This window comes from Leuresthes tenuis, unplaced genomic scaffold (genome assembly GCF_036924035.1).
Source record: "Leuresthes tenuis unplaced genomic scaffold, fLeuTen1.0.hap1 SCAF_20, whole genome shotgun sequence".
Taxonomy (NCBI): domain Eukaryota; kingdom Metazoa; phylum Chordata; class Actinopteri; order Atheriniformes; family Atherinopsidae; genus Leuresthes; species Leuresthes tenuis.
Genome location: NW_027325374.1, coordinates 7,470,573 through 7,585,300, shown reverse-complemented (window position 1 = coordinate 7,585,300; position 114,728 = coordinate 7,470,573). Strand labels below are relative to the sequence as shown.

The following is a 114,728-nucleotide window of genomic DNA, read 5'->3' as shown; positions in this document are numbered from 1 at the left end:
CACCCATTTTTATCCACACACACATTCTCTCTTTTATATTCCCCCCCTCTTTCTATCTCCACGCACTGCTTCCACACTGCTTCTTCCTGTCCAGAGGATTGTCAGCAGCGGTCACATTATGTCCTTTCTCTGTCTGTGATCAGGGGGCTGGGGTTGCGGCTGCAGAGCAGGCTCAACTCCAAGCCTGAAGTTCAATATCAGCCCCCACCCCCAACCCCCCCAACACCACAATGAAAGCAGGAAGGGCAGGGAGAGGACGAATGAGCCACCCACTGCTGCATTCACCGCAGAAAAGCCCATGTGATTTTCTTTTTAGTGCGTGTAAAACTTTAAATGTGTACTTTAAAGGAAGGTTTCACTTTTAACTTCAAGCGTAAAAGGTTCACAAGGCTCAAATTACCCACTGATATGCTTTTCTACAAATATGCTTTAAATGTTAATAAGTGCAATTAAAGGAAATGTAGCCACCATGACATGTGCAGGTTATTAGTGGTAGTTTTTCTGAGACTTCAGGCACAGATTGTGATCCCATGTAATATTTACTCTGCAGATGTTTGAGGGCGAGCTTGCACAATCAATTTCCCTTCAATTCCCCAGTCATCTCGTCCTCCAAACCTGCAACTCCCCCCCACTCCTTTTTTTTCTTCTTTCTGCCTGTTAATACATGTGCATGCCTGTGAGAAACCATGGTGAGCTGGGTGTTTTCTTCTCTCTTATTACACACATCGATGTGTGTGATGTCCACTTGAATTGCAAAGGAAGACAGAGGATGAGAAAAAGAACACAAAAAGGAGAAGTGGGAAAAACATGGTGTGGCCTTTTCCCTGCATTTTGGCTAAAGTGTCTGCTTGGTGCCCCCCCCCCCCCCCCCCCCCTTCTCTTCGTAACTAAGGAGTGTTTGGTGATTAGTATGCAGAAAGAAAGCTGTTTTGCATAATTAAGTGCTACAGAGAAAAAGCAACAAAGTTTGTTAGTTTTACAACTAAGAGTTTAATAGTGAACAAAGAGTTATTCTTGCTCAGATAAAAGTTAAAAGATCACCGTTCAACACATATATTTGTTTATGTTTTTCATCTTTTCAGACACACGTGTATTTTTAAAAGGAATCCAAAGCAGAGACAGATACCATTAAAGTGGTTAATAATCACAGAAGTGGTAACAGTTAGTAACCTACACTTTGCACTGAAGAGTAGATTAATGTATACTATACTGTTAATTGTCACACTCGTTGTATACAAAGGCACAGAAGGCAAGCAATGCTGATCTCAAAGGCTCAAGTTAATACAGAAAACATCATAAACTCCAGTTTATCAGGACATTGAGACTGATAATTGATGACACATAAAGAATAGTTCGACTTATCAAATTAATTTCCTTAATAAGGCATAATGCTCTCATCTGAGAAGGTCATTTAATGTTATTTTTTTGCGTACAAAATAGAATATAAAAATACATTATAAACTTGTTACAGATGTTACGACTGCATGATTTTCTTGTATATGAAGGCATCACTTGGTTTGTGTGTTTGTGTAAAACTGTATCCTCTGGAAAAAGAAAAATAATAATAAAAGCAGATACACATGCAAACATATATGGATGACTTCATCTGCAGCAACACGACCAAACCAACAAACAAACAAAAAAACATAAAACATAACACTGTCTTTTCAAGGCATCCCAACCTCCTTTAAGCATCTCAGACGATGCTCTTCCAACTTGTATGAGCCACATTTTTTGGCACTGACGGAGTAATGGTTGTAGAATCATAAAACATAGGTTTGGGCTCTGACACATTGCCTACAGTCGTAACTAATAAGCACGAACCCAAATTATATCATTTCAAGCTGGGTGCAAAGCCGTGATGTTGCTGTGAAAGATTTAGGTGTAACATTGTTCCATCGCTTTCAATAAATAAAGGCACTGTTGTTCGAGCTCATACAATACCGTAGTGTGAAAAAGGCAAAGGCATCATTGTGAAAGTCCTCTAGATTTTTACAAAAGGAAAGCAACCTTCCCTCTGTGCGTGTATCTGTGCACGCTGACTCAGTATCTAGAGGTTTTAGCCAAGAAGAAAAACCCAGAGATACTTTGGCATTTTAGATTTCAGTTAGTTATTTTTCCTCCCCGAGTGCCTGTCGTTTCACGCTGGAAAAGGTTCTGTGCTGGCATTTTACTCTCCTGAATGATGGCTTTTTTTTTAGTCGTTTAAATGCGTCAGGAAGTAATTGAAATCTCTCCCCAGAGACACTTTTTAAAAGCACACGCGGTGTCCAAACTTAACAAAAGCGAGACACATTTTATCCTAAAGGAAAGCTCGTTAATACCTTTCATCTTAACACCAATTATATAGGCTAAAAAAAAAAGAAGCACTCAAGACACGAGAGGTGCTCGCTGAGGAAAAATTCTTCAAAGTTTCAACATATCTCTGACAGGTTTAGTGTTTATGAAGGGTTTCTGTGCTGATAAGTACCACCAGTAGTGCATGTATAGTTACCGTGTTATTAATTGAGTTGTTGTTATTGCATCGCATGGTAGCTCAGAGAGACAGTTTGGTACAGCCAGGGGCAGGTTTGGGAGCCCTTCACCAGTGTGGGGGCCCATCCCCAGTAAAGTCACGCAGCTGATACAGATTGTAATTTCGAATATCGGATGTTCAAAAAAAATCTTAGACTGGCTTTGGGCTTTTAGAAGGAAGGCACGTTTGGTAAAGTTTAGGTTAGGACTCGGTGATGGGCGAGGTCCTAGGGTTTATTCCCATGATCGCTGTCGTCTGGTTGGCTGGTTAGACAGAAGCAGCCCGGGTGTTCCCAATGTTCTGGTCTCTGGTTGGCTGAGCTGGGGGAGTGGCAGGGCCGTGGGCCAATGAGCACGCCAGCAGGCAGAGATGGGTGGGTCATCAGTGGGCGGAAAGGTCAGAAGGTCAAGGGGGTCATGGGTTAGTTGCCGTGGCAGCTAGAGTTAGACGGACAGAGACGGACAGAAGAGGAAAGGAAACAAAAAGGGCACATAAAAGGGGACATAAAAAGAAAAAAAGATAGAAGAGAGATTAGTGTCAGCTAGTGGCGTCGGGATGACAACAAGGCAGATCTAGTGCAGTCGCACAGCATGAGGGGCATTACATAAGAGCTGCACAACACCTTCATGAGCACCGCATAACCATTCCCAAGGACTCACATCAACCGGGTGTTGACATAAGGAATGGCTGGTTAGTGATGCTCCCGTTTGCTCATGAAGGCGTTTGCAGGGTTTCGGGAGGAGCCCCTTCTGCTGTGAGACTGCTGCTATAGTGACACTACTCATGCTAGCTGGGCTACGTCTAGCACAGACAGACAGCGAAACCATGGACAGAGAGGGAGACAGCATGGTTTCATGTGGGTGAAAGAGTGACCTTTACGTCCAAAGAAAAGTGTCTAGGCCTCAGAGGGACTGTCACTTACTGACAAGTAGAGCTATTGTTTAGCAGCAGGCATAAGATCGTAATGATTAACAGTTGTGATTAACTGATTATTGATTATGGTTTGATTGGTTTGCTATGAAGTATTAGATGAGCACCTAAACAACTAAAGTAAGCAAAGAGGCGTCATAAGAGACAGCAATGAGAGGTTAACAGATGGTGATTTTAGAAGGACTTGAGAAACAATTTAACAATAGACAGACTAACTACAAGAATTTAGAGGCTTTGGTTTTCTTTAGAGATTTCTTTCAATACTCATCTTTATTGCCTTTTAGTGTTTTTTGTCCATTGTGTACAACAAGAGCATCACCGCTCACACACATATATCGTAGCTAGCTAGTCCATTTCTATTGCATATAACAGTCACGAGGCCTGTGAATCGAGAAGGTCACCTCATCTTAAATACACAGAGCAAAACACTGCCTTCATTGCCACCTTCGTGGTGACTAAAACAGTAGTAGCTACACACTTTGAATAAAGTTGACATGGACACACTTCATCTATAAAAAGCATACCATAAAAACAAAAATAAAAATTTACAAACTAAAAAAAAAAAGGAAAAAAAAACAAAAAAAACCTACAAGTATTTCCAAGCGATCTTGTTCCATAAGCTTCATATAAGCACTTAAATCCTTAAAATCCCTATATACAAATTTATTTTGCAGCTAAATACATGGTAACAGCACCACTCTGGCTAGGAAATAAATGAAGATGTAAACAGCCCCAATGATAAAGTCCAGTGGGCGACTGATAAGACCACAAACAACAGTATTTCATACAAAAGAGCTTGTAACACAGACTTCAGTAGTTATCACACTCTGTGTTTTAGTAGTAAAACCTAAAGATCATGATGAATTGAATGATCTTTAGAAAAAAAGACAATCACTGTTTTACTTTGAGTGTCATGTAATAAGTGGGCATAACACTGAATTTAACTCTTTACAAAAAAAAAAAAACATCTGTGGAAATCTAGTGGAATGAAGTTGAGTATAAATAAACCTTCCCACAGTATGTATGTGGTCAGAAGTAGTACTGAGGAGATAAAAAAGCGACGTAAAGTTTCTGGGAGAGGACTCCAGAGTCACAAGGACCGAGTCACATGAATGGAGCGATCCATTCTAATTGAGAGGTCCCGGCCTGTGAGCCGTCCAGTTTAAGTTAACAGGCGACCAAAGATAACCGCTTCAGCTGTCATCCCTGACATGGTTCCTCACTTATGTCACTTTCACTGCAACAAATACTGTTTCACATTTCACACTGAGGCTCACCTCAAACTGTGACCTCTCCGCCTGATACAGTTATTTCTCTTTTTTAGGCATGCCATATTACAGACACATGTAAACTGAAATTGGTCCATTGGTCTGCATGCACCCACACTAACACACACATAAACACATACACATAAAGTGGCTGGTGAGCTAACGAACCTCTGTCTGTGGTCACTACCCTTTGGTAAGGATGGATTCTCTTGTCGTGGCGTCGTACCTTAGTGGTCATGGCACCTGCTAACAGCCATTGACATTCCCAAAACAGAACACAGAAGGTTACTCATCAGAAAGACATCAAACAGTCCACCCATGGCACCAACATCAGTGAAACCAGGAATTTACAAAGTGTTCAAGGCTGAGGGTGAAAATAAGTAAAAACATCTCACTTCTAAGAGAGAGAATCTTTGTTGTTTTGTGGTCTTCTGCTCTCTAAAGAAAATATTAATCCAAACCGCTAATTTCAAACTAAGCTTCACTAGTAGATTCAACATCAGCTGTAAGCCAAGTCACTCTATAGCTCTGTGATCAAAATAAGCTTTATCATATGTTAAATCGCAAACAGCAGCTCTAAAATATCTATGGGTTCACTAAAATGTGTTAAGAATTACAAGCGGAAGCTGAATTATTTCAAAAGTTAAATAGCTGTCACACCACAACGCTAGTCTGCTATCACAAAGAGGAAATTAACAGGAATGGACAGTTGACTACAGAATGACTGTCGAGGAATCTGTCATCCTAAAGTTTAATCAAACTGACATTTTGCTCTGAGGGTTGAGTATGTATGGGCGTGTGTGTGTGGAGTTAAGCGGAGGGGGTCTCTGCAAGCCAGTCCATGTGTGTGCTAATAAGGGTTGCTATCGCTTAGCCTTTGGTTGGGAAAGCCATACCTGCAAAAACACAGGGAGAAGGGACTGTTAGCCCAGCAATGAGCTTCAGCATGCATCTAGGTATGATGTGGATGTATTACAAGAGCTGGATATGGCAGCCAATTTCTGCCAGAGGTAAACAGTACAGCGCATTCCTAAACAAAACAGTGGGAATAGAAATCAGACTTCAGCTGAAAGCCGAAGCTTTTTATTTCTTTAATCTGTCGAGGAATTTCGGTTTTGATTTCCGATTGTAAGTCATTGTTCGATTTAATTGTAACTCATTATGTCTGATTGCCACTCTCTTATTCATATTGCCCCAAATCCTGTCTTATTGAGCTTTATTTGAATGTGTACGTGAGCTTTGGTATGACTGTTTGAACCGCTCTATACGGTTGCTTCTCTTACAAAAGAAACACAGGTTTGCAACACAGTTTTTCTGTAGGTTAAGTAGATATACTTTAAAGTATATCTACTTAACCTATGGGAAACTATGTCGCAAACCTGTCAAGTAGTACTTTACTGGCCAGGTAACCATTCACCAGTGAAGAAAATCTAAAGCGATCTTTTAAAAAGACATAAAAAGAAATGAGAATTAAGACACATTTCCACCGAAGCGAATAAATTAGGTTGCATGGTGTCGCCCAGAGGGGGGCAGTACAGTCCATGTTTCTGCGGGTCGTAATTCAGTAGAAGAAGCAGTTGGCCTAACTGGAAACAAACCTCCAGTTGGAAAACAAGAACAACTTCAGTGGACATCCACAACAGGAAGTTGGTGAAACTCTTTTTCAGAAAACTTTCAACTCATCATATCTGCGAGATACCGGCCAGTCATGTGAGTTTACTGTTTGCCAGCTCAGACAGGAAACAGCTTGTGAGGCACAACATTTTAATGTTTGCCTGGTCAGATGGTCAGATATCTGTTTATTAAAAGACGAGGGAGGAGCAGTCAAATGAATGCTGAGTGAGAACTTTCTCAACTTTAGTGAAAACATGCGCTTTTCTTGGAGCTTTAATCAACCCGCGAGATAAATGTACACAGATGAGGGGGAAAAAGAGAGAGGCAAAACACTAAAAAAACCAGAAAGGTATCGTAAAGTTTCTGTTGAGCTGTGAGTTTAGTCAAGAGGCTGAGCTAAACACAACCTCACGAGCACTACTGGTCTGTCACTTGCGGGGGTTGGAGTATTGATTATCTGTTATTTGCTCTTGATGAGCTGGTTTCATTGGAGTCCAATATCCAGTTCTCATAATACATCCATTGACCATGTATGAGAGTGATGAAATGCTGATTTTATATACCTAATACTCCAGTTGAGTCAATCGGGTATTCCAATATGGATGGCGTGAGTGTGTAGGGATACTCGTAGGGTGTGTAGATGATTCCAGATTCAGGCCCTTGCTGCACCAGCGCGGGATGCGGATTCCCTCCCGGCACAAGGGTGGAGCTCTGGATTTGACGGATCAGAGGCATGAGGGTAGGTGTGGTAACAGGGGCGGGGTTGCGCAGGGTGGGAGGCAGGACGGGTGTCGGACCTGTAATGATCCGAGGCGCCTGAGAAGTCGCTAGAGGAAAGGCGGCGGTGGCTGTACGGCACACAAACATACAATATTGCAAGTGTGCAAACACCCACACGCAAAAACATACAATAGACAGGGAAGAAGAAGAGAAGACAAACAGTCTATTTAACAGGAGAAACAGAGGCATTGTTCATATATACAGTGGAGTCCTGTACCGTGACCCCTCCTTTGTCACCCACCAACCCTCCTCCACATGTTAACTATGATGTCATCCTTACGCGTCTTGACATTGGCGTCTCTGTAGGTCCCATTGAGAATGGCGAGCTCCATCAGCTGCATTTTCTTCAGGTTGTCCTCCCCCTCAGCCTACAGCCGCACATGCAGGCAGAGCAGCACAATCAGCTTACATAGCGATGACTGTCATTTACAAGCTAATGAATGAACTTTTGTCAGAGTCTGGTCAAAAAGTCAGCAAATTATACAGTGTGAAGAAGCTAATCGCAATTAAACAGAAATGTTTTCAAGAGGGAACAAAAATTCTGCCTTTTTTTGTCTAAACTTCATTTTAAAAACTCTCACTCTGATCAGTGGACTTGACCAGACCTTGAGCACAGCCACTTCACCACACAAGACATATTCGGTGACAAATACACTAGCTTCTTAGCTCCAGTTACAGCCTGGTGAAAAGCTTGACTGATTTACATTTGGAGAAAAAGGTCAGCCGGGTTAAACTAACACGTATCCCTGACTTTACCCTCCACACAAACAGACACACACATGCACAAACATAGATTAACAGGTGTTCAGAGTTATGAGCTCTTAACTGCTTATAGACACTTCTTACACCCATTAAGGCTGAAGGTAGGCCATGCTGTGTCTGAACGGGAAGTAACAGCTGATTGCTGCATTACACCCCACCCCCCCGCTGGTCTTTTCAATCCGTTTCCATTGTAGCAAATAATGCGGAGATGAAAAAGGAAGGAGTCTTGCCATTTCAAAATATGTGCTTTTGTTCTTGTGTGTCAAACAGGGGATAATTAAGTGTGTGTGTCTTTGTGTCAATGTGCAATGCTTCGATGTGTTTCTGATTTGTCAGTATGTATATGTACGCATTTATGCCTCTGAGGGGGCAGTAGGTGGGCTGGAGAATGTGAGAAATGTTCAGAAGTGCAATCAAAATGTTCTCTTGTGTGGACAAAAAAGCAAGAAAGACGAAAAAAAAAAAAACAAGGAGGAGAAGGAATACTGTAGCCGGTAGTTGGGAATGAAGTGAGTTGTGAACGAGTGAAAGGAGTGATGGAGTGGGGAGAACGAGTGAACAGACTCTCCATTCATTCCCTCAGCCTTTCAAACAACCCGGGGTTACCATGGCAATCCCTTTATGCGTGTTCCCTAATTACCCTAACCCCTTACACATACTCTCTCATACACACAAGGACACACAAAAAAAAGACAAACACACACACTTCTTGGGCTGACAATCCCCTTCCCCCTTCCGTGCATACCAACACAGTGAACTCTCATCCAGTCACACGCAGTTTTTCCACCAATACAGCAAATAAAAGTTCATGCAGCGAGATTCGGACCGATACTCACAGCGGGCACTAGAAGTTTCTTGACCTCGTTGATGGCCCGCTGGAGTTTAATCTTGGCGCGGTTGTGTGTGTCCTCCACTGTGATCAGGACGTGGAGGTCCTCGTTGAGGTGCTCCCAGTTGGGCTTCCCTCGGTTCATCTCCTCCTGGAAAACACACAAACATCTGAAAAGCTTGGTTTGAATGCGCCACACAAACTCGGCCCTTCGCTGCAGAGAAGGAACAGGATTTCGCTTTTCTTCTTGCTTGGCTCAGGTTTTGGATCACCCTCAAACTACGCACACACAAAACTCAAGGTTGTCTAAAAGAGCTTCGGAGGCGTATCGAACTCATGAAACAACCATGTTGTTCCTCAGTGGTTACACAAGATTGGTGTTGCATTTTCCTGAAGGTTCTGCTCTCTGATTCTTTGTGTAATATCTCCCCTCCTTGTAGCACCGCTCCTCGCATTATCTGCTCTACTTTTTCTCTCGCCACTCCATCAAAATTAGTGCCAAAATGACCATACAAATAACATTAGTTCACTGTTAGCAATGAAGGCCTAAAAATTAACCCACACAAGTAAAAAGATGAAACAAACTTTTGCTGAGTGTTTGTGTCCTTCACTTAAAATGGGTACACATGGATACTCGGGCTATATCAGCTTTGTGTTCCAAATACTTTGAATTGCTTTAGTTGCTTTTCTCTGATTCAAACAATTGCAACACTTGTGTAATTTTCAAAGGTCATCAGATAACTCTGATGACCTTTTAATGGAAGGTTTATTTGGGAGGCAACGAGCATTTAGTTGTTACTGAAATAAGCAAATTCTGAATGGCTTTTACATAACGTGTCGGCTTTCAGATGTGGTTTTATAAGGTTTTTTTTCTACCAGAGTACAAGACAGACACTTTTGGTTTTAAATGTCAAATGTCTCGACAACATATGGATGGGTTTCCATGGTATTTGTTTCTATCATAACTGCGATGCTCCAGAAATTATCCTCAAGCGTCTTTATCTGGTTAAAATGGCACTTTGTCAAGTAATTGTCATTGTAGTTTGAAGCATGGCTTTGCATAAAGGTGCTGGACAGTTAGCCATTGTTTGCAGCAAAGAAAGCTTCCATGCAAGCGGAAGCAGCCAGTCTGGTTCCGTCCGAGGCCCTGTGCATAGCTGGCATTAACATGAGTCTTTGGTGACCTGATAACAAATTGGCAGCCCTAAGTACAGGTGTGAACACGGGTAAAACTAAGATCCAATCATTTGGGGGGCCTAAGCCACATATGCATTCTTTTAGCAGAGAGAACATAAACGTGTCCACTTTGAAGGACCACCTAGTCAACTGAGTTGCCTCCTGCCTGTGAAAAACAACAACTCATTTGGCAGAACTCCGCTCATGGTTGGATACCCACTGCATAATTAACAAGCAGTTTTGCATAAGGCTGTTGGCCAATTGTGCAAGTAAAAATAAACCACTTTAAAGTGACTGTGTAGCATATCTGTTAATTATGGGTCAAGTTGTGGGGCTTAAATTAACATCTGTTAAGTAATCCAGAAAATAATTATAGTAATGGGTCAGTTCTGGTGGTTTACCAAGCTGTGTGGATGTGGGCGGCTGTTGGAAAACTGGACCCGTGCAGGACTCTGTTTTTTACAAAATGAAGTATGTTTTTATTTAGATTCAAAGCAGGGAAGTGAGGACTGATCGCAGGTGGTCACTCAAGGCAGATGTGGAGCCACATTCCAAAGCCAGGTGTGAACCCATGTCCTCTGAGATGTCCACTTGACATAAGACGCATATTAATCCCAGGCCTGAACAAATCCACCTCCCATAATATCTGAAAGTCACTCATTTAACACACCACAGATTGTTTGTTTTGACTGCTGGATGATAATATGATAAACAATTTTTTGACTTTGCACAGTGACCTTTTCTCTAGTTTCCCCTCTTCCAGTCTTTATGTTAAGCTAATTCAACCCCCTCATGGTTTTAGTTCGCAAATGCAAGGATCATCCTCCTAATTTCACTCAGATTTCATAATGCAAAGCTTCACAGAATCTTGCTTCATGTTTTTACAGTCAACACCATGACTAAGAATAAGAATTATTGATTTCCAATGAAAATAAGAGCCAATAGCTGCCACAGTTAAAAAGATGGATCATTCTCTTGTATCTCAGTGTGATTCTCTGGCAGATTGTATCCTCTGAGGCTGTTTTGTCAAGTGAGATGTATCATTCTGAATAACACTGAAAGTCAACATCTTTCCCTCTTCTCCTCCAGTTGCCTCCCACTGTGTCTCTGTTTTCCTTCCTCTCTGTCTCTGTGTGTTTCTCTGTGTGTCTCCCTCTGAGGGACGCGCAGGGTAGGGAATGTTCTGGAGAGAGATAGAGAGAGGGGCGGGGGTGGTGGCGGCGGCGGCGGTGGAGGAATGCTGGACTTGCTCCACCTGCCGTTTGGAAAGCTTGAGCTGACTCCATCCAACAGCAGACACCAGGGGAGAGGAAGGGAGGACAGATGGACTGAACACCAGGACAGGAAAGAAAAGCTCAACACCAAAAAGTCATTGTGAGAGGAGGGTGGATAAATAAACTAGATAGATAGATAGATAGATAGATAGATAGATAGATAGATAGATAGATAGATAGATAGATAGATAGATAGATAGATAGATAGATAGATAGATAGATAGATAGATAGATAGATAGATAGATTACGTATAATCCAAAAGTATCTATAAAGTCAAAGTTTTCTGACTCAATGTGTCATGTCGCCATAACAAATCATATCATTGTGCCAAGCAGCTGCCTGAAACAAAGTGACCGTGGATGGAAGCTGCTGTAAAAATAACTTTTCCACATATCTAAGCTTGCTGAACAGTCAGAGTTATAATCTTAAGGGTTTAACTGCAGTTCAGTAAGACGCACAGTTGATCTCAACTCGAGAAAAACGCGACCGTCTACATCACATGATGACATCGTCTCCTTCTGCTACTTGTCAGATGAGAAGATGCAGCACTATTCAAAACTTTGTGAGTCCAACTTGGTTTCGGTTTTCTTGCTTTGCCATGAGAATTCAAATAAGCCTAACAAGAATGCTGTACTGTGTTAGAACAGAGGCGTAAGGGAGCAATCTAAGATATCCCTATTGAGTCAGAGAGAGAGCAGAAGCTTTGTCTGTAGCTCAAACATTTTCATGCAGTTTTCTTTCATTTACATAAGTGAAAAAACAACACCTTAACATAGATAAAAAAAATGGAAGAGGAAAGTTGAGACAGCATTGCTAATTATTGCAATTATTACTGGATATGATACAATACTGTCCCCTAAAGGTAATTTGTTCTGGACTCATAACTGCTTCAATAGTTCATACAGTGTTCCAGTTCCAGTGTTCATACAATCTAACCAATACAAATAACACGTATGGCACATGGCCAGAAGTGAAACACCATGAATATACTGCACAATCCGTTCAGCCTCAGACAGATTTGTTCAAAGGTCTGACAGCAGTAAAAACAAAGAAGATTTTCAAACGACTGAGTTTGATATAGGGGCAGAGAGGGCAAAAACTGACGAGTTCTGTCAGATTTCTCTGAACAGCTGATCAGAGACCCGAGCAACCCACCGCTGCCAGGCGTGTTGAAAGTGATACGCATATTTAACAAGGTTCGACCCAGTCAGATAGCTGTTGTTAAATGTTACGGAGAAGTACCAGTGCCGTCACTCGCACATGACACCAACCTTTTCAGTTGCCATTCGATAATTGGACGGCGGTGTATAACTGAAAGGTGCTTCTACTTCACTCCCTGTTTTTCCCCTGTCATCAGTGCAGGCCCTGCAGTGTTCTTTATTCCTACACCGTAAACTGAAATGAGTGTCTAATTCCCCAAGTTATTCTTTGTTTAAATTCATTTTGTGTTTTGCATGATTCTACAAACCACTTGAAACTCACTCTCCTAACATTGATTAATCACCCAAAACTCAAAATTACATATTCAGAAGATTTTTCTAAAAAAAAAATAGTCCCTCCATGCTTTGAAATCAACCAAATGTAACTTTTTACCTTTGCCTGATTTAGCATGCAAAGATATGTGAATATGCAAATTAGTCCCACCTTTATCCCCTCAATTCATCTTTACCAGCTTGACTACATTCGTAAACAGCTAATAATGTACTAGTGTTTGTTTTCTATCACCAGCGCTGAAAAAACCCACAACACAAGATGGTTCATCACAATTATTATGAATTAAACTCTGGCTGTTCTTGGTATCCAGCTGTGGTCTTTTTTCATGCTCATTTAGCTCATTATATACTCTCTAGCATATATAACAGAACACTTTTTTATAGCAGTGGGTCTTTAAGGTAACAAATCTGCCTAACATTACAATAAATTAAAAACAAAGTGTATAACAGACAAAGGGTGCTGGCATTCAGATATTGTTATTCAGGGATAAAGGCATCTAAATAGTCTCCCCTTGTTTCTAGATTTATCTTAAGCTCAACGTATCTGTTGCATTTGATGCTCAGCAAGGTGAAAACGAGTATATCTGCCAAAAGAAAATCCTTAAAGTGAATGTGATATGAATAAAAAACACACCTGTGTGCGTTGAAAATGCGTGTCCTCTGTGTTATTGCGTCTTTACCTTCTTCTTGTCTCTCATGGAGCCCTTTCCTCGCACCATAATTTTGCAGCCGGTTTCCGCCTCTAGTTGTTTGGCCGTCAGTCCGCGTGGGCCCAGGATCCTCCCCACGAAGTTGAACTACACAAAGGAGCAAAATACACAATAAAAAAATCTAATAAAAGTGAGACACGTACATCACAGAAGGAAACTGTCTTTTTATATGATGCATATGTATTTGTAGAAGGGTGGTTGAGAGTGGTGAAGTGTTTGTGTTGCTAAGAGAGACAAAAATAGCTCATTATATGGGTGCTGGCTGGTGATGGTGGCATGACAGGACAGCGGCGTTCTCTTAACCTTATCTGTCACTACGACTGAGTGATTAACTAGACAGCTGCCCCTCTGTGTGTGTGTGTGTGTGTTACTTGTTTGCCACTATCCCTCTGTCTCTTTCTGCCCCTCTCCTAACAATTGTCCAGCCTCGTCCTGCTTTATTCCTCCACTGAAGTCTGCACTTATGTTTACTTCACAGGAACACTTGCGACACATTCCGACCTCTAGGATGACCCTCGACCCTCACCAACAAACACACACAAATCCAGACAGAGGAACTGCTCTCTAAATTTAACCTTGATCTCAACCGTTTTCCAATGCACTCCTGTGTGTGTCCTGTTAGCCTGCCGTCATGTGAGTGAGGACAGCCCGTCATTGTAGTGGGTGATTGGCGAGCTGATGCATGGAGAAAATCATGTGAGCCATGCAATCTGGATCAACGCAGCTCATATTGAAGTGCTTAGCTGTACTTGGCATGAGCGTGGATGTGCTGGATGGTAAAGTCTTCACTGCAGTGCACTTGTCTTTATATCTGGGGGGGAAACTTAATCCAGCTTTTTAAGCTCATAAATATTTATGGTGTAAACGTAGGGTTGAAAATCATGTCACAGCGGGGGAAGTTTCCTCTTTGAGGAGCCAAACCTCCATTAATCGGAATCTTCATATACAACTGTACTTTAATCATTTTTATGTTGTTAGAGACACCTGGGTTCATTATTGATCTATTTTAAATCCAGATTACATCACTGGGTGTGAGCAAAGATGATCTCAGAATGAAATCAGCTTTTAGATAAATGCAAAGCAAAATGTCCCTGTGATTAAGAGCTACACTGACTTTTTGGTAGCCCTCCCATTACTAAGAGGAGATAAAGTGTCAACAGTGAAAGGTAAACAGAAGCTCTTCTAAAAAGGTCAAAGGTCTTTGATCCGTCCACTCACGTCGGGGTACTCTTTGACGGGCACATAGAGCTTCTCCTGCAGCTGAGCCACGGGGCCGATGGCTTCGGGAAGCTCCTCCATGTCCCGCCCGTTGAACATGCCGCCGTTCAGCGTGTCGTTGTACATGTCTTTGCGCACCCTGCCGATTTCTTGAAGACAGAGAAAGACAGAGGCAGAAAAAGAGGAGGTTAAGTTGAGTGAATTGAGCAGAGGAAGGCCATGGGGGACAAGAGGTTTCACATTTCTTTCGTCAGACAGTCCGTTCCTCAGGACGATGACTCACTGTCACCAGAATTAAAGGAAGCTCTGAATGTGACAGCTGACAGATAGAAAGGCATAAAGACAGGCAAGGAGACGGTCAGAAGCATTCTGCACCACGTTGTAGAATCTAACTACTGAATGCTTAGCAGCCAGGCCTCCTACATTACTGACAATTTTCCCACTTTAGCTTCTTTGTCTTTAACCCCAACTCAAACGCCTTCCCCCCCTTTAACTCAGCAAATAACACAAGGGAAAAACCTGCATGTTAGCAGTGGTCACAGTGACCTGTGTCACCTACGGGTGTTTATGAAGTTCTGTTGCATGACATTGATGCAACAGCACATTAAAAGGTGTTTACACCCTAAGAAAACAGTTTGGCTTGCAAGTAAAGCTTGTCTTTGGTGTTCATTAACCGGCGCTTTTTCTCTCACAGCTAATATTGTCCGACAGTTCTTGTAGACATCTGCCAATGTCTTGTTTTGTCCAGCTGAAAAGCCCAAAACCAAACATTATCTGCTTAAAATATAGTGTAATCACAGCTGAAGTATAAAAACTTAAATAGATAAATGTGTGGCTACGGTTTGGTACAGAAGCAGTATTATAAATGAGTACCCGGTACATGTTTATCTGCCAGTGCCTTTGTTTATGGTTGTCTTAATGACCAATGCTTGCTTCTGATACCTTTGTAATGACATACTAGCACAGTAATAACCGACTACTGCACCAGACAAACACATATGCAACACATAAACACAGGCCCCTGCTTTGAAATCACACACATACCAACACACACACAGCAGAATAACTGCCTTGGGGCACAAATATCATCTGACCTAAGCAGGCTGACAGGCATGTCTCCCTCCTCTCAGAGTGATAAGTCTGACCATAATAACTACAGTAGAACGCTATAATTACAACCACTGACACAGGGACAAGGATGATCCTCTAATAACCTATTCTGACCTATTGGAGACCAAAACTGACTATTAAAACACACACGTACAATCTGCACAGGCAAGCATGGCCTTTGTCACACTTGAGTTAAAAGTAGCTGGAGGGAAATGAGAAGTGAAAGAAGAACAAGAGAGTTGGTCAAAGGAGAAAAAGATAAAAGGGGGGTGCTGTGGCAAGCTTTATCTTAACACTTCAACCTGTCATGGGATCAAATATAGAGTGGATGAAACCGCAGGGTTGGAACAAACACGCAGCCTGACAATACCTCACACAAACTTTTACTGAGCACCCAGAGCGCATAACTCACACAGAAGATACAGCTAAGCTGAGAAGGAGCATGGTACAAAGCCTTTCATGTTAACAACAGGCGTCACATTATCACGTGTGAGGGATGAATATGCTCAGCTGTCAGTCCTCCACATGAACACAACTGGAGATGTTAAGTTGACCTATTTGTTCAGCTCTAGAGGTCATCTGGTCTGAGACCAACTTTGCTGTGTCATGAGACTTGTCACAGAGCACAAAGTCAGGACCACGGTGATCCTGATGTGCAACAACAGTAGCAACAAGAGGTCCCAGTAACTTGTAGCAAATGCTCAAGAACGGCATTGAACGGCATTCAACAAGTGGATGCATGTGACATTTAAAACATAAGGAACTGCGCCTCTTTGCAATGCGGTGATTCCTGTTTGTGTGTAACTACTTCTAGCACAATTGTGGGGTATCAACAAGTGAACTGCCTCGTTGACTTGTACAGGCAACATAACTTGGGGCCTGTAAGCAGCTTCAAATCAAATATTTTACACGGTGACATGCTCTCGTTCCTGCACAGGGATGGGCTGCAGCATTCGCATAAGCCTGCGCATTAGGTCACTGGGAAAGACTAACAACTGTCTGTTTGTTCCCATCACCAACTAACCGAGTGTGTGAGTGTGCTGCGCTCCTGCTGCTCTTAACAGATCAAAAATGTGACTTAAAAACAATAAACACGTTCCCTTCACCCATAGTTATACAAGATTTAGGGATTTGCAGCCACAGTGTATGAATGCTTTGGGTGAAAACAGTAAAAAAAAAGACAGTGTCAGGGTGATAATTTATCACTGGCATCAAATCAGTGTTGGGGGACAACATTGCTGTCACGTTTCCCAGGAGCCAGTCAGGAATTCCTGCACTTAATGACTATTCAATAAAGTGAGTCAGTAAGGGCCACTTTTATGAACACTGCCCATCAAACTCACGGCTTTTAAAAGAGAAAAGACTGACTTATTTCCTCAGAAGCGCGACTAGTGGTTAAAGTTTTTAAGGGAGTGAGATAAAACGCCAAGAAGAAGCCGAGTTACCTTCATCCAGAAGCCGCTCCAGATGCGTGAAGATGCCGCTGAAGTTGGGCAGGGAGCTCATCACCTTCCTGTCGTTCATCAGCTGCATTAGATAGTCCGGATTGGACTTGGGTCTCTCCTTCACCTCTGTCTCCCCGACCATGGCTTTTGATTCAAGTGACCTAGCTAGTAGAAAAAACTTCTTATTAGTTTCTAATAAACACGCCTCAGAGAGCGATGCGAGGATCCCAGGGGATTCCACCAGCCGCGACCCGCAGACCCTCTCTCGAGCTAGCGGATAAAACTCAACTCTCAGCTCCGGTTAAATCGACTGTCCCTCGGTTAGTCAGCCCTGTCTTCTCCCGACGGTCCCCCCCTCCGCTCGACTCTCTCCAGAGTTTGAAAAAGTTCCGTTAAGGGGGGAGTTTGGCTCTTGTTTGACACTTTAACCGGCTCCGTGCACTTGCTCGGTGGCTACAAGTCTACCATCAACGAGTCTCATCCGCCCCGGCTCCTCCGCTTGTGTCCGCCCGGTGTGTCGGTATTCTGCAGCGGGGATCGACTCCCTATCATATGATTACAGTACAGCAGCAGCACGAGTGGACTGTAGTGAGCGCGCCGCGCGTTGCCGCTATCAGAGGGAAGGGAAAGAAGGAGGGGGGCTCGTGCCCGTCCCCTCAGCAGCGCTTCGTTGCTCCCGCCCAGCCCCTCTTTCTATCTGTCACGCTCACACGCACGCCAACACCCCACACCCACCGAATAACAATATAACAGGCCTACATAGGTATGTACACCTGTTCTGCAGCAGGGACTGTCTATCACTCGTCTTGTGAAGCATGCGTGAGGACAGGTGCCCCCCAAAACTGCGCTTTTAAGGCTTAAATGACCACTTCCGGCTATACGGGCAAATATAAAATGTGTCTGTACAGTAACACATACGAGACAAGTGCCTTACAATCGATCTATAAATTTAACCAAACACTAAATGAGCAGAAAATGTTAGAATTGACAATAAAACATCAAACACTAAAACAACAGTAACTGTTTTGTCACATTTTTGTGAAATATACGTTGGGAAGGCCTAATATGAGCTGGAGTGGACAAAGACAAGGTAAAATGCGTGGGATGAATACTTAGTTTCAATACAAACAAAAAATCAATCAGATTTATCTATACTTTTACCCTCAAACTGTGAGTTATTTTTACTGTGCTTTGTGCTTGAGGTTTAAATGAGAGTTATTACAAAACAAAAAAAACTAAACGGTGCTGTATTTTGATAAGTGCACACAGCCAAAAAGTGTGTAGAAACACAGGTTTAGTATTTAACAATGCCTGTCATCAGCATATATCATTCGTCCTTTTTTATATAAGAACTCAATGTGGGAGGTAACTGTTGCTGTCAGATAAATAAATCAAGATGAATGAAGATGAAATGGACACACCATAGAGAAATACAAGGACATCAAAACTGTACACCAGAATTAAAATAAGCTTAAGTATTTCCCCTCATTGTCTGTTATATTTTATTACTGATTGATAAGTTTAGTGCTTTTACAGGGAAATTGTTGTTTGTCCCATCTAACAATTTATTTTTATATATTAGAGAAAAGCAGCTAAAATCTGACAATAATTTGTGTTTTTGCTCAAATCAGTCAAACTGACTGATTATCAAAATTCTTGATTATGTTTTTTTTTAAGTTTACTGATTTGTGTTGGTAAATCATTCCACTTTATGCTTTATAGATCAACTTGGATCATAAAGCATGATGTTTTAGACTTTCCTTCTACATGTGGTGGTAATAAAGACACTGAAGTACTTCTTGTATGTTAATATTTTAGTGATAATGCTTTTACTTATGATGAGATGACTGCTTTTTGATGTTTAATGTGATATCAGTAGTTTTTCTTGAATGGATTATCTGCATACATCCACCTCTCCCCACACACATAGACTAACATGAACCCATCTCTTGGTTACACCCTCCACTCTGAGAACATTTGTCAAGGATCCTGAAATAATACGATGGTGCGAGGGTCGTATTTGTTCTCGTTGGGAGGTTGCTGCACCTCAGGCAGGAGAAATGTAACCGCTGAAAGAACAGATAGGTGCGAGGATCTAAACTTAACTTGCTGTAAATCTCACACACATGTACATACACACACACACACACACGCACACACACACACACACACGAAGCGGGACAATATGTGTGCCCATGCATGCTTTGGCTTAAACCTTTTGTCAAGCGCTCCTGGCCTCCCACCTGGTTTCTCTCTCTTGCCCGCTGTTATATACAGAGTGTTTTAGCCATGTAAGACTAAACTTATGATCAAGGCTGTGTGTGTGTTTGTGTGTGTGTGTGTGTGTGTCAGAGCCGCAGGAATTGTAACGGTGCAGCAGTGCTGGTAATGGCTGGTCAGCTGGTATGGCGAGTATTCAGGGCGGGGGCAGTGCATTGTCCTCTCATAGCTCCAACAATGCCCCTCTGAGCAGGCCACACATCTACCAGTCACGGGCCTCTCTTTCCCTCTCAGCCTCTGTCTCTGCTTTTCTTTCCGTCTGCCATGTTCAGTCAGCCCACAGAGGAGTGTGAAGTGAGGTGTGTTAGCAGCATTTCCTAACATCTGCCTGAAGCCTCTAAGTCAGCCAACTTGAGCTCCAGTCATTCAACTCTTGCCACTTTGCATGTTTATTATCACTTTCAATATTCAATAAAAAACTCCACTGGTGCGTATTCATTGTTGCCGTTCTCATGTTCACAGTAAATGCTCAACATAGTCACTTTCTGGATGCCTTGATAAATCTCCAGTATGATCTAATCTATTCATGTAACTGGGTACCTATAAAGTTGATAATCAGTTATTTTAAGCATTTTTTCTGGCAAACATTTCAACAATTTGTGGATCCAACTTTGTTTTAATCTCTAACTACCTTAGAGTCATCAATTGGACCATATGTGTAATCTTTGCATTTCTCTTTGGGCTTTGAAAACTTTGGGACCTGTTCTCGGGTATTTTCACAAGTTATTAATAAAGTTAAGACGTTTTTCAAACTAAGAATAAGAAATAAATGTGTGATTTCAACTTCTCCAAAGTAAATATTTGCCACTTTTCTCAATTTCATGTAATTTAAAACAGAATATTTCTGTTTTATATTCTAATCACCAATCAAGTAAGTCATTTTAATTAAGTAATAAGAATGATCATCAGTTATGGATTTTCACTGTCTTCTACTTCAAACTATTAAACATGAATTAGTCAACAGATTAACAAAGAATTAAACCAATTGGCAGTTGCAATCCTGATGTTAATAAATGATTAAGCCAATCAAAATCTAAGTAGCTTGTATTTCACATACAGTGACCATGTGTCATATAGACGAGACTTGTTCAATAGGACGATTACACACACAGACTAATTATAAAACGTGTTCTGCATAATTTTGAATTAAATCTACTTGGTGTTTTGTCACACAAAACAATCAAAGTGACTCTTTTCTTAGATTTAATTTGTCAAACAGTTAATCAAAGAGGTGTTCAACTGATTCATTTATCATAAAAGTTATTATTAGTCTCAGCCTTCATTATACTGTTTTGTTCAAGATATTTGAACGTGAAAAGTGTATCATTTACACAAATAGTTGCTTATTCTATAGCTTAAATGGATAAAAATATTCATTTTCTCAAGTGTTTCAACTGCGAAAGGCCAAGTTCTGACATTATGATAGGAACGCGCCTCCTTGTGGTCATATTGTGTAATTGCATGTATTCAAAGTGACTCAGTGGTCCCAAGTTTACAGTAATTGATACAAGCTGGCAAATCTGTCAAAGATTAAGTCTGTGAGATATTTTGAGCCCAAATAAATCAAATCTGAAGGCATAACCATAACAGTTGTCTGTAAACAATAATCAAAACAGTTAGTGAAACTGCAGATTTGACGGTCACATAATAGAAAGTAAATTAACTGGAAAACTGACTGCATATGAGCTTACTGTAGGGGGTCTTTGATGAATTAGAGCAGCACACAGTCAGTATAATTTCATTTCAATTTGTTACCTGCAGTCACCAACAGAGAGCAGTAGAGTTCACACAGGACACACAAAGTGTTTGTGTTTCTGAAGTATTAAGAGTAAGCAAGAACTTTATGGAAACCACACTAAATGCTATATATTTCAGACTTAACTATCTCTGGAAGTGCATCACTGCTGATTAAAATTCATGTTTACGGAGTGACTGTTTTATGATGCGGTGTGAGTAGAAACAATTGTCCACCATTAATAACCATGACTACTAGAAGACAAACATTAGAACAAGTGCTAGAAGCTATTTCTATATAATTAAAGATTATAATCAAGTATAATATTGATGTAACTTTACTTCAGTTTCGTATTTGTCATTCATACTGCATGATATTTTCCTCCTCCACATTTATTTTGCATGTATAGTTGCATTTTATTGTACAGTTTTACAAACAGCATGAATAACAGTAAAAAGTATCTCCAACACAACAACACTCTACTGTTTATGTTTCACATTAATATGTCACTGACAAAGAATCCACTTTTTAGAAACAGCACTAAAAGGTCAATTTAGCATCAATTATATTTTTTTACTGGCGTTCTATTACTGTGTTGTTCTTCCATTTTTACTTAAGAAATATGTTTCTTCAGCACTTAATTTGTAAAGTAGGACATTAATGGAAAGTACCTGAGAAAATTTATACAAATACCATATTTAGGTACAATTTCACAGAAAATCTGTGGTTTTCTTAACAATACTTCTCTACTTTTTAACCACAGTTGTATTTTTACGCCCTCAAAGGAACTGAATACATGTTCCAACATATTTTTTCGCACATCTTTTATTGTAAATCTCTAAAGCAGAACATTATTTTGCTTTCATCTTGCTCTGATCTTCACTTTCTCATGTTTGTCTTTCGGCATCTCCTCTCCGTCGTGAGTCCTCACCTGCTCACCTGGTTCAGGGGCTCATGCTAATCTCAAGCCGATTAGGCTTCTTATCTACTCAACACTGGTGCTTTGGTCCACAAAAATACCACTCAGAGTTGGCCTCTGCACTGTTCCTGCCGACTCTTCACAGACACCCCTCCCACATGTGCTCTAAGTAAACCACAATGGCTTTGATATCATGGCTCCCCGTTCCTCGTGGTGGGAGTTTGTGGAGTATGTGGAGCTCGGCTCAGTTGCACATGTTATTAGTGGATTGTGTTTCAAGAGGATGGATAAACAGTGCCTTTCTGGTTATTATTTATCAATATGTGGGATAAGGGGATCAAAATATTTGCTTTGTGCATCCTCTGAAGTCAAAGCTCATTCTTTAGCAGATTTAATGCACAAAAATCAATAAAGGCAGCAACTGCAGAATGTATTTTACCCACAAAAGTTACTTACAAATAAAAGTTTGTGTATGAATTTGGTGTATAACCCCCCGCCCCCAGCATTTGCACACATGCTCGTACATTGAACATGTGAAGAGTCATCCCATGTCCATGTGAAAGCAGTATTACCATAATTGCCTTTATCCTATTGACTTAATCGGGAACCCTGCAGCACTCACAGCATGGCTCGTCTCTTGATCTTAGGTCTCTGCGACTCAAGGTCGGGACAACACAACATTTCACTGATGGATCACATCTCTAAAATCCTTTATTCATGTATACAATTTTTTTTCTACAGGAATACATAAAGCTGAAAGCATCATTTGGAAAAAAAAATAAACCTTGCATGGATTTAAATAAAAGACTTAGCTTAATTACATTATTTTAAAAAAGTAAAGTTATTTTCTACACTATGTACAAAGACCGTGTTCTTAGAATATACAAACATACATATTCATACATGCTGTATGCATCAATAAAGAGATACCGAATGCAAAGGGGAAACAGCAAAGATTACAGGACAGGGGTCAGGAGCCCAGATTTAGCTGCCAATTTCCTCCACATGTTTGGAATTGCCCCCCGTCTCTCTCCAGGGGGTACCTCCTAATTCCCAGGCCGCACTATTCAACTCAACCATGTGCTGCAACATTCATACATAATTCATGCTGATTCATGCTCAATTTTACTCCTTCTCAGGAGCTTATCCAGGCTTCAAAGGTGGACTGGAGTATGAAAAGAGCTGAGTTTGGGAAGGGGGTGGGTGTTAATCTGTTTACTTTTACTATATACAGAATCAGCTACAAGCCACCGTATTACAGACGGGTCAAAAAAATATAACACTGTGTTTCATGGGATGTAAATATCCGCACTTTTGGCTTCCAAGAGAGGGGGAGTTGCATAGCAACCACCATCCCCACAAAGCTGACAAATAATACAAAGAAAAAAGTACATATTTGCTTGTGACTGTAAAACATGTGATGTTTATCAATAGATATGTCATTTAACTGATTCATACTTTTAATCTTTTTGGACAAAAAAATATCAGATTCAGGAAATTAGAAAAAAGCTTATGTGCGTAAATCAAATTCAAAAACTGGTATTTATTGCATTCATATTTCTATATGGGGATAGACAGAAATATTTATTCAAGAATTCCATTGGTTATAAGTCCATTTAAAATGAGATGATTATCATATATGTGAGAGAGTACTGTCTACAATATGAATGCTGGTAGAAAAAAACAGCAGTAACCGCACGTGTCCCTTTTTCTTAGGTGGGAGTGTTCACAGTTTCTCCAGTTGTGGTTTACTCAGCTCACAGTTGCCACACCTTCCTCACCCCCCTCGTCCACCTTGCCACCTTTGCCCATTGCTTTCATATTGGCCATGATGTCGGTGAACGTCTCCTTCACGGTCTTCTCCAGGAGAAAGCCCTCACTTTCGCTCTCTATGTCCTCTGGGTTAACAAGGGTGGACAGGGAGCTGTTGACGTACTGCAGGCCGATGGTGACAAAGACCTGAAGGGACAGGAACACACGCTCTATCAGATAAACCTCAATGTGCCATCTTCTGACAAGAAATATGTTACAGAGACTTTGTTTGTCAGATAGAAAGAAAGTTTATTCCAATTATTAGTCTGATTAATTTCTAATAACATCACTTAAAAGGAAGGGAAATAGTCTGGTTTCTTCATGTAAGAATCTTTCTGCTTTACCCAACATAACAGAGGATTTGGCATCTTTAGGTTTTGGACTTAAGTCGATAAATCATTAGCTGTTTTACAATTGAGTAAAATAACTGGTGAGCATCTTTAGCTACTTAGAATGTCTTTTATCTCCTTTAATTAGTGCAGAGTGACACACGGAGAAAGTACAAATTAGACGGACAATTTAGAGAGAGAAAATTCATTTTAGATCTTCCATAAATCCATGAAATCATTCTTAGCAGAGAGTTCTATAAAAGCTAAGAAATCAGTTAGTGTAAAGGGAAACATCAGATCAGGAGATAAAGCTCCAGGAATTGAGTCTGTCATTATCACCTCCCTTAGATTAACCCATTACTCCATCTCTACACCAACCATCTGTGTCAGCTTATGTAACACCTTTTAAATCTGGAATTCCACCCACTGTGTGTCTGATCAGCTTTCACGAGGTGCTTAAATCCATGTTTTTGGAACAGGGGTTTGTTTGCTGAACTTCTGAGACAGAGATGTTATCTAAATGGCACTATTTACAGTCTCTTTTAGGAGATATGGGAACTCAGATGATTACTATCACTAGCTTCAAGATTTTATCGGTACATGTTTGTCTGTTCTAGCAAGCAGACATCTTGGCCTTAACCACAACAACAACAAACATTTGCACTGGAGTCTGAGGAGAGAGTTGAAGAGAAGAAAGATGCCAAATGGCTTTTATAGGATTACCCTTAGGGTAGGACATCAGCAGGACATTGTAGGTATGACAAACCTGACACTTGACAAGGACAGGAAAATTATACAAAGGTAAAGAGACTATACAGGTGTTTTGGAAGGGGATGCTGTAGGTGGATACTGCTGGTGGCAGGGACAGTGTGTGGAAAGGAGAGATAGGAAGAAGAGAACTGTTTACAGAAATGCCAAGTGGGTCAAAGCTTTGCGTGTTTATACGCCTGACTTCTTACGAAGTCATTAGCCTGTAGATCATTATCTGGTTTGTTGTTTTCTTTTTGGACATTGCTGCAGGACCTCTTTCTGTCACAAAAGCTGCTTTTAGCTCCTGCCTCTCCCGAAAGGACCACTCTGCTCTGGTTCATCAGTTCACTGATTGGGAAGCCATGGTTATGTTTGAGACATTGATCATTGCACCCACAAACCATTTAACTATTTACAGAAAAGAATGACGCCTGCTTGATTAGCTGCAGTCCCCACCTAAATCATGTGTCAACACTTATACATTACACTGCCATACTGTTGAAATTACAAGAGAAGAAATTAACTCTTTATCTCTGCCCACAAGTTCTGTTCCATCTAGGAATGTCTATGCTCCTGCACTGATTGATTGTAGGTATGCCAAAAGACACAGACCTGCTCTCACCAACTGAAAACTACACCAAAATGCATCAGATGCCTCAGTCATGATCTTACCTTTGGTGCACACTGCAATGCATCAGTGACATTGCAGATCATAAACCAAACCTGAGGCAGCAAATGAGCCCTAAGGCAGGCTGTAAGCAGTGTGTTACATGGTGATGCAGATATGTAACAGAGGAAAAGCTGTCAAAGATTACTTTCAGACACAGAAGCAGTGTCTTTTCAGGGATAGAAAAACTTAATTTGGTGTGGACTTTGGACTTTGTAATTTCCCAGGACAATTGGTCACACAAAAAGCTACCTTGCACAATTTCCAAATATTTTAAGCCATTTATTGAGCCACTGCAAACAGCTTTCACTGTATTTGAAGCAAATATTTGCATATTCATACATTCTCAACAGCCCTTTTTTAGGGCTGTAATTTTTTTCTGCTCCTCGACTCCCCCTACAGTGGTACGTGTAATACGTGTTGAGAAAATGTTGAGGAAACAAACCTCCCTCTGAGCCCTGCACATGTACAGCCATACACGTGGATTTGTGGTCATGTTGACGCCACAAAGACGCCATCAAAACACTAAAATGTCAAGCGACCTTAAGGCTAAACAGTGTGGTGCGGGACTGAAAAACCAAAGTTGTGAACTTTGGAATCTCAGCCCCCGGATGCTCCAGGGCAGTTTCAGGCTTGGAAATGTGCATAACAAAGGTTGGTGTACTTCAAAAGCAGTCAGAAGCACATCATTTTTAAGTTCCCTAGCTTCTCTAGTGTTGCTTTAAAGTCCCCATGAACTCAAATTTGATGTTTATATGTTTTTATATGATGCCCCAGTACATTTGGCTCAGCAGTTACTAAATAATGTTGTTTGGAAGATATTCTTAATGGTAATTTGTCATGTCCCAGAAAACAGTTTAACAACATTAGATGCATCCTGCACTCAGGAATTCCGAAGCACAGTAGCCTCATGGAAAGAAGGTTAAAGAAGACTGTTTTTCTGTGTGGAGTTAGCATGTTCTCCCCGTGCATGCATGGGTTTTCTCTGGGTCTTCCAAACACATGCATGTTAGGTTCATTGGTGATTCTAAATTGATTTTAGGAGTGTCTGTGAGTGTGCATGGTTGTTTGTCTCGTTCGTCTCTGTGTTTGCCCTGTGATGGAATGGTGACTCGTCCACACTGTACCCTGCTCACGGCCCGTGGAAGCTGGGAAAGGCTGCACCACCAACCCTGACATGTAATGCCAATATGAGATTTTCACTTTTGATTCCTAAACCAAAGAATTGTCTGAATGACTAGATGCTCTACTTCGACAGTTTAAAATGAGGTAGACATTATCACATATGTGGGAATATTTGTGTCAGTGCCTCTGCTGTCCTCACCTCCAGTATTGTGACCAGCACTACCAGTGCTCCAATGGTGTTCATGATGCCTCCATAGTAGGACAGCAAGGCATCGCGACAGCCACGCTTCCACACGTTGAGCTCCTCTGTGTAGTGGTCGTAACTGTAGTGAGCCGAGTTGTTGGTCATCTGGTATTGGATGCAGGGTCTGGGGGAGCTGGGATTACAGCAGCTAAATGGCAATCCATCCATCAGATACTGGCCGTCCACATTGCTCCCAATGCGACTGAGAGGGCAAGACAAGAGCCGTGTGAGCGAGTGAAAGTGAAAGTGAGAGAAACTTTATGTCCTTTTTTGTTTTGTTTGACTAAAACAATACACGTCAATTACAAGCCAACATAGATAAAGTATAAAAAGTCTACAAATTTCATAAAGTTTGAAAAATAATTTGTAAAGTGGACATTTATTCTTTACTATATCTGTACACATTTTCTTGTATTTACCACTTGTATTTGAGTAACTGGTATGGAATCACAGAAAAGCTAAAGTTAAACATCAAGTCTCACTGTTTCACTGTAGTTTCCTCCAGGGAATGAGACCTTCAGGGTGCAATGAGTGGCAAAGTGGCCACCTAAATATGTATATCTGGGTCAGTGATCAATCTGATGAGCTGATCTCAACTGTGACTGATGGTAGTAGGTCAATGGAAAGACAAGTGTGATTGGATCACAAAGCATCAGTGATTTCTAGAAACCCTGCCACCTAATCAAGCCCCAAAATAATTCCCCAAATAACACTTTGCTCAGAACTACAGAGAATTAAAGTAAACTATAACATACAGCGATGTTTTGTAAAGAATTCAAGCCATTTAAGATTACAAAGCTGATATTCAATATATTATATATATTTAGGTAGAGATTTGTCGACAAACATGGACGTGTAATGGCATCTCATCTATTTTAATCGTTCATAAATCACCACCCAGTTAATAAATATTCAGCAATAAAGTATTTATTGGCCAGTTGTTTTATGACAAGTTGTGTTTTCTTCTTACTGGTGATATTAAAATCTCCAGCAAGATGTTGTTGAGCAGTGCTCCCTCTGGACAGCAGCCAGGTTCTCCGCAGATTGGACAGGATACTAGTTCTTGTAGGACATGTAATCCTGGAGATTAAACACTAATTATGTCCAAGCCTTCAAAACGGTCCTTTTTGTAATTGTTTACACAAAGTTAGGTTATTGACATAAAGATGCCACAAATCCCATATGTGCCATTTTTCTCTCAGTATCTTTTTCTGCCCATCCTCTGTAACTTTATCCATAAAACTGTCGTGTAACCTCCTTCGTCCTCTGTCTCTACCTGTAGCTGCCACAGTTTCTGTGAAGTTAATCCTGAGAGGACGAAAGTGAATAATACACCTGCTCTGGTCTACCTTGACCACAAATCCACCTACACTCAACTCTGAACAGAACCCACCTAAAGCAAACACAACTTGCAGCCTCCAGCTTGTACACAAAGGCTGAAAAAAGACCTGTCTCACATCACATGTTAATGATCAGCTTATAAAGGTTATCACAAGTGATTTGGCTTTTAATCTTTGGCACTTACTCTTTGACTTCCTTAGAGCTGAAGTCCAAGTAGCGGTTGCTGATCCACTGAATCTCAAACCAGTCTCTGAAGTTGTCGTTCCCACAGCAGCGGAACTCTATCTGCATCAGGTCCAGGGTCCTCTTCATGTAGCAGCGTCCCGGCGTGTCCGTGTCTTTGTAGTACTTCATGCCGTTTCTCAGGCCCTCAGCCAGGGTGAACTGCAGAGGGATCCTCATTATGAAACACAGTAGGGCAGTGACGAGCAGCAGGGCGTTGAACACCATACAGAACACCAAGAAGGCCTTCAGTAAGGACTTCCACTTTGCAAACTTGAGAGGGTCCAAAGAGTCATAGCAGACTTTCCCTCCAAAGGTGTTGATGCCACAAGCTATAAGCCCCATGATTATAAGCAAGTTGGGCAAAAAGTGGCTCTCGTTGTTGTCCATAAGTTCTGAGCGCTTTCGCAGCTCTATCTTGAAGAACAGACCCAAACTAAGAACCAGGATGCCAGCCAGTACAGCAAACCAGTACATGAACCAGACTGTCTGAGCAAGCTTTACTCGCTTTTTAAGATCAAACTTGACCACCATCAAAGCCATAGTTCAATCTGTGAAATGTCCTTGCCTTTGAAGAAGACAGTAAGATGATCTAGAACCCTTGGATTTCCAGACTGACCTTTAGGTAGTTGAAAACTCTTGGCAAACCTGCAGTTCTTCTTTCTTTGTTGCTTTGTTCTAAGGGGTTTCTTCTATCAGGTCCAACAGGACAAGAGATTCAGCTCATATAATCCATCCCACAGCAAAGGAATAGTGATGAACAACTCAGCAGCACTCTGGAGTAACAAAGGAGTCTTATTTCTTCAAAGCTTTTTCCTCTCCCATTGTGCCATAAACTTCCACTTTATAAGACTCTTCTTTTCCAAATTTACACGCCTTTTTCCTTCCTTGCACAGAGGTGAGGCTAATCGTGATGTACCGTTCTCTTGGAGAGGTAGAGGATTGCCGAGGAGTCTCATGATTAAACTCAAAGTTGCACTACGTCATGCTAAGCCCCTGTAAGCAGCCTGATCCAATTTACAGAAATCCCCCCGACACACAAGATGAGCCTGATCATAAGCTGCTGCCAGGGGCCATAATTGGTTTGAGTGTTCACGTGGTTGGGGCCACCTCGATGGAACACACCAGAAGATGAAAGCGGACAAAGATCACGGACAAGTCATTGGAGCTAAAAGCTGAAAGCAACCATTCACAGGTTTGGGGTGAACATGTTCAACACAACCGGGTGTCCTCACAGTGAAGTGAATAGACTTGATAAACCAATCATTTCTGATCATTTCTGAAACAACAACCTAGCAGAGATACAAATCATTGACGTGAGTCTGTGCTAACACCTTTTAATAAATATTTGGACTATTTTTTTTTTTCAAAATGAACTGCAACATGTCCAGAACTATATAAAAAATTAAGTGCAACCATAATTCCTTTTATCTTTCAGCATCTTGGTGATGTAAGCAGACCGCGAAGCTCTGCTTTACTTGAAGAAATAGAAGAAGAAAACCGTCACCACAGAGCCTGAAAAACCTCCTGAACCTACCAACAAGCTCCACCTGGTATCAAAATGGAAAAAATGCTCAATGAAGTAAAATAGGAGAATCTATGATAGAGCTGTTGTATTGGCTTCTGTACTGGATTAGATTTCACAAGTGTGCCCTGTAAAGTGGTCCAGTGAAGCACAGAGATACAACGATGCAGACAAACCTTGAAGTGAACATGGTGCAAATACCAACCTATTAAATAAAACAACTGAATGTAATATAACTCCAAGTGAAAAGATTACCAGTTATCTGTTCATATACACATGAGACATGCAGGTCAGATAAAACACAGCTTACTGCGTTAATTGTCACTTGCTGTCTTGCAGTTATAATCAACACAGTGTCACAAATGTGTGCCAAATGCTGACCACTGACTGCTTTTCCCTAAATATCATCTTAGCTATCTTCTTGTAGATGGACATGAGAGCTGCAGTGCTGCTAGATATTTGTCAAATGCAATTTCAATATTGACTGCACAGCCTCATTATGCTTCTTTCATTACAGCTTTCACTCAGCCCCCAGGCTAGTTCTTAAAAATATCATTTTTATGACTACATTTATGTGTCGGAAATCTTTTAGAGTAAATATTCTGCACTTTTAGTACACTTTTTACCATAGTGGTCTACAATACGTTCACCCATTCACACTCATTTACCAGTGATGGCAGAGTTAAAACGTACAGTGCAGAAGGCTTTAGGAGCAACCTGAGCAGTTTCACGTGAGTCTGTAAATATAGGACCAAATCCACAGTTGTTTTTTCCTTATTTATGCAACAAAAACACACAGTCACACCTGTAATCTTTATATTTTAGTTGAAAACAGTGTTACCTTGCTTCAGTCTCTTTTGCTATGCTTTACATTGACATACAGATTAAACACGGATACAAAAGCTCATTTTAAGTTGATCATTACAGCTGTTTTCAACACAAACTGAGAGTTTAGAAATAAATCATCCATTTCTGAGATCTTTCCAGAGAAGTTACAGTTGTTGAGGATTATTGAAAACTATCTGCTTGCAACTACATGATAGTAGGTTAAACCTATATTATTACATACTACTTGTAAATTGTAAAGAGGGCTTGAACATAAGTAAGTCTGATCATATGGTTGTAGGAGGTTAATAGACCATTAAATGCTCAGGCAAATGAGTTTGCATTCATAGGCAGTCTGCACCAACACTAAATGTTCATGCTAAAGTTTTATGTCAGTAAGCTTTTTACTTACATGTTAAATAAACCTTAAAACAGTGGAAAAATCACTGTGGGTTTTAGGAAATTGTGGGAAGCATATTATATAAGCTAAACTTTATTTTTTAATTTCAAAGAATGTGTGTGCATGGAGCAGATCCTTTAAAATAAACATAACACTGATACTTTTGTGAGACCCGTCTTTGAAATTCAGCTACTGAAAGCCAGAACTCTTTTAAAAAAAAAAAAGGAAAAAAAAAGGAAAATCTTTTTTAATGAGCCCAAATGTGATTTTGGTAGATTTTTTGTAAAATAGTGCAGCTTCAAGCATCAACAACATGGTCAATACAACCCTATGATCTTCATGAAAGAGCATAGATATGAATTAAGTGCAGCTAGCAGTAAATCAGTTTATGTGATGCAAGTTTAACATCTAAGGGGCATAAATATTGAATGAATTCTATGGGTCCCAGGTTGTTTTTCTGTCTCCTTCTGGAATAACAGTCCAGTTTGGGGATGGTGTTCCTGCTGCAAGCCAGTTGAAGTCGTCCACTTGACTCCAGTTGTTTCTGTTCCGGTCTAGGCCTGACACAGAAAAGTCCTCCTCCAGGGTGGGATAAGACCAAGAGAACGGGGCAAAGCTCACTCCATGGCAGTCCTCGACGATGGCTCGGCTGGTGACGTGCAGATACACCTGGGTGTCGGTGGTGTTGTGGGTTCGCAGCTGCTGACAGGGAAAGACCAGTGTGCTGTTTCTGCAGTGATCTATGAACACCGACGTAGACACGGGTCCACACAGGATCTCACAACTGTCGATGTGTTTCAGGTGCAGGGTGTTGGGAGAGCCATACAGACGGACTTTGCAGTTGGTCAGATGAGTCAACAGCAAGTCTTGACTTTGGATTTCTTCAGCTGACTTAGTTAGAAACTCATTGTTCATGTTGGAGAAGCCACACTGCTTTGAGGCTGGAGCTCCATCCACCTTGGTGACACCTGAATCAGCGGGTGTGCCAGCATCAGGGGGAGGTGCATCTGATGCTTGTGCAGAGGCTTTATCTGCTGCTTTAGTGCGAGCTCGAAAGGCAAATTTTTTCTTAGGTAGAGAATCCTCCCTGGTTTCAGCAAGGGTGGTTTGGAGCTTCTGCAGAGCCGCTTGGGCTTGTCTTAGTTCATACTGCGTTAAAAACAGCATGCTGTCATTTAGAAACTTCTGTAGCAGGAGGGTTTTAGCCGTCGCCTCCTCCAGCTTCTGGGTCACCGCTGCCCGGTCAGATCCGGAGCAGCTGGACAACAGCTCCTCGATACACGCCCGCTCACTGTTGAAAGCACTGGAAAAATAGTCGCCCTTTTCCTCGGCGACAGACTGACTCTTTTTGGTCTCTTTCCTCCGCTCGGCATCCTCTATCCTGGCCTGGTGCCGTTTCTGAAGTCGCTCTTGAATTGTGGGAGCACCGCTTTCACCATGCAACCCACTTTCCAGATTACTCTCTACAGTCGCGTCCATGTTTGCACACCAACAATAAATGCGGAAGTGATGCCGTCTATTTTCTTCTTCGTGCCCTTATAGAATAAATCTAATTGGACACTGCCGCCTGCTGGATCAGAGCGAGCATTATTCTTACATTTTATGATTAAACAACTAAGAAACACTAATTTTAATCAGGGTTAGATCAGATTACTTTGAAATTAACTCATTTAAAGAAGATAATGTGAAAAACACTCGGTTTTAACTTTAATCACATCGTGATGTTGTCAGTGTATGTTAATTTTCAATTTTGATGGTGAATATTATGCAATTCACAGCTTGTCAAATCAAATAAATGTAGCAAAAGGAGTACTGGCACACACTACAGGTGTAGCGTGTGTATTAAGCAACATCTAAATTGATATTTATTTTGTGTCTTGTTTCTTTTTTTTTTTTAATCAAAGGTCACACAAAGTGCCGTTGTAAGAGGCCTGCTTATAGTTTTTGTTATTCGGTTCTATAATTCTAACTATATGCAATCCATTTAACTCTTCTAAAGTTTTAAAATGAGTAATTAATGTAAAAAAAAAAAAAAAAAAACTTTTGTCTGATCAAATTCCTGACAAACATATCTATTATAAGCAAACATAAACTGTCTGTTAACATTCATGTTAAGTTGACTTTTTGTCAAGTTATTTACTTGCTAATGTGTGTATTATGATTACTGCAAAAACTCAGTTATCTGTTATTTTTAAATAACTCACTAATTTTTGTAACCAAGTTACTTAACCAATCTTTAAAAGACACCATGTTAGAATTTTCTTAGATTTATAATGCTGGATTATTTTATAACATTTAAGAGAGACGTAGCATTTGAAAATCAATAGCAATAAATATTATGAGCTAAATATATAATATACCAAAAAAATTAGGCGGGTTTAATCGATCCAAATCATTGAATATGATTCGATTTAGTTGGCAGCAAAGACAAATGTCTTCACATACAGTTCATACCTGAGCAACGTCAGTTAAGGTGTGGCAAACACAGGCCCGCCCTCTACTGTTGGTTATGATAAAGTCTAAAAACATTTGTCTTGTATTCATGAGTGCAGTGAAACATAATATAATAATATATAAATAAATTTTTAAAAAGGGATTTTATCAATGAAGTGCCCTTATCTGCATATTTCCCATTCAAATGTATGGAGGCGTAAGCCGCTGTTGAGCACTGGTGATTTTGGTGTGTGCATTACACCAACAACCCGTGCGGTGATGGCGAGGAAACCCCGTTGACAAGACACTGCTTTTTCATGACGGTGAGTTCCCCTTTGAGTGTATTATAATTTTGTGATAAAAATTTCAAGGAAAAAACACACACAAGCTCCTTCCTCCCTTCCTTCAGGGAGGGAAGAGAGTTTGAGCGGAGAGAAAAATCTATCCGAGACAGAACAGGGACAGTGAGAAATATATATGAGTGGGAGAGGGAGAAGGAGGAGGAGAAGGAGGGGGGAGCAAATTAAAAGTTGCCAAATGGAGATATTGGGTTTCAAGAGGAGTGGGACAGGAGTAAAGGGTTTGCCTGTTTGAGTCGTCTTTATGTTATGCTAATCGGGATAAATATTTATGGGTCCACGCGGTTTAGTCCTTTAGCCTTTTCGATGAATTCTAGCCCGTTGTTTTCAAAATAGGCGTCGTCGACATTGCGGCTAGCTAACCTAACACCAGAACAGGCCGACGTTTAACGCTAAAATTTGGCGTCCATCCTGGAGAGCGACCCGACCGGAACACGGACTGGTCTTAACGTCCAAATGGAATCCTTTTGGTTCAACATGTCGTTACAAATGTGACGTTTTTCGTGTTGGCAGATGAGCCACATCGAGGACAAATGAAAGCCTCCCCAACAGAGAAAGAAAGAGCACGTCAGCGACGACGGGCGTTTTGTGCTGCTTGAATGCGATTATCATTCTGTCGATTCGATCTATTTTTGGAAATTTAACTTGCAAGCTGTACAGTAGCAGTCTTTCTAAACCGGTTGTGGTATCCTGCAGCTAAAACGACCGTGAGCAGGGTTTTTTTGCGTCGCAATGTGCATGCTAATGCGCATTTCGGACTGTGACTTTGAGCCCATAATTGCACAGAAATGTTAAAAGACTTCTAAGAACAAGGCTTTGCTGTGGCAATTGTGATTTAAAGTCAAAACAAAGACAATCCTGTTAAAATCCAGTTCTGTTGAGTTTAGACGTTCTTTTTGTTTTTTTTTTTGGTTACCATGGACACTTCATTTTTAGCTAACTTCAGTCGAAAATCGAGTCAGCAGCTAAAACGTTAATCTATCGATTTTTGGAATAAGGGTTGCGATTTTGGTTGTTTCTACGAAAGAATTAGTGGGATTGGTCTTTTTAAATTTTGTTGTTTTTATCTGTCTATATTTTGAGCTGTTGGTGAAATAAAATTTGATCGTTCTTATTGTTTGGTTTCCGTTTTTTTTTTTTTTTTTTTACGTTGAAAGGTAAAGGACAAAGCAGACTCACAGCCTGTGGCAAACTCGGCTCTGAACACTGAACATTTGCTATAAATTATTAAAATAATGTGGGTTGTGTGTAAAAGCATTTTCTACCCAGCTATAGTAAGATAGCTGGGTTTTCTATTTAGTGAAGAAGCCCAGTCGTTCTTTGTTCTCCCAGAATCAAAGATGGAGGCTGAACGGGGTTCAGCTACAAAGACAGCCCATGGCATGGTAACAGCCATTTTGTTGTACTGCAGTTGTTTTTACACACCCATGAGAACACAAAACACACGTTTACTCAGAACTTTTAAACAAAACAGTGTATTTTAACTGAAAGACATTTGTCAGAAGGCCAGATTATTGACTTTATATATATATTTTTGATGTCTTTTTCAGACATTCTAACATGTACTTCACATGATTTTAATACAATAACTTAGTAGACATTTAAACACTTACAGATCATTACTGTGCTGGATCAAATTAGTGCCCATTAGCCTGTCACTATTCCCCTTATGTAGCACCAATATAGCTTCATGTTGCTGGCTAACACAACATAAAGCCTATCTAGGTGGAGATGAAGCTCAAATAACCATTCAGTTTACAAATGGAGCAGGGTGGAGTTATTTACACTCAAATAGCCATTTTCACTTCACACACATGAACGACAACCAATGTGGGACAGCAGAGGAGGGTAATGGGAGGGAATTTGAGTGTCAGACAAGCATTTGTAGGAGGGCGCAAAGGCCATCCTGTCCTTTACTTGTGTACTGAATAACAAATGTTCCCCTCCATGTCCCTCTTTCATCCACTCATCTTTCTGTCTGCCATATCTCACTTTGAAACCCTCTCAAATATGAATGTTTTTTTTTAAACTAAATTCAGTTTCTCACTCTGCAGCCCAGCCTGTTACAGGAGAGAAAGGGTGTTAAATGACTGAATCCATGCTTCCTGCTGGAAATCTGTGAGTTTAGAAATCCTACATGAATCGTGAATATACAGCTCAAACACCCCTACCTCAGAGTAGAAACGAGTTACCAATGCACATATACTCTCCCATCAAATTTTAGCGTTAAGAATGAAACTTCTCCCACGTCCTCACCTGCGATCCCTCCATATTCTTGCAGGTGTCATGGATGATGAAGACGATCGCCGTCTTCTGGATATTTTAGGGTAAAAAAAGAAAAACAAAACATGGATCTTACACGTCTGCATGACATGGTTTTATGTATCATTGCATGAGAAATTTGAGTTTACCAAGCAAAATGTTGCCTCGCCACACATTGTAACATCTTTCCTTGAAAAGTTAGGTGACATTATAAGTGATCTGTGAAACCAGAGCTATCTGCAAACTTGTTTTCTCTTTTTTTTTTTTTTAAATAAGGGGACTTAGTAATCTTAACAGTCCATAGGAAGGCAGTTTTTGCTAAGAATTTTCTAAACTTTCTCTAGATGAGTTAAGGAATTTTTAAAGACACACAGTAATGTTGACACATTGATTACACCTGTGTTAGTTGTATTATCCGCTAGTAAAACTCTTCTGTACCCCTTTCAGAGATGTGGATGCACTGAATGACTATCTCCACGGCAGCAACAGCAAGTCTGTGAGTGACACTTGCAGCATGTTTTCAACTATTCAGTTTGCCTCAACATAATCCTCAAATACCCAACTACATAAAATAACCGATGGCTTACTGTCTTTTTGTAACAACAGATTGGAGAGGATGACGTTACGAATGCAGCTTATGGATCGGATGGATCCTTCTTTGCCAATGAAACAGTGAGTGTATTAATGACAAGCCTGATCCAGTCAAAACACTAGGAGATTTTTGGCAAGGCAAGGCAAGTTTATTTGTATAGCACAATTCAACAACAAGGTGATTCAAAGTGCTTCACAGAGACATTAAAACAGAAGAAATAAAAAGCATGATTTAAAATTTAAACAAAAGAAGGAAATAAGAACAATAGATAAAATCAGAAAAAAATTATATATATGAAAGATAAAATCAATAGTTAAAACATGATTCCGTTTTGAAACTCAAGCTTATTCAAATGCAGCTGAAAATAGGTGTGTCTTCAACCTGGACTTAAATACACTGAGTGTTTCAGCTGATCTGAGGCTTTCTGGGAGTTTGTTCCAGACATGTGGAGCATAGAAGCTGAATGCAGTTTCTCCATGTCTGGTTTTGACTCTGGGAACTGATAAAAAACTGGATCCAGATGACCTGAGGGGTCTGGAAGGTTCATAGTGGGTCAGGAGGTCACTGATGTATTTTGGTCCTTGACCATTCAGAGCTTCATAGACCAGCATCAGAACTTTAAAGTCTATCCTCTGATGGACAGGCAGCCAGTGTAAAGACTTCAGAGCTGGACTGATGTGCTCCACTTTTTTGGTCTTAGTGAGGACTCGAGCAGCTGAGTTCTGGATGAGCTGCAGTTGTCTAACTGACTTTTTAGGCAGACCTGTAAAGATGCTATTACAATAATCAAGCCTACTAAAGATGAATGCATGGACTAGTTTTTCCAGGTCCTGCTGAGACATCAGATCTTTTAGCCTTGATATATTCTTAAGGTGATAGTAGGCTGACTTTGTTATTGCCTTAATGTGTTTGTCCAAATTTAGATCTGAGTCCATCACTACACCCAGATTTCTGGCCTGGTTGGTCGTTTTTAGATTTATAGATAGAAGCTCTGTGGTGACTTTCAATCGTTTATCTTTGGCTCCAAAGACAATTACCTCAGTTTTGTTTTTGTTTAGCTGGAGGAAGTTGTGGCACATCCAGTCATTAATCTCCTCAATGCATTTTCCAAGGGCCTGTACAGGGCCTCTGTCTCCTGGTGACATTGTTATATACATCTGTGTGTCATCTGCATAGCTATGGTAGTTTATTTGGTTGTTTTTTATAATCTGTGCCAGTGGGAGCATGTAGATGTTAAACAGAAGAGGTCCCAGGATGGAACCTTGGGGAACTCCACATTAGGACATTATTAGAGATTTACTGACGGTGGATTGCGGTTTTATGTAACAGTTGAACCAAAAAATAAATACATATGTTTGTAGAACCGTAGTTAGTAACTACTAACATAACACATAATGAAAAGAGTGAAACTCTTGACATGTGAAAATCCATGACATGAAATGGGAGGAGTCTGATGAGTTGGCTAAATTAGATGATTTTCTTTAGGAAAACAAAAAAATACCCTTAGGACCTCAATCCTTTATGCTTCTAGGGAGCCAAATGGTTTTATTGATATAAGAATAATATTTTGAAGTGGTCTTGAGCAATACGTCTGCAGGTCTTTTCAGTTTTTCTTTGGACTTTGTATTATTTTGACCATCTTCAATGGAATGTGATTTTTTTTTTTGTGAAGCCACGTAACACTGAACTATGCATCATTCAAGCTAGCCTAAAGAAAGGCTCTTACCTCACATCTCAACCATAAGTCCATTTTATGTGTAGTTTGGCATTCACAACATCCAAAGAGGAGCTTTGGAATGTCCTTGTAAAAGCCTGGAGAACTATTCCTGAAGACTACTTGAAGAAATTACAATCACAAGAAATCTTGTTTAAGAGGGTTCAGACTGTGTCAATTTTAAAAAAATAAAAAGTGGTCACCTATTAATATTAGCTTTAAAACTTGTTAGAATCATACAAGCTCCTGTTTTTGCCTGATAAACTGTATTACCAATAATGTTTTCACATTATGTAACAGTAAATTACTGCTCCTGTTTGCCGCTTTCTCAGCAACATGTAAAGAAATGAGGTCTGGCTGGAAACTTTAGCACAGCACAGCACTATAATTAGAAATGTTCTGATAAAGTTCCCTTACTTGGAAAGGTGCAAAAAATATGTTGTGTTGCAACGATGCAGTTATTTGCACTTTGTTTGTAATATGCACTTTGTTTGTAATGTGTTCTTAAGACTGGCTCCAACACTGGTCTCAAGGATGGTTCTTCCTCAATGGGTGAATTTGGTGAGGACTCAGCCGGGGCAGGCCTCCAGCTCTCCAGCAGCCTCTCATTTATCGAGGATGAATTGGGGTCTGGAAGCTCCCCCGAAGGAGTGGATCTTGAGGGAGAGGACCAGCCCTTCGACATCCTCCAGAAGTCTCTCATGGAGGCTGACATCACGGAGCAGACGCTGGCCCAGGAGGCCTTGCTGGACTCTCAGCCTGCTCCCACTCTTGTGCAGGCTCCTGTTCCCTTTTCCTCCCAGCTGGTCTCAGGGGGTTATGGAGGTGGGGTGGGTGTGGTAACCACAGGGACCACTACGTTCCCAGCAGGTCAGTTACTGCAAGGAATGCCGTCGCTGCCTAATGGCTCTGCCCAGCACATCCAGGTGTTGGGCTCGTTTGGAGCTGGTAGTGGTGTGATGACTTTGAGCAGCTTGGAAAGAACTCCTCAGATTGTCTTAAGGCCGAGTGTTCCTGTAGCTCCGGCAGGGACTGCGACAGGGGGGCAGGTGTTTGCCCCTACCCAAGGGCAGGTAGGCCAAGTTGGCTTACCGTTCAAAAATATCCCTCTTCAAAACATCATCATCCAGAGAGGTCCAGGAGGGACCCAGACTCTTGTCAGACCAATCCAGCCTAAACCTCCTCAAGCTGGGGTTCAGACTGTTTACAGCCTTGGTCTTCAGCCCACTGCCACCACTGTACCTAACGTTGTGAATGCTAATACTGCCGCTCCTGGGGGACAGTATGCAGCCAATGGCTCTATAGTGGTGCAGCCACCACTGGAGCAGCAGCAAGCGCAGCAACCTGGACAGTTTTTGCTATCCAGCAACATCCAAAATGGCCCCACCAATCCCAGTTCAAATGCCCTAATTACCAGTCAAAACACAGTGCAAATTGTTGCAGGACAGAACTTCACGGCACCGCCAGGAGGTCAGCTAATTCTGAATCAGGGAGTAGTGGGTGGGAATCAGGTTGGAGCAGCTGGAACTCAGACATGGCCCACAAACTCCACCCCTGTGCAGACATCGTGCGCTCCTGGGCGGCTGACCCTGGTTGGCCCGTCAACAGCGGGAATTGGTGGTCAAGGCCAAGCATCAGCTTGTGCCGTGCAGCGCCTTCTAGTGACTCAAACTCAGAACAGCACTCCTCTGTCATCTTTATCGGGTAATGTGACGCAGGAACAAGACTTCAGACAGGTAGAATCGCATATCGATCAGTTTCATTCTGTCTCTTCGCTGTAAGTCGCCATCTGACCAACATGATTTTTATTTTTCAGAATTCTTCATCACCCGCCTTTAAACAGGCAAAACTCAGCAGCATCCATGGTAACCAAAGCTGTAACGTTGTTGTATTTTTGTTTTTTTTTAAATATATTCTGTGTCTTTGACTTAATCGTTGTGTTTGTGTGATCTCTCTTAGCCATGGCACAAGACTCAACGCTAAACTGTGAGGTACGTTTGGAAGTTAGTTCACACACCTGTCAGAATTTTAAGGTGGAACAAGCAAATAGGAAAAAAAACAAAACGTTGTTGATATAACTGTGGTTTTTACACAGAAGAGGCCCATCCTTCCCCCACTAACAAAAGGAGAAATGTGAGTTATTTGTGCACTAATTGAATTGAATTTCAAATGTTATTCTGTACACTTGTTGCCCTGAAATGTTCTCGTTGACAATATATCTCGTTGATCAAGTTCGTGTCATTTCCTGGTATTTCAAAAGGGTTTTACAACAGTTGAGGAGGGATCACGCTGGTGTTCAGACCCCCGATCGACGGAGGTTCAATTCAGTTGATGACGCGCTGCTTAGACTCCTCCCTTACCATGTGTTCCAGGGGGCTCCACCCAGCCAGGAAGAGTTCTCACAAGGTACGGCCTTAAAATGACAGAAAGTCAGAAAACCCAGCTGTAAACTATATCCTGAGGAGATGTAGAGTAAAACGACATTTGCAGGATTAAATTGCTTTTGTCTAAATAGTCTTTTATGTTTGATGATTCCCAGTCGAGGAGGAATTTGAGGAAGTGGCAACTCAGGTGCTGAAGAGGACCCAGGCCATGGTTAACAAATACAGGCGACTACTGATGGTGGAAGCTGAGGTAAGTACACACGACAGCAAATGGTTGATAGGTGCAGTGCGTGGGCTGTTAAACTGAACAAATGCTTCCTCTCAACCCACAATGTGATGGAACCTCAATCTGTTTCACAGAAGTTAAAGTAATTAAATGATTTGCAGTAATTGGACAACTATTAGCCAATTTCTTCTTGAATATTTTATTGATACTCAGAACAACGCACCCACTTTTCCTCTCATTAACTGCAAACAGCCAACCGCGTCCTTCCAGATTCTGCCCAGAGAGGTGTATTGTTCTCCAATACTAAAAGGCTTATGTTTGACAAAGAGTTCTTCTGTCATTTTAGTTGAGTGAAAGAGAGCGTCAGGTCATGAGTCATCTTTCAGGCCTTTACTGGCTAACAGGAAATTCATACATTTGTCAGTAAAGTACAACTGCAGGTAAAAGAAACCCACAGTGACCCACATCATTTTTAACGCTGTTTTCACTGTACCGTAAAGGTAAAACTAGAGGTGGTTGTTTACTACTGGGGGATTAAACAGGACACAAAGCAGAGCCTAGTGCTCTGGGATCGGCTGGTTGGCAGTTTGTTATGTCAATAGGAAGCGGCTACATCCTATCTGTAACTTTTCACCTGTATAAAAGGAGTTCAGGCAGAATTGTTAACTTTGTTTACTCTGAATCAGTCTGTTGTTGGCTGAAGTTTAACCCGCATCAACACAATATTCAGTGATGACAAAAGCTATAAAAACCTTACTGTCACAGAGACGCTCCCAGAGCTGACTGGCTGCACACGTGTCCTCTCCTTTCTCTGCAGCGTTCCAGTCCATCCTCAGAAATGGTGATGATTGACAGAACCTTCAATCAAGAGGAGCGCACCAACCTGACACAAGACAAACGAATGGTACTCGTGGACCCAGGTACAAGCTGCAGAAACGAGAGGAGTAAAGCCATTTTGAGAAAGTTGAGTTTTCCACACAGGCTTTTTATTTAACTCTTTTTCTCCCCCGTCTGGTTTACAGACAGCTTTTTGGAAGACTTCTGTTGTGGGACGAAATCCAAAGTTTTCCAGGACCCCGTCCCGGCTCAGTCGACGACAGCCTGTAATCGGGACCAGTCAGAACAAGGCTCTGCAGAGCCACCATACAGGACAGGATCCCAACCCGGCTATGGAGATCCGGGAGGGGGTGGGGGTGGGGGTGTAGGGCCAGGTTCAACAGAGAGACTTCACCCACCAAACTTAGAAAACAAGAGGGTGTTGGAACTGAAGAGATCCCAGCAGTGCCTCGGGTCCAACAGCGCCGGCAACAACAGCCTCATCGCCGCCAACAGTTGCTCCCAAGGTAAACCCTCACATTTCACCGCGACATCAGGACGACAGACTCAGTTCCAGGTGTCGCACCACCCGATGCAGCCTCCACACTCGCCCCAGTTCACGTCACCCCCCCACCCTGAGACAGATTCTGCTTTAGAGGCGGCAGTCAACAGCATCCTGGAATGTTGAGACTGACGCTCCATATCGTCCCTAATGTATGATTTCTGCTTCTTTTGTGGGTATGTGTTGTTGTTTTTGTCAGATTCCTGTGTGAAAAGAGGTTTACTCTTCTTTCAGGTCACGCAGCCATGTAGCATGTTTGTAGTCTGATCGAAAGGTTTTTTTGAGGCATTCTGTCAGAGTCAGTGGTGCTTCAAGATGAACGCAGGCACTTGCCTATAAAGATCCGGGAAAGTGTGCAATGCAGTGAATTTACAGATGCAACTTTTTATTTTGTTGAGTTTACTCTTTCTTTTAAACATTATTATTTAGTGGTTAGGTGTTTGCAACTCTGAAAAGTTGTTGCAGCTCTGATTGGAAGAGTGTTCCTCTCTTCACACACCTCGTGACAGTTTGTGCCAGTTAATTTTCCCTCACCAGAGGGATGATGAGGAGGGACAAAGTGGCGACTCTGTGCCTAAGTCTAGGTTTTTATATGGAAGTGTTTACATGAAGAAGCTCTATTCAGAAATATTTACTTGCCCTTTTCACTCTTGCATTACAAACCTGAGCAGTGCACATGTTTTGGTAGATTCACGGCGCTTAAGCTTCGCTCAGTAAAGACACGATTACGTAGACACTTTGCACTAAACATGCTGTTGTTTCAGGAACTATACAAGTACGAGGCCCTCGTCGTCGTGTGTTGGGCTAAACAGAAAGTGAAAACCAAAATCTGTTCGCCTGCTTTCAGCCGCCTGTAACAAGGATAACCTCTTGATCACGCTAGAAGAAACTCATCAGATTAGTCCCGTAGTTACTGTACTCAGCAGTGCTCTTTCTTCGTTGTGCTTAAGTCACATTTTCTTTGGCATTTTTTTCTTTTGTACCTTAAAGGTATGCAAGTCCCGACACAGACACAGGACAAATCTTTGGCTCAGCCGCTTTTTTTTTATCATATCACAGTGAGTTTGTGTCCGTGGAGATTAAGTCCTCAGATTGAGGAAGAGAACTTTAGATTGATCTTTTTTATTTAGATTTTTATTTCCTCATTTTTAGAAATGACATTAAAAAGAAGACTGTTTCTGTTTGATGAGATGTGTTTCCCAGCGTTGTGAACATGACAGTACCTTCATCAGTTTGACCCTGGAGGGTTGTTGATTGTACGCACGTGTTTGTCTGCCTTCTGCATACAATTCTGTGTTCAGATCATATCTATCTCTGCTTTATACCCTCGACATGTCTGTCAGTGTGAGTCTGTGTTTATCTGCCTCCTTACGCACTGGTTTATGACTGTTCTCATGTAGTTTGTCACGATTCCACTTTGTTCCCAAGTGTTTTCCAGGTTCCACCTTTTTTCTCACCTTGCAGTCCTTCTCAAGACTTCTGCTTGAGATTCTCACGTACTTCCTGTGTTTTTCATCTCTGCAGCGCAACCAAAATAACAGATGAGAGCGTGGTCTTGTCTAGAATCCCCCACAGACCTTTTTTCTTTTGCTGTTTCGTTTTTGTGACGACAGCTCTGTGGCTTTTCAGAACCGTGTACTTCCTTTAAAGCCAGTATGACTCAGGTTAAGTTCTGGTTTTGACTATTTTTGATGTTTTGCGTCATCTTTTTTTCCTTTTAACGCCCAAACTTCCAATTTATTATGTCAAAGCAGTAATCCTAAGTGTTGGCTGTTTATTTCTGTTTTTGATGACAAATGACAGAAATCTACACTGTGGTGAAAGCAAGAAATGACGTTCTGATGAATGCAACACAGGACCACAGGTTTGGTTAAATTTGTCCAGCAGGTTGACTCTGAATCGTGCCACGTTTCTCTCCTGTTATATCTGCTCACTAACAGACTAAAGATGTAGACTGGAAGTCTTTTAGATGGAGGGATAAAGAAATCTTTTAAAAGACATTTTTAATGAGTGCCAGTGGCCATCGCAGCCTGCCTGTATATCTGCCTCAGCCCTTGTAGACCTCTTCTACCAGCCAGTGTACACTGAGAAAACTGGGGTCTCTGCTTTGAAAGTCAGTTTCTGAACGAAAATCAAGGGTCAGGGGAGATTCCACATTTGCACTGCTGCAAGATTTTGTGCCTCTATAGCACCTACATCCACATGAAAGTGAGTTTTATGCTCACATATAGCGGGACGTGCTGGTACAGCGTTGTAATCTGGATGCATGTCACGGTCTGCCGGGCCTGGTGGGAACATAACTGTGCTTTTCTCTCCTCTGTCTGTATTGCAGATGTTTGTTTTTCTTCACTGTTGGGTTTTGTCTCACTTGATTTGTATAGTTTGTTGTTTTGTATAAAAGAAAAAGAAGAAAAAAAAAAAGAAAAGTTAAAACACAAAATATTTATAATTTTTGTATTGAGAAATAAGATTGTTTAAAGAAAAACATACAAAAGTGGAAATTATTTTTTATTATGTTGGCTGAGAGGTGATGTCAGGAAAGTAGTTACAAAAATGCTGTCATTTCTTTATTTGTAGCTAATGTGTGTTCACTACAGCAGCGAGGAGAGTCAACAATAAATTCATTTTGAATACAAAACAAAACAGGTCCAGTCCGGCTGAGAACCTCCTTCAGTTTCCCTCCATTACCATTCTGTGGGTGTTCATGCTCTGGCACTGATGGACTAAGCATGCATAATCACATCATGTGACACAGGAAGCATTTGCAAAAGAAAAACGGATTTGGAACCCTCTACTTCAGAGGTACAATCTTTTCATGGATACTGGATGTTTAGATTTTCTGTTTGCCTTCATCACGGCTGCCAGAGTCACATTTTATCAGGTAAAAATCTGTAGGTCCACTTTAAACCTCTAACGGACCCCAGAACCAGTGCCTCTGCACAAAAGAGCTAAGAAAGCTGCATGGGACTCCTCACCCCTCCTGGCTTTAGTAACACAACCCAACAATGACACCTAGTGGAGCCTCTGGGATGCAGAATGATGGTGAAGCTGGTTTTATGCACAGAAATCCACTAAAAGACTTTTAGAGCTTCTCTTGTGACCAACTAACTCTTTTATCTTGAAAGAAAAATAATGAGATAAACACATGAATAAATAGTTTTAAAAGACGGTCTGAATATAACTATATGCAGCAAAGAATGAGTCAGTTAGATCAAATATCCTAAACTTTGGTATTATTTTTTACTAGGTCGAGCCCCCCCCCCGACAGTAAGTTTGATAAAACAACTGATAGCACTATTATATCTGTCAGTTAATGAGGTTGCAGCCAGCTGGTGGGAAGCTTAGCTGAATAAGACTGGTGAGAAAAGGTGAGAAGTCTGTCTCCCTCCAGCAATAACCAAATCTGCCTGTAAACACCTTTAAAACCTGACAATCATCATGGAGCGAATTAGGTTTGTTTTAATGGGAAAAATGTGGTTTATGATCATGGGGAAGCTTCCTTTAGCAGAGGGAACAACAGAGCTCGTCCCAGCCTAAAACAAATGGTGTATTTCCAGAAATAACTTCTTAAATATAAATACAGTACAAATTCATGATCTGGATTTATGGAGATGTAGCTTGTTCCCTCATAGTCATGCTTGTCCAACCCCCCTCAACCTCAGTGATACTTCCTCCAGCGACTGAGCTCTGGAAGAAAAAAACAAAACAGACATGTTTGGTTATGTCCAGATCTGCCCACCAGACAGAGATAATAGGAGTGATGCTTACACTCACTTATATGAGGGTAGCTCCAGATGTAGCTGAGCACACAGTAGCCTGCCAGCAACATCCCCAGTCCACCTACCCCACCTTTCTTCACGTCAATGTACCTCCTGTAATACCACTGCCAGCCTGAGGGGAGAAACAACATGCACAGAAATCTTTATTCATTATTAATGAAGAAGTATTTTAATCAAAGTTACACAGGAAGCTCAAAAACAAAACTGAAAGCCAGCTTCTGAAAATACCTGTTAACTCTGTACTTGAGTAATTTCATGACAAACAAAAGGGATTCCCCTTAATTTATTTTTTCTTGGCAAAAAGGTGACATCATATGGTGCAAAAATGACAAATCCTGGAGTCATGTGGATATTGTGGATCAATTTATCACCAGTTCGACAGAGTTTGGGTCAGATTTAATATTACATCCTAAATTATTGAGAAAATATAGGGTTTAAAGAGGCTCAGATATCTTTTATACCTACCATTTAGTGTATATGTGATAAGATATATACACTTAAACCACTGACAGGTAAAGTATCCCTTGTTGCAGTGCAATGTTCTGCTGGGAAAACCTGTTTCTTTGCCCCCAGGCACCCAAAAAGAGTTTATAAATGTGTTTTTTCTTTAGTTTTAAAAACCCACTGCCTATAAAGTGTTAAAGATATTCAGCTAATACAAATGTTGAGGTTTTGTAGCGTTTTCCCTTCATTTATTCGGTTTCAAGGGCACATGTGGTTTAATCTGACAACATCTGGCTTGTACAGTTGGCTCCAGGTTGAAATGTTCAAATTTGACATATTCATTAAGAGAGAGACAGAGAGAGAAAAAAAAGAAATTTAGGGAAATAAATGAAAAAGTTCCTCTAATGTGGCGTATAAGTAAAGTGAAAATTAAATATTTTCAGAATTCCTTAAACGTTGTTGTCATTTTTTGTGGCTGAAAAAGACGCTCGTTGAAAGGCTGAATGAATGCGTTAGGGATAAGAAAAAGTGTTTAGAGAATATTTTCTTTTTGTTGCGTTTGAAAACATGTAAGGAAAAATATTTGAGTGGAAAAATAACAGCGTATTATAAAACTATTATAAATTATAATTATATTATAAAGCTCCGTTTATTACTCATAATGAAAAATATTTTTGAATTACAACTCTTCAAAGTGTTTGTATATGCTTGCGGGTTGTTATTCAGTTCAGTTTATTCATATAGTGCCAGTTCACAAGAAGTTATCATATATTATATAACAAGCTCAACAAGTCTAAGTCGCTGCAATCCAGTCCTAACCCAAGTCCAATTCCTTAGAATTCTGTTCATAAAAAGATGCCTATCTTAGGAAATCGTCACCAATTGGATCTGCACTGATTATCACGGCTCACTGGAAAGTGAGGAGGAAACATGTTGCTTATTGCATCTCGTCTGTACAAGAGTGAAAGAATAAATTTGATGTCAGCTGAAGGAACACCGACTGTTCCTGCTGTATTTGTGTCAGATGTGTGTGGTACTGACCTCTCTGCACCAATTCTGCAACCTCTCTCGGGTGACTGGGGGTTCTGCAGGCCAGCCACTCGGGTAACTCCCTCAGTCTCACCTGTCCGACACCACGCTGTGTCAGCGCTCCTGTTCACGAATACCCGCAAAGAGTCAATGTACTGACAGAAAAACACACAATCACATCACAGGCTCTTTCATCCCAATTGGGCTGGATATATAATTGTTGTAGCTTTGAGCCAGATTACAAATGTTGACCACATGCTTCATGTCATATGGGCTGAAAAATGTACTGAGGCTCGACATCCAGCTTTGACCACTGACCTTCAGGTGGCTTTTCAGCAGCGTTTTGCTTCCTGACGCCGAGCTCCAGCGCCTCCACCCTCCCAGGCAGAGTCTGCGCGGCAGGAGGGGAAAGTAGAGGGCTGGAGAAATGGTTCAGGGGCGGTGATATCGAGAGGAGCCCTGTCACGTGATGACCCACCTTTGGCCCTTTGTTCAAACTGACAGTACGTGGAGTGGGCGTGGCCTGCTGCACCTGAGATGATGCATTTGCCGAGAGGAGGGGAGCTGCAGGACAGCTTGGTTCAAGCTGAGAAGCTGCATCATCTTGCAGAGGGATTGCAGCCGGTTGTCGAGACTTTCTCTGAACTGACTGTAACTCTGTATATTGCAAACTGGTGCTGATCAGCCTGTCTGGCAGAACTGTTGGTGTTACTAAGCGGCTGATCACATCTTTTTGGTTCTCCGCTGGAAGTGGGACTGGACTGAGATCAGCCTCGAGTCCGATTTTGCTGCTCAGGTTGTCTGCAACTTCGATACGGCTTAGAATGCTTGGTCTGCTGGATTTGCGACCTAATGTAGCTTTAACATCCTGGAGGGTAACCTTCCCTTGGTGACCACTTCCTGATTTCAGGAACAACTTATCAACAGATACATCCTCTGTCTCCTCCTCACTGCCCACCCAGAAGTTGTCTTTTGCGTGAGCTCTTGTGCTACTTTTAATCGCATTAGAGTGCTGAAAATCAGAGGTATGTTTGGTTGTGGAAGCAGCCTTCGTTGCCTTTGACACCTTCTTTTTAGGTTTAGTGTCTGCAGACATGAGGCTATGACTGTCATCTTTCACTGACACTTTGTCTGCATTAGTTCTGGTCTCTGTCTGTTCAGTGGTTTTGAAGCTTGGACGTGAATCTTTTAAGGTAAATGTGGTTCCCTCCTGTGATCCTGTTGTATCTTTGTCAGACTTCGCAGCTTCAGTTAAAGTTTTGACACTCTTCTTTTTTGGCTTAGAGATGTTGGGAGACAGAGGTGGAGATGGAGCAGAGGAAAGTATGGCGGTCTTGATTTGATCAGCCAACTTCTGTTTCTTCTTCTTAGTTGATGACGAAAGTAACAAAGACGCCGCCATTGGCGGTACTGATGACTGCAGTGCTTCTGGTGAGGACACAGGCACATTTTTAACCCTCTCTACGTGGAGGTCGGTTGTCCTTGATGACATCTGTGTAGACTTCTTTCCCTTTGCCGTTGTTTTGGGCAGCACCGCCGCCAGGTGAGAAGAGGATGTCTGATTGGCTGTGTCATTTTGTTTAATTGGAGGTGCTTTGGAGCTTGCTGTTGCCTTGCAGTGTGGCAGGTGGCTCTTCAGCCTTTTGTACGTTTTCCCACAGAATGGGCAGACCTCTGTGAAGAAACAGTGACAGTAATGCTCGTCTTTAGGTAAAACAAGTTCAGCATGGCATTAACATTCATATGTTTAAGTGTGGTAAGTAAGCACAGTTTTATAAATATATATAATATGCAATAATAGGCATCCTTTAAGAAGATAAAGACTATTTTCCTGTGTTTTCGTCTCTGCTTTATCCCCATCTAACGCTTTTCAGAGCTAAACTAAACACTGTAAAATAGTACTAAAACAATGTGATGTTTATTTTCTTTGCTGTATGGGCTGACCTTGGTATTCTTCTAAAAGTTCCTCTACGTGGATAAAAAAAGTTTTTCTGAATTCGGGGTAGTAATAAGTACCAAAAACAAATAATTGCGCAGGAATAAAAGACGTCGGTTGCGATAAGATCACGTGATACCTCCGCTTTTCTGAATTTTGACGGGTTTCGTTTCCTGACACTTACCAGAGCTCATTTTGCACGTGTTTAAACAGCCACCCAGGTGAAAGCATTTCCCAAAATTTAGAGCTTTAAATTTCCAGCAGAACCACCTTATACTTTAAAGTGACACTAATAATCACATCAATAAACACTGGTGTCACTTTTAAATGTTGTTCGTTAGGTAAGTTGACAAGTTCGGGTCATAACTGCTGCCCTGACGACTGAAAGACCCATTTTGGGTAGCGCGTGAGCAGCCTGAGTGTAAGTGAAAATTATTCGTAAAATTAGGCTTTAATGTAACGTTTTTTGGTTTAAATGATTACAGTTTGAATTAAGAGTTGCTTTGAAAGAAATGGGTCGTAAACGGGAGGCCTCACAGTTGAATCCCTGTGTGAACATGTAGGTTTATGTTCAGTAGGTGTGGTCCGTTGACTGCGGCGGTAAAGAGATGATTCACCCCTCCTTACTTCCGCGTTTGCGTAAATCCCCAAATTTACCGACTCATTTGAAGCTGTTGTACTTCAGAAAACCACAGCATATTGGCATTGATGTCAGAGGCTGAATTGATGAATTTGCTGTAGTTTTAACGGTATTTCCTAGCGGAATTGTTAATTTGTGACAATAAGACATGTAACACCCATCGGCGATAGATCTCAACGCGTCGTCCAGATCTCGTGGCCTCCCTCAACTGTATGTCTTACGAAGCAGGAGCACTTCAGTTTAACAGGCCAGGAAACAGTTTTGCAACAGAAATGCTCTCCACAGTAAGAAGTGAAAGGGAAAAAGACAATACACAATACAACAAAAATAGGTTATCTCGTAGTTTAAAAGAAGTTACTTCACTAACCACATAGATTCAATTTGTGGTCGGTTTTGCATCAATACACATGATTATATAAGAATGTATGAGTAGTATATTGGGTTTTTGGTTGCTCATCTAGTTTCGGCTGTGATGTTGCTTCTTATTCTGCATGAGGTATTTTGAGTCTTATGGTAACCATGTCTCATTGGGGTATTTGTAGTTCATCTTCAGTCATCTTATGACTTTTTCTTTTTAATGTCTTCATCGATCATTTGGTTAATTTAAGTAAATTCAGATTTTAATGTTGCGTTTGTAGTCAGTTTGACTTTACATTTGGTGGAACTACTTTTTTCCCCCTTTTGTGGCTTGTCACATCTCACACCAGGATTAGAATATTCACAGCATTTCTGAGAATCTGGTACATGTTCGGTGGCACTTCCTATGCACTGACATTCACCTAAGAAAAAAACAACCTACACCTCCATCTAGACCTTAAACTGGTCATCTGTATTATTATTTTTTTTAATCACTGTCAATAAGCCAGCTAATATGGACACAGTGAAGAAAGAGAGGCTTTATATCATTAGAAAATGGTACTTTATTGAGGGTTAGAGTGGCATGAGAATTAATTTCAAAAAGTGGTGAAAAAAATTACATCTACATCAAAATGGGATCTTCATTGGAGAAGTAGTAATTTGAAAAACATCCAGAACAGGGGGGAAAAAGCCATTTCTACAACCATTTACATATAAGGAGATAAACCTGAATATTATTTACATGGCAACAGATTACAGTATTTACAAAGCCAGCACTGAAGGGAAACTGAGGCTCTCAAGAGCCTCATTTTTGGAGAAAAGAAAAAAGAAGCAGACTGTTGATGTTAACAGTCCTAAAGCACGATGATTTGGCAGAGAAGCAGAGATTTGAACAGTGCCTGGAAATTGTCCTCTAACAAAGATTGGCCCTCTACAGAGTACAGTTACGGACAAAAGTATTGAACTCCAGTAGCTTTTTTTGTCACATTACTTCTACAAAAAAAATCACAATGCATTTTAGAGGGAAATCCAGAACACTACAAGGTTGTGTGTAAAAATAATAAAATAAAACCGAAAAGAGGAAATGTTGAATGTTTTTTTTTTTCCAAACATGCTTTGAATTTCAGTGCCAATACAGATATTCTCACAAGATGGGTTACAAGTGACCACAACAACGTCGGTTACAGTATATTCAAACAATCAAGAGCAAATCTCTGTACAATTATTAACAGACATTCATGATTCAGGCAAAGACGGGAGGTATGTCCCTTTACAAGGCATCTAATCAGAGATGAAAACAAAGACGGACAGAAAGGGATTCTGGGTCAACGTCAGGGGGATGCAGTACTAAACGCCATACAGGTAACTGTGGAGGCCTGACCGAGCCAGACACTCGCCACCTAGATCAGATTATTCAGTTAGTTCACCGACAACTACGCAAGTTTCATCACCTGTTTTGATTCAACCCTGAGAAAACAGTGGACTGCATGTTCACTTACTGGCATGTGTGGCTAATGTGCCAATAAAGGTAATCTTTTTGCCCTCTAAATAACCAATGTTAAGGACAAGTATGGAAACTCACATCTTAATCATCTTATCAATGAAGCTAAGATTGACTTTACAACTAAAGCAACAATTAAACAGTGATTACGTCTTAAGAAAGTACATACAAAGGTTCAGTCTCGTGGTTGTGCCCTCTTCTATCAGTTTTCGACAAACATGGTGCCAGTGCTGGCGCTTCTCATGGTTATGAGCGCTTTCATGATCAGTGGTCCTTCAGCGAGTCCTTGTCAGGGCAAAATCTGGCTCCGTGCCAGCACCAAAAACTACTCATCGTGAACTGAGAAAAAGTGATGTAACGACTGAGGAGTGACAGTGCAATGTGAGGAAAAAAGACAGCTGTGCAGTCTCCAGATCAGATCAGCTTCATAAAACATCCTACAGAATAATAAGACTCGAAATCCACATAAAAGCAGCACTGGAGAGTGCAACATTACTATTGGAATATTGAATTTGGACAAGTTGAATTCAGTGCTTGGACATAAACTGGCCAATCAAGTTAAGACACAGGCAAATCGATCTACAGTTAAAACTTCTTTACATGTCATTCAAGCAGTACTCACTTCACCGTGGTTATTTCCTGTGACTGTGGCTTTATAAGATGTTTATCTGAATTAGAAACCATTCACCTGATTGAAAAATGTTTTGCTGACTTCCACCGGCACCAGCACCGGCACCCTGTGAGTTGAAAAGCCCCAGCAGGTCATGTACTTTGAGGCAAAGCTTGGGACAGAGGACGAAGCAGCAGGGATCAGATGTTATCCTACATCCAAACCAGATTCTTGTCTTTCTATTCTACCACAGTCTGCCCAATGACTTGTTCCCCAATCAGATCCTGAACTAACAAAGAGGGCCAACTCTTCAAAGAGGAGAGTAAAAACTAATATAAAAATGTCTGAAGAAGGTGGCTGATGTCTATCGGATTCTTCAGAGGCTGGTCTCTCCCAAGTCCTCTTCAGGCGTGAGGGGGTGGTTTGTCCCCATTCAGGTCCTCTATTTTCACAGGCTGCTGGGGGTCATTGGAGCATCAGTTGCTTGAGGTTGTCGTGGAGGATGGTGTCCTTGACGTCACGGAACACCAGCCTGATGTTCTCCGTGTTGATGGCCGTGGTGAAGTGGTGGTACAGGGGCTTCTGTGTACTGTCGCGTCTCTTGGCCCGGAAGCAATCCACCATGAAGGCCTGGATGTCCGGCAGGCTGTGCTCCGGCCCAGTGTAGTCGGGAAAGTAGTCCTTGAGCGGAACGCTTTTCACCTTCTCCTCCAGCAGGTCCATCTTGTTGAGGAAGAGGATGATCGAAACGTTGACAAAGACGCGGTTGTTGACGATGGTCTCGAAGATGTTGAGCGATTCACGAAGCCGGTTGGTCGTTCTGTCCTCCATCAGCACCTGGAGAAGACGATGGAGGGTTAAAGAACTGTAACTTCTGCAAGTCGTGGTACTGTTAATGTACTGGATGTAATTAGGGTAGCAACGCACAGTTTTTCTTTTGTTTAGCGGATTCAAATTTGGTTGATTTACCGATAAATGACAACCATAACTTGCATTAATCTCCCAGTCTGGGCCTGAGAAGCACCCATCAATTTATTGTTTTTTTACGGCTTACATTTTCCTTTTCAACATCAAATTTCCTTGAACACTAAATAGGACAAAACGCAGCCACAAAGGGACAAGAAAAACACATTTAAATAAAATAGATGCGTGTCAGTGGGAGTTATATAGACAGATTGGAGTGTTGACCTGGGCTGAAGCTACAGGCAGCAAACCTCCACAGACTGAGCACCGAAGCGTCACTAACGAGAAAGTTTCCATACTTTTATTTCCTCTTAAGAGCTCATTAACAAACGCCCTCTCCGACCGTCATGTTGAGTCAAGATGAACTAAACATCCGCACAGCCGGGCAGAGCCACTGTGAAAGGGGCGGGCCGGATTCACCCCAGAGGACCACACTGTAGGGAGATGAAATACCCACAACTCCCAACCGTGATCCAAAGCTGGAGCTTTGTCATACGAGACATTTTCATTTGCTAGCCTACACAGAGTCTTGGGTTAATGACACCAAACAGCAACTGGACATAACTCACTTTTGCTGGGGATGGATGTGAACAGTGCGATGTGTCAACGATTGCAAAACAAAACAACGCGTTAAACGCTACCGATGATGCTGAAGCGTTACTGCAGACGTCTGCGTCTGAAACATTCAGGTTTTGCTCGTACAACAGGTGCCACGACATGACACCAGAGTGCTTAATGCAGGACACATGCAGCTTCATTTACAGTAAAGAAGATTGGATCCAGTCTCTTCTTTTCATTCCATCAGCCTGGTGAACATGACAACAGATAAGTTTTTGTGCTGCACAGTTTACTGACAGGGGTATAATGTTCTTTCCAGCACATTTCTTGTTTCTTTAACTAGCAAATCACGAGTTTACAGCAAAGAAATGTAGCGTGTGCAGTTAAATATGTCTGAAAACATCTTTCGAATGCTCTCAGGTTCAAGTTTCTGATCGTCACCTCACTAATTCTTGTGCAAACTTTGCACATCAAAGGTAGCAGACCCATAGAAATACTAGAAAGGCTGGTTTGGGGATAGCTGGACCTGCCACTGATAAATCAGCGTATAGCAAACGCTCATCAGCCGTTGGTGGGAGACAATTTTGTACTGAAAACAACAAATAACGACCCAAAAACCAAGCTCGACGTAACCAACCTTTACACAGCGTCATCCTCTGATGAAAAACACACAAACTCATACTCTTGGCTAATGAGCTGAGGCAAGTTAAATGTATACAATTTCTTTAAATTCCTCCCATACTTAGTCAAAGAAAAGAGGAATCACAGGAAAGAGAAACAGCTGGAAATGAACCCAAACGTCTGCACCAACTTCAGTCTGAGATGTAAGATTTGAGGAAATCTCATGTGAAGCAGTTGAAGCTGCACCTAGAAAACGGGATGAGTGTTCGCCACATATCACGTGAGCGCGGTTGCTCACGTGCAAAAGGAAACACGATGGCAAGAGAAGCGTGTTTTCACCTGGTCGTATTCTGAGGAGGAGACGAGGAAGAGGATGGAGGTGACCGAGTCGAAACACTCGAACCAGCGCCTCCGCTCTGACCGCTGCCCGCCCACGTCCACCATCTTAAAGGGAACGTTCTTTATCTCAAAGTCATACTCATGGATGCCCTTGGTGGGTTTACGAGCCAGCAGGATGTCCTGTTGACTGGGAAGATAATCCTGCAGGAGAGAAACAAAATCTACGTCAAACAGAACACAATTTGTCCCCGTTGTGCACCACCACTAACAATTCAAATCTAACTTTAACGACAGATGCTGCGTTTGTTGACAAAGAAGAAGAAGACACTTAAGACAATTAAAACATGCGGCAGCTACACAATCAGTCCTTAAATCAAGAGATGAAGAACTTAATTGTCGCTAATTAGAGATTATTGGCCAAGCATTACTTTGTTTGACGTCACATTAGGGAATTAATCCAAACATCAGGCACCAGTTAGATGCAGGTAAAGAGGGATGGAGACGGTTGCCGACTACTCACGTTTGAGAGTTTAGAAGAAATCAGAGAAAAGCGTAACGTTACAAATAAACACTGAATATCACACATGTGACGCATTTCTCCCTTTACCTTTTATCTTTCTGAAAAGAATAAACAGATAAAAGTGCTTCTACTGAACTCCAGAGTCTCAACGCAACATGTAGGAGTTTAATCTAAAAGGGAAGTTACAGTTTGTCCTCTTGGCAACAGTTATCAGCTGTATATGAGCATTGATAACAAAGCCCTTTATGTTCATTCATGCATTTGTGGATTGTGGTTTAGGAATGCAGTGTAACTGATTTTTGTGTTTTCAAAGCTGTGAAATAGAGCTTTTTAATAAAATAATTTAATCTGTAGCCGCTTACAACTCCATTATAGGTCAGTTTTTGCTAAATGTTTGATTAAACACTAAGATATGATTTATCAACTGGACTGATTATTTGTGATAACTGACATTGGAAACAACAGAAAATCTAATTTTCAACTGTTTTATTGACCGATTTTACTCGTTACTGTTTCCCTCTCTTATTTTAAACTCTTGTGTTTTTCTTATGATGTTTTTCATTCTATTCATTGTACAACAGATTTATTTTTCGCATCACACTTCAGTGACCTTGTTCCCTTGATAACTGGCACTGGTCATTGAAAACTGGGTCAACCAACAGATAACCCATTTTTTCATTTCAGATTTCCAAAACGACCGTTCTGCCATAAATTCTCCATTGATTTCATAATCATAATTATTCTATTTATAGTGACAGTTATTGTTTTATCCTGAACTGCGCTGAAAGGTGGATCTAATAATGTAATGTAGGTCATCACAAAACCACCTGTCAAAGTATAAAAATGTGAAAATGAAAGTAGAACTGAGCACTATTAACCTCATATAGGGTGAGATGACTGTAAAAGTTTAGAATAAATGGTACCATTAGATCTTTGCAATTGTAAAGGTCATTCAGACCCGTGTCATTTTGGGCTTGACTTATAATGACTACTTTTTGGTAAATATTTCCTAAAAACTTAGATCCTCTGTGTGTATCTATAGACAAGGTAACAAGAGGACACAGCAGCTTATGGCTCCTTAAAGCCATAAAAAGGTCCCTATATTAGATTATACAAGTATAAAAACCATTTAATCATGAGCTTAAGTGACACTAGCAGCCAGAATGGAATAAACTTTTACTTCCTATCAAGAGACACAGGTTCATGTGAAAGGAAAAGAGTGAGATATTTTCAAATCTACGCGGTACTTAGGCATGAGATTTCCGTTTTATTGGAAATGTATTTATGAAAAAAAAGCAGTAACACGAGGAAACTCAGAATATAGGTGTACAAAGTGTATGCAGAGATCTTACTGATGATTTTATGACCTTTTTAAAGCCACATAGAAAATCTTTATTATTATTTTTTTTACAATTATGAGGGCCATAGAATTAAAGTGTGATAGATCACCACTAAGAACATTATTTCACAAACTTGGAGCCTTAATGTAAGACCAAAGTAAATCTAATAATCTATTTTTCTTTTTAGATCCTGCAAACACTATTTATCGGCGCCATGTCAGATTCTTCCAGCCGCCACTGCCAGTTAACTGGAGCCTTTACTTGACAAAACACCAGCATCGTGTCCCGTGAACAACCATCCTGGTCAGCTAACCTTACATTGTCCAAACATGTTGCAATATTAGCTATAACATGTACAAGTCTGATTATAACGATAAGCACAGGCAGAAACAACTTACCGGCTCGCTGAGCTTATCCAGATTATCCAAGAAATACTTCACTGACTCACCCTGCGACAGGACAGAGGAGGAATTTCTATTAATTCAACATTATTTTATTACCTTCAGCCAATTCATGATGAAAACGGACCAGTGCACGACACATTAATTATACGCTACTGTAACATTCAACAGTTCATTTGTTACTGGTGTTAATTCATGGAAATGCACATGAGAAAATCTCTCTGTAGCTGCTGCACACAGGTAATCGGTTTGGTTTTTTTTTTTTCTTTCAAAACACAGAGCCGAAGTGAAGCAGGATGCAAATCATTCGGTGCTGAACGAAACGTGTGTTCGTAAGTGTGTCTTTGATGCGTGCAGAAGTGTGGCAGGGTTGGTTGGTGTGTGTGTGGGAGGTTTTTTTCATGACTCTTCTAACGCTGCTTTTGTGCAGTTAGTGCAAGTCCAGACACGGGGCTGCCAGGACTCAGAAGCATTCCTTCTATCTGCGTGTGTCCTGCTCAACATAAACCAAAAGCAAACTCCAAAAAAGCAAAACCACTTTTGTCTGCCATCTTTCCTGCGTCTCTGCAGTTCCACACACACCACACAACTGGCTTATTTTGCCTGCGTTTTTACATTAATCACACCATAAACCTACATCCTTGTTGTAAAATTCAAATGGAGCCGGTGTCAGTGATTGGGTTGCATTTCTGTGTGCCTGCACCAATGGTGTCAGCCCGCTTTGTAAGCTTCTGCTCTTACCTTTTTGATCTTTTAAAAAACCAACCTGACCTGAAAAACCTGCGAGTGTGTGTGTGTGTGTGTGTGTGCACGGCTAAGATTACACAAGGGAGGAGCAGGGTTGTGTGCTGCTATACTAAAGCCAGAAAAAGAGGAGCCACCTTTCTGTGAAGCCCGTTTCATTTCTGGCCACAACTCCAGCCTGGCGTGAGTAAAGTAATCTGAAATCTGGGGGACTGGTGGTTTTGAAATAGTCAAAATTCTGCCACATCAAGAAAGGAGAAGAGAAACCAGAAGTTGTCCCTACTCATTATGAGGCATGCAAGCACTTAAGAGTTTGCGTGAACATGATGTTAATACAAAACTGAAACAACATGAAACCATGTGACACTTGAATTTAGGAAGACGTGGCTCATTGTTTGTTTTATGTTACTGTACTAATAGGAACAAACCTCAGGTGAGACTACAGAAAGTGACAGAAACCATTCAGGTTGTACATGTATTTTTTTAAAAGAATAATTACAACCACGCCTGGGGGTGTCATTTGTGATGCAAATACTGAAAAGGGCAGGGTCAGAACACAATGAGTGTGAACTGCTGCCAAAGAAGCGAGGGACAGTGGGAGAATGGGAGAAAAGTATGCTTGTTGTCGGTGCTTTGCATCAGGCCGATGTATCGAACATGGCAGGGTTTAAACACGCTTCGCCATCCCACTTCAACATGTTACAGGATTTTGCTGCCACTTGAGGGCAGTCTCAGAAATAAGTGGAACGATCTGAGCTGTGGGCTGCTCTTGGTTGTGTCAGCACTGTTGTTGGTGCTTTAGGTTTACTCCGCTTTAAAAGAGAGAAATACATAAGGAAAAAGATCTGTTTTATGATGGAGTAAAACCAAGCGTTGCAATAATGACCACTGTCATACCACGGTAGCTATAAGGCGGCGGCCGCCTTATAGCCTAGGGAACGGCCTAGGGAAAGGATAATTTGCAGACAAACGTAGGTACAGATTCAACTTCTTTTTTTTTCACTTTGAAGCGTTTTTTTTTGTAAACAAATCCTTCATTTTGCGTAGGGTTAGATCGACAAAGATGGATACATTTGTGCTACCACAAAGCAAAACGACTTTACTCACATGAACAAATGGCTGTTTCTACCTTTAGAAAATAAGCAAGCCAAAACTCTCAGACATAAATTCAATTTAATTCCCAAAAGCTGTCTCTTGCCATTTCTTTAGTTTATGGCTCAGAGTTTTGGTTCTTTAGTTTTTTTCCCCCCCAATTAGCAATGACTGTTTTTACAGCCATGTGCAACATAATCTAGTTTACTCCCTCCAAACAAACATGAGGCTAATTTTCTATAAAGTGACGTAGCTTCTCCACTAGATGAGCACTTAGCTATACTGTTGCTAATACGCACAGGTTTGAGACTAATTCAGTGTAAACTCATAGTCAAACTTGTATAGAGAAAGCAGGCCTGCCCCACTAGCAATAAAGCTCCTGATTACTTTTTTTTTTTAAATAACTAAAACTGTTCAACGGTTTGTTCCATATAAGTCAGATATAGTGATTAAAGTATCTACCGTATCTATCTATCTATCTATTTAATGTGTATTAAAGATAAGTCATATCTTAAAATGTGTTGATTTGATAAAATCCCAACAGACAAAACCTCCCATTTCAGTGAAAACTAAAGCCAAACAATGACCAAAAAAATTCATTAAATTAATTAAAAGTTGCTATACTTATAAGATCAATTCGTCAATATATGAATTTACTAAATGGCCCTAAATGTTTGGATTCATTTTCAAAACAGACCAAATAGAAATAAAGACCAGGAACTTCATTTTTTTCCTCCATGTTTTTGCTTGAAATATATGTAAATAACTGCACAACTATTTAAAATTTCAGCATTTCTATCGTCAGAATCCTGCACAGTCCTACACACACGCGCAGGATGTAGATGTGTGTGTGTGTGTGTCCTTGTACTTGCGTTATGTGGCGTGTGTGACACTCCGTGTTTGTGTGTAAATAATGCTGAGTGGGAGAGTCTAGGCTCTATTTGTAAGCATAAAGCTGTTTAACTGCAGATCAACATTCCTGCTCTGATCACACTTATTCCCCTTTTCTGTCTGTGAAACTAATTCACACCAATGAGCAGAGTGTGTGCGAGAGGCCGACAAAATACCACCGAGAACAGTCCAGCTTTGTGCAACTGACAGACAAATAGTAATTTTCTGCCTTTGCCTCGTTAATGAAAGCAACTTGGAGAAGTGTGTCCCTTGTTCCCTCCTCAGCTGGGCCCCCCTCGACTGAAAAGTTTGTCATGTGACCTTATATGCAAAAAATAATAAAAATGTAGACAGGAAAAATTTGTCAGTTAAAGCACAGGGAGGACATGTGAGCACACACTCGACCACAGCTGCTGCTCTGTGGGAAACGTCAGAGCGTTCAAACGTGCATGCTGACAGCCAAGATACAAGGAGCGGGGAGAGGTGTAAACAGGAAGCTGACTCAATCACATGTCTGACCACTCAACGCACAGAGACGCAAAAATCAGAGCAAGGAAAGGGAGCATGAATTAAAAATTAGTTTCACTTTCGTCTCTGCCATTTTCTAAGCGCCTTCAAACTTTCTGAAAAAAGTCCATCTCAAACCACCTGAAAGCTCTTCTTAGATCTTCTGATAGAGAGCTAAGCACTACAGCCTCACAGGGACGTTCTTATCAGTACAACCTGGTGGAAAAACCAGGCAACTATCATCCATCAGTCATGTTATTTCTCAGTGTGTGTGTGTTCATCGACCTACCAGCTGAAACTCCCTGCGACGATCGTAGGCGTTCTGTATACCCGAGTCCGCCCACAGAGCGTTAATGGCGGACAGGTACCGTAAAAAGACCGACGCCTCCAGCTGCCCGCTGGCCATTTTAGCCGACCGGGTATCGAACGCCATCAAGCTGTCCCCATGCTGCTGGTTGTCCTTGTCACCCCACGGGATGTGCAGCTTCTCCCGGGCGTCCACCAGCACACGAATACCTGAACAGGAAGCGGTCACGAGAAAGCAGGCCAGATGTGAACAAAAGCTCAAGTAGAAGAGACAGAAGGAGCAGCTGGACCAAACACTGATGTCATTTCTAACTCTTTGACAAGAGTGGTGTTCAAGGAATAAACCCACCAAAAAAGATCAAATCTAGACAAACATTGTAAATCTGAACACATTTGTTACCATCAAGAAGTACTGGGTCACGAGTCCTGGTGGCAGAATGTACTTAAATCACTGGACTGGTTGTTTTGACCAAGATAGAAATATATAATCAATACCGATCAATCAATCAGTGCGTGCTGATGCAGATGGTGCTGCTTTAACAACCTAATGCGCAATTTTATGTACAGGGAGCCGATGACACAAAGACTGGAAAAAATTATTTTTGGCTTTCACCTCACAACTCTTTGATTTTGGTTTAGATGTTGACTCATTTGAAGATGAAATGGAAACCATGTGAGAAGTTTGGGGGGAAATATTAAGGTCTTGTGGAGGTGTTATGAAGTCATAGGATGTTACCCATACTACACGCTACTTTTTGAAGAAGTTGGAAAGTAATATCTGACACAGGGCTGCATTTTGAAAGGCTAAAAAGCTGCTGGATACTTGAATTTCCCTGAAGGAGTCATCCCAAGGGATAAATAAAGTTGAGTCTAAGTCTAAAAGTAGCCACAAGCTGTCAAAAGTAATTCTAAGTCGTCAATTGAATGAATAAATTGAAGGTAATGAAAGAGAAGGGACATAATTTCCCTCTAAAATGCAGAAAAGTAAAAGACTTAAACATAATTGAACAGAAATACATAATTTAACTCCAAGTCAATCAAAGATACACGTGAGTAGATGAACTTAGCTACTTGCCAGCACTGTTATTCAGTCAGTTGACAAACAGGAACACCTTACGGCTTAGTACACTGGAGGGTTACCCACCATTAAGCAACAAAACGTGCGAATAGCCATTTGTAGCTGCTGACTCTGGTACAGCCGTGATAAATCAAATAGTTGAATTTTGTACGTCTATATGGTAATAAACGGCTCAAGGAAAAGGGTTTAAGCAGAAACGCGGTGTTTTTGGGTGTGCCTGCGGCAGATGTAGACTGTTTATGTGTCCTCTCTTTAGCCCAGCGCTGCTTAACAGATGTGGGAACTTTCCCATCCATTTTCAACGCCTTTCTGATTCTTTTACGCCCCGTTCAGTTGACTCATTTCCTCCCTTGTAGCTACCGTCGTAAGCAGCGAGGTTACCTTTGATAACGTTGCTGTAAATCGTGCCTCTGAACTCCTCTCGGGCTTGCTGGTCGAAGTCCTGGCCGTGGATGATCCGCATTTGTTTGAGGAAAGTCGACTTGCCGCTCTCGCCAGCGCCCAGCAGCAGGATCTTCACCAGCCGTTTCACGTACGTTTTCTCCCGGGAGAGACATCTGTCGATCTCTTTAGACTTTCGAAGCTGTTCCACCTCGCCGCTGTTGAGCAGGCAAACGGGTAGACAAACTTTTAACACGGACCTGGTCGGCAGGAAATCCGCCATGTTCGCACAAACTTCATCGATGCTAATTTGATGCGCGTTCGCGAGGCGCGGGCATGGGACCAAGCCCCTTCCCTAAACTCAGGAAGTACCGCTGCGTAACCGCCGCACACTATTTAACGTCAACCTCTGTACATATCTGTTTATAGCTAGATGACTTCCACCAACATATTCTTAACGCACCAATTTAAGTTCTACTCTGTTATATCCCTGTTGAAAACATCTGTTTTTTTTTGTTTTAGTGTTTCTTAGTGAGGCAATTACAGAACTTATACAAAAAACTATATTCTATCATTATCATTAGCCATAGTCAAACACTTTATTTACAAAGGAAAAAAAATAAAAAATTTTAGAGCTAACATTCAATGAATCCGATCACAAACTAGACGGATGATGCAATGTCACCATCAGCTGGTAAAGTTTAGAAACTGCACCCCACGTTTAGGTTGTTAGAAAAAGCAGCGCTCTGATTGGTTGATTCCTTTCTCAGTTTACTTATGCTGCATTCAGAGGCTATAGGATATATGAGAATCTCTACATGAACGCTACTCAAATAATCATTAAAAATGAGAAAAGGGACGGACAGCCTTGGTTTCAAGTTCTTAATATGTTGCGTTATCTTTGTGGTATTTTTGAATATGATGGCACAGGATGATTTACATAATTTAAAGAAAATAAAAGTTTTTATGACATAGGATTTTTTTTAAATCATTCTTGGGCATTAACTTATATTGCTAATTTGCAGTTACTTGTTTTTGTTTATTACAAATCCAAAGTTTCATGCACATAGTGATAATAATGTTCACCTGAATAAGTAAAACAACGCTTTCAGCATGATTAGTCCTTTTGAACAAAATCAGCGGCAAGACATTTGAAGGCAGCATCACCATCGATTATTTCGATTCCCCTTGAGCATCTCCACACGACACTAGACTCACAGGCGGCAGCATCGTTATATATGTGTGTGAGAGTGTACAAAACATCAACAAAATGACAATTAGAAGCGCTATCCGGGATCATGGACAGAGGTACCGACCAAGGATGGCTTGTCTCAAGAAGGTAAGCTATTCTCTTACATGACAGATGATGTAAATCACAGGCTGTTGATGTTGTAGACCTGCAGACGCATCGATACATAGGATATGAACGGAATCTTTTCTTATATTAACTTTAAGATAATCAGATTTTTTTGGTCCTCAGAGGAATCCTGGTTTCCTGATGCCATTTGTGTGTAAATTGCATAATAAGACATTTTGTAAAGCAACAAATCCTACAGGTGCTATTTTGACAACTGAATGCTTTCAGGGAAGCCATGACAAAAATTGCACTGCTTAAATGATGCCTTTATATCGTAATTCCATTTGTAGGATTAGTTAGTGTAATTTAAAAAGAAGAAACAAATCAGAAATTCATGTAAAAACAGTAGATCAAAACTGTAACTCAGATGGCATCTTGATTTCTGAGTGTACTTTATTTAATTGGGATTCGTGATGTTAAACTGTTTTGTTTCAACCTTTTCACAGTGATAAGGTCATTCAGTTTAATAAGCATTAAGTCTGGATCAGTATAAGTGCTCCCATCTATACTGAGCAGCTGCTGGAAAGAAGTTAATCCAGGCGCTGCACGTTGAAAACAAAAGCCCAGTCCTGCGGCTGGAGTATGACTTGATTCATCATCTCACATTTCAGATTAATTCAGGAGCTGTATATTTATCACAATGACATAACTATTGGCATCAGACAAAAGTGTGAGAGAAAACAGCTAATTTAATTAGAGCCTATCGATCCCAGATGCAGCTCTCACAGTGACCCACTCTCCTGGAGAATGAGCAGAGAACTCATCCTCAGGAGAACTTTGAGTTCTGGTTCATGAAAGCCCACTTTGGCCCTGCTCAGCCTGGGCTTTATAGCCTCTCCAGGATGACTTCAAAGCACAAAGCCACTTCAAACAGACCTGAGAGTCAGCCCCGCACACGCTCTCACACACATTTTCACACAAACTGAATCAATGCACCACAGGATTTCTTGCTTTCCGGTACACATCTGAGTTGTGGGACCTATGGGAGCTCTGGGAACTGAAATACTGTTTAGATAGGAGGTGACTCATTAACTACCCACGCAAGCTAAAGAAAAGCCACAAGATCAGAGCCTATTGTCTCACCTTTCTACATTTTCTAATGCAACATTAAGATTTTTGGACTAAACACTGAATAGCTGGGTTGGCAGAGCTGACTAATCACAGTCACCGAAACACAGCAACAATCATCTGATCTGAAGTATTTATTAAAAGCTTTGATGGGGAGCCTGACTATCTCTGGGGGATAAATTTGCTCAGCTTTTGAATTAATGGCATTTAATTAAACAGAAAAAAGTGCTGCTAGGTATGCTAGGTAACGATCATAATCACTCCTGATAGATCCGTGAATGGTATTCCGGAGCAAATTTCATTCACGAAAATCCAAGTTTTACAGGTGAATAAAATATTTGCCTCTATGCAGGCTGTTTGCATGGTGACCTCGACCCCCTTCCACATGTCTTCTCTCCCATTATTATGTTCCATAACAGGCGGAGAAGGTGCTGCTGGAGATGCAGGACCCTGGTACAGGAGTCAAGTCACAGCCTCAAAGGCTGGTTATCACAACCATACCACATGCTCTCACTGGTAAAGAGGACACACTCACACATACACAAACATAGCGGAGCGCACATGTATGCACACCTGATGCTATTCGGCAGCTGGTTTTGCGGGTTTGCCTGCATAGTGTTACTGGAGGATACCAGAGCTGTGGGCTCAAACTGGAGAGCTACAGATTTCATCTCTATGACAACCCCCACAGTCTCAGACTCAGGCAGAGGGAAGAAGTAGGAGGTGGAGGAGGATGATGATTGAGCAGGCGAGAGGAAACAAGCAGAGACAGATACAAAAAGAAGAAGGATACGGAGAGTAGGTGGAAGAGGAGGAGAAAAGAGGGAACCTAGACTCTTACATCATTTTAATTCAGGCAGCCGAATGGATGGAACTAAATATACATGCGTCTCCTTTCCTGCTCCCTTTTCTCTGTCTCTTTGACTCCTCGTTCCTTTCCTTTCCTCTCCATGCTTCTCTCTTCCTCTCCATCATTCCTTTACTCCCCCTTTCAGTTCCATCCCCTCCTCTCCTCTCAATCACTGCCCTCCTTTTCTTTCTTCGCCTCTTTCCTTTTCTATGCTGTCTTTTCTCTAATTTATTTTCTTCTCTTCTTTTCCTGTAGTCGTCTTTCTTCTCATTGCTTCCTGTTTCCTCTCCCAATTTTCTTTCCCATCAGTTCCTTTTCTTCCTGACAGATCATCTCCCTTTTTTATCTCTTTATTATCTTTTTTTCTTTCCTTTCCCCTTCTCTGCCTTTTTCTCCCCTCTACATAATCCCTTCCTTCATCTTCTTCCTTTCTTTTTCATCTCTTCCCTTTGTATATATTTTTTTGCCTCTTCTTTTTATTCCTCCTTTACTTCTCTGTACTTTACTTTCCTCCCACTTTCCCTCTCATCTCTCATTTTCGCTTTCTTTATCTCCTTTCCTGTTTCTTCTCACCCTTCCTTTTCTATGTGTCCTCACTTATATCATTTCCTTTCCTTCACAGACCCCTCATCTTCCTTCTCCTCCTCCTGTCCTCCGCATTAGCTGTCTGACATTTTCGGGCACACACACTACCTCACACCAACAGCCCGTACTTAGTTCATATTTAGCCTCTTTTTGGTTAAATCTTTTGTCACTTTTTTCCCTTTTGTCTTTCTCCTCAGGTGAAGACATAATTGTCTGGTTAGAAGACAGATTCCAAATAGATGCACAAGGTGAGTGACGAGGCTGAGTTGATGCCATCCAAATTGATAAGAGTTACCAGTTTGAAGTGTCTCTTTGTCAAAAGTAGATTAAATAAGATGTTTTTATGTTAAATAAACTAAAAAAAGACTGGTCCTGCTTTAAGATGAATTCATTAGAAATGGAAGATGAGCTGTTAAAATCTTAATTTCTTCATTTCTCTGTGCACTGTCCTCAGAGGCCAGGAATTTTGGATCTATGCTTGTGGCTTTGGGATACATCTACCCTCTACAAGATCACAAACGTTTAGTGATCAAACCAGATGCGTCTCTGTATCGTTTTCAGGTAAACACACCACATTTCAAACAGGAAGCCTTCAAACTGAAGTAAGCTCACATATCATCCTTATTAGGATGATGTCACTTTTAAGTTGGACCACTTTGAACAGGAAGTGTAGGAAGCTTCTGTTTTTTTCTGGCTGATTTCCAGGTCACTTTTAGAGCTATACTGCTCGCATGCAACACTTGATTATAGAAGTGGGTCTGCATTTTGTTTGTATTGTTCCTGTATAAACGGGATGCACATGCTCACGCAAGGCTTTATGTGAACGGAAGCACATTCCTGCACATTTTTTAGACCCCAGGGGTGCAGTGCAGCCCAGCGCAAATGGGATCATAGACTGTGGACTGCAAACATAGAGGACTTGTGGACTTGTTTGTTAGAAAACACTTCAGAACAACTTGCAATGAAATGGAAATTAGTTGATGCTCGTATAGTGCCTTTTAACATTATATAGGTCCTACAAAGCGCTTTAGAATGTGTTTCCCATTTATCTATTAACTCATACTGTGCGTACTCACTGTAGATGTGCACTTCTTTTTTTTCTATAATCACACAGAATGATCACATGCAATGTGAATGTGAATTAATGAACACTGAAATAATAATTATTTATGAATACTTAAATGAGCAAATATGCTCAGCCTTTTTTTTTATAGAATTATAAATAAAAGTTCTGGGACATAAATGTGACATTAGAATTATTGATTAAAACCCCCAAACATGGATGAAAGTTAATGTGAGATTTATTCAGTTCTGGATGTATTCCTTAGGCATATTTATTTATTTACTGATATGTTTATTTATTTCAGCATTTATTCATTATCAATTGAAACAGCATTCTTAAGGGTTTCAGTGTCTTGCCCAAGGTCCCCAAGGAGGGACTGGGGATCAAACACTGGACTTGAAGACATGCACTTTATTCACTAAGTCACAGCCTCCCAAACTGAACACAACACAGGACATTCTGTTGAGCACTGCAACTTAAAGTCCTCATTAAACAAATGTTATTTAAGTATAAAAAACATGTCTTAGTGTCAAATGTTGAAAGTGAAACGTTTGACAATGTCATGAATAAGATTTGGGTCTTTTTTTTGGGTCGTGTTTTCTGTTTTATGATACGTCAAATGTTTTTAAACTGGTGGAGGGTCTGATCTATGAAGCCATGCTGTTGTAATAGTTGCAGTATGTGGTTTTGCCTTTCCTGAAAATGCCGTTACCTAGATGGAGCATATGTTGCTCAAAAACCAGCATTCTCGGTGCTTCTCTCTATGCAAGTTCCCATTTCCACAGGAACTAATGCCCCCCCTTACCATCAGAGATGCACGAGCTGGATGGTCCTTCTCTTCTTTAGTCTGGTTGACGCGGTATCTATGATTTCCTTAAAAAATTTCATATGCTATTTTCTCTGACCACAACCAGTTTTCCAACTTTGGTTCCAGAGATAACTACAGTGTTCCTGGATCATGTTCTCATATGGCTTCTTATTTGCATGACAGAGCTTTAACCTGCATTTGTAGATAGCACAGTGAACTGTGTTCACTGACAATGATTTGTGTAAGTGTTTTTGAGCCCATGCAGGGATTTCAATGACAGAATCATGTCTGTTTATAATGCAGTGCTGCCTAAAGGAAGATCACGGGCATACAGAGATGTCTCCAGATTCTCTGAATCTCTTGATGATTTTATGTACTGTAGGTGATGGAATATGCAAAGACTTTGCAATTTTTTGTTGAGGAACATTACTCTGAAATCACTATACAGTTTATAGATGCAGTTTTTACAGATTGCTGAACCTCTTTACTTCTGAAAGACTCAGAAGTGGAGGCCTCATTTCAGTGGAGATGCCTGATCAGGCCACAGCAGCTGAGTAATCACAGCAGAGTGGGCTTCATAAGTTTCCTTTTGACTTGAAATATTTAAATATGCCAGTGCAAGTTGAAACCTACAGGCCAATTGATGAGGATTTAAAGCGAAAAAGGCAATTTTCCTTCAACATTGAGAGGGAGATGCAAGAAACTCATGAAATAGATTGAAGATTTTTTGTAAAATAATTTACTGGCTGTGGTGCACAGAATCATAATTTCAATGCAGTACATTTAAAGTTTATTTTGTTCATGGTTACTCATCAAGTGCAAGGAGATACATTTTGATACAGTGTGTTTATGTTGAACAAAAAGAAATAATCATTGATTCTGTTCATTGTTGTTTCAGACACCGTATTTCTGGCCCGCACAGCAGTGGCCTGTTGAGGATACAGATTATGGTGAGTGTTACAATTGCTGTTACATGCCTTTTGTCTGATGTCTTGTGATGCACAGTTAGCAAAAACTTCTTTTCATTTCATTACTGAAGCAATCTACTTGGCGAAAAGAAACATACGTAAGAAAGGAATCCTGGAGCTCCATGAGCAGGTGAGAAAGCAGCTGAGAGATGCAAGAGGAAGTCATTTAGTCTGTTGGCATTTCCTGAGTTGCTATTAAATGTCCTCAGGAGCAGTACAACCATCTTCACAAGTGGATGAATCATAAATGGGATTTCATAGTGATGCAAGCCAAAGAGCAGTACAGGTAAGGCTTTAAAGAAGCTGAGTGATATCACTCAGTTTTGAGGAGAAGATGGGTGTGATTGTGTTTGTGTGCGATTTTAGAGCTGCAAAAGAGAGGAAGAAACCAGACCGTGTGGTGTTTGACTGCCAGGAGAGAGCCTACTGGGTTGTTCACAGACCTCCGGTAAGAAAATGCACACATTTTAGATAGCATTACTGTACCTAAAGCCTAGTTTATGCTTCTGCATCACGTCGACGGCGTGGCTATGGCGTAACACCGTCGACGTGGACCCCTACACCGTAGCCTTACGTGCACCTCCAAAAAATCCTAACGATGCGTCGTGTTGACGCGGACCGCAAGGGCTGTGATTGGTCCGCTCAGAACGTTTTTTCCGGCAGTCTCGGCCCGTTGACATTCGAAAAGTATCGAAAGTGCATTTGTTCATCCAGGTCCCTCAGTGGGTGAACCGGTGTTGTAAATTCACCCGTTCCCAGCCTCAACCAGTTTAGTGGTCGTACAGACCACCTCCGGAAATGTCTTCTCTGTCGCCTGCGCTTCAGCATTGGCAATATAAGCATTTGTTCTTCATTATTGATGAGCTCCAACTGCAAACACAGCTGCTCCACCTCTGTTGCCATTGTTTACTGTGACTGGAAGAAAAAGCTGGGATTCCGCTATAACCCCTGAAACCACACAAACACACAGCCACACACTCCTAGCGGCATGGTGAATTACAGAGCAACGCGTTCCCTCGACGCAGAACTTCGAATGCTCAATGACAGCTTTACAGTTATTTCTTTGAGACTTACCCTAGCCGGTAAACACTATAATAAAAACACACGGTAAACACATTCTAATCTACATATTGAGGAGCTTCTCTTTATCACATCAGCACACATGGAAAACCCCATAAAATGACTGCTCAGAGAGTTTTATGTCACCACAACTTAGGTAACAGAAGAACACACACAAACACAGATAGTTATCAGACATGCAATGTGAACACAGGATGCAGCTTCATGTAGATATGCTGTAAGTGGAATGCCTACAGACACAGAAGTCTGAAAATGAATTGCATGGGTCCTATATACTTCCCAGGGCATCTCATTATCTCCACCCATGATGCCTCATTATAATTAGATGTCCAGGCAAAGGAAAAGGGCACAACTGATTAATATTTCACACTGCATGGGAGAATGTTGTGCAGTGTTTTGTGCCTCCAGTCTTGTGTCATGAGGCTTGATTACAGACTGACCAAGTGGATACTGAACAATGTATTTTATCAGACTAACTCAAGCGAAGTGAGTTAACACAGTAAACCTGACTCCAGAAAGTTGGCTATTCTGTGCTCTCTGTATTTGCAGGCATTAGAATGAAGCTGCCATGTGTCTGTTTGACCAACCCTCCCAGGAAGTAATTACAGAATGGTCAATGCCAAAATATGATGTAACAGTAGCATAAGAGTAGAAATCATGAAGTCAGTGATATAATGGAAGACATAATGAATAATGTTCACATTGCCAGGTTGAGATGACTCAAATGTCGGTTGATGTGATTATATCTGATTTTTTTTCAGGACTTTGTGGACACATATCTGATTGTTCCCTCAGGTTTTTTTCACCTAACGCTGAAGAATTTGGCAGATGTTTAGCACTTTGGCCCCCCCTTACATTTGTTGGGTAACATTGTTTTGTGGGAACACCACTGTCATAAAAACAAATCTCCATGTGAGTCCTGCACATGTACAGCCTTACAAGTAAATTTGCTGCCATGTTGAAGAGGCCACAAAGACAACATGAAAAGCCCACAAAAATTCCAGAAAGCCATAAAGTAAAACAGTGTGGTGTGGGGCTGGAAACCAAAGTTGTGAACTCTCTTAGCTCCCAACTGCTCTAGGGCAGCTTCAATGTGCCCAACAATTGTCAGTGTTCTTCACAATGACTCAGAAGCAAGTTTTAAGGTTCACAAACGTTTATGTCACCCTAGACAGGATATGTAACCGATATGTGGTTATGAATGAGTATGCTTGTATACCCCCCCAAAAAAAAAGGAATGGCTAAATATCACAGTATAGCCCCAGTTCAAAGAATACCTTGGTTAATTATCCATTTTACTTTCAGTGAAACCATAATTTACAAAGTGAACATTACAAAGAAGACTTGAAACTATAGAGTAATGTTTACTGAAGTAACAAAGTCAGAGAGGAGATCACAACCTTCTGGTCATTGAATTAAAGAGAACCTTGTCCATAATGGCTTCTTTTTCCTGATAGGGTCCAACTGCAGCAGCTTTTTCCTCAGGTGTCTGTCATATAGGTATTATAACCTCCTGCTGGCCAGAGAACATCAGCAAGTATTTCCTTTTGGAAACATAAGAGAAATGAGGTCTGGGAACTAAAATCTAACTGCTTTGCTTATTTCTTACCTAAATATGTCCATGTAGTTTACTTATAAATCAAGCCAGTGTATTTTGAAGGCCCTTCAGGAAAGTAAAAAAGCTAATTACTTGCAATATTTAAATCATGAAAGTCTGATTTTACCCTTGTGACGAACCCCTTGGTGTCTCATAGGCCATAAATAAACTGAGGTGCATAATTAGCTGATGATTAGCATCAGAAAACAGCCATCTGTTGTAATTAATTAGTCCTTAAGTAAACACACATTATCTAATTGTCTTTGTTTATGTGTCTGTAGCCAGGCACAGTCAGCGCGATGGACTATGGACTGGAGCGACGGATAGATCCTAATGCAAACGAGGTAACAGGTAAGTCACCGCATGACCTGCATGAACATAATTCCTGTCAATCAGCTTATATTCAGTAAGAAGCTTTAATGCATGAATGCAACTGCAGTAAAGGATACTTGCTTTCTCTTTCATCTCTACTGTGTGTTTTATCAACCTCTTCTCTTTTCTCTTCCCTTCTCATCTGCAGGCATTTCCCATGGCTTTATTTTCCAATCCAGATATTTAAACCGGTTGCAAATACCTGCACACACGACACCCCCACCTCATGTTTCTATATTAACCTTTTAAACTGCGACTTGAAGGTCAAAAACGTTTTAATCTTCCCAAAAATGTCACCACACACAGGGTCTAAAGCTCAGAATCGTCCTCAGAAAGACAGAAGCTCTCACACTGAGACACACAAGTTTTCACAGCACAAAATCTCAGATGTGTGCACTTTCTATTAACCATTACATGACCTCAAATCTATGATTTATGTGTGTATTTCTGTCCTCAGACAAAAACACCAGACGACTACGAGAGAATTGTAAGTGAGGCTTTACTTTTCTGTTATCCTGTGTTGTTCATTTCTCTAATAGTTGTACATTGGTCTGGCTGTCACGTCTGCTCCTGCCTTTTTTAGATGATCTTCACCCAGCAGTCCATCATGAGACCCAGAGTGAAGTCATCTGTGTCCATCGGCGCGTAAGATATATGACCTTTATGACCAATATTTGCAACTCACCACTCAACTTTGATTGGCTACATCTCAAAATAGTGTACATTCTTCACCAAATCTGTCATTGATCTTCAGGCGCTAGAAAGGGAAAGTCGTGTCTATAAATCAGATTTGAAATCACTCAATAGAGAAAGAAATACATAATCCAAAGGTTTAAATTCTTCATCCAACATTTGGACAAACAGATTAATTGGTTCACCTACTAATCTACCATCTCATTACTGATGGGAGATTATACAGTGCCAGTCACGTCACCTTAGGGGATGATTGAGTAATAATTTATGTGCGGTATACAACAGATTTGGTTCCTGCTATAAGGGAGGAGGTATACTTTTCTTAACCAGGTCAAGTCTAACGGATAGTTAAGACTATTTCTCTATTTACTGTTGCATTTGTTAATAGGTCAACTCACCTTTACTGTACATGTACAACTTGTTGTAGGATCAAATATGAGATTTATCTTATTATCTGTTTTTAAATGTTATTGATTACGTCATATTTCATGGGTTTTAATGTGTATTTTTACTGACTAATGTTTGAACCAATCGGTCCCTTTGGGGACATTAAACATCATTCAATTCAGTAATTTCCAAACCAAGAATAGAGTACATCCTTGTATAATATCACTGAAATGTCAAATGATTCAAAACTGTGACCTCTCAATAATTGCCTCAATTGTAAGATGCACCGTGGGGTATTTGTGCTTTAAAAGAAGATAAAGACTATGTTGTATATGTATTTAATCCTAACTTCCAACATGGAAGTTACAAGTATTTCTCAAATTTCTGGAGAGATAAGATTATTTTTAGGCTACTGTTAGAAGAGTAATGTCGGACTGCTTTTCACTTTAGGAATACCCCAGAGCTCCTGGGCTAAAGTCAGTTTTTTATTTTTTCTCTTTTGGAAGATCTTTTGGAATTTCAGCAACATACTTTGGATAATTTCTTGTTTTAATGTTCTTCTGCCAAGCTTCTGCAGACTGTTAATGATCGTGTCAGGCAGTATTTTGGTGCAGCCTCAGCCAATCATGGTGTTATCTATGAATATTATGTCGTTGACACGTTTTGCACTCCTCCAGCCCCATATTCGTCACTCTCACCTCCTTGCTTCATTGTCAGGACTGTGCATTCTCTGTGGTAGTCCTGACCAGGTTCAACCCAAATGGGATGGACCCTATCTTAGCCGAACAAACTAATCTCTAAACTTTGTTATGTTCGGTGGCAGAGTTGAATCTGTGGTTTTGTGCCAAATAGCAAGCAAGTATTTTTTTCCTTCTGTTTTTTTCTTATGTCGGTCAGCATACTTCAAGGATGATGTTAATGCTGTCTTAGCTGTCTAAAGTTTCTCCTGTTTTTAAAGTTTAACTGTACAAGAAGATCACTGTCATGAAATCATGTTTGGATCAACATTTTGCCTCCGATAGTGGTACTATGACTCATTCCACACCTCCTAATTACAGCCAAGACTGTGTTTTGGCTGTTTTTTACTTGGTTACTGACCTTGCATCACTGTCCATATTTGCTACGATGCAGACATGCAAATTTAATCCTAAAGATACACAAATGAGAACGTTTTAGGTGTCACCAGTTAACTTCATAACCTCCCTCTTGTAGTTTGACTAAATGGAAATCACAACTACAAGTTTTGTTATGAAAACAGCTCTACAGATATTCTAATTATGTGATGTAGAGTTTTTACTCTGACCCTGTGGGGAGACTGTATTTTCCAAGTAGACTTTGTACCCCTCTGCCCGACTTACAAAAATACATCTATTGTGAGGTAATAAACTTTGAATCATTTCATATTTAAGTGATATTGCCCAGAATTGTGCTGCATATTTGTACAATAAATGTAAATCTATACTACTCCTGAACATAAAAGTGCTCACCTAAATGTAAAATTACCTGCCGTTCAGCACCTGTGGCTGCACCACTACTTGTAATGGGATAATTATTTTTGTGTAGATACTACAGATGCATCTCAGAAAGGAAATTCTTTCTCCTTCCTTTGCAGATTGGTGAAATACTGTTCCACATATAAAGGTCACGACCCTTTTCTCTCCAAGTGTCTTCCAAGCAACCCCTGGCTCACTGATGATAACACGTACTGGAGCTTGAACATGGCCAAGTGAGTCTGCTAGGAATTATATGATTTTACACTTTGAATTATTTTGGTTCAGGTTATTGATCATCTTTCTCTGTGATCCTTTGTCTGCGCTGTAGTGTGGAAATACCCACTAAGATGCGTGTGGAGAGGTGGACGTTCAGCTTTAGTGACCTGCTCTCAGACCCTCGAGGCCGAGATGATTTCAGACTTTTCCTGAAGAAAGAATTCAGCGGTACAACTGTTGGAGTTTAAAAAAATGAGATGAATGAGTTTATAAACTCTGGATTTGAATTTTTTTTATAATTTCTCTTCGATTGTCGACCTTTTTAGGTGAGAACTTGGCATTCTGGGAAAGCTGTGAGGATCTGAAGTGGGGCGCTGCTGCGACAATGAAGGAGAAAGCAGAACATATCTACAAGTAATATTTTAATGTTTCCTTTTTGACTAATTCTCTGATCAATATTGATTATAGTAGAGATTAGAAATGCAATTTAAGTCATCCATAGTGAACTTCAACTGCCAATTTCTTTTTGATTATACACTGATAGAAGTAATTATTTTACATTTACATTCTTGTGCCTAGGGTTAGTTAGGGTTTAACCCTGACTTTAGTATAGAGGGAAAACTTTGGAGTGGTTCTAAATGTGTGTTTGTTTTAAAGTCTCTCCTCTTCACTCCCCTCGTGTTGTTATTCTCAGAACATTCCTGGTCCGCGGCGCCCCACGATGGATCAACATTGACGGAAAGACTATGGCAATCACAGTGAAGGGGTTGAAACACCCACACAGATATGTTCTGGATGCAGCCCAAACTCACATTTACATGCTCATGAAGAAGGTCTGTAAAAATCCGAGTAAAAATCCACAAAAACAGAAACACACGCACACGTACAACATGATGAGGTTATAAATATTTTGCAGGACTCGTATGGCCGTTACATGAAATCTCCAGTGTTCAAGGACACGGTGAAGAAAGCCATCTGTCCTGATGAGCACAGATTCAAGTAAGAGGAAGCTTTTGCATGTCTTTACATCCAATGAATTACACTTTTTTCCCTTGCAAAGTTTGACCACTTTTAACCACTGCGTAAATAGAGAAAAGCTTAACCCATACATGATCATAAACAAGTTCTCTCCTTCCTTTTTTATTTTCTTCTTCTTTCTGTCATCTCTTTTTTCTGATACCCTAGTGAATCCCAGTTGGAGCAGAATGCCAGAAACAGACGTCCCAGTCTCAGCCCCATCATCGTCCGGCAGCAGGAGCAGGAGCAAAAGGCCAAGATGGCCGCCAACGCCCCCGTCGACATCACACAGGTCATGAGCAAACTCAGCAAGCAGGGCAAAGAGGTGCCCCCTCGTCGTCCTAATAAGTGATTGCAAACATATGTGTTCAGTGACAGAAAACTTGCCATTAGTCAATTATTTATTTATTTATTTTTTTTAGACATTCAGTATAGTTTATTTTTTAATGATATCTATAGAAATGGCATTTTAGGTCAAGCTTAAAGCTGCTCTAATAAGTATTTTTACAACAGGCCAGTAATTATTTCAGCCTCAAAAAGATAAGTAAATGGAAATGGGAATGTGCAATAGTGAAGCTTTAAGTGCAATTAGGAGCATTGTATTAAAGCCAGTGTTGAATAAACACATTAGTTTGCATGCTAAGTAAAAAGGATAAAACCTTATATACGTTATCATATAAAAAGTCAGAAACATGTTGCAGTTTACCATCTTAGGTCGTGTGGTATCAAACACAGGCAGTAATGGAGGTTTTGAGAGCTTTGGATAAATGTATTTATTTTTTGTCCCACAGCTAAATTAAACTGATCTACATGGAAAAAGTTTCAGTACAAATATCCAAACCTAAGCTGATAAAATATTTGAGTATTATTCATTTTTTAGTGTTAACACATACTGAATTGCATTCTTGATATGAAGATGAGTGACCACAGGTAGAAGACCAATAATCATATTTAGACATAGTCTGTTACCACCTCCTGCATTTATGTCCATGCATGCTGCAGCTCTTGTTTGTCATTTGTTTCTCATTTTACATGTGTTGTACTGTCCATCGTTGTTCATTCAGTGTTGTGTAGTGTCACTCATTATTATTTTTTTCTTTTGTCATCAGTCATTAGTTAATAAAACAACCACATAAAAATGTTCTCATGTTTATCTGTGTTAAGTTATTCCTTGTTTCTATTAAATCATGAAATTTGCTTGTCATGCTGCACATTGGTCATGTCTCCGCTCGGCCTAGAAACTTTCTTGCTTCGATGCCTGCTTCAATAACATTAACTTTGGAGCCTAGGGCTGTCAAATTACTAGCTGTTGAAATAAAGTAATGTATTTCCATTCATACATTTATTTATGTATGGCAATATGCATTACATGGGATGGGAAGACAGGATGGAGGATCCAAATGCAGACAGCCAGGTAAAGGTGAGGTGAGGTTTATCAATCAACACAGAGGTGAAAACACAGGTTATCAGTCCTTGAGGCAAACAACAGTAAAAGGCTTGGCACAGACTAAATCCAAAAACAGAAAGAGGGTCAGAGATCCAGCAGCAAACAATACAGCCAAGGCTGAGCCAAGAAGCAAAACCTGGGAAAGGCTGGAAAGCTCGTCCCAGTGGATCTTATACAATCTGGCAGGGAGAAGAAACCATGGAGTTTATACACAGAGTGAGTGATGGCTGATGACAACCAGGTGTGGATGGCAGGAACAAACCAACTAGAGGAAGCAAAAATGAAACTGAGCAAGAACAGCATCAATTAAAAAAATTAAGGAAGTAAATAAAAATCAGACTGAAATGAGAGAAAACAGGCAGTTGTTAAAATGATTACAAAATCCAAACCATGACATGACAACACAAGCAATAAATCTAGTTATTTATTGTATTGCATTATATCTTTTTACTTAGTTTTCAATCAAAAACAAACCACTGGATGCATCCAGACTCAAATGTAAAAATGTTTTATTTACTGCAGCATTTACTGCTTTTACAATATTATACAGCGTTTATTTGCCTTTTTTTTTATTTATTTAAAAAAATAAGTAAGAAAGAACTTCTGTGAACCAACTCAGTTTCACAGTAAAACATGAAATAGCCATGAACAGAATTTCATTGTATTCCTGCTAAAGGAAGCAAACTTTGCATTTTATTGAGTAACACCCAAAATATCTTTTAAGACGATTTATCTCAGTGGCAGGTTTTGTTGAAAACCAACTTGTTGAAAACCAAACCAAACCTCAGAAAACAGCGACTGAAAACGAAAATGAGGTATTAAAAAAAGGTAAGTTACCAGGTAACTCCTGTTTGAAAGTTGTGTGCATCCGAACCCGCCTGACCTGGAAACATGGATTCTTTTCACCTGCTCGGGTCTGATAATCATTCGTAATGTGATAATTACAGGAAATGCAGAGAGGCTGTTCTCAAAGAGACATTCGAGCATCAGGACAGTTTTGCAAACTTGTGTCCGACTGTGTTGTGTGAACCTGTAATTTTGGGATTTGAGAAACTGAGATCTGCAGTTTTCTCTTCATTCACATTTCATAAACCTTCCCAACCAGTCAAGATTATACAAGTTAAAACTTTATGTATCATAACTAATCCATCTGATTTCTTTAAAGAGTTGCAAAGCCTGTTGCAAAACGGTTGTTGTTAAGAATTTACAAATGTTTATAAGTTTAAATCTGACGTGGTGTCCAGACTGTATTGCTACTGTGAAATACACTAATATGAGAGTATGTATGAGTTTAATTTTACGGTTGAAATGTGGACTCCCTCATCTCTATGTGAGGATATACTAGTGTGTTAGTGTTCATACCAGAACACAAATCTGTTTCAGACCATCCAAAATTTAACATGAAAACGTGACTATGAAAAAACACAAAGGGAGGGAAACAATCTGAGTCTATGTTGTTTTTCTTTTTCTTTTTTAAAAATGCTCATTTTTAAGAGAGACTTTAAAGGAAAATCACTATTATCCCCATTTCTGTAAAGCACTGTAGACTGAACATATGCCCATGCATGAGAAGCTTCAGTACAACTGACAGCACGTGTTGGACCGTCTGAGCATCTGCAGAGTGCCAGTTGGTGTGTGGATGCAGAAACTATGTAGCTAACCTGGCCTTAGGGGGACTGTCATCCTCCCCAAAAATCTAGTCAGACCGGTCAATCCTACTGGTCTGATTAGTCCCTGCCCACTGTTCTGCATCAGTTAAAAGCTCAAATCTGAAATTAGATAAAAGCTAATTATTTTATAGGAAAGCACAATGTGTCTGTGTGCAGGTTGAGTAATCAGTATGTTTTCCAAATACTTTCAAAATTATTTTTTTGTCATCGACTGGATAAATTTTCATGGGGACTTAATCTGAACCACAATTTATAGGTTATCGTGAACAACCGTGGCTCGAGATCATTTGAAATCCATCTTTTAAACACACTTAAGTCCTGGTCAAACATACAGTTCATAGCCACTGTCATACACTCAGTATGTGACATCTTGTTAGTTTGCTTAGAAAATGACTATGTATGCTAAGAATGTCATGCTGAGAATAATTCAAATAACGCTCACTCATTTATGCGGTGACTTTCTCTCTAGATACCCTCTGACTTGTGTCTCTTGCCCTTTGACCTTACAGCTGTGTCGCTTCACCACCCCTGTCCCCCACCTTGCAGTCTACTCTGGCATCACTGACCCCCCCTCCGCCAGTGCCTCACCCTCTCTCCTTTTCCTCGCCCACACCCCTGCCTGCCCGTCCCCCATCAGCGTGGCCTTAGACAGTACCTCAGCCTCAGAGCCGCGGTCAGAGGTCACTGAGGGTGACGGCAAAGGGAACTCCGAGACCCGTGGCCCTGTGGGAGGAAACATGTCGAAGTCTCGGATGGCCTTGTCCCTGCGCCGCCTGCTGAAGCGTGGCTGTAGCCCCTCTGCCATGTTTGCCAGCTTGTCACCTAAGTGTCATGCAGCTGCTGGAACAAGCAGCCGCATTCAACCAATCACCCCCGACGAACCGAGTCAAGCTCCACCCAGACGCATTGGAAAGTAAGTCACATATACAAAAACAACTCCGTATATTTGACTTTTTATAAGAAAGAAATATGTTTTCTATCATTTAAGCTCAAAGCAGGTACTGTGGAGACATTCATGTTTTACTGTCAATGCAGTGCACATTAACAGGCCGATCGTGAAAATAGGAGGAACACCCGTGAAGAATCTGCTGATGTGTGTAGCTGAATACATATTAGCTTATCATCTAAAACAAACACAATTTTACATACTGTGAGTTTTATATTAACCCATGTTAAACAGTGTGAGGATATGCTATAAAAAGAAAATAAAAAACAGATAAAAACAGAAACTATAACAAGACACTTCTTCCGAACTATTGAAATGTTTATTGTTTTGTTCTGGTTGTATTTTCTGATTTTATTTTGTTTATTTTTTGTTGTTGAAATTTTGATTTTATTCTGTTTTCTAATCGGTCATATTTTCCAAAATTAGGCTAAAAATGAGGTTTTCTCGTTATGTTTCACACCTCAGCAGCATCGTAGAAATAGCAGTAGCTCCTGCAATCTGACCTGAAATGGATCTAAACTCGTTTGCTTAAAAGCCTGAATTTTTTACCTCATGTTACTCATGTTTTTTACCTCACCTTATGAATGTCTAACGAAATCCGCAATTTTTATTAGTTTTTTCCAGATTAAAGTAGACATTCCTCCAGAGTGCCGGATCTATCCGATCGAATCTGAAGATGAAGAAGAGGAGACGAGGCCTTCCTCTCGGGGAGGAGTGGGAGCTGAGGAGATCATCTGCCCCTGGGAGAGCCTCACTCAACAGAACGGGACAGGCTAACAGGCTGGATTTACACAGGTGTTACACGTAACATAAATGCCAAACGATAGAAGGACTCAGTCTTGGGCTCTATAGAGGGAAAAAGCTGGTGGTTTACAGTAGACCAAGCAACTTATTGTTTTGAGTTTTAAATAGCTGACTATTTGTCTGCTTGAAAGGCTCCAGAGCCACATCTGTTGCATAAATAATCCTTCCCTGTTGACTCTTGAATGATGTTTTTCTGGAATTTACTTGCCAATGATGTTTTAAAGCCCTCTTGACAAAGTATGACAAATATTATTGCAACAAGAATAACAGAAGAACATTGTTTGGAATTTTACGATATAAACTTTTCTTAACACAACTCCCAGACTAGCAGGAAAAAATACTGACCAGACGACACATGAGTCCACAGTTTTCAAGCCAACAGGAGGAAAAGGTCATAGATTATTGTACTGCACTGGAGTGCTCCTTTAACTATGGCCTTATTACCAACCCTTATTGTGAGCCCCAGCTGAGCCCAGGTTGGAGGTTTAGTTTTGACAGGGGCCACTCTACAAAAGGACAACAGGGTGCATGAAAGTTCAAGTCCTTTAAACACTTGAGCTGTAGCTTTCATATTGAAACCTTATTGTGAATCCGTTAATGAACTGTAGCCCAAAAGCAGCCTTAACCACCTTGCTCTTGGAAATTTCTGCAAAGAAGGTGTGTGCACACAGATGTTTTTGAAAATTACGGTATCATGATGACAAAAACTATGAATACAAAGAATAAGATAGACTATACACAAGATTATACACTTATGTGAAAAAGTGGCTAAACTCTATTTTAATTTTAAGGTTTTGCATAGCAGCACATGCTAAAATATAAACAGGTTCTAACCAGGTCTTAAAATTGGGCAAACACAACCTTAGATGAACAACAAAACATTACATATTACACAGTTTAATTAATCTGTTTGACAAAAACTAAGCAAATTAGCAGAACAGGTATGAAAAATAAAGTACACCCCATGATTCAATAGCTTGTAGAATCACTTTAAGAAGCATAATGTGTGCATTTCACACAGGTTATGAACAAAATACACGTTAAATGGTTCTTTCCTAAGAAGGTCGAGCAAAATACCAGATGTAAAATAAACAGACATAGCCTTATAAATGAATATCCATCCATCCATTTTCTAAACCTGCTTAATCCAATTGGCAGGAGCCAATCCAGTCCATCACAGTAATAAATAAATATCCAGATACAAAATGGGTTAGTTATCTGGCAATATGCACGAAAGGAAAGAAAACAGTTGCAGCTTTAAGTCATGCAAGTGTTGAAGAGTCTGACAGCAGTTGTGATGGCGATCCTGATCAGTCTCTCACATCACTGTGGAGGATTTTAACCCACTTGGGACAACATTGCTTAAGGTCCCACCACAGTCAGGATGAAGTCTGGACTCACTGTCCTGTGTATGACCCATTTTAAACCAAGCTTTAGCTGTCGGACAGATGGCCTCACATTGGACTCTAGACTACTTTGGTATTCAGAGTTCATAGTCGACTCAATGGCTGCAAAGTGTCCAGGTCCTGTGGCTTCAAAACAAACACAAATCATCAGCCCTCCACCACCATGCTTGACAGTTGGTATGAGGTGTTTGTGCTGATATGCTTTGTTTGGTTTTCTTTAAACGTGCTGCAGTGCATTATGACCAAACATCTCCAGTTTGTCTTTTTTTTGAAGGCCCAAGTCCTGTTTGTTCAGATCCAACTTTACAAATCTAAGCCATACTGCCATGTTCTTTTTAGAGTGAAGAGGCTTTCTCCTGCATCTCCTCCAAACAAGCCATACTTGTTCAGTCTTTTTCTAACTTTAAAGTCATGAACTTTAACATTTAACATACTAGCTGAGGCCTGTTGCTACTGAAATGTAGCTCTTGTTTTTTACTGTCCCTCTGAGCATTGCACGGTCTGACCTTGGGATGAACTTGCTGGGACGTCCACTCTTGGAAAGATTAACAACTCCGTTGACTGTTTTCCACTTGTGAAGAATCTTTCTCACTGCAGAAAGATGGACTCCAAACAGTTTAAAAATAGCGTTATAGTCCACTATTCTCTAAGATCAACACTGATGTCTCTTTTCCATGGCATCATGTTAACAGATACCTAAACGCTCCAGAAATTCTGCTTTTACAGAGGTGCTCACACTTGTTTATGATCAGTTAATCAGGTACTTTTGATTAGCAGAACCTAGTTGCTTCTCACTCTCTTAAGTCCTATGGAAGCTGTAAGAGTGGACTTAACTTTTCCACACACAGTTTCTGTATTTTTGCTTAGCTTTTGTAAAATACATCATGACATAATTAATTATGTTATGTGTTGTTCAGCCAAGATTGAATTAAAGTAATTTTAAGACCTGGGGAGAACCAGGTGATTATGTTGAAATACTTAAAAAGGATGTACTTTTTTCACATGGTTGTTAGTAAAATCAGTAATTATCAAGTTCTACTTCTAAAAAGTACACGTTTAAAATGTGCACACCTGAGAGCTGAGCCAAAGCAGACAGACTCTTTGTAGACTCTGCTTGCATATGCTTGCTTAAAATAATTATGTGTATGTATTTACTGAAGTGGAGAGGTGTTATCGTGCTGCAAAGTAGACTTAGATGCCTCCTTGTTGATTCAATTACCTCTTGAACATATGTGAAATTACTCAATAAATGCATTTCAGGTAAAATGTGAGCACTTGAACAGCTTGTGTTCATGCAGGAGGAGTTAATACACAAACATGTGTAATGGGAGTCGGGTTATAGTTTTGTATTTGGCTCCACTGCTGTTTTGTACACTGTAGCTGTTGTGTACTATACACTATTCTGAGCGAGGTGTTGATATTTCACTCACACGCCTCTCCTACTGGGGAGGGATGATAGAACGTGAACTAACTGACAGAATGTATTATCTTTACCATGTTTACAGATGCAAGAATGTGAAAAATACCTTAAAATTTGATGTATTTTACATGTACATTCCATTGCTTGTGTCAAGTGCCTCAATAAAGGAGTGTGTTTATAACTGGTTTGCATGTAATTTGGGTAAAATGGTCTTTCTTATTAGCTTCAATTATTTTTGTTGTTCATAAAAGCACTGGTCTGACTTCCCTAAGCGGTGATGACAGTGTTCAAGCACTAGGTGGCAATATAACAAAATAAAGAGAAATGACACAAATGCAGGGAATGAAAATGCATATTAGTTCACAAAAACCTGTTTTTAAAAAATAACAAACAAACAAAAAAAACCACACAACAGTAACAACAACAACAATCATATTTACATTTTTATACATTTTCCCTTATTCTGATTTACTTCATGTGATATTTTGTTAAAGAGAGAGTATCAAGCTACTGCAGCATATTGATCAATAGCTTCTGATAACTAATTTCTAAAAAGATCTGCAGATCAGATTTATGTAAATGTGCCTGACATAGAGACAGATACTACTGCAGACTTTGCCAACATCTGTTCTTGTTAACGTCATTTCACCGACTGATCTTCAGAAACACAGCATCACTCAAGTGACTGAACAAAGACCAGAGCGAAGCTTTGATCCACCCGTCTGTGTGTGTTTTTGGTGTCTTTGAACAGAACAGTCCGATCGCTTTCTCACAATTCTCACACTGGGACATTCAAACACAGTCCACTCATGCATTAGCTCACCAAAAGGAAGAAATTTATGCAGCATTGATCCGAAGTTTGCATATATTAAAATGAGTGGATGTTAGTGGATGCATCTTATAATGATGCCCTCAGAGTTTGGTGCTACACTTGAAGGAATTTCTTCAGCGTTTATGAACAAATGCAGCATTTCTTTGCTTCATCATCAATTTGCTGCCGTTGACTTTTCCATGTTACACACTGCTGGATTTATTGGGCCACATGTGTAAAAAAAGACACCAACATTTTTAGCATGAAATTGCAAACAAAGCATAAAAACATACCAGGCAACGGAGCAGTTAAGTATTACTACTAACTGAGATAATTGATAACACTGGTGTCAAAAATCCCACTAACTCCTGAGAAAGATATCTGGCTTTTTCTACACCTGCTGACTCCCAAGCTGTCACACATGGAAGCCTGGTCAGGACCATCGTTTTCAACAGAGCAGCTCTTTATCCGGATAGTTTTCTATCATTTTATTTTTGAAAATAGGATTGAACATTTCTGCATGGTCGAGTACTCTCATCATCTTATTTACACCTATCTGCCTCAGTCATCTCACCTTTTATCCTCACCATAGCTGATGAAATCTGTAGCGTTTAGGTTGTTCTGTGGGAGTAAGTGTTGCTGTCGGTAAACACAACATTCAAACTCATAACACGATAATGTTCCTTTCGTTTCTATAGTTCAGGCATTTCTCCTTTTAATCACAGCTAAACATCACCAAGAGTGTCATCACTAAGCGAAGAGAGATGAGCAACAAATTAGCAACAAATTAGGATGCGAAGGCATGCCCTTTAATGAAGAGTTTTGGGTATACATGTAAAAGGAGCATGACACACCATCCTACATTTAGAAGTGAAATAAAAGTGAATATATATGCCTGTTGTGGATAGTTTAAATACTCACAGAAACAAGACACTACGGTATACACAATACAGTGTAATATTTTATTGGTGTTGGTTCAAAATGACTGTTACTTTGACTCCTTTTTTTTCACAACTCCATTCTCCCCCTGTACAAGCTGGTCAAGCACCACCAAAGCTGAGGTGAGGTAGTGATTACTTTATGACTGAGAGTTTAGTGTTTAAATAGAACATCCTCCATGTCCCAGACTACATGCATGGGAGTGGAATCAAATTTTTAGCTGATGTATGATGCTGATGAAGTATGAAGCTGTGAACTGTGGGAGATAATGTTCAAGATATTCTGCAGTTTCTAACTTTCTCTGTGGGAAATCATCACACATGTAAATACAGCTGAATTCACTGCTCAGACATGGTCTTTGAGATACTTCAGTGGTGATTTTGTCAGATGACGCTGTGATTCCTAGAGCAGAGTGACAGTCTGAAAATGCTCTTAGCAACCACAAGTTGATACTATCACAACTTGTGTAGGGGGGGGGTTGTGCGTGACGTGGATGCAGATTTTAAGGAATAAACTTGATTTATTTAGAAAAAGAACAAAAGGCGCGGCTGAGCCGGTTAAAAATAAATCTAAACTGTGGAAAAAAACAAAACAAAGCTATGGCTGTGGAAAAACGAGAGGCAAAACCTGACCAGACCACACATGAATGAACGAGACATCAATGGTGCTGAAGGTGAGGTGAGGATTTTTGCACTGAACTGAGGGAACCTGGAAACTAAAGTACTGTGGGGAGGTGATTGGGGATGAAGTGCAGCTGTGAAAACAAAGACAGGTGACTTGAATGAACCTAACGACGTGGCAAGGAAAAACATGGCAAAAACCACTGAGTAAAAATAAACCTAAAATCTGAAAACAAAACCCAAGACATGACAGAAAAAACCCAAAACAAAACATGACAGATATGATGTCTTAAAGTGCTAATTTTCAATCATCTGACAAAACGAAGAGAAAAATAAATGAATTAATGCAGAATTTTTTGGGAATTCTGCAGTCAATATGTATCCATATACAGGTACACTTTACTATTTTTACAAAAAGATGGAAAAAGATCAAACGTTGGAGCATGCGCAGATCCCCGCATGTGTCATAGTCTTGTGTTCTATCCAAACACAAACAATCAGATCTGAAAAACTTCTTGTTTCGTGAAAAAAAGGTCCCTTAGCCTAAAAATACCAGGTACTTCTGGTTTAAGAATCACATGGAAAAAGACAATCTTGCTTCTCAAGCAAACATGCATCCACACACACTCCCACGTATACTTCACACATCAGCTCCGCAGACATCAACATGTGTTGGCTGCTGTGTGTAACCTCGCTGTGACATGATGAATGACCAAATCAGAAGTGTAATGAAACGCTGCACACTCGCCTGCTGCTTTCCTATATATGCATGTGTGTGAGTGCTCAGGACCTCAATCAGAATCACAGATGACCTAATATCTCTCTGAGCCCCCTAGGTTTGACAAGAGCAGATAATTACCTAGCGACCTCCCACCTCGTAAATTCTGCCAAGAAGAGAAAGTGAGTGGTGAGGAAGAGGAGAAGTGACCTTGAAACATCAGCTGTATTTAGGTCATATTTTATGGCCCTTTCTGAAGACCCCTTTGCCCCGTTTCTTCCTCTGTTAGCCTTTAACCCCACACACATCATCTTGACCTCCTTCTTCCTCACTTCTTCTAAATGTTCTTCTTCTGACTGATGGATCAAAATAGTGTGCCTGATAATAAAGAGCTCATATGGACTGAGCAGCTGGTTGTTACATTGGAGATCCTATTAGAGTAACAGTTTAACAAGAAAACATATACGACAGCTCATTTGGCCAAGTAGCTTAGGACACAGATGGAGGGTTTTTAATGCATATATCAGAAAATATTCAGGGCTGGTTTAATGATATCAAGAGGTGAGCGTTTACAGGCAAAAAGGTGAAAATATACAAACGAATATCATGCAAAACAGGTCAAACTGTAACTGTGAATTACACTAAAGCCTGGGCTTTTATGAGTGCAAAAGCTTCTAGGATAAATATCGTATGCATAATATTTTTATGAGAGTAGGTAGATGTGAGGTACATGTCCCAGTATTTACAGAGTAGACTAATTATTACATAGATACAATTTGCTCATATTTGGTTTGCAATCTGCGTATCACTTGTAATACGAATGAGTTGTTAGATTTTGAAATAATAAATGTTTTGTTAATACCTGAATGGGTTGTGTGTGTGTGTGGGTGTGTACACATGGGTGGGGATGAGGATCTGACGGGACATCAATTTATGGGGACAGAAATTTTGTCCCTGTGGTAACAAAATGCTTTTGAGGGTTAAGACTTTGTTTTAGGGTCAGAATTAGGCGATGGTTAGATTTAGGTACAGGTTAGAGAATGCAGGTGCACTGACAGGACATGAGACCCTTACCGACCGACGCAAAGAACACTGAAAATCAAGGGGCATATATACTGAGAGGCTGATTAGCTGAGTGGAGGCAGGTGAGTAATGAGTACAGGGAACAGGTGGTAATGTGGCGATCAAGAGACAAGACAAAGGTAACAAGAAAATCCTTGTTACCGGTTACAGGTAACAAGAAAATCTTAACCCTAACCCTAGAACCAAGAAATAGAAACTAAACAGAATACACAAGAAATGAGACTACAAAAAGCATAAAAGAAGAACTTAAGCAGATACTAACTAAATGTACAACAAATACAAAGAACACCAAGAAACAAGGAGTGACCCAACAAAACCAGAAGATCATATGAAAATCTGACATCATCCCCCAAAGCCAAAAGACAAAACACAAATCAAAACTCAACAAACCCCACAGGCAAGATAGATTGTTCTTACAGGATTATTCACTATCAGTGAGCCTTAGAAGTAACAAAAAAAAGCCAATAGAGAGATTCCCTAATAATCATTAACGATTGATTCATTGTCAAAGGGTTTTTAGCACAATAAGAATAATCCATATCCACCTCTATGGGTAGGGAACTCTAAACGGGGCAGTTCCTCACTCTTCTTCTCTTTCTTTCTGCAGCCAATAACTTCTGAATTCTTAAATCCTTAAGATATCCCTCCCTACCTGGGAAATAAGCAGTGGTGCAGTGCAGGATATACGGGGGCAAACCAAGTTTAAACACTTGTATTCATCATAGAGTATACCCACGTCTAAATATCCTCTTAAAATGTGCATCATATTCAGTACTGTACTGTAATTCAAGACTTTCTGAAAAAAAACCACAGTAATTTCCTCAAGTTTACTGTTTACATTTTGTTGGGAAATGTTCTTGGAAAAAAACCCACAAGTTTAATATTTCTTGCACTTTTTCTGTAGCTTTCTACCAAGTGAATATCTGTTATCACTGCCTTATCTTCATGTTTCAATAGAGAACATGAAGCTGATTTCTAACATCCAATCCTCCAATTGCACATTATGTCCCCATTACATGTGATTCAACTGTCTTTTTCACAAAATAGGGTAACATTGTATTCGTCGATGCACTTATTTTCATGTCCAGTTGCATGAAAAACTGTGAAAAATTGTGCCTGCAGAAACAAATGAATAGGTCTGAGACTGAGTTGAAATATTCGTTTTCCACAGTTTTCATGTTTGTCACATGTTGCACACTTGGATGAGGCAATTGTACAAATATATCCGCCACTGGGGATTTTGCTAATCTTACTCTATTCCTTCTTGGGGATTCAGTTAATTAGATATAAATAACTAGTACATTAGAATTCAAAGTGCATATAAAATGGACAAGTGACATGAGAGCGTGTGAAAAATTTAAATTACCAGTCTCATGCTAAATGGGTGGGACTCTGCAGCCCAACATTAAGTGTTATCCTCACCTGTTTGTTAATAGAGGGAGCAAATGGAGGAACTCTATATCTGACTTTTATTTTCCCATAATATGATTGTAAATAAAGCAAATTGCTTTGTTCCTTTGTCTTGCTCTATTTTTCCAGACTTTAAAATTGAATATAATACCTAAAAAGGTGTTTCTGTATTCTGCATTATTGCATTAACTGTAAATGTAAATGAAAATGTTAGGACTCCCATTCCTCAACCGCACACACCTTTCTGAATATTTTTGCCATATTGTTTGTTGGTCTAATTGTGACAGATTGGAAAATTTTCACATATCGCCCAACCCTAATGCACACTGGCTCCTAAAAGTATCTTAAATGGAGAAGGAATACATTTTTCTGAGTTAAATAAACTCTGTTAAATTGACTATTTTCAGAATTTGATCCCTTCAGTCATATGTAGAAGAGCTGTGTGATCATTTTGTTTCATCCCATGCTTGTGCACAGACTGACATAAGGAAGCTTTGTCTGTCTCATACAAAAAATACTCTCACATACTCAAATATTGAAACAAGCACAGACCCACTTTCACACACAGTTATTCACTCCCATGCATACAATCTTTGTCTCTTGAGAAATTATATTAATACCTGGCAGGCTTTAAAATGTCAGCCAATCTTAAACAAGGTGCACAAAGATCCAATTTATTTATGGATCTGACACTTCTCATGTCTTTTTGCTCTCATGCTATTTTTGATTTCAAAGTGTGTCTTCTTAAAGGGAGAAGGAAGATGAGGAGGGAGATGAGGGTGCAGGCAAACAGGTCAAATGCTCATAAAGGTGTGAGGGCCAGCGGCTAAAGAGATCGGCTGGAGGAGCCCTGAGAAGTTGGTCCTTTAATCCACGCTTGAAGAAAATATCCCTCAAGATGATTTTTCCACTTGTGACACGTAGCTGTGATCAAAGAGTTGCATTGAGTGATAAAAATATCACAAATGTGGGCTAATCACAAATCTGCATTCAGCCCTGATGGCTGCTTTCTAACACGAGCTGATGGGCTTTATTTACTCCTCCTCCTCCTCATGTTGACTTCCTTTTGTCTTTTCAGTCTAACTCTCTGTCCCCCTCTCTTAGTATTCACCTCCAGTCACACACACGTTAGTCCAATCTCCAGAGCTATTTACTCATTGAGTGATGATTGCCTATTTTAACATCTGTTTACAGCAATATACACAGCAAAACACACAGTTTCATATCTGATTGTATTTTAGACACAGAGTGGTATCAGTCTAGATTTGAATTCTAAATAAACCAGAGAAATTCTCACATGCAGTAAGATTCACATTTGTCTGATATATAATTGTGCAAAAATGAAAGGACCACTACTACTAGGTCTACAGATTAGGTAAACAGAGCCTCAAATGAACAAAGAGACATGATATAATACATTGATTCATTATTCATTTAACAAAAACTAAGTGTGAAACCTTGTGTGAAAAACTAAGTACACCCTTACTGGTCCCATAGCAACCAGGTACTGCGAATCAAATGCATTTGATTACTTGATCATCAGTAAGTTTGAGCACCTCTATAAAAGCAGAAGTTTTGCCAGTTTGTTGGTGTGGAGCGTTCAGGTGTGTGTTAACACAATGCCAAGGAGGAAAGACATCAGCGGTGAGCTTAGAGAAGCAATCGTTGCTGACCATCATTCTGGGACTATTTGCAAACTATTTGGAGTCCATCATTCTACATTGAGAAAGATTATTCACAAGTGGAGAACATTTAACGGTGATGTCAATCTTTCCAGGAGTGGACGATCCAGCAAGTTCACCCCAAGGTCAGATCATGTAATGCTCAGAGAAACCGCAAAAACCCAAGAGCTCCATCTCAGACTCTACAAGCCTCAGCAAGCATGTTAAATGTTCATGACAGTGCTATTAGAAAAAAAAGTATGGCTTGTTTGGAAAGTTTGCAGGAGAAAGCCTCTTCTCTCTAAAAAGAAAGTGTTTCCAAAGTTGTATCTGAATAAAGCAACAAGACTTCTGGAACAAGGAGACCAAAGTGGAGATGTTTGATCATAATGCACAGCAGCATGTTTGGAGAAAACCTAACAGAGAATGTCAGTACAAATACTCAAACCAGCTGCTAAGCACAGTGGTGGACGGCTGATGAATTGTGCTTGTTTCTAAGCCACAGGACCTGGACACCTTGCAGTCATTGAGTCCACTATGAACTCCTATTATATAGTATTACTATATATAGTATTCTAGAGTCAAGTACAGTATGAGGCCATCTGTCTGACAGCTTATTTTTTCATGCAACATGACAATGATACCAAACACAAATCTACAACAGAAAGTCTGAAAAAGAAGAGAATCAAGATGTTGCGATGATCCAGTCTAAATTCAGACCTCCAGACTTTTCATTCATTCCAGTTCACTGTCATGATAATCTGTGCAACCAGTTATTATGTGAGCTGATATTTCTGATTCTTTAGATTTTATACAGTTTTTTATGCAACACTTGTAAAGTTTTTTTGAAAACGTGCATGACATTTTTTTTTTCGGACACCAACGGATAATGAAGTGAAATTTTCTAAGGAAAAGACAACACAACAGGTGTGACAAAGTATGCTGCGGTGGCAGTGGTCAGAGGTGAGCACAGGACCAGTGGAATCAGGAACATGACAGATGGGACAAAAGCCAGAGAGAACGTGCTGACCTCAGCAGGAGAATTTATGAAACAATTCATGACATAACAGAGAAGTAAAAGAAGAAAGACAGCTCAATCAAGACCACATAAGTTAAAGAGATTAATGTGCAGTAAATTATGTTTTGGCGGTATGCTCTGGAATTGCCCTTCCATGTACTAGCAGGAAGCCAGACGCAGATAGAGCAGCAATAAAGACCCCACAGGGTGGGGACCTAAGCAGGCATCAGTGACATCAGACATGACATTGATTAAGTCTGAAACAAGAGCTTGGGTGGAGTTCGGTCGCAAGGGCTGGACAAGCCATCGCAGCTTAAATAGTGTGCGCTGTGGGGGATTTGCCAACTGAATGCATAGAAAGGAATCAGCTGAGCTGTCAGCTGATGGGAATGGGAACTGAGCTCAGCAGCTATCAGTGATGAAGTGGGGTTGTGGATGGAGCTTGTCTTCATGACCTGACCTGACTTGATTTAGCGGCATTATGCTAAGGTTCAGTTACTACATCAGATCAATTGTAAACCATCTAATTATAATATAGCAGTGACATGCATGGTTCGATGAGAGCAGTAAGATAAGAGGTTCATTTACATTTTGATACGCCGACACTGCCAGACACTTAGGTTACAGTGAGGAACCCCATAAATTAAACACAAATACCACCTAGAAAGTTTGTAACAGTTTAGACTAAGAATACCATGATTGCTGATCCTCTGTCACTTAAATCCATATTTTAGCACCACTTAATGACTAACTGTGGTGACAGTTTAGGTCCAAGAAGGTACTTTACTGCAGGTTCCAGGTTCCCTCCAGCCTTGCCTGTACAGAGGCTATGACAGTTAAACCACTGTATTGTACGCTATGCTGTATGTGAACCCTCGTATCTGAAGAAATCTGATTGGAAATTAGTTTCCAACACTTTCCTGTTGAAAATTCTTTGCAGTTTGCAAAAATAACAGGGTCATTAGAGTTATTGAGGAGCCGTATTGTACACTTCAGGGTTAGCCAATAAAGTCTCACAGCAAAACATGAAATAGTCACATGAATTGAATCCAATCACTCGGCTCTACGGACTTGATTTTCCTTGTTTTCTGTGTGACAGCACATGAATAAGAAAATCATTGTCACAGTGTTTTGTGAAATTGTCGTGTATTGATTGTTTCATGGTGTTTCACAACAACTACCATGTCGTAGATTTAAGATCGAGTCCTGTCCTGATGACGCGTGCCTTCAAATGTTGTTTTTGCATGCAGTCTTTGTTAAATTTCTCTTGCACTCACTGTTTTATCTTGCAGAAGTCTTGCAGGGTGGCATGAAAAAGTGCAGATTCTGTCTCTTGTATACAAAGTTTTCTGTTTTCTGCCACTATGACACTTTTTTTATTGTGATACTGGGCTGGAGGATTGGTGTGTGAAATGGCAGGGCCAAAATAAACAAGCTAAGAAAGACAAATGTAACACCCCGTATTTACACAAATATTGTACTTAAGAGCTAGTTGAACAAAGCAGAGCAAAATGAAAGTAGATAATGGACACGAGTAAAATATAATTTACAAATACATTGGTAGGTTGTCAGTATACCTCAGAAATGGAAAAAAATCCTTGCTCTTGTTGTGTATGGTAGTTTTATTGCAGTTTCCAATGTACTATTTCATATCTTGAATTTTAGAGCGTGCAGTTTCATGCTATGAATCTAAAAAAACCCTGATAACTTCCACTCTTGACACCTCTTCATACCACTGAAACAAATGATCTCCTGCTTGCTGCTACTCCACAGTGACTCTGCTTTCGACACAGCTGACCTTACAATCAACAGCCAGAATAAATTGCTTGGCAGCACAGACTCTTACTTCTGGTGGAAATGTCCCTATAATGAAAAATCTGAATTTTGGCAACGTTGGCTAATTTCTGGCTCTATTCACTTACCCCCGGTCCCTGGAGCAAAGAATTTTGGTCGTATTGTTTTGAATTTGCATTCTTCCTCTAGGGCACATGATTTAGGCATGGTCATTTGTAGGCAGAAAATTGTACCTAATTGCTATGCAGATAATGCAGCTTTGTGTTTTACTGAAGCGTACTGATGCTGGCAACTTCACTGACTCTGTGACCTGGATATTAAGTCTTGGATGTCTCACAGCTTCCTCCAGCCCAGCAACATTAAATTGAAGACGTAAATAACTTTTACCACCATTATTAGTAGCAAATACATACAATGTTCTCAATGTTTATCATTCTTTGATCATTTCAGACAAGGTGCTGTCTTTTATTTGTCTTGTTAGGTATTTTGTTCTGTTTTTAGTTAAGATTTCTTTAAATTTAGGTGTTTCATTGTTTTCATTGTCTACACTCCAAGTGGCTGTATGTACATTAGCCTGCTCGAAACGATGTATTGAGTACCATTATCCATATCATTTTCTTTCTTTATCGGTGTCCTGTGGGAAAGCTGCTTATGTTTAAAGGTCAAGCAGCATCAGTTTCTTCCACTCAGTGTTTTATAACCATTGTTACTTTTAAATAAAACTGTTTCTCTTTTATAGTTTTGTTTGGTGTATCCTACTGTTCGGCCTTTTTCATTTCCTGTGTCTGTTATTTTGCTGTTGTGTAGCTTGCCATGCAAGGCGCTTCACTGGGCTTTAGTTTCTAGTGCGTGACATGGTTATATTGTTGCTCCTGCACTTTAGTTTTACCCAATTTGTGAAGTTCTTCTTGTCTCTTATGCACTGTTCAGCCAGAAAAGATTATTTGTGCAAGAGTATAGCTAATATTGAGTGTCTTTGACCTGCCTGACACACAAGCGTAATCTTGCATACAGCGAAAGATTGCTAAATGATGACAAAGCTCGAGCATACAGGTGGATGGAGAGATGGAGGTGGGCTGATTAAATGCAAAGCAGACAGTGGAGATAAATGTGCAGAGCAGTGAAGCAGTGTCAGAGCCAAATGAAAACAGCATTTTAGATGGAGTCAGTTGTTTATTTAAATGTCTCAAAGGACTACTGCTTACATTTACCTCACATAGACCTTGTGGCTGTGAGAACTGCAATGTTTGAAACGCTTACATCTTTTTTTTAAAATAAAAGGCAAAAGATTGAGGTTGTCAGTTGGGTCCCAAGAAATGTACTGGTCATATTCTTTCTTAATTTCTCAGTTAGTAATAATCTCTTTCAGGGATGACCACATTATCATCATATCCATCATCAAGTAGTTTTTCAAACTATGACTTTAAAGGAGCAGTTTTTTAATCTTATCACAGCCAAAACAAGAAAAATGTGTAGTTTTAAATGTTTAATGGTAGTGTTGCAGAGTAGGGGCAATAGCAGCACAACTACACTGCTTGAACTTGGCTCACAAGCTTTGTCCTGTTAACTTAATACCCATTTTGTTATTTTACACCAAACCGCTGCAGAACAAGTTGCATAACTGACCCCAAAAATAGCCTGACCTCCGGCACAAAAACAGAATTGTCAGGTATTAGGATGACTCAACAAACCTGCTAAAACCTTGAGGAGAGTAGTCTGGCCTGAGGGGTTTTGAGCCGCCATGATGAGAAGAGCTGTCAGTGTCCAGGGTGCTGAATGGTTTGCCAAATATTTCATATGTGATGAGTGTTTCCATAAGAGAATAATATGTTCATGAAGTTTTGACTAGCAGTCATACATTCAATTTACATACCTGCCTCATCTTACTCAGGGTTGCCGGGAGGCTTGAGCCTATCTCAGCTGCCATTAGGCTAGAGGTGGGGTGCACCCTGGACAGGTAGCCGGTGTATCACTGGTTCAACACAGAGACAAACAACCATGCACTTTTTTTTTTACTGTGAAGTAAGTTTGGAAAAATGTGCCACTTTAAAAACTCAAAGATGATTTTCAACAGGTTTTTTATTCCAACCGATTGACCTCTACAGCCTTGACATCATTCAGCAGCACAATGTTTTAAAAATTAAAAAAGCAGGACATATTCCCTCTTGGAAAGCTTATCTGGATCTTGTGACATGTTGCTTGAAATTGATTTACCCAGTCACCGTATTATGCATGTAGAAATGCACATTTCTCTCTTGCAGGTGCTACTCATACAGCGGGCTTATTGGAAATGTTGGAGAATGAGGGCTGTATCAGTGCAGTTTTAGTTTTCAATAAATTCACGTCTCCTAGCACGTATATAACATAAATCCTCTAAGATAACATATACAATTATAGAATTGATTACTGTACTGTAAAGGCAGCAAGATTTCCCCCTTGCAACCATAACTTTGTTACTTTCTGAATCAATCTGAGTTAATCTTTGGATCTGATCATTCAGTTAGGCGGAGAACATATGCTCTCAGCTTGCTGGTTCAAACACAGTCCAGCTGCTGATAGAGAGACTATCCTCTGACACATCTGTTCGCTATTGTCTCATTCCATTTATCAGAGGGATCTCTCTGTCTGCTCCACACATCCTATATAGATACAAACACCTAAGTCACGCGCCTCACATCTGAAACACTATTTTAACACTCGTCTGTATTTATAGAGCTGTGTTAAAAGGCTTGTCTCCTGCCCAAGCTGCCAAGTGAGGAAAAAGGCTTTTATTAGGAGTGATAGCAACCAGGAAAAGACAGTACTCTTTAAAACTATGAAACACCTGTCCAACAATGTGAGTGAAAAAAGGAGGAGAGCAAAGGAAATTGTTTGTCCCTCTCCTGCCAAATAAATGTCTGAAGGAAGCCACATGAGGAGAAGATAAAGTAACAGGCACTTGGCATTACTCACTGTATCTCCTCTCTGCACCGACACGCACTTCTGCATGTCAACATGATTTCAGTAAACACAACTGAATAACTTTGTGTTTTCAACCTGCAGAATAAAAGATTAAAGAACTCTGAAAGATTGATTTTTTTCTTCCTTCTCCTGCCTTTCAATTCACTTGCAGGCAGATGATTACCTTCCCATTGAGCACTTTGATCTGTGGATGAGAAAGCAGCACAAGTACAATACTGAGACATATTTCAGTGGGTGAAACATCTCAAGGTCCATTGTCATGTTTGTTGTGTCTCTTTGACTCCTGCTTTCAGCCTGTCGAGATACAAAGATGAATGTGATGCTTGTCCTCACAGATGCAACCAAAGGTTATTCTCATAATCAATTGTGTCAATTATCATTTGGATTTATCATCGTAGATGTGTGGTGGTTCTCCCACAACCTCAAAGAAAACAATCCATAGACATGATTTATAATAACTCTATAAATACCAGAATTGTACATAACACAAAATATTCACACAAGTCAAAGAGTCACTTAGGAGCTGAAATGATGATTATTTAAAATTGTGCTCTCTTCATAGAATATGAGGAGACACAGCTGAAGCTTTGAATGGAGCTTTATTCAAGCGCTTGGGTTGCATATGCAACACGTGCATTTGTGCATATCCAGCACTAAAATGGGTCACACACACACATTTTTATATATATAGATATTTATATCTATATCTATATATATATAGATATAGATATATATATATGAGATTTATTTCTTCTTTTCATATTTTCTTTACTTTCATAGTGCTGACTTTCTGTCATACTCAAAATAACACGAATTAGTTCCCACATATTGGCTAAGTTCCTGTCATACATGTTCACAAGTTGACAGAGAATCTCTGAAGATATTTTAGCTGCCTTCTATTACTGTCGCAGGGGCATTTATATGCACATACACAGCAAAAATAGCTAAGTTTCATGAATACAGGAGCTATTTGTGGTTTCGATCTTTGGTGTTGGATTTGCAAAGTTTCTGCATTTGCAGTCCATTTTTCATGCTTTTAATGATTGTTAAACTTTTTCTGCAAATTAAATTCCCAACATTTATTCATTGATGGCATGAGCAAGCACAGTTTATCATCTCGTATTTCCTTAAGTCTTTGGATGACAAGATGATAACACCATCTTTTTCTTAAATGGTAAATGAACTGTACTTCTATAGCAAAATGCTTTAACACTACATGCCACATTCATCCATCCACACACTTGTATAGCACATCTTGGTCAGTTGTTTCTTATATGTGTCTATATGCATTCATAGACACATTTTTTCACTGATGGACATATCAGTAGTCAACATGGGGTTTGGTGTCTTTCCCAAGGATGCTTTGACATGTAGCTGGGAGTCAAACCACTGACCTTCCAATTGGTAGACAACTGGCCCACTGTGGGCTTGACTGGCTTTGACTGGGTCAACAAGCTGATAAAAGTCATTTTATGAACAGAACTTGTGCCAATATTTAGAATAAGCAAATAACTAAATAAAATGCAAACACTTTTATTTAAACATGTTTTGAATCTCTCATGGATTGTCTTTCAATAACTACAAATAAGTACAGAACATTTAGTGACAAAAATGTAAGTTTTTATGCGACTATCTCTTCTGACTCCGAACTTTAAGATTAGAAAAAGGTGACGGACTTCTCCTTTATGTGTTCAACTACAGAATCTGCTCAGAGTAATTCCATGAAAATCATTGTTTAAGAAAAAGAGGAATCAGTATTTGCTAACTTTGTTTTAATGATTATCTGAAGAGTATTGGCCTCAAACTCACAGACATTAATCTAAAAATTCTATGAAACAGAGAGAAAAAAATGCACATTTAATTTTTTATAGCAAAACTAACAGACGGCATTTTTTGTTTAAAGCTGTGAGATACCATGCTTAAAAGGAATCTAAAGAAATAACGTTATCTCAAGATCACAAATGATCAATCTCACTATCTCTAGATAACAAATTGCATTAAGGGTTATTTCCAGGTGATAATGGGTTAATTGTGTAATATTCTTGAGTTAACAAGGATAACAAGGAAACTCTTACCTGTGCCCACAGACCTCACTGTCTGTGCTTGAGAGCAGACAATTACTAAACTCAGTGCAGCAAACAGAATTACACTTTGACTTTATGTCATAGATCTGACGAAAATGTCATGACGGTTATAATGAAGTATGACTTTTTGAGATCACCATAATCACTTGTGATCTTGAGAAACTGAAGCTAGATAACAGGCCATGTCACAACCTCAAGAAAACACAAGGATGATTTCTCAAGATAACACGATCACTAACTTGTTATCACACAAAAATGAGCTTTGTTATCTTGAGATAACAAAATAATAAATACCTGAAGATGAGATAATAGCATAAACAACTGTTGGGAATGACACTTTTGGCTTCCATTCTTTCAGATAACAAAGGGAGTTTTTTCCGGAGAAGAAATGAAACTGGGCACAGTTGTCTTCACATGTGATGGACCACAATATTTTGCTTTGTATTCTCACGGTGTTTTTTAAATTAACTTTATCTTAAAATGGAATTAAAGTGTTTTTTAGATTCAGTTGCTGTTTTGTGACACACTGCAAGCTACTCGCTTGCGGTTAGGCATAAAAAAAACAGTTTGGTCAAAACATCATGGGTTGGGTTAAAACAGGCACTGCAACAACATCAGCGATGTGTCCTTTTCCTGGACTAATGGCTGCTGAGTTCTCTACCTCTGGCTAAACACACAAAGCTTGTTGCAAAAAGTTAAAGAGTTCTTTGCTTCCTGACTCCACATTTTGCTGTGCAAAACTGGCAAGTGCACATCTTATCGGTCCCTCCGTTCGACCCAGGATTGTCGTCTAGCAGTGCCTACACCACGCCTAAGACAATCCAAACTCTTTTCATGTGTCGTCCCACGATGGTGGAATGAGCTACCGAGCGCTACCAGAACAGGGAGGTCCCTATCGATCTTCAAGAAACTCTTGAAAACCCAGCTCTTCAGAGAGCATCTCCTATCCTAGCACTTACCTTGTACTTCCCTATACCCTCTATCTTTGCCTTTCTGCACTTCCTTCTATGCCTGCACCCTATCTCTACCCTGTCACCTCTGACAGAGTCGGACTAGTGGGTTCCTTCTATGTAGTTTATTGTTAGCTTTTTATATAGCTTGTTATATCTTCATTTGTAAGTCGCTTTGAATAAAAGCGTCTGCAAAATACATAAACATAAACATAAACATCTTGAAATTGCGTCCAGATGTTAGCGCAGCATTTCTGTTAACAACGTTTGCAAAGCAAAGATGGAATAAACTGGATTCTTTCCTGACATTTCAAGACCTGCTTCAGAGCCACAGACATCATAAGAGGACTGTTCTCAGCATTGGAGCTATGTTTTCAGATAATTAAGTTAAAAATGTGTAAAACTGTTGTAATCCCTTTAACTGTGAAAATATTTCAGAACTACGGAGCTCATTGCGTTGTTTGCTCATTCAGTTTGCTTAAAGGCTGCTGCTGTGTGATGGTTCGTTGGCTTATTGACTTTGTGAAACTGTATTCACGCTGATAAACAACTGACAGAGCCTCTGGGGTCCTGACTGTGAAAACAAAACTATTAATGGGATTAATTTTGGACCTGTTGATAATAGAAAGGAAAAAAAGCTGAGATAGAGTGACAGAGCAATACAGTGAGGTGATCTGAGGAGAAGAAGGCAACAGACACATGATGAAGGTGAATAATAAAGAGAAAATGGGAGCAAAAGTGGGCTGGGAGTGGAGGAGGGGTTGTGCTGAAGTGAGGGAGACAGAGGAGAGGAAGGGAGGCAGGCTAAATCCTTGCACCGTTATTGTTGGGACTCACATGCAGACCTTCCTGTGATGGAGACAGATGCAGAAAAGATGGAGTTACAGAAGAAATGTGAAGCAGGATTACTGATGTGACAGAACAGGCAGATGAGAGGCAGCGCAGCGGTGAGGGAGAAACTCTGGTGGAAAAGAAAAAAAACAAATCAGTGCAACAGGATGAGGACCTGCTAGTGCACAGCCCGCCCGACCCCACAGACCTGCCATCTGTCCTTTTTGTTTTCTCCGTGTTCCAGAGGCTTCCATCGTCAACCAACATCTGGACCACCTCACATCCACAAGGAAAGTAGATTAAAGGGGGCAGTGAACTCAGTTCTTATCCCTACCTTGTGCTTTCTGATCTGAGGGGGCGCATCATCACTGAGGGGATCCTTACAGAGGAGTACCACCATATAGGAGGGTGATAATTGGACTACAGGAGGGTAAAACTTTTTCCCAAAGATGCAGAGATATGCTTCCTTGTGTATGTGTGAAATTTCTTAAGTTTCCATGGATCTGTTGCGTCTGTTCACCCTAAGCAGGGAGAGGGAAAAGAAAGAGGAGGCAGAGACGGGGATAAGGGAGAAGGCATCAAGGAGGCATTACTGTCGCTGCTGCTGAAGTGTTACCGGGGTTTGTGCCCCTTTCATCGAGGAGGCATTTCATCACTCTCCCTCCTCTACCTCTTTCACCCCCCCTCTCTCATCTGAACAGTGGGGAGCCTGAAGGATACAGACAGAGAGCTAAACAAAGTGGGCTTACAAACACACACACACAGGCTGACTGCTCATCCAGGAGCTCCCACACCTCTCGTCTTCTTTCACCCTCGTTTTCCCTCACTTTCCTTTCCTGTCCCATTTTGAAACCTTGTCTTCACCTCCATGACCACTTGTGAATGTGACAAACACAGAAAACAAGGAGATAAGCAGAAGAGGAAAAGCAGCAGACAGATCGAGAGATTTTTGGCGAAACGGGGAGATCACATACACTTGCTGTCACGTTGTGAAGTCCTCCAGGGGAGTGTGCAGACATCCAGACACACACACACAGAGGCACTGGTAACTCACACACTCTTGCTCTCGCAGAGACTCGGTCTAAATGCGGACTCCTACAGGTGCTGAGAGGGGAGAAAGGCAGATGAAAACCAGGTGAAGACAGAGAAAAGACATATAGAGGAAACAGTGGAAAATGATGGAGCAGCTGGAGTTCAAGTTGGATGACAGCAGAAAGCACAGGTAAGTCTGTCACACATACAGATATCTATGCGCATGATTATTCTGTCACTTAATCTGATCCTCTGTGGGAAATCCATCATTTAGGTATAAATGGCAAGAATAGCATGGAGCAATAGATAGAGGCAGAAAAAGAAGCTCAGAGGGAGTGTGAGCGCAGACGCACAGTGTGAGTGCAGTCATACTTTCAGTTTTCATAAGTGACGAGTTTCCTCGAGAGAAAGCTCCCATCTGCTGCTGACAGAAACAGAGCAGCCAGTTGTTAATAGAACAGGAGGTACTGTAAGAGACCACATTAGCATTTCTCACTCAGAGATTTGTTGCTTGTTTTGTGTGTGCGTATTCCACCAAACCTGCACGCTTGCTCAACGTGACTCATTTCTGGATTGTAGATCTTTCAGTGGTTTTACTGTCAGATCTGGTGATGCTTGTTTACTTTTCTCATAAGATGCAGCAGCTCTAATTTCTAACCAAGCTCTGTGCTCCAGTTTATATTTATCATGTGGCAGCATCATTTACCTCAGTTTCGTTCAGCTGCTTAGTCACTGTTACATAGACTAGTAGCTCCCACAAATAGGTTTGGGGTCTCCCCAAAAGGCTCACAAGTTAAACCCGAGGGCTCACAAGACATTTAATGGAATCTCTCTTTCCACAAAAAAGATAAAAAGAGTAAAACAAAAACTTGGTGTTTTAATCTCTTCAGACTTCATTAAGTTGGGAGAATTCACATGTATGATGTTCATATATGATTTTTATGCATCAGTGTTTTGCAACATGGGAGCTCCCAATTTGGAGCTCAGATAAAGGTCCTGAAAAGGATTTGAAAAGAAATGTTACAGCAAAAGTACTTGGCTACTTTTAGGAAATAATCAGGGTCTGGATTAAAACCAACCATTTAATATTTTTTATCTGCATTCACTCACACAGCACAAATGTGTGAAATCAAGGTGGGATTCAGGGGAACACAACCTCCCTTGTCAAGTTTCAAATAATGTAACTTCAGTTGAAAGTATTTGTTTTTTTAATCTGGATTCCACCCCAAGATTTACAATGGTTTGGTCCACCATTTGCCCTCTCACACTGTGATGCCTTCACTGTACCTCGGCAATGGCATGACAGAAATTAAAGTTTGGTAACTTTTGACTTCCGAGTTTGATATATAAAGTGGGCAAAAAAACTACTACCTAACAACAACTACCTATTAGCAGTAATTTAATCCACACAAAGGAATATATAAAATCACTGTAAGTATTCAAAAATTCTTTGACCAATGTTTCATTAATATAAGAAATATAATGTTTTAGGTGTAAATGGGAAGCTCTCTTTTAGGGAAATTGATGAAAATGCTTAAGTAGGGATTGACAAACCTTACCTGAGCTCCCAGTTTGAATATCTAACATTTGGCAGTGTTGTCTTTGAATCTTTTTAGCTATTGGAGCAATTGAATTCCTCATGGTCAAACAATGCAGCATTTAAATGTTTCAATAGCTACTCTATGATTGTTAACATAATACAAAGTTAATTTAGTTAACTAAATAGACTGAAACGTGTTCATTTACCAGACTGCATCTCCCATTCATGTATATCTGTGAGGGCAGGCCTGTCCATGAAATAATCATAATTCCCTGAATTTTCCCCTGAAATTGAAACAGTTTTTCAAGTGGTTTGGCCATAAGCTACAGCAAATGATTGCATCTGTCCACCAGTGACAGCACATTATGGTGAACAAGGATCGTTCTTAAGAATTGAGAACATGAAGAAATTAATTTTGATTTTATTTGGTTGCATTTCCATGAGTCAATAAGAATAAGTTGTATTTTTGTAACATAATCTGATTTTACAACAATGAAATGCATTGGGGTGTGTAAAAGGAAGAATATCAAAATTGGTTTTGGGTCAAAACAATTAATCAACTTTGCGCTACCCACCCCGTACCAAATAGCAGATAGGCAAATCCTGATGTATTGGTGCAGTGGTGGACCATCAAAGACGAGTGCCAATTAGATTATGCTGCTATAAATGTATAATCAATCTTCAAAAGGAGTGAATAATCACAGTGATCTGATGGTCAGTGTCATCTTCTGTTATCTGGATGTATAAAAAAGCTTTTATGTGCTTGTAATTACAAGCACAAATTACAAATCTATGTATTCTGGTGTATAAGATGGTTTTGTTGACAAGAAAATAGAAGTCCTTGAACATCTTGAAATTTATGTCCTTTTTTGTTGTTTCAAAGCAAATTTTCAGTGTTCTGAATTTCCATCCACATCTCTTCTTTAACAACTTCCTTTTGGCCAACATTTTTCAATTTAACTGTTTATGTCAAGAACAAAGTCCTGACTTCATTCACACTGCAATTAATGGGATTCTGCTTAATGAAGCATTTCCACCATCCTTTCCTTTGTCATCCACAAATCAATTGAATTAACAATTAATTTGACGGTTAACACACTATTGGTGCTGTAGTAGAAGAAGCTGCTCCGTCAACGTCAATCAGCTTAACTGCTACCCCATTTTTTTCTTTTTATGTTTCCTCCAACCTTGTAGATGACTTGATGAAGACAAACTGACACACAGCTCTCACGCTCTCATGCTCACATACAGTTAACATCACTTCTCAACCTTTCACTTACAAATTAAACCCACAATATGAATGAATGAGCATGTCATTCTTAACCCCCAAGCTTATTATGAAACATATCACATAAGGTCTGCCACATGAATGTATCATAGTTAGGAATTTAAATGCTAACTCTGGAGCCCCTTCACTCTGGGGGGGTTCTGCTCTCTTTCTTGAAGATTTGACAGTCTTACAGGAAATCGTTGCAGACCAGACGCATCGTCTGAGATGAATGACGTTGACAAGGTGAAAAGATTTCTAAATCCGCCTGGCCCACTGCCACTCAGACGTACAGTTATCAAAATCTCAAAGAAAACAGCTCTGTGGCCACATCTGTTTAAAACAGACATAAATGCTGTACATACATGTTATGCAAGTACATTAACATACATACCCTTGTGTATGTATGTTAGAGGCACAATTATTCAATATCTAATTAGCAATGAGTAAAAGTAACTGAAATAAATACTGTTCTTTTGCAAAATTGAATGATTTGTTTATTTATCTATTGATACATTTATTGCTATTGTGTTTAATGATTAATTTATAACAGATCATAGCCTATTATGTCACAATCATACATCCCTAATTCCAAAAAAGCAGAGAAGCTGTGTGAAATAGAAATAAAAACAGAATGCAACGATTTGCAAATCTGTCTATTTGACATTTGTGTATTCTTTGTTCGTTCTATCTTTCCATTGTTAAAAAAATGTTTTGTACATAACAAAAGGCTAATGGTTCCCAGGGTTACCCTAACCCTGAGGGCCCCTGAAGAATTTTAAGGGGGCACAAAATGATTAAAGGGGCAATAAAAGTTAAAGAAAAAAACATTTCTTTACTGTTTGTGAAGCATTAGAATATATTGCAAATCTTAGAAACACAGTAGAGCATAGAAAATATCAAATATTGAAAGAGAAACATTTTGCGATCTAATGAAAAATATTAGTCCACCTTGAATTTGACGGCAACAACATGGCTCAGAAAAGTTGGGACAGGGTCATGTTTCCCCTCTGCTTGACAGTCTGTAAACATCTGGGAACTGAGGAGACCAGTTGTTGGACCTCTAGGAGAGGAACGTTGTCCCATTCTTGTCTCATAAATAATTCCATATACTAAAGCACCAAATGTTTTCAGTTGGTGTTTCTACTATGAAGCCATGTTGTTGTAATGCATGCAGCGTGTGGTTTAGCATTGTCGTGCTGAAATATGCAAGGCTTTCCCTGAAAAAGTCGTCTGGATATTATATGTATATATAATATTTTGCTCTGAAACATTTCAGCACCGATGGTGCTTCAGATGTTCACGTTACCAGCTCCATGGGCACGAATGCCCCCCCATCCCACCAGAGATGCAGACGTTTGAACTGAGCACTGATAACAAGCTGAATAATTGCTTCCATCTTTAGTCCTGAAGACTTTGCTGCCATCAAATGTAATGTTTCACAAAGAGAAAATCTTTTATTTTAAATGTCCCCTTAAAATTCTTAGGAGGCCCTCAGGGTTGGGAGCGACTGACCTTTTACTGTGCAGAAAACATCAAATTCATCAAACGAAGAATATCTAAAACCTAATAGTCAAAAGCAAGAACCTCAGTTTTCTTGGTGAAAGTACAGCAATTACCGTATGCCTCCAGCAGTCCCCTCTACATTTGAATGTAGGCTTTCTGATAGTACTGATAGATGACAACAGTCCTACTTAGAATACCAACAGGTGGATCAAGGATGCTACCTCTGGGTGAAGTGGGAATATCCAGGGTCAGTTAAAATACCAATAACAGGTCAGCTGCAGAATAAATGCTCACACAGGGAACTCTTGGACTTCAAGTCTGCATATATAGACTCTATAGAGATGTTTCATTCAGCTGTCTTAGCACCATACCTGTAGTATGTTGATGAAAGGATGACAGTGCACTATATCAATACAAATCAAGGTTCGAGCCAGGCTTGTTGATAATTCTCTTGTGATGATGCCCATCAACTAGATCCTCTCTGTTCATTTCCTCTCCGGCTCCCGAGGACTCAGCATAGCAACACTATCATATTACAGTTAAATAGTTGAAGAAGCAAAATTTTTTCTGTATATACAATGAATGAATACTGAATAAAGGAATTTGATTCAAACAAACCTCACATTTCGCTTAATCATATGTTAATCATATGTTAATCATTGTTCAATCAGTTCATGTAAGGTTTGCATTGAACGTCCTGTTTTGTACTGTAGGATTCCGGCTGGGAATTTGATATTTGAATTTCCCCTTCAGCATACTATTTTGGCTAAAGGACCAGTGAAAGCTGAATGAGCAAGAAGCTGCAAAATCATTTTGAGAGAATCACTTTGAGAATACTCCTTTCGATCAACTTTCAGAGGCTGAGAGGTTGAACATCTGTGTTTTCTAACAGAAGGCCTAAAAAGTAATGAAAATTTTGTGTGGCAATTTGCTGGAACAGGAAAACTGTTTGCTTATATTTTGTCATTCAATGGCACTTTCACATTTCCTGATCAGTGCAGCTGCATAATTATCGCTTATCACACTATTGGATGAATTTGGATTTGTGCAGTCATGTTGATGCCCGTGCAGGTACAGACCTGAGACCTGGTGAGAGAGTTTATACCACATGGAGAAGCTGCACTCCATCTGGAAATCTCCATGATAATAAAAAACCTGTGAGTGAAGCACCTTGTTCACTCGCTTTCACTGTGAATGTTAGAAAATAAGCACACAAACACTATGCGCAAATGAGCACATTAACGAAAATCTGCTGTCTTTGTGTGTTTTTTCTTTCATTTTTCTCACGTCTTCCTTTGGTCTGTTCTTGTAAAACATTCATATCATTTAGAAAATCAATTAAAAAAGATTAAAACATCGGTAACAGATTGTTTTTGAGTGCTCATTTGTGTAAATTTCATGTCATATGTCCTATCTGTACTCCTGCTGGCAATCTGGAGCAGATACTTCCTACCCCTTATACACACTCAGATACACATACTACTTATCTGTGGCCCTATTATGCTGCCATTTTTCAGAGATTACACTGTGAAATGAACACTTGACCTGATCTCTACTCAAATGATCCACCCATTGAGCATTTATCTGTTTTTTCATCTGCTGTCTCCTTTAGGTTTTATATTTTGAGAGACATAGCTGCTATTGACATTTATCTGTCTATCATGACCATGATTTGTGTACAAATTATCCACACTCAAAACGAATTGCTCTCCTCGAGTCCTTTGTGAGTAATCATGTCTGTGCCGTTCTGTAAATGCAGTTATTATTTTTAAACATTTCAAGCAAAGCTGAACAAGTTTACAACAGATCTTTCCCCTCTACTCTGTTGATTGACAAGCACACAGTAAAAAGGATTTTAGTTAAACTGTACCTCATGACGTATTTCTCATAGCACAGCGGTGAGCAGTGTGACTTCACGCCAATGCAAAAACTAGTGAACTGAGACCAAATTCAACTTTTTTAAAACTCCTTAAAACAGTCTATTCTATATGTATATATTGTAGATGTACCTCAGAATATAAACATATTTTAAATCAAATAAATTAATGACATGAAACCAAGCATTTATTAACCCTGATATTACATTATATCCCTTTACAATATTAGTCTAATTAAAGTAGCTTTATAAATGACAACAAAATATTTCATCAGATTTTTCTGCTTTCATCTTTAAACAGCAGTTTGTATGAAAAGTATTCTTTAGCTTTCACCTCCCAAATGATTGTGCTGCTATTACAATCACATTCTGTTTGTCTCATATCTGCCATTCAGAAGGCCCTTGGAGCTTTGCTGGTGGTTTAATTTGAGGCAGTTCTTGGTGAGTTAAAGTGAATGCTCCCAGGATTTGACTCCACCTGACATTTTCAAAATTGGTATTATTTGCATTTAACCACCAATAAACGCCTTTCTGTATAGACTTGATGAAACAGATAAATTCTTAACATGTTGAAAATGTCACTGTATGCAGATGACACCGATACATTCCTAATACAAAATTTTGTTCCGCGAGAGAAAATTCTTTGCAACACCCTCTCCCAAATATCTTACAATATATCATCAAACAAAAAATAAAATAGACCCATACCAAGCAAAAGCCTTCTATACAAAATAAATGCAAGTGAATTAATCTCTAGAGGGTAAATATGTAATATTTGAACCACAAGCAACTACATATTATGTGACAGTACGTCAGTGTGATGATGTTCTAACCAGGGAGAGTCACTCTTCCTGGTTGTTTTGTAATCCAAACTGCTCTATTGTTGTGTTACTGGCCTGGTTAAATGTGCATGTCTGTGGATGCAAGTCCCTGCTTTGCAATATGGAGCAACAGAGCTCACAGATTTTTTCACCACTGAAAACCACTGGTAAAAAGAAATAGAGAAAAGATTTTAATAAGATATAGAGACCCATAAACTACTTGAAGTTAGGGTTTACGTTTGGTTTTTGCTCGATATGTTTTCTAAGATTCTGCTTTTCTTTTTTTTTTCTGGCTTCCAATATTTTTTAAAGGTCACATATTGGACTTTTAAAAAGGGCTGCTCCATGATAATCTATTTAGCTTTGGTCTTGTAATAACTTTGCGTTGCAAAGCTGCTGTATTCTCATGAGATTCATGATCACAAGATAATCCATCTTGCTGTACTTCAAGCCATGTGCAAATCAGTATCATATGCTATAGCTACAGTTAGTGTGGATTATTTCTGTTTATACTGAAAGAAGATCAAAGAAAGATGCTGAAGGTTTTACTGTGGAAAAAATGTTTTTGCTCTTCTGGTCCACTGGTCCCAACAATTTTGATTCACCAGTTGTTGGTGGATCATTGGTCTGACTGGTTAAAGTTGGCTTATGATAAAGAGTGATAGATGATTAATCTGATCACTTGAAGTGCTTATTCTTTTGCAAACACTCTCCACTGACAACTTCCTAGATAGTGTTGTGAAACAAACTATGTGGTGGACCAGGTTATATTTATCCTGCAATAAACCCTTGTCTGTATGGAATCAATGAAAAAATGTCAAATCTAGACTACACCAAACCCATAGCATCACAACATTCTGCAAACCAACATATTCTGAATCAAACATTAGGACAATATAATCTGAAGAAGCAAAAAATAATCTGCATGATCTGTATGATTAAGAGAAACACACTGATATGTCCATGTAGATAAATTGTTTTTTTAAATATCAAGGATGGATTATTTAAAAGGATAAGACTGTATATTATTGTTATGAGTACCTTAAACCCAGGAGATAAGAATCTTATTAAGATTAATGATTGATATGCCTGGAGCATGAAAAGTGTTGAAGGGGTGGGACACATTTAACCCTGTGTTGCTTTGAATCAAAGCTGGGAGGAGCTGTTCATTAGCAGAGAGTCTCTGATGGCCACAGATGAAACCGACTCACTATCTATCCCACCCTACCTGTCAAATATGTGTGTGCATGTGAAGATCCTTTTTTTTTGCTATATTAAAGCCCATCTACTTTTATCAAAGGTTCAAAGGTATCGATTCAATAAGGAAAGATCTTCAAACAGCAAACTCTCTATTAAAGGAGCTTAATCCATATGCAGAGGGTGAAGCCAGGGAGTTGTTCAGCAAATGAACATCAGAAATTAGATGTTGATTATGGCAGTGACCCATTTAACGCTGAGCTTCAGTAGTCTTGATAGCATTTCAAGAAAGATTTTTATTTTAGATCATCCTATTAGATTATTAAATATCAAGATATTTTTTCTTTTAGGACATATTCTAGATATGTTTCTCTCATACGTCCTGCTGTGAATATGATAACTTATTTTATAAAAATTTGTATAAAGTCAGCATGACATAGTTTTGAAAAATTATTCTTGTATCTTGATCAGAGAGAAAAATAATAAATGACAAACATCTTGCACCCTTTGATATCACAGAAACGTTTTTTTAAACCAGTCTACATTGAATACCCCTAAAACAACTGCATATGTTTACACTGAACTGCTGTCGTAATTATAGCTCTTGTCCATTGAAAGAAACAGGAGAAATTCATGCAATATGTTGTAGAGCCACAGAGCCCTCTCAGAGGCTTAGGTTGGTTTGGATAAATGATAGCATTATGATGATTACCATGGTGTCAAGGAACAAGTAATTATAAAACAAACCACAGTCTTTCCCTGAACCAAACCAAGTGTCATGAAATGGATATTTTGATATTTTACACAGTAAACAATTTGTACATGTTTTCATAGGGCTTGACAAATTGACTACATCAGAATCTAAATATAAATACAGTAGATGTAGATTTTTTGTGATATTCAATTCAGTTTTGTTCATATAGTGCAAAATTACAAAAAGTGCACTTCAAAGATAGTATCCAATTCAAGCAAATTACAATCCAATAAATTGTAATCCAATCAAAATCCAATCCAGTGAATAAAGTTCTATATTAGTTCAATTCATATAAAGCCATTTAAAAAAAAAAAAGCCTAGTGAAAGAAACCAACAGTTTGCACTGAAACTTTCCTTTGATCCTGTCCCCCATCCTGAGCTTGCATGAGGTGACGGTGGAAAGAAAAAAACTCCCTTTTTAACAGGAAGAAATCTCCAGCAGAACCAGACCCAGCCAAGGCGGGCATCTGCCTCAACAGGTTGGGGTTTGGGAGGACAGGAAAGAGGGGGCAACAAGGACCATAAAACCAGACCAGGGATACCTGCTGAGAAAGAGAAACACAAGTTAATGATAATAATAATGTCATATGTAGGAAAGTTGAATCGTGGGAGGTCCTTCAGCAGTCTAGACCTATAACAGCATAACTCTGGGATGTTTCGGGGTCACCTGAGCGATCCCTAAAGTTTGTAAAGAAGGAAAGTTTTAAGCCTAAGCTTAAAGGTAGAGAGGGGGTCTGCTGTCTGAAAATCTTTGCTCAAATTATAAACTGTAACAACAAACAATGAACGACTGGTGAAATATATTTACAATACGGCCATTTTTTAAAAATGTGGCCCCTGACTTGAAAAAATCCGAAATCCGCCACTGAGTTTGACATGGGCATACATTGGTTTATGAGATAACTATGTCATAATGTACTTATCTAAACAGTGTTTAGGATTGTTGCTTTGTGAATGACTGAGGATAGGCTGATGAAATCACAGCTTTTGAAGACATGCTGTCTGAAGTATTGTAATGTAATGTAATCCTAGTGATGAGGGTTGAGGACCTGTGCGACAGTTATGGCATCCTGGTTGCACTGTGTGTGTGTGTGTGTGTGTGCGTTGACTCAGAGATGTGCAGAGATAGAGAGGTGATTACAGTTATGACACTGGGGATGGATTATGAAGGATTACATCCACGCAGACTTTGACACATATTCACACACAGTTTTCATGATGAGTCTAAATGCAGGGCCAATACTGTCATACAAAAGGGTCAGAAAGAGAGGCAGACAAGAGAAGAAAAATAAAAGATGAATATGTAATCATGAATTATAAATGACTGTGTCAAAAACATTACAAAGGTAAAGCAGCTTGTATTTTCGATTGTCGATTGCTTTCATACTCTCCTCTTCTTTCACCACCCTCCTTCCTTTCCTTTCCAGGCAGTAGGCTGCCAACATGGCCTCTCCTTGGACCCCTGTCTTCTTCTTTCTCCTCTTCCTCCTCATCACCTCACCACTGCTGCTGCAGGCACGGCCGCTCCTCATCCAGTCGTCCATCAACGTGGCAGTGGTGTTCAGTGGCTCCAGCTATCAAAATGAGGTCAGAGGTCGTCTCAGCGGGGAGAACTTTGTCGATCTGCCCGTGGTGGTCAGCCCCGTGACCGTGCTGGTCAATGACACCAACCCCCGCGACCTGCTTACACATCTCTGCGATACCATGGCAACAGAGAAACTGCATGGGGTGGTGTTTGAGGATGATGTGGGCTCAGGTGCAGGTGCCCAGGTAAATAGAATTTTGCACATTTTTGGCTTTTTTTCAAAAGATATTCTCTTCATAGTGATTGTGAATGTTTCCATGTACAACTTTCTTGTCAGCTTAAATTACAAAGATAAATTAACTGAGATGCCCAGCATGTAATGGTTTCCTGAAATTGAATTGTGGTGTCGATATGGTTTACGATTTTAATGGGAAAAGAGGTGACACTAAGTCATAAAAGCAAAACAAATAGTGCTATAAACATTTTTTCCCTGGAGTAAGAATGCGCAAAGCGACACCAACTTTAAAATTTCCCTCTGACATAAAAATGACTCATGTAGAAATAGAATGAAATACAGTGTCAAGCAAAAGTTTGGGTTTCCAAATTTCTTGTTGGCATTGATTCCTGTTCGCTGTAATTTCAAAGCTTTTTAAATTCTCTGGCTCCTCAAACCTTTTCCTGATAATCAAGAGCCACAGCACATTGAGGAAATTGCAGAACACTCAGACAGGCCATAAGAAAATAGGAAAGCATTCTCAAGCAGCCATTTTCTTACTTCATAATGTGATTAAGAAGTTACATCAGTGGAGGTCAAGTTGAGGTCTGTGAGACCAAGAAAACTCTCAGAAGGAACTGCTTGTTAGATTGCTTGAAAGATATATTAAAAACCCTGATTTCACTGCAAAAGACCTTCAGGAAGATTTAACAGAATCAGGAGGAATGTTATGGTTAGGTTTAGTCAGGTACTGTTTTACTCTTCAGCCACACCAAATCTGACCTGGTGTTGTCAGAAGAAAAACTTTCTTGCACGCTCAACAGAAATCAAGCATCAGAAGTCTGCTGAATAACAACTGATAAGTCGATGCACCTCTACGTGCATCTTTAGGAAACATCTTGAAGCCCTCATTGCCTCCGATGTGCTCATGGGTATGTGACCTTGTGTAAAGCCCTTTTTACTCTGGTCAAGAATCCCACAAATCCCTGCTAACAGCTGACTTTTGAATGCAATAAAAAGTATTTAATCAATACTCAGTCCTGTGTCAAATGAGTCTGCTGTAGTCATGGTTATTTAACGGATCTGGCTCAGATTGTCAACAATGGGAATATAACACCTGGACGCACATGTTCATTTTCAATGAGGAAGCTACACTTGGGATCACAAGAGTGAGTATAGCTAGCTTGGTCTTTACAAAAGCTCACATTTGCTAACATTTAAATCACACTGGGAGACAGTGAAACAACTTGCAGTTAAAAAGAGATGAGACCGATCGATTTTACCTGACTGCTAGATGGCTGACAACTCACTCTTAGTCTCATTAAGAAAGCTTACATCTGTGGTCTAATATAAAATAATAAGCTTGTCTATTTATCTTATAAGGTTCAGAAAAATAGAATGTAATGTAATCCCTTCATTTTGTTGTAACTTACAGACTTGGCCTTTTGTAGGTAGTAGAAGTTGTGAAACTGTTACTGCCCTCAGATCACTGAGGGTAATTATGCTACTACAGGCAAAAGTATTTAATCGACTTGTTTTAGCAGACATATCCTTGTTTAAAAAAAGCTTGTTTAAACACACTACCATCGGCATGAAAAAGGCATACAATTGAGGAAAAAATAACTGTATAAATAGAATAAGTGGTGTATAAGTCTATGTGTAATTAAGAAAGATGTTTTAAAGTAATGGAACATAGCCATGGTTAAAAGGCACTACATCCTGTAAGTGCAAACCATTTACCATTCCGCAACAGGATAATGAACCCAACCACATCACAAAGTCCACATAAATAGAGGCAGAAAGCAGATGATTGAGGCTGAATCACCCAGAACAAGAGCTGAAAGACCTTTAGTTTACTTTTATTTGCCAAAGAGGGTGTCGCAAACTCATATTCTGAGTTTAAGTTTTAGAATAGAATAGAATAGAATAGTAACAGGAAATTGCTTTGGCACAATGGCAGCACACCAAGAAACAAACCACCAAGTCCATGATACAAAAGAAAATCAGACTATGTACAAAGAAAATAGCTGACAGAAAAATGACCTGGTGCAGGACTAAATGCAGCAGGAATGACCTGCTACATTTAGTCCTGCACTGGGGAGGTATCAGTCTCTGGCTGAAGGTGCTCTCCTGAAACACCTTAAGGTCATACAGCAGGTGAGACTTATTAACCAGGATACCCTTC

The 114,728-nt window shown here is 40.1% G+C and overlaps 7 protein-coding genes across 20 annotated transcripts; 2 read left to right on the top strand and 5 right to left on the bottom strand.

Annotated features, from left to right (window-relative positions):
• Window positions 1-2,165: 2,165 nt before the first annotated feature.
• qki2 (QKI, KH domain containing, RNA binding 2) lies at window positions 2,166-17,717 on the bottom strand. Of its 7 annotated transcripts, XM_072374079.1 has the most exons (9): window positions 17,126-17,717; window positions 14,571-14,719; window positions 13,323-13,439; window positions 8,706-8,849; window positions 7,388-7,475; window positions 6,891-7,175; window positions 5,610-5,633; window positions 4,882-4,959; window positions 2,166-2,952 (listed from the first exon to the last, which is right to left on the bottom strand). In XM_072374079.1, the coding sequence occupies exons 1-9, from the start codon at window positions 17,265-17,267 to the stop codon at window positions 2,930-2,932; spliced, it is 1,050 nt and encodes a 349-aa protein (XP_072230180.1). In that variant the 5' UTR covers window positions 17,268-17,717; the 3' UTR covers window positions 2,166-2,929. The 7 variants fall into 7 exon arrangements, with proteins under 7 accessions (XP_072230180.1, XP_072230181.1, XP_072230176.1 ...); XM_072374080.1 differs by lacking the exon at window positions 5,610-5,633 and having other exon boundaries at window positions 4,882-4,956; XM_072374075.1 differs by lacking the exon at window positions 2,166-2,952 and having other exon boundaries at window positions 3,697-4,959.
• Window positions 17,718-23,619: 5,902 nt separating this feature from the next.
• On the bottom strand, window positions 23,620-29,769 carry prph2a (peripherin 2a (retinal degeneration, slow)). Its single transcript, XM_072373899.1, has 3 exons — window positions 28,512-29,769; window positions 26,942-27,188; window positions 23,620-24,018 (listed from the first exon to the last, which is right to left on the bottom strand). The coding sequence occupies exons 1-3, from the start codon at window positions 29,090-29,092 to the stop codon at window positions 23,812-23,814; spliced, it is 1,035 nt and encodes a 344-aa protein (XP_072230000.1). The 5' UTR covers window positions 29,093-29,769; the 3' UTR covers window positions 23,620-23,811.
• A 1,113-nt stretch (window positions 29,770-30,882) lies between these two features.
• On the bottom strand, window positions 30,883-35,921 carry tbcc (tubulin folding cofactor C). Of its 2 annotated transcripts, none has more exons than XM_072373897.1 (2): window positions 35,705-35,921; window positions 30,883-32,869 (listed from the first exon to the last, which is right to left on the bottom strand). In XM_072373897.1, the coding sequence occupies exon 2, from the start codon at window positions 32,776-32,778 to the stop codon at window positions 31,735-31,737; it is 1,044 nt and encodes a 347-aa protein (XP_072229998.1). In that variant the 5' UTR covers window positions 32,779-32,869; window positions 35,705-35,921; the 3' UTR covers window positions 30,883-31,734. The 2 variants fall into 2 exon arrangements, with proteins under 2 accessions (XP_072229998.1, XP_072229999.1); XM_072373898.1 differs by having other exon boundaries at window positions 30,883-32,866.
• Window positions 33,837-45,408, top strand: bicral (BICRA like chromatin remodeling complex associated protein). Of its 5 annotated transcripts, none has more exons than XM_072373895.1 (13): window positions 33,837-34,055; window positions 36,146-36,209; window positions 36,373-36,418; window positions 36,801-36,849; window positions 36,960-37,025; window positions 39,169-40,395; window positions 40,476-40,524; window positions 40,619-40,650; window positions 40,755-40,792; window positions 40,920-41,065; window positions 41,199-41,293; window positions 42,087-42,189; window positions 42,292-45,408. In XM_072373895.1, the coding sequence occupies exons 3-13, from the start codon at window positions 36,378-36,380 to the stop codon at window positions 42,771-42,773; spliced, it is 2,328 nt and encodes a 775-aa protein (XP_072229996.1). In that variant the 5' UTR covers window positions 33,837-34,055; window positions 36,146-36,209; window positions 36,373-36,377; the 3' UTR covers window positions 42,774-45,408. The 5 variants fall into 5 exon arrangements, with proteins under 5 accessions (XP_072229996.1, XP_072229992.1, XP_072229994.1 ...); XM_072373891.1 differs by having other exon boundaries at window positions 40,619-40,662; XM_072373892.1 differs by lacking the exon at window positions 33,837-34,055 and adding an exon at window positions 34,068-35,476 and having other exon boundaries at window positions 40,619-40,662.
• LOC140278806 (uncharacterized) lies at window positions 45,139-50,207 on the bottom strand. Its single transcript, XM_072373896.1, has 5 exons — window positions 50,020-50,207; window positions 48,218-49,573; window positions 47,912-48,022; window positions 46,422-46,538; window positions 45,139-46,334 (listed from the first exon to the last, which is right to left on the bottom strand). The coding sequence occupies exons 1-5, from the start codon at window positions 50,027-50,029 to the stop codon at window positions 46,306-46,308; spliced, it is 1,623 nt and encodes a 540-aa protein (XP_072229997.1). The 5' UTR covers window positions 50,030-50,207; the 3' UTR covers window positions 45,139-46,305.
• Window positions 50,208-51,371: 1,164 nt separating this feature from the next.
• LOC140277914 (guanine nucleotide-binding protein subunit alpha-13-like) lies at window positions 51,372-63,041 on the bottom strand. Its single transcript, XM_072372745.1, has 5 exons — window positions 62,685-63,041; window positions 61,209-61,435; window positions 57,683-57,733; window positions 55,425-55,625; window positions 51,372-53,780 (listed from the first exon to the last, which is right to left on the bottom strand). The coding sequence occupies exons 1-5, from the start codon at window positions 62,965-62,967 to the stop codon at window positions 53,409-53,411; spliced, it is 1,134 nt and encodes a 377-aa protein (XP_072228846.1). The 5' UTR covers window positions 62,968-63,041; the 3' UTR covers window positions 51,372-53,408.
• A 757-nt stretch (window positions 63,042-63,798) lies between these two features.
• On the top strand, window positions 63,799-84,105 carry LOC140278589 (regulator of G-protein signaling 9-like). 3 transcript variants are annotated; one of them, XM_072373628.1, is made up of 19 exons: window positions 63,799-64,023; window positions 65,529-65,625; window positions 66,742-66,792; window positions 66,999-67,105; window positions 69,314-69,365; window positions 69,455-69,513; window positions 69,593-69,669; window positions 69,750-69,831; window positions 72,342-72,404; window positions 72,890-72,919; window positions 73,016-73,077; window positions 75,125-75,238; window positions 75,334-75,449; window positions 75,548-75,635; window positions 75,916-76,054; window positions 76,138-76,220; window positions 76,407-76,530; window positions 79,865-80,268; window positions 80,916-84,105. In XM_072373628.1, exons 1-19 carry the CDS (start codon window positions 63,955-63,957, stop codon window positions 81,076-81,078), a joined length of 1,980 nt encoding a protein of 659 aa, XP_072229729.1. In that variant the 5' UTR covers window positions 63,799-63,954; the 3' UTR covers window positions 81,079-84,105. The 3 variants fall into 3 exon arrangements, with proteins under 3 accessions (XP_072229729.1, XP_072229730.1, XP_072229731.1); XM_072373629.1 differs by lacking the exons at window positions 79,865-80,268; window positions 80,916-84,105 and having other exon boundaries at window positions 63,804-64,023; window positions 76,407-78,423; XM_072373630.1 differs by lacking the exons at window positions 63,799-64,023; window positions 65,529-65,625; window positions 66,742-66,792; ... (3 more) ...; window positions 69,593-69,669; window positions 69,750-69,831 and having other exon boundaries at window positions 72,372-72,411.
• The last annotated feature ends 30,623 nt before the right edge of the window (window positions 84,106-114,728 follow it).

Bases quoted from the DNA above. Each gene is read 5' to 3' on its own strand.
- LOC140278589 (XM_072373628.1), top strand. From the start codon at position 63,955: ATGACAATTAGAAGCGCTATCCGGGATCATGGACAGAGGTACCGACCA. The intron at 64,024-65,528 runs GTAAGCTATTCT...GTTCCATAACAG, and splicing joins GGATGGCTTGTCTCAAGAAG to GCGGAGAAGGTGCTGCTGGA. The intron at 65,626-66,741 runs GTAAAGAGGACA...CTTTCTCCTCAG, and splicing joins CATACCACATGCTCTCACTG to GTGAAGACATAATTGTCTGG.
- LOC140278806 (XM_072373896.1), bottom strand. The intron at 46,539-47,911 runs GTCAGTACCACA...TTCTCCCCTCAG, and splicing joins TGCAGAATTGGTGCAGAGAG to GCTGGCAGTGGTATTACAGG. The intron at 46,335-46,421 runs GTGAGTGTAAGC...TTTTTCTTCCAG, and splicing joins CTGGAGCTACCCTCATATAA to AGCTCAGTCGCTGGAGGAAG.
- bicral (XM_072373893.1), top strand. From the start codon at position 36,378: ATGGATGATGAAGACGATCGCCGTCTTCTGGATATTTTAGG. The intron at 36,850-36,959 runs GTGAGTGACACT...TTGTAACAACAG, and splicing joins ACGGCAGCAACAGCAAGTCT to ATTGGAGAGGATGACGTTAC. The intron at 41,066-41,198 runs GTACGGCCTTAA...GATGATTCCCAG, and splicing joins CCAGGAAGAGTTCTCACAAG to TCGAGGAGGAATTTGAGGAA.
- LOC140277914 (XM_072372745.1), bottom strand. From the start codon at position 62,967: ATGGCGGATTTCCTGCCGACCAGGTCCGTGTTAAAAGTTTGTCTACCC. The intron at 61,436-62,684 runs GTAACCTCGCTG...CTTCCTGTTCAG, and splicing joins TTACAGCAACGTTATCAAAG to GTATTCGTGTGCTGGTGGAC. The intron at 53,781-55,424 runs GTGAAAACACGC...CGTCTTCTCCAG, and splicing joins CCTCCTCAGAATACGACCAG to GTGCTGATGGAGGACAGAAC.
- tbcc (XM_072373897.1), bottom strand. From the start codon at position 32,778: ATGGACGCGACTGTAGAGAGTAATCTGGAAAGTGGGTTGCATGGTGAA.
- qki2 (XM_072374075.1), bottom strand. From the start codon at position 17,267: ATGGTCGGGGAGACAGAGGTGAAGGAGAGACCCAAGTCCAATCCGGAC. The intron at 14,720-17,125 runs GTAACTCGGCTT...TCTGTCTTCAAG, and splicing joins GGAGCGGCTTCTGGATGAAG to AAATCGGCAGGGTGCGCAAA. The intron at 7,176-7,387 runs GTAAGGATGACA...TGTGCCGTACAG, and splicing joins AGACGCCAATGTCAAGACGC to CCACCGCCGCCTTTCCTCTA.
- prph2a (XM_072373899.1), bottom strand. From the start codon at position 29,092: ATGGCTTTGATGGTGGTCAAGTTTGATCTTAAAAAGCGAGTAAAGCTT. The intron at 27,189-28,511 runs GTAAGTGCCAAA...TTGCCCTCTCAG, and splicing joins AGCTCTAAGGAAGTCAAAGA to TCGCATTGGGAGCAATGTGG. The intron at 24,019-26,941 runs GTGAGGACAGCA...CTGTCCCTTCAG, and splicing joins TGCTGGTCACAATACTGGAG to GTCTTTGTCACCATCGGCCT.